This window comes from Tachyglossus aculeatus, chromosome X1 (assembly GCF_015852505.1).
Source record: "Tachyglossus aculeatus isolate mTacAcu1 chromosome X1, mTacAcu1.pri, whole genome shotgun sequence".
Classification (NCBI taxonomy): domain Eukaryota; kingdom Metazoa; phylum Chordata; class Mammalia; order Monotremata; family Tachyglossidae; genus Tachyglossus; species Tachyglossus aculeatus.
Genome location: NC_052101.1, coordinates 93,605,461 through 93,740,368, shown reverse-complemented (window position 1 = coordinate 93,740,368; position 134,908 = coordinate 93,605,461). Strand labels below are relative to the sequence as shown.

Below are 134,908 nucleotides of genomic sequence, written 5' to 3'. Positions count from 1 at the left end.
TTTAAGTCGCCTGAATTGCACACCCAACAAACAAATACAATTTGACATAAAAATGAATATCCGGTAGAAAAAAAGACACTATTTAAAACCGGAATATTTCAAGTCATAGGCAAAGTCTGATCCAGCGGGTTCCAGATGGCACAGGGGTTGTCCCCGCTAAATATTTTCTAATTCTCCATCTCTCCCAGTTTTACGAGGATCAGAAATAAATCTTGGGCCGCAACCAAGAACTTTAAAAAGACCATTAGGAGAGGCAAAAAAAATTTAGGGACATCTAGCAGAAGATAACTTAAATAATTAATTTTAGTAATGAGAGAGCAGTATGATTTAGCCCAACACGTGGCAATGAAGACAAAATAGAATAAAACTGTGGCGATGCCGAACATTGGCCTCATTTTATTCTTTGTTGCAACAGAAGAATAAGGAAGGGCTAAAAACAACAACTCAAAATGTGCTTAAATGCCTTTGGAAATCAAAATGAACCTGTGTGCTGGAAATGAAAAGTATTTGGTACTGTTTGTGTCATGAACAAAGACTCATCAATATAGCCCAATTTTCTTCTTTGAAAAGCATTGCCAGGAGACACATCAGCAAAAAGGCAACATTCAGTACTCAGCTGGCGATGGGAAGACAACTTTCCTCAGTGTCCAGAGCCTTTTGTTACCTGATAAATTCCTCCCAGCTTCCCTTGGTATAGTGTTTCTCTAAACTGGGGGGTTGTGGGGTGTTACACTCTAGGTCCCGAGAATGGAATGTCAAACATTGGGTGCTGGCTCCGATGGATATGAGACATCCCTTAGCAGCCCCTTCCCACTGCCCAGATGCCAGTCGTGGTTGTTTTTGGCCAGGTGAGTGAACGTGGGGTTCTTGGTCATTTATTCATTCATTCAATCGTATTTATTGAGCGCTTACTGTGTGCAGAGCACTGTACTAAGCACTTGGGAAGTACAAGTCAAGAACATATAGAGATGGTCCCTACCCAACAACGGGCTCACAGTCTAGGTCCTTCTCTGCTTGCTGGGTGCCCTACCTCATCCTGAGAACTCCAGACACTGCTACTCCTCAAGTACTGCTGCTGTGAAAGAGGGCCAGGGATGATAATAATAATAATGTCATTTATTAAGCGCTTACTATGTGCAAAGCACTATGTGCAACAACATCTCCCTCAGGGGAGTGGATGAGAGGCAGTGGTGTCAGAGTGAGAGAGAAAAACAGCAGTGCCAATCGATCAATCAATTGATCGATGGTATTTAGTGAGTGCTCACTGGGTGGGGAACACTGTACTAAGTGCTTGGGAAAATATAGAGCTGGTAGACGTGATCCCTGCCCACCAGGAGCTTACAGTCTAGAGGACTGTAGAGGTTCAAGGACTCCTCTTCAACCTCTGAGCTCTTCTCCTGAGAGAAAGGAGAATGAGGAAGGGAGGAATGGGGGAGTCTAGTGGGAAAGGATAAGAAAGAGGGATTCTGGGAGCAAGGTTGATGGTGGGAGATGGTGGGACCTAGGGGAACATGAGAGACTTTGAGGAGGGGGCGAGATGGGAAGCTCTAGGGAATAGGGGATTTCAAGTGGGGGAAACAGGGCAGTCACATCAAGTTTACTTATGCTGTTGTCTTATTCTATTAAGTTGTGTCTAACCCATAGTGAAGCCATGGACACATCGCCCCCAGAATGCCCCACTTCCATCTGCAATCGTTCTGGTAGCGTATCCCTTAGTTTCTTGGTAAAAATATGGAAGTGGCTTATTCATTCATTCATTCATTCAATCGTATTTATTGAGTGCTTACTGTGTGCAGAGTACTGTACTAAGCGCTTGGGAAGTACAAGTTGGCAACATGTAGAGACGGTCCCTATCCAACAGTGGGCTCAGAGTCTAGAAGGGGGAGACAGAGAACAAAACCAAACATATTAACAAAATAAAATAAATAGAATAAACATGCACAAATAAAATAAATAAATAAATAGAGTAATAAATACGTACAAACATATATACATACATACAGGTGCTGTGGGGAGGGGAAGGAGGTAAGGCAGGGGAGATGGGGAGGGTGAGGAGGGGGAGAGGAAGGAGGGGGCTCAGTCTGGGAAGGCCTCCTGGAGGAGGTGAGCTCTCAGTAGGGCCTTGAAGGGAGGAAGAGAGCTAGCTTGGTGGATGTGTGGAGGGAGGGCATTCCAGGCCAGGGGGAGGACGTGGGCTGGGGGTCAACGGTGGGACAGGCGAGAACGAGACACCGTGAGGAGATTAGCGGCAGAGGAGCGGAGGGTGCGGGCTGGGCTGTAGAAGGAGAGAAGGGAGGTGAGGTAGGAGGGGGCGAGGTGATGGAGAGCCTTGAAGCCGAGGGTGAGGAGTTTCTGCCTGATGCGTAGGTTGATTGGTAGCCACCGGAGATTTTTGAGGAGGGGAGTAACATGCCCAGAGCGTTTCTGGACAAAGACAATCTGGGCAGCACCGTGAAGTATGGATTGAAGCGGGGAGAGACAAGAGAATGGGAGATGGGAGAGGAGGCTGATACAGTAGTCCAGACGGGATAGGATGAGAGCTTGAATGAGCAGGGTAGCGGTTTGGATGGAGAGGAAAGGGCAGATCTTGGCAATGTTGCGGAGGTGAGACCGGCAGATTTTGGTGACGGCTTGGATGTGAGGGGTGAATGAGAGAGTGGAGTCAAGGATGACACCAAGGTTGCAGGCTTTTGAGACAAGAAGGATGGTAGTGCCGTCAACAGTGATGGGAAAGTCAGGGAGAGGGCAGGGTTTGGGAGGGAAGACAAGGACATGTCTTGGACATGTTGAGTTTTAGGTGGCGGGCAGACATCCAGATGGAGATGTCCTGAAGGCAGGAGGAGATGCGAGCCTGGGGGGAGGGAGAGAGAGCAGGGGCAGAGATGTAGATTTGGGTTTCATCAGTGTAGAGATGATAGTTGAAGCCGTGGGAGCGAATGAGGTCACCAAGGGAGTGAGTGTAGATCGAGAACAGAAGGGGACCAAGAACTGAACCTTGAGGACCCCCTACAGTAAGGGGATGAGAGGGGGAGGAGGAGCCTGCAAAAGAGACTGAGAATGAACGGCCAGAGAGATAAGAGGAGAACCAGGAGAGGACAGAGTCTGTGAAGCCAAGGATGGATAGCATTTTGAGGAGAAGGGGGTGGTCCACAGTGTTGAAGGCAGCTGAGAGGTCGAGGAGGATTAGGATAGAGTATGAGCCGTTGGATTGGGCAAGCAGGAGGTCATTGGTGACCTTTGAGAGGGCAGTTTCCATGGAATGTAGGGGACGGAAGCCAGATTGGAGGGGGTTGAGGAGAGAGTTTTCATTGAGGAAATCGAGGCAGTGCGTGTAGACAACTCGTTCAAGGAGCTTGGAAAGGAATGGTAGGAGGGAGACAGGGCGATAACTAGAAGGTGAGGTGGGGTCAAGAGAAGGTTTTTTTAGGATGGGAGAGACGTGGGCATGTTTGAAGGCAGAGGGGAAGGAACCAGTGGAGAGTGAGCGGTTGAAGATGGAAATTAGGGAGGGGAGAAGGGACGGAGTGAGAGATTTCATGAGATGAGAGGGAATGGGGTCAGAAGCACAGGTGGCCGGAGTAGCACTTGAGAGGAGGGAGGAGAGCTCCTCTGAGGATACTGCTGGGAAGGATGGGAGAGTAGCGGAGAACGTTGAGAGCCGGGGGGTTGGAGAAGCTGGAGGAGTGGCTTTGGGGAGCTCAGACCTGATGGATTTAATTTTATTAATGAAGTAGGAGGCCAGATCATTGGGGGTGAGGGAAGGAGGAGAGGGAGGAACTGGGGGCCTGAGAAGGGAGTTGAATGTACGGAAGAGCTGACGGGGATGATGGGCATGGGTGTCAATAAGGGAGGAGAAATAGTTTTGTCTGGCAGAGGAGAGGGCTGAGTTAAGGCAGGAAAGGATAAACTTGAAGTGAACGAGGTTGGCATGGTGTTTAGACTTTCGCCAGCAGCGTTCAGCAGCTCGAGCATAAGAGCGAAGGAGGCAGACAGTGTCAGTGATCCAGGGCTGTGGGTTAGTGGTACAAGAGCGGCGAAGGGAAAGGGGAGCGAGCGAGTCAAACTGGCTTACCGTTGCCTCCTTCCGTACAGTAAACGAGTTTCTGCTCTCGACTCTCTTCCATGCCGCTGCTGCCCAGCACAGGGGAGTTTTGACTTGTAGCAGATTGCTTTCCACTTGCTGGCCACTACCCAAGCTAGGAATGGAATGGGTAGGCCTCTGCTTGTCTCTCCCTCGAAGCAGCATGGCTCGGTGGAAAGAGCCCGGGCTGGGGAGTCAGAGGTCGTGGGTTCTAATCCTGGCTCCGCCATTTGTCACCTGTGTGACTATGGGCAAGTCACTCAGCTTCTCTGTGCCTCAGTTTCCTCATCTGTAAAATGGGGATTAAGACTGTGAGCCCCACATGGGACAACCTGCTTACCTTGTATCTACCCCAGTGCTTAGAAGAGTGCTTGGCACATAGTAAGCGCTTAACAAATACCATAATAATAATTATTATTATAGTCAAGACTGGTAGAGGACTGGAGACTCTCCAGCTAGATTGTGAACTCCTGGAGGACAGGGATCGTGTCTACTTACTCTATCCTACTCGCCTCTGCTCTTAGTACAGTGTTCTGCATGCAGCAGAAGCTTGTTCCATACTATTTATTGGTATGTCGAAGGTCCAAAGATATTTTTTTTTTTGGCATGTGGGAGGGGGGTGCTCACTGTCTACTGGCTTGATCAGAATCACAACCTCAGAAAAAGGACTCCACTCCAGATTCTGAGAACCTTCTGACTCACGATGCAAGGTGGAAGCTTTTTAAAAAATTCCCCACGTGTTTAATTTGGATGCTATTTTGCATATTTTCTCTTGAATTGAGTTGAAAAATTGCCTCTGATTTTTGTAGAAGCCATAATACCCTCATGTTTGGAAAGAGGAAAAGTATGCAGATTGCTTTCTTTGTTTTAACTGGGACACTTCCAGGAATACAGGACATTGGTCTTTCCCCGGGAATCGGAGGGCCCTCACCCGTTGGATTTGTGAAAACCTAGCTCTCTGTAAACATTCCGTCAACCAGGGGTAGATGGTGAATTTGGATGCTGAATGCTGCACTCAGAGACTGATGCTGCTCTTCCATAGCTAATTCCCGGCACTGCACCTGCGACGGATGTGAAATAATCATGTTGCCCATTATACTGAGCTGTCCCTGCCACTTAAGTCATCAGTGCAAATTCCCTATTTTGGGGGGACCACCTTCCCCATCCCTCATGATCGACCCCAATCTTTTCACTTTGAGAGCAGAGAGAGAAGAAAGGAAGGTGGGTTTTAATGTCATGTTGTGGGAGTGTCTAGGTAGGAACAATATTTTAGAAATTTTTCACGTGCCCTCAACCATCCCAAACCAACGATCAGCTCGCTGCTCTGTCAGTATAGTGAATTTTAGCATGTCATCTCCTCTCCGGGCTGTCTCCTGCTTCTGAAAAGATACACGGTCTCCTGATGTTTCATATACACTCCCTACAGATTGGTCTGTTAACCATTCTTTTATGATTTAATAATAATAACGGTAATGATGATGATGATATTTGTTAGTAAGTGCTTAACAAATATTATCATCAACATTTTTATTATTATTATTAAGCACTTACTATAGGTCAAGCACTGTTCTATGCACTGGGGTAGGTACAAGCTAATCAGGTTGGACACAATCCTTGTCCCATATGGGGTTCACAGTCTTAATCCTCATTTTACAGATGAGGTAATCAAGGCACAGAGAAGTGCAGTGACTTGCCCTAGGTCACACAGCAAGTGGCGGAGCCAGGATTAGTACCAAGGTCCTTCTGACTCCCAGGCCCGTGTTCTATCCACTAGGCCGTGATGCTTCACCGATTTACTGGTGGACAACAATTCTGAGTTCGCCCTGCCCACATGCTGCACAATTTTGAAAACTTCAGTCATGTCCCAGCTCAGCCTTTATCTTTGCAGATGGAAGAATCCTGATCATTTCAGTCTCTCCTCAGATGGAGATTGCTTTACCACCCCCTCCCTCAGCCCCACCTCTACCCTCCCATCTTGACCATCCTTCTCGGGACCTTCACCCTCTTGGTTTTGCCTTTCCTAAGCAGTAGTCATCAGAACGCCATTTGAGGGTCCCAATCCAGTGGTGGGTCATTGTATACCCAACACTACTGACTCCGGGTGGTTCCAGTACGTGTCCCGGGACCCGTGAGGGCAGCCCTTCTTGGTTTCTTCCCCAGTTTTGTTCTGTCCTTTTTTTTTAAAATGGTATTTGTTAAGCGCTTACTATGTGCCAGGCACTAAACAATGGGGTAGATACAAGTTAATCATGTCCCACATGGGGCTCACAGTCTTAATCCTCCTTTTACAGATGAGGTAACCGAGACACAGAGAAGTTAAGTGACTTGCCCAAGATCATACAGCAGATGAGTGGGAAAGCCAGTCCCTTCTGGCTTTCCCAAGCTGTGGTGATCAGAACTCCACACAGTGTTCTAGTTGTGGTGTACCATGGCTTGGTTTTCCATGCCTTGGTTCATAATCAATAGTATTTACTGAGCATTTACTATGTGCAGAGTGCTATGCTAAGCACTTGGAAGAGTACACTGTAACAGAGTTGGCAGATACGTTCCCACGGGGCCCAGCATTTCATCTATTAATCAATGGAATCTATTCATTCATTCAATCAATCATGTTTACTGAGCGCTTACTGTGTGCAGAGCACTGAACTAAACACATGGAAGACAGAGTTGGTAGACGTGATTTCTGTCCTCAAGGAGCTTACAGTATGGATGCCGTCAAATACTCAATTGATTTTTGAATGAACAGTCAACAATAACATCGAGATATCTTTCCTGTCATTACCGATAGCTCTTGATAGCCCATGATACAGTCAGTGGCGGCTTCTACTGTTAACTTGTTTTGATGCCTGTCTCCCCTGTTCTAGACTGTGAGCCCACTGTGGGCAGGGATTGTATCTATTTGTTGCTGAATTCTACTTTCCAAGCGCTCAGCACAGTGCTCTGCACACAGTAAGCGCTCAAGAAGTACGACTGAATGAATGAAATGATGAGGTGCACCCCGAGGCAAGAGGCCAATTGGCTGCACCCATTACGTGGCCTGATGACATCAGGTGGTCCGCTGCCATGTGACAACATCACAAGGCACTGCCTACATAGCAAAGCAGGGTGTGCTGTCTGGGGCCAGTGGCTCCAGTCCTGGGCAGAGCTGGCCTGCCCGCTGGACCCTAGGAGGACAGGCCAAGGGGGACTGAGAGAGGAGCAGCAACTCCACAGATCACGGCAATGACGGTCCCAGAGGGCTGGATCAAACTCCCCTCCCCACTGTTCTACTCTGCGCCACCCGGGCCCTGCTCTCACCCTGGCTGCTGGGCTCACAGACCACAGTGCCAATTTCCCTTTGGTCACAAGTAGCTCCCCAGAGTGTCCCCTGGTGCCCAGCTCCAAAACCAGGGTGGGCAGGGTAGAAGCCGTGGGCGGTGAAGGGAAGGGGCGATGGGAGAGGGTGGGAGGTAGAGGGAGCTGGGGATCTGCTCCTGAGCCTGCAGGTGCCCAGCTCCCTCTACCTCCCACCCGCTCCCATCGCCCCTTCCCTTCACTGCCCACCGCTGCCCACCTCCTCACTCCAGCGCTATTTAGCCCCCAATCTGCCTGGATCTTGCGGCACCTAATTCAAAAAATTTAGAACACAAGCCTTGTGGCGGAGACTTTTACTTCAGAAGACCGCAGGAAGGATGGGCGGGGAGAGAGGAGCCCCGAAAAATGCACGCGCAGAGACAGAGGGAAGGAGCGGGGACTCTGCGCACGTGTGGTGGCCTTTCGGTTGAGGGCTCCGGATCAGGTGCCATCTTGACTACCCCAAGAGGTGGCCATCTTGTGTGCCTCAGGAAGCCCCCCGCTTCCCTTGCCAAGTGCCACCTTGAGGAGACCGCTTATCGTGCTTACCATCTGAAGGCACCCAGGCTGTAGAAACGGTGCGGCCTAGAGGAAAGAGCACAGGCCTGGGAGTCAGAGGATCTGGGTTCTAATCCTGGCTCTGCTACGTGTCTGCTGTGTGGCCATGGGCAAGTCACTGAACGTCTCTGTGCCTCAGTTACCTCACCCGGAAAATGGGGATTCAATACCTGTTCCCCCTCCTACTTAGATGGTGAGGCCCATGTGGGAACCTGATTAACTTGAATCTATCCCTGCACTTAGTACAGTGCTTGACATATAGTAAGCACTTAGCAAATAACACAATTTTTATTTAATCAATCGATCATTCGTATTTATTGAGTGCTTTCTGTATGCAGAACACTGTCCTAAGCTCTTGGGAGAGCACGATATAATAGAGCTGGTAGACACATTCCCTGCCCACAGCGAGGTTATTATTAGTTCAGATTATTTTTCCCAAAGTGCCTTCATTTATTCTATCGTATTAATGGAGCACTTACTGTATAGAAAGCATTCATTCATTCAATCGTATTCATTCATTCATTCAGTTGTATTTATTGAGCGCTTACTGTGTGCAGAGCACTGTACTAAGCGCTTGGAAAGTACAAGTTGGCAACATATAGAGACGGTCCCTACCCAACAGTGGGCTCACAGTCTAGAAGTTGAGTGCTTACTGTGCACAGAGCACTGTACTAAGCACTTGGGAAGGACAAGTCGGCAACATATAGAGACAGTCCCTACCCAACAACAGGCTCACAGTCTAGAGGACTGTACTGTACTAAGCACTGTACTAAGCACTTGGGTGAATACAACAATCAACAGACCATTCCCCACTCACAATGAGCTTACACTCTTACCTTGCACTTACTCACCATGAAGCTTATCTGCCACTTTCCTGACCCCACTGCCTCAGCTTTCTGAGATCTTCCTGCAGCATGCCGGAGTGGATAGAACACGGGCCCGGGAGTCAGAAGGTCATTGGTGCTAATCCTGGTTCTGCCACTTGTCTGCTGTGTGACCTTGGACAAGTCGCTTCACTTCTCTGGGCCTCAGTTACCTCATCTGGAAAATGAGGATTGAGACTGTGAGCCCCACGTGGGACAGGGACTGTGTGTAACCTGATTTGCTTGTATTCACACCAGTGCTTAGAACAATGCAGGGCACATAGTAAGCACTTAACAAATACCATAATAATAATAATTACTATTATTATTATTATTATTATATCCCCAGCTGGAATGCATCTCTCCAGTTGGAAGAATGTTGTGCTAATTCTACAACCTTGGAAATTTCTCTGTCCACTTCCTCCTCCAGATCATTTAAGAAGATATTATGTAAGACCAGTCCTAGCATCAGCCCCTGGCGGACCTCAGGATTCACACCTCTCCATCCTGAAAAGAGGCCTCTCAACCGCTAACTTGTTTCCTGTCTTTAAACCAGTTTTGTATTCCAAAATTAATTTGCCATGTGCAGGCATGGCCATTGTTCTAAAAATGGAGGGAAGCTGCAAAGGTAGGGATTGTTACCTTTTGAGATTGAGAAGGCAAGATTGATACTTTCAGATCTTCAGTTCAGGCTCAGCCTTGGACATTTCCATTACTATAAAATTAGCTATATATATATTTTTTAATGAATGTTCAGAAAGAGCCATCATTGGACTATTTCAAGCAGATGGCATTCACGCTGGCCTGGAAGATTAAGGTTGCATCTTCTTCTAATCTGGCCTTTGTATTATCACTTTCAACAGTGAAACAGAGACTTTTCTGTGAAATAATTACTTCCAGTAACTGGTTATAAGTTAAGCACAGATGTGTATTCCAGATGGCTTTCCCAAGAGGGCCCTTAAAATCTGCTAGCTTTACTTACGGTCCTTTCACCATAAGGATAATGACCAAATCTGGATGGTATCTTTGAAATCTTTTGTGTACTCTTGCCAGAACTCAGAGGTAATGGACTTAACTCCCAAAGGGACCCTTTTCAAATGTCCCATCACTCCTCCTCTACAGAGATGAGGGACTTTGGGGTGTTCTGAAAAAAATAGGCATTTCTCACTATCTGTTTTACTAAAGACTGATTTTCCTGTCATCCTCTGGAAGTTTTTGAAACACCCCCAATGTGCTGTGGAAATGTAACTGGACATAAAATAGAAATAACTGCTTTGAAACCCTTTTTTTTTGGTTAAATGATTAAGCGTTTAAGAAACGGAATTGCTTCATTTGTCAGAAAACTCTTCTTTAGTCCTCAGATGGCTACTTCAGATGGCATATCGATGACTTATTGGTATACACTTGATGGGCGGGAAGCTTTTTTAAACTAGTGAGTTCCATTTTATCCCCTAGGGAAGCTTTTGATTAAAGCCCAGTCCTTTCCAAGATCTAATATTAGGGCTGTGCTCCTTTGTCTATAGCTCTGTCACAAGAATGTGTGAAATGGTAACATGCAAATTACAGAGAAATACACTTTAAGTATCCCCTTCACCTATTTCTCTTTCTTAGTATACACCAAAAATGAGACTCACTATTTCTAGGGTGCCCTGAGGTAAATATTTAAAAGTACTATATAGGTGAATGGCAGCATTTTCTATCAAACCATGTAACCTGGACATTGAGGTGACAGGTGAATTTCAAGAATTTTTAGCAAGTTGCGAGGGAATTATTTTTTATTTTTTGGCAATGGTAGCATTTCAATCAATCAATCAATGGTATTTATTGAGTGCTTACTGTGTGCTGAGCACTTCACTAAGTGCTTGGGAGAGTACACTATAACAGAGGCGGTAGACATGATCCCTGCCCACAATGAGCTTACAATCTAGTATTTCCGCTTCTTATAGCCTGACACTCACATCCCAACAAATCCTCTAAACTACTCCTGCAGTTTCATCTCAGGCACCATCCTCTCAATCAATAGGAATTAATCAAATCAATCTTTCCCTTCCCCTCATCGAAGCAGAGGAACAGGGTTGCTTCTGGGTCTGTGCTGTGCCTGAAATCTGGGGAGTTGATGACTACGGTTGCAACAGCAGGAAGAATTTTTCTTCTCCTCCCCTGCTCTGGCTGATGCTGCTTCATTTCTTGCTGGGTTCCCCAGAGTTTCTGCCTTGTCAGGGATCCCAGAAAGGATCAGAAGAGCCACGGCAAGTATCACACTTCTACAAAAATGTTCAGGCCATGTTTCCCCACTCCTCAAGAAACTCCAGTAGTTGCCCATCCACCTCCGCATCAAACAGAAATTCCTCACCATTGCCCCCTCCTACCTCACCTTGCTATTCTCCTACTATGACCCAGCCCGCACATTTCGCTCCTCTAAATGCTAACCTTCTCACTGTACCTCCATCTCATCTATCTCGCATTCTTTTAAGGTCTGTCTCCCCCCTAGGCTGTGCGCTGGTTGTGGGCAGGGAAAGTGTCTGTTTACTGCTTTATTATACTCTCCCAAGCACTTAGTACAGTGCTCTACACACAGTAAGCGCTCAATAAATATGAGTGAATGAATGACTGCCACTGCCACGATGGTCCACATATTTTCATTCCCCACCACCTTGGCCCAGGGGACCTTGCACCTTGCTTGAAAATCTCTGTTCTTGTACCATACAACAGAGCTGGGCTAAATTTAAGTTGTGTGGGACATTTGGCATATGGAAGGGTGCGCTCTCCATTCTCACCTGTCGTCGCTGAGCCCAACAGGGCACTGTGTGCTACAAAATAATATTTATCCACCCCATTAGATTGTGAGCTCCTTGGGGGTTGCCCATCCACCTTTGCATCAGACAAAAATGCCTTACCATTGGCTTTAAAGTATTCGATCAGCTCTAGAGAATCAGCGTGGCTCGGTGGAAGGAGCCCGGGCTTGGGAGTCAGAGGTCATGGGTTCCAACCCCGGCTCCGCCAATTGTCAGCTGTGTGACTCTGGGCAAGTCACTTCACTTCTCTGGGCCTCTGTTCACTCATCTGTAAAATGGGGATGAAGACTGTGAGCCCCCCATGGGACAACCCGATCACCTTGTAACCTCCCCAGCGCTTAGAACAGTGCTTTGCACATAGTAAGCACTTAATAAATACCATCATCATCATCATCACTTATTTCTTACTACAGCCCAACCCGCATATTTTGCTCTTTTTAGGCCAAACCACTCACTGTACCTCGATCTCCTCTATCTCTCCACCAGCCCTTTGTCCACATGCTGCCTCTGGCCTGGAACCCCTTCCCTGTTCTCATCTGACTGACAATCACTTTCCCCACCTTCAAAGCCCTATTGAAATCATACCTCCTCCAAGAAGTCTTTGCTGACTGAGCCCACGTATTTGGGTCTCTACCCCTTAAGCACTTTGATATTCACCCCCCTCCACCCCAAGCCTCGCATATGTACGTATCCATCTGTAATTGATTTTAATATCTGTCTCCCCTTCTAGCCTGTAAATTCCTTGTGGGAAGGGACTGTGTCTACCTACTCTATTGTACTCTAGTCTCCCAAGTGCTTAATACAGGGCTCTGCATACACTAAGTGCTCAATAAATACCATTGATTGATCGAATCAGTCTGGCTTCTGTTGAACTCTCCCAAGGGCTTAGTGTGGTGCTCTATACTTGGTAGGTACTCAGTAAACACCATTGACCATGATGATAATAACAGGCAGCAGTGCTAAAAACATTAGTGTGTGTGTGTGTGTGTGTGTGTGTGTGTGTGTTTGTGAGCCATGAAGGAATCCAAGACATTGTTTGCATAAACAATGCTGAGTCCAACATTATCCAGAGGGTCAAGCATTTATTTATTCACCTATCCATCTTTCTATTCTCTTTCCATTCTCTTTTTCCTCCTTACTGTAAAAAGACTTTGGGTCCATCTCCCCCGTTAGATTGTAAGCTCTCTGAGGACAGGGATCATATCTCCCTAATCTATTTCACTCTTCCAATTGCTTTGTATGGTGCTCAGACACAGTAGGCATTCAATAAATACTATTGATCGGCATTCAATAAATACCATTGATCGATTGAGATGGTAAGAGCTTGAAATATGTTTCAATGGCAAGTAGTGGATTTTAAAGTCCACAGCCCAACTATGCGTTTACTACGTGCCAAGCACTGTTTTAAGTGCCGGGGAAGATGCAATAAGAACTATTTCACCTCGTATCATTTCAGGACCCTCAAAAAGCAAGCCTAAACCAGTGTAGCATTTTTGTAGCACCCATAGGTATGAAATGAAAACAGGGTACCGCAATGACAATCATCCATGTCTAAAGAAAAACCTGTTCTGGTTTTCTATTTTCATTCCCCAATCGCCTCCCCCTTTGTCTCTTCCACCCCTTTCTCTCCCTGCCCCCACCTCACTCCACCCGAGAGCTCTGTAGCAACCACCAGCCCATAGGGCCACAGTCTCCTACAAGCACGGCATCAGCTCTGCTCCTTGCCTTGGGTCCCCAGCTGGTCTTCATACCCCCTGGTCCCACCCCCCTCCTCCACCACCTGCGGCCGGACCGTTCTTGCTGCTGGAAAGCAGCAAACCCCCACCAGATGGGCAGAGCGGTGAGCTGCAGGTTGGGGAGGTATCCCCTTTCGAGCCTGCTCTCGGGGTCACACTCAGTCCTCACCCCAAGCCTCTTCCCCGCCCCAGCCGTTGGCTTCCCTGTTGCCCCATCCCCTCCCCCTTCTTTTCCTCCCCCACCAGCTCAGTTGCAGACTGCAGGCTCCCCCTGCCCTGTGGCATCAACTCCACCACTGCCCCAGTCCCCCAAACACCCTTACCGTCTTGTAGCCTGCACTCGGCTGTTTTAGCCTGTCTGACTTACCCTGTATTCCCAAAGCGTGGCTTTGATGTCAAAGAGGAGGAGAAGGCTTTAAGTGTTGCAAGCATCAGGAAGGCATGAGCGTTGAGAGTGTCAGAAAGGCATGTTGACTTTGTATATCATGACATAAAATTAGATGGCATGAGATGAAATTAGATGGCATCTTTGTGCCGTGGCTCAAAGGAAATATATGTTTTATTGTATATTTTATTGTTTGGTGTTAGTGCCCCATTTAGATTCTGGTTGGTTATGCACTGCCTGACTTTCATGCCCTGACAATGCACGTCTGCATTTGCTCTCTCTCTCTCTATATGTATATATATATATAGCTGTGTGTATGTATACATGATGTATTTAGAAAGAAATGTAGAACTGTGACTTCGTCAGTCTTTCCCTTAAAGATTTGTTTATCTTTCTGTCTCCAACAAAAAGTGTAACCTCATTCTATTACATGACCTCCTTCACACAGCTCCTCATTCTCTTGCTAAATATCAAACATTACCAAGCTATAACGTGCACTTTCCTGATTATGACGATAAACGCATTACTTAAGGGGTCACCTAATAGAGCTGCTCTCTCCTTTCTAAAACATCAGTCATTGCGAAGAAAATGAATGCACTCTCACAGTGTTTACCTTGAAGAGGTTTGCTCTTTCTCTTTACACATTCATCTGTATGGAGGGAGGTTTTTTCTTTTTTTTCAGCATTTCTCAGAAATGGTTTCTCCACGCAGAGCATTAGTGATTATGTTGTTAGTCCTATTCTCCTGACATTTGAGCTGGAGGTATTACTGAAAAGGAGGGGAAGAGAATTTATGGCACTTCTGTCAGATCAGAGGGCTTTACAAAATGAAAACAGTAAAAGTTTGGGGACTGAACACCCATGTACATTATGTCCTAATCGGTAGTAATACCATATTTACTTCAGTCCCTTGGTTTCAGATTTTATCCCGATCAGTAACTCCCGATCAGAAACACCTCACCACTGGCTTTAAAGCGCTCCATCACCTTGCCTCCTCCTACTTCACCTCACTACTCTCTTACAAAAACCCAGCCCACACACTTTGCTCCTCTAATGCGAACCTTCTCACTGTACCTCAGTCATCTCACCACCAACCTCTCGCCCGCATCCTGCCTCTGGCGTGGAACGCCCCTCCCTCTCCCCATATCTGGCAAGTGATTACTTTCCCCCACATTCAAAGCCTTATTAATAATAATGGCATTTATTAAGCACTTACTATCTGAAAAGCACCGTTTTAAGCGCTGGGGAGGTTACAAGGGGATCAGGTTGTCCCAAGGGGGCTCACAGTCTTAATCCCCATTTTCCAGATGAGGTAACTGAAGCACAGAGAAGTTAAATGACTTGCCCAAAGTCACACAGCTGACCACTGGTGAAGTCGGCATTTGAGCCCATGACCTCTGACTCCAAAGCCCGTGCTCTTTCCACTGAGCCACGCTGCTTCTCTTATTGAAGACACATCTCCACCAAGAGGTCTTCCCTGACTAAGCCCTCCTTTTCATTTCTTCCACTCCCTTCTGCATCACCCGGACTTGCTCCCACCCAGTCCCACAGCACTGATGTACATATCTGTCATTTATTTATTTTATATTAATGTCTGTCTCCTCTGCTACATTGTAAGTTCATTGTGGGCAGGGAATGTGTCTGTTTATTGTTCTATTGTGCTCCCAAGTGCTTAGTACAGTGCTCTGCACACAGTAAACACTCAATAAATATGATTGATTGACTGACTGACTAGTAGCCTAAAATTCTTAAATGTGATAGCTCAGGGTCCCCTGATGTAGAGGAGGCTATTGACACCTGGAAGAGTTGTTTAATGATCTGTGAAGAATAAGGAGGAGTTTTGGTTCTGTTAGTAGTGGACAGGTATACATCTCATTCAGAAAACGCCTTGTCATCTTCAGTATTACTATCACCAGCACTGAATATCTATCATAGCTAGGTGGTCGGGGACAGACAGGAGAAGACAGAGACCTGACCTCTGCCCACCAAGACATTGCAAACTAAGGAGGTCCACAGCTGACAGACACGGACGACTGTACAATAGTTGATAGTGAGTGAATAGGTATCAATAATAGGCATAGATGAACAGATGAATGTCTGTGTGCTGAAGTGGGTGATGAGATGACATGATTGAGATGGTGGGAGGAAAAAATCAGTGGAGGGGCCTCCTGGAGGAGGAGCCTTTTGGGAAAGAATGCAACCTTTCTATTGTAGTTTTCACCACCATTTTGAAGGGGCTAAGGACACACTACCAGAACGACTGCAGATGGAGGTGGGGCGTTCTGGGAGAGATGTGTCCATGGAGTTGCTATGGGTCAGAGAGGACTTGGCATCATAAGACAAGACAAAAGGTCAGCACTGCAGGACAGCATGGAATAAAAGTGTGTCAGTACATTCCAATTCACCATTTTCTTTTAGTTTATGTCCATTCCTTTAGCCCTAGTTGTACTTTATCCGTCAATCGATCAAAGGCATCTATGAAGTGCATATTGGATGTAGAGCACTGTACTAAGCGCTTGGGAGATTACATTACAATAGAGTTGATAGACACCATGCTTTGCCCCCAAGGAACTTGCAGTCTACAGGGGGAGACAGACATTAAATAGCATTCTCATGGTTGTTCTTGCTTTATATTGTTTTGCTATTTTTTATCATTCAAGTCTTTCTTTGTGTTTCCCTTGCCAATTCCCACCCCACTTATTCTTAGATTGCCAGCCCCCTGAGGACAGAAACCACAGCTAATTCTCTCTCCCGGTGTTTCCCCCCAGCACTTAGTAGAGGCCACAGAAGCTGCCCAGTAGATAAATCCCCCTCCCAGCCCCACAGCGCTTATGTACATATCTGTAATTTATTTCCTTATTCATATTAATGTCTGTTTTCCCCTCTAGACCGTAAGCTCATTGTGGGCAGGGAATGTGTCTGCTTATTATGATGATGGTATTTGTTAAGCGCTTACTATGTGCCAAGCACTGTTCTAAACACTGGGGTAGATACAAGGTTATCAGGTTGTCCCACGTGGGGCTCACAGTCTTAAACCCCGTTTTACAGATGAGTTAACTGAGGCACAGAGAAGTGAAGTGACTTGCCCCAAATCACACAGCTAACAAGTGGCAGAGCCGGGATTAGAACCCATGACCTCTGACTCCCAAGCCTGTGCTCTTTCCACTAAGCCAAGCTGCTTCCAGCACTTAGAACAGTGCCCAGCACTTAGAACAGTGCTTTGCACATAGTAAGTGCTTAACAAATGCCATTATATTATTATTATTATTCTCTATTTATTCTTTATCATTCATACTCTCCCAAGTGCATAGTACAGTGCTTTGCACACAGTAAGCGCTCAATACGATTGAGTGAACGAACGAATGAGTAAATACCATTCACTGAGCGAATGAATAGCCCTATTGCCCCAGACAATTCCATGGACCTTGCCAACCTGAGTTCAATGGGGTTTGAGACGTGTATCCTGCACTGAAATTGGTTTCATCAAGTCTGCTCAGCGGTCACTAGAATTTTTTTGTTTGTGTTAGAGTAGTCAAAGCTGATAAAACAGCTTGTCTGGAAGAAGCAAGTAGCCTTGGGAACTGACTGGATTAATGAGGACAGGTGAGTGTATCTATGGAGGAGAAACCACCTTCAAAGCTTCTCAGTTAATTGACTCTAGGACACCACTGGGGAATAATTACTCCCCATCATTTTTCAAGTCTTTCCCAGGTCCATCAAGACATTGAAACCCATCATTTAGAGCTGTGTTCTATTTTTATCATTGAGAGACACACTAGTAAACTGCAAGGATGCTAAATTAATTCTAATTATACCCATTGTTCAACTGTTTTTCACCTTGATCTCATTGGGGAATGTAGGTGAATGGAGCAGAACAAGTTAAGCGAGCTTTCTAGGCAGCTGTGAATGGATGGATAATTTCCTAATGAAAATTTGGAAAGAACTGAGACCTGGGGAAAGAGAACAGGCTGGCGGGAGTGGCGAGGGAAGTTCTCCAGCTGTAAACAATGAAGTCAAGACCCAGCTGCCTCCCGGGTGCTTCTGAAGGAACCACCTCCGTGTGTAAATTTTAACTGGGATGCGCATTCAAAATGTGGCCCTTGAGGAGCTGAGCCAATGTCACCTTTGGTAATTTAATAGTTTAGATGTTTATTCTCTACAAGCGGCCACATCCAGAAGTCACTAGGGCAGAAGGGTACTTGTCTGTGCCAGCTACCATATAGGCTCTGACGCACTGCTTCTGCTTTCCCATAAGCCAACCAAGGCCACCTAGTACAGAGCTTTGGCTCCTAGTAGCAGCATGGCTCAGTGGAAAGAGCTCGGGCTTGGGAGTCAGAGGTCATGGGTTCTAATCCTAGCTCCGCCACACGTCTGCTGTGTGACCTTGGGTAAGTCACTTAACTTCTCTGAGCCTCAGTTACCTCATCTGTAAAATGGGGATGAAGACTGTGAGCCCCACATGAGACAACCTGATCCCCTTGTATCCCCCCAACGTTTAGAACAGTGCTTGGCACATAGTAAGTGCTTAACAAATGTCATTATTATTATTATTATTAGTATTTCCTCAAAGTGTCGACTGATTGAGTCAAGACCCCCAAGCGACTACCATGACTGTACTGATCAATCATAGCTATTGAGTGCTTACTGTGTGCAAAGCACTGTACTAAACACCTGGGAGAGTGCAATACGACAGAGGTGGTAGACACGTTCCCTACCCACAACAAGCTGACAGTCTAGAGGACTGATGGGAGCCAAGGACTGTCCATCAGGAATAGGGGCATTCGATCCCCAGCATTTGATTTAGCAGGGAGTGGTCATAGATGGAGGTAGCTCTAATAGCTGTTAAACACTTACGGTATGCAGGGCACTGTGCTAAGTTCTGGGCAATAGTATACAGGTGGGAATTAGATAGGGACCCTATTCCTCAAGGGGTTCACAATCTCTGAGATCTATAAGATTTAATTGCTAGCTAAAAATAATTCATATTCTAGGGAAGTGGAGGTGGCACAGAAGTGCAGTCACATGAATCCCCCAAGAAAGAACGTCAGATGAATGCACATACATCTCTCTGTCTCTTCAGTCTGCTCTTAGTCCAGTTCAATATCCCAGCCAGGGTCTTTGGGTCTCAAAATAGGCTCCCTACTGGCTAAGCATCACCTAAGCCCTCTGACATTCAGATCTCCCTTTCTTGACCCAATGTAGGTGGTCCTGGGCCTCCATGCTTGGACCTGATGGGAGATACTTTGGGTCACTCAGCGGTGTCTCAGGGCCATCATCTTCCTGTTGTCCCCTAACCCCCCCAGAAGCAGAAGCAAGATACTGCTTCCTTTTTTTTTGATGGCACTTAAGAGCTTACTAAATGCCAGGCAATGTACTAAGCACTGGGGTAGTTACATGCTCATCGGGTTAGACACAGTCCACATTCCACAGAAAGAGCACGGGCTTGGGCGTCAGAGGTCATGGCTTCTATCCCGGCTCTGCCACTTATCAGCTGTGTGACTTTGGGCAAGTCACTTAACTTCTCTGTGACTCTGTTACCTCATCTGTAAATGGAAATTAAGACTGTGAGCCCCAAGTGGGACAACCTGATTACCTTGTATCTATCTAGGGGCTTAGAAAAGTGCTTGGCACATAGTAACCATTATTATTATTATTATTGTTCCCATTCTACAGATGAGGGAACTGAAGCACAGAGAAGGTAAGTGATTTGCCCAAGGTCACCCAGAAGACTCCTTGCTCCAGACATTCACAGGCCCATCTCTGAGCTTGGCATCTTTAAGGTGTTACGAGGTGCTGTAATGGGTATATTATGCAGAGTTTTAGGGTCCTTAAATTGGAAGAGGTGAAAACCACAGCCACCCAGTTTTTTCTTGTCCTTTGAGACAGAGGGCAGTGTGCTCCCCAGAGTTTACACACACATATACAGCCCCAACCTCTGACAGAGCTGTCTTTCCCAGGAGGCAGGAAATGCATTTTCCTTTTTGGTGCTCCCCCGCTTTATTATCATCAAGTGCTGTTGAGTCGTTTCCAATTAATAATAATAATAATAATAACATTTATTAAATGCTTACTATGTGCCAAGCACTGTTCTAAGCACTGGGGAGGTTACAAGGTGATCAGGTTGTTCCAAGGGGGGCTCACAGTCTTCATCCCCATTTTCCAGATGAGGGAACTGAGGCCCAGAGAAGTTAAGTGACTTGCCCAGCAACTCTATGGATATATTTTCTCCAGAGGGTCCTGTTTTCTGCCATAATCCATAACGTTTCTAAACAGTTCTTCCATTACCATTGTAATGGTCTTTATCTAGCTGCCGGTCTTCCTCTTCCACATTTTCCTTGGACTTATCCTAAGATTAGCCTCTTCTCCAGAGAATTAGTCCTCCTGGATTATGTGTCCAAAATTTGCTAATCTAAGTCATTTGGTCTTTGAAAGGCCTTTCAAAGACCACTTTGGCTTAATTTGCTCCAAAATCCATTTGTTTGTTTTTCGAGCAGTCCATGGTAATAATAATAATGATGGCATTTATTAAGAGCTTACTATGTGCAAAGCACTGTTCTAAGTGCTGGGGAGGTTACAAGGTGATCAGGCTGTCCCACGGGGGGCTCACAGACTTAATCCCCATTTTCCAGATGAGGTAACTGAGGCACAGAGAAGTTAAGTGACTTGCCCAAAGTCACACAGCTGACAAGTGGCAGAGCTGGGATTTGAACCCATGACCTCTGACTCCAAAGCCCATGCTCTTTCTACTGAGCCATGCTGCTTCTCCCAATTTGGTAGTCACAAAAGCCTTCTCCAACACCACAAAATCTGTGTGCAGAGCAGTGCTGTTTCTATGATGCTTTTTCACTGTCCAGCTTTCGGATCCATTCATTGTCACTGGAAACACCATGGAATTGACAATTTGTATTTTTGTGGCAATTATTATTTTAGCCCATTTCATGACTTTTTCCAGGCTCTTCATAGCAAGTCTTCCTAACATTAATCTTCGGCGTATTTCTTGACTGCTAGTTCCTTTATTATTGATTAGCGATCCCAGGAGAGAAAAATTAGCTCCCCCACTCTGGTAATAAGAGTAGTTGGGGACTTCTTCAAATTAGAATCCATGATCTTCTGATTCCCAGGCCTATGCTCTATTCACTACACCATACTGCTGTACATAACACATATAGGAATTTCATTAGTTTTTCCAGAGGCTTTGGAACAGATCCCAATTTATAGTTTGTAAGTCTATTGGAAAACATGCTCCATACCGCAGCCATTCATAATTCGGTCACATTTTCCCAGATTGTAGCTCCACTGTATTATTCATTCATTCAATCATATTTATTGAGCACTTACTGTGTGCAGAGCACTGTACTAAGCGCTTGGGGAGTACAAGTTGGCAACATATAGAGACGGTCCCTACCCAACAGCGGGCTCACAGTCTAGAAGGGGGAGACAGACAACAAAACAAAACATATTAACAAAATAAAACAGAATAAATATGTACAAGTAAAATAGAGTAATAAATATGTACAAACATATATACAGGTGCTGTTGGGAGGGAAGGAGGCAAGGCAGGGGGGATGGGGAGGGGGAGGATGGGGAGAGGAAGGTGGGGGCTCAGTCTGGGAAGGCCTCCTGGTGGAGGTGAGCTCTCAGTAGGGCCTTGAAGGAAGGAAGAGAGCTACCTTGGCGGATGTGCGGAGGGAGGGCATTCCAGGCCAGGGGGAGGACGTGGGCTGGGGGCCAATGGCGGGACAGGCGAGAACAAGGCACAGTGAGGTGGTTATCAGCAGAGGAGTGGGGGGTGTGGGCTGGGCTGTCGAAGGAGAGAAGGGAGGTAAGGTAGGAGGGGGCGAGGTGATGGAGAGCCTTGAAGCCGAGTGTGAGGAGTTTTTGCCTGATGCATAGATTTATTGGTAGCCACTGGAGATTTTTGAGGAGGGGAGTAACAAGCCCAGAGCGTATTATGAGGTATATCTGTACTGGAGCATGGAGATGGGGAGACAAGGGTGAAGGAACCAAATTTCTATTTCAGGGGAGCCAAAATCCCCCCAGGGACAAGGGAAGGGGGCTGGTAGGGAGGGAGTTTGCTCTTTAGCGTCTGGTCATCGTGTCGGAGCTGCCTCTGGAAGGGGATCTTATAAATTGCATGTAAGTCACTGGACTGTCATTAGACTGTAAGCTCCTTGAGGGCAGGGATCGTGTCTACCAACTGTATTGTACTCTCCCAAGCACTTTTTACAGTGCTCTGCACAAAATAAGCACCTGATAAATACCATCAATTGATTGAAGTCTGAGGGAAAGCACACTGCACTACACAGACATTCACGATGCATCCACATTGAGCACCACATCATGACTGTAAAAACCTGTAAGAAGAGATGACATGCAGACCCCCCCCCCCCACCCCACCGCCACCACAAGGACACTCAGCCCTACTATAACATGGAGGTTACCTTCTTGCAGAACCCTGAATGAAGGAAAACTCACTCTGTAGTACTCACCCCATGTCCAACCCCACACGCATGCGCACAACCATCTTTTCCAACACCGCATTGCGCTGAATCAGAACAGATGCACATCGTCAAGAGAACATTCTCTAATTCTACAGTCTCATTCTAGCCAAGATGCAGAGTGGAAACATGTGTTCTGGCAGAAATGAGTAAGGAAGTCGGAGCCACCACTGGCTGGGTCTTGCCAGCCGAGCATCCAGCCACCACCCAGGGACACCTCTCGGCACCATCCAGAGAAAGATCGCCAGTGCCCCTGCCACCTGGGGCCCCTGCTGATTCTACCATCTGGGAGGAACACTGCTGCCAATGCCACCCAAATCCTATCAGCCAGGCTCCCTGCTGTCATCACCCATAACCCTGCCACCAGGGGCTCAGCAGTAAAGCATAACAGGGTCCAGGTGATGAGAAGCAGGGTGGCTTAGTGGATAGAACACAGGCCTGGAAGTCAGAAGGACCTGGGTTCTCATCCCGGCTCTGCCACGTGCCTGCTGTGTGACCTTAGGTGAGTCACTTAGCTCGCCTGGGCCTCAGTTACCTCATCTGTAAAAAGGGAGATTATGATCATGACCCCACATGGGACAGGGACTGTGTCCCACCTGATTAACTTGTATCTACCCCAGTGTTTAGAACAATGCTTGGCACGTAGCAAGCTTAACAAACACCATAATTGTTATTATTATTAGCAGCAGGTCCCCATGGTGAGAGTTTCAACAGGGCCAAAGTTCCCATCTTTGGGACCAGAAAGGCTACTTCAGCTCTTCCGGGCACAGAATGTGTCTACCAACTCTTTTCTGTTGTACTCTCTCAAATGCTTAGTACAGTGCTCTGCACACAGGACATGCTCAATAAATACTACTGATTGAATGATTGATATTGGTTCTGGCTGGCCCTTAAAATGACTGTAAGCTCATTATGGGGAGGGAATGTGTCTGCTAACTCTGTGGTATTGTACTCACCCAAGCACTTACTACAGGGCTCTACACATAGTAAGCGCTCAATAAATTTGCTTGATGGATCGATTGACTGATAGTGACAGACTCCATGTGGTGAAGCCCTTGCAGAGACCTCAAGGTCCCTGGGCATTTTCAATTTAATCGTGGTTTGCATGAGACTGCCAGCATCTTTCAAACAGGCCACCAAGTGGACCCTGGATTGAAATGACTTCTGATTCCTGGGGAACTGGGATCATTACGAAATGGAGGGCTGGAGAGGAAATCAGTGTACTGCATGTAAGATAACCTTCTCAAAAAAGACAAGGGAATTTTTCACCCTGCCACACTGCTAAATGGGATTCTGAGGGGAAAGGCGCCAGATGAACAGCCTGCCTCATTTCCGGTTGCCATTTCTTTATGCTTTCCCACACAGTGAAATGACAAGGGTGTGTGTTGGGGGAAGACCTCCCTCCCTGCATCCCAAACTTAAGGGAGGCTCCAGGTTTTCCAGAAACTCGGAGTCATTGTGAGAGTTGTGATCATCTGACTGGCTGACTCTGATTTGAGGTGATTCCAGTGAGTTGAGGTGCTTCCATGTTCCCCTAGAGATTTATAGCAGCTTGGGGTGGGGGATTCTCCCAGGCCTTCTTCTGGTCAAAATAACCCTCAAAGTCACTTGCAAAAGGTGTTCCCACTGTCCTCAAGCCCGTGTTTTTTCCTTTTCCAGGATGGGTCTATTTTAAGAAGTCCCTAAAAAGTGCCCCTAAATATTTACCCCTCAACTCACCATCTTGGCTGTTCAGATAAGCACCCCCAAATGGCAAAGGAATCATTTGGAATCCAGCTAGTTAGTCCAGCTTCAAGCGGGCTGGTTACCAAAAGTGAAGAGTGGTTTTTCAATCTTCCTCTCCCTTTTCCCCTCTGGAGGAGAGAGGGTGATGCCAAACCTCAGGACAATTCTGGAAGTCTCCGAAGCAGCCCCATGTTTTGGGGAAGGGGGAGGAAAGATATACTGGTATTCCTTTGGCTGGACAGTGACACATTTGGGGGCTCAAATTTGCCATCTGAAAAGTCTCTGACAAGACCCATGAAATTCCCGCTTTCAGCAGAGAGGTGGGAGGGAACCAGACCGGCAGGGTGGTGACTCCCAAAGCATCCACCTCTTGCTCCGCTTTCTTTCCTCACCTCATGTACTGGGGGCCCAGCAGCCAACGGTGAGCCTATATTCAATTAACAATGGGCAGCCGAGACCTTCCAGCAGAGCCTGCTGGAAAGTGGCACTTCGGCAACTTTTCAACCCATGCTGCTAATTTAAATGGCTGCTTTAGGAAATGAATAGGGAAACTAAGAGATTGAAAAGAAGGAAGAAAACTTCCACCTCCTGAGACCTAGCATGTTGTCTCTTGCTTTTTAAGACACCAAGCCACTTAGGACTCCGGTTTCCTCCTGGAGCTCCCCATCACTGACATTACTAATCTCCCAAACTTCTACTTCCTGTTTCCACTTTTAGATTAATTCATTCATTCAATCGTATTTATTTAGCACTTACTCTGCACAGAGCACTGTACTAAGCGCTTGGGAAGTGCAAGTTGGCAACATATAGAGACGGTCCCTACCCAACAGTGGGCTCACAGTCTAGAAGACGGAGACAGACAACAAAACAAAACATGTGGACAGGTGTCAAGTCATCAGAACAAATAGAATTAAAGCTAAATGCACATCATTAACAAAATAAATAGAATAGTAAATATGTACAAGTAAAATAGAGTAATAAATCTGTACAAACATATATACAGGTGCTGTGGGGAGGAGAAGAGGAGAGGAAAAAGGGGGCTCAAGCCAAGCGCCAATGCCACCCTCTTCCTAAATTGACCTCAGTTCTTTTTTTAGGATTGTTGGATTAATGATTTGTTTAATGTTTTTCTGAGAAGTGATCAACAAGCCTTCACACGCAAAGGTCAAGGAAAGCAAAAACAACCAAGTGGCTGCTGAGCTAAAAATCAATGTGCTCTCCAGAGAAAACATTTCTCTAACACTGTAACTAGAAACACAACAAAAGGTTCACTTTGGCCAAGTCTGCCAAAAGCCAGAAGAAAGGGGTTCCAGGAAAGATTAGTCAGCGTGGCTCAGTGGAAAGAGCATGGGCTATGGAGTCAGAGGTCATGGGTTCAAATCCTGGCTCTGCCAATGGTCAGCTGTGTGACTTTGGGCAAGTCACTTAATTTCTCTGTGCCTCAGTTACCTCATCTGGAAAATGGGGATTTAGACTGTGAGCCCCCACCATGGGACAACCTGATCACCTTGTAACCTCCCCAGCACTTAGAACAGTGCTTTGCACATAGTAAGCGCTTAATAAATGCCATCTAAGCGCTCAAATACGATTGAATGAATTTTGAACCGTGACCCATTTCTCAAGTGGAGTCCTTCAAGATGACCAGATAAGCAGACTCCTTATCTCTCACCCCCTCATCTATTGTTTGGTTGGCATAGAGACAAAGGGGCAGAGCTGGGGAAGAAAGAGAGTGGGGTATTCCACAAGCCCCTTTCCTACTCCCTCAGTGGCTCCATCATAAATCATTGGCAGGTCATAAATCATCCCCTTCAACTGGGTCGAAGACCATCCGAAAGAGAAATCCAGGCATGCCCCTAATCCAAATGGCCTTTAGGCAATTCACATCCCTGTTGCGTACCCTCTAGACTGAAACTCATTGTGGGCAGGGAACGGGTCTACCAACTGCTTAGTACAGCGCTCTGTACACAGTAAGCGCTGGATAAATACAATCGGTGGATTGATTGACTACCCTACAGAGAAAGAGAACTGAGGGATGTAACAATGTCCTCAACTTCTTCTCAGGCCTGGACTGAATGTGGGGGGGGCTAGAAGTGGAATCGGACAGGGGCCTGGGGGAGGGGGTTCCAAATTTTGTTTCCCATTTTATAATTTTTTATATTAAATGGAACTTCTACCTTAATGCATGCTTTTCATCAATAATTTTAATCAAACTACTTGCTTTAGCACTTTTTTGGAAAAAAAGCTCAGCCTTCCTCTTTTATTATAATGTCTGTCTCCCCCACTAGACTGTAAACTCCTTGAGAGCAGGGAAAGTGTCCACCAACTGTATTATACCATACTCAAGTGCTTAAGTGCACACAGTAAGCACTTTATAAATATCATGGACCGATTGTTCTACAGATTGACAAAGACATAACTAAATATTGCCATGAAATGATTAAGATGGCTTTTTGAGTTTTGTCCTATAAGGGCCTGATTTATTTCCTAGTGTGAGGCCTAAAAATGTTTCAACCTGCCCAGTAAATGATGTTTTAAGCTGGAATCCAAGAGAATTTGAGCCCTCATTTTAACTTCATCCCAGGTGTTTATTTCTCATAAATATCCTGAGAGACCCTATACACCTGTTTTCATAATTAAAACTCCCAGAGTAATCTAAATTTGGAACAGTTATCCATGACTTACTGAACGAGTAATGCTCTATTTTCTCCTTAATGCCAGTTGGAGGTGGTTAGCCGCTCAATGAAATGAAGTCATTTACCCAATAAAAACTCCAAGTTACTTTCATTGAAAATACAATTTATTCATTCTTAATTAATCCTGATTGAGTTTAACCTGGAAGAAGAATGCCTGTGTGAATTTTCTGTGATTAATTTTGGCTCTCTCTAGGCATTTTATTCCTCTATAGATTTTCTTGTATTGTTTGATCATTTTTTTAATCTTGCTTATGGGATGTATTACATGCAACTGCTAATTTGTTAGTAAATACCAAATTTGGTTCACGCCTGTGAGGCTGGATTGGGAAGCTACAAAATGCTGATTTTCTGTGTGCTGTGTTTTCCTTTATTATTATTATTATTATTATTAATAATAATAATGGTATTAAGTGCTTACTATGTGCCAAGCATTGTTCTAAGCACTGGGGGAGATACAGGGTTATCAAGTTGTCCCAGGTGGGGCTCACAGTCTTAATCCCCATTTTCCAGATGAGGTAACTGAGGCACAGAAAAGTTAAGTGACTTGCCCAAAGTCACACAGCAGACAAGTGGCAAAGCCAGGTTTAGAACCCACGACCTCTGATTCCCAATCCCGGGCTCTTTCCATTAAGCCATGCTGCTTCTCATTAGTTTATCTGACCTGGATATGATGGGTTTTTATCTGTGAAAGTTGAGCCACGCGTCCCCAGATACTTTATTTGAGATGAGGGATGTGTCTCTTCCAGGCAGTTCCAGGAAATGTAATGCAGAGTCCAAGATTCTTGTATAATGAATAAGGGGGTTGGGTGGCCCAGTGGGTTTAAAAATACCTCTGCCTCCAGTCCACTATGTGATCTAGGGCAAGTAACTTAACTTCTCTGAGACCCCCAGTGCCCTCATCAGTAAAATGGGAATGAGGTATCTGCCCTTTTAAAATTATGAGCCCCATGTGGAACAGGGACTGTACCTGATCTGATTATTTTGTATTCACTCTATCGCTTGGCACATAGTAAATACTTAATATCAATTAATCAATCATATCTATTGAGCACTTACTGTATGCAGAGCACTGTACTAAGCCCTTGGGGCAGCACACTATAACAATCAATCAGTGGTATTTATTAATAATAATAATAATGGCATTTGTTAAGTGCTTACTATGTGCAAAGCACTGTCCTAAGCACTGGGGGGATACAAGGTGATCAGGTTGTCCAGCGTGGGGCTCACAGTCATCATCCCCATTTTACAGATGAGGTAACTGAGGCTCTGAGAAGTTAAGTGACTTGCCCAAGGTCACACAGCAGACACGTGGAGGAGCTGGGATTCAAACCCATGACCTCTGACTCCAAAGCCCGGGCTCTTTCAACTGAGCCATGCACTTACTGTGTGCAGAGCACTGTACTAAGCCCTTGGGAGAGTACAATCATATTTATTGAGTGTTTACTGTGTACAGAGCACTGTACTGAACACTTGAGAGAGTACAATACAACAGAACAGGTAGACACATTCCTTGCCCACAGCAAGCTCAGAGTCGGGGGGGACACAGACATTAATAGAAAGAAATAACTTACAGATATGAACATAAGTGGGTTCAAACCCTGGCTCCGCCGCTTGTCAGCTGTTTGACTTTGGGCAAGTCACTTCACTTCTCTGTGCCTCAGTTCCCTTATCTGTAAAATGGGGATGAAGACTGTGAGCCCCACGTGGGACAACCTGATCACCTTGTATCCTCCCCAGAGCTTAGAACAGTGCTTTGCACATAGTAAGCGCTTAACAAATACCAACATTATTAACATTGTTATTATTAAGTACTGTGGGGCTGAGGGAGGGGTGAATAGAGGGAGCAAATCAACAAAAGAGTTGGTAGACACATGACTTGCCCACATCAAGCTTAAAGACCCTAACGGAAACCTTACATTTTGACGTCGGAGACGACTTGATGGTATAAGACAATTGGACTGTACTCTTCTAAGCACTTAGTACAATGCTCTGCACACAGTAAGTGCTCAAAAAATACCACGGGTTAACTGGTCAATTGGTTGATTTGGTACAGTAGCCTGCCCCTCGTAGTCTACCCCCTCTCTCTAGCTGCTTCCCAAACTGATTCTTGTTCTCAATATTTAACAGAAAGAGTGGCCGCTTATTCAAGAAGGGGCATGTCAAAAAAAAAAGAGTGTGGGTGTTGATCTAATATTTTAACTACCAGCCTTGGACTAACAGAGACTTGACAACATCACACTCTGACCTGCTGGCTGGAAGTGAACACCTATGCTCTGCCATTCTATTCTGCTGCAACATTGGCAGGGGCTAAACTCTTAGCACAAGGTTAAATGTGGCAAAGAAATTCCTGATCCTTATGCCAAAAGAAGGCTTTTAATAGAGATCTGAGAAAGAAAACACAGAGGCATATCTATTTGGATTAAGAATGCCTTTGGAAAGACAACCTCAAGAATTATTATTATTATTATTTTTGTCAAGCACTTACTACCTATCAAGCACTGTTCTAAGATACTGTGTCTGACTGAACTTGTGTCTGTCCCACCAGTGGCTCAAAGTCTAAGTAGGAGAGAGCATAGGCAGTGAATCCCCATTTTACAGGTGAAGAAACTGAGGCCCAGAGAAGTTAAGTGACTTGCCCAAGGTCACCCAGCAGACAAGTGTCAGAGCCAGGATGAGAACCCAAGTCCTCTGATGGGATGGGACTTTCTTTATGGGTGGGAAATACAGAAGGAGCTTCTGAGATACCCAAGACCTTTCCGCCTAAAGGTCTGGGACCATTCCCCCACTCCCCAGGTATCCTGTGCCTTGTAACACCATAGCTCGATAATAATAATAGTAATGATGGCATTTATTAAGCACTTACTATGTGCAAAACACTATTTTAAGCACTGGGGAGGTTACAAGGTGATCACGTTGTCCCATGGGGGGGCTCACAGTCTTAAAACCAATTTTCTAGATGAGGTAACTGAGGCACAGATAAGTGAAGTGACTTGCCCAAAGTCACACAGCTGACAATTGGCAGAGCTGGGATTTGAACCCATGACTTCTGACTCCAAAGCCCAGGCTCTTTCCACTGAGCCACACTGCTTCTCTATGATGTGCTTCTCGATGATGTGCTAGGCCTGAGTTAAGGAGAGCATTGGAGAGACACACAGGCCCTGCCTGCCTGGGCAAACCTAATATCGACCTGAAAATATTTTTTTAGAATCCACATTTAACAGTCCAAAGAAATCTGCCATTTGTACTTCTTTTCGCTAGATGCCTTGGAATTGAAAATAGGGTGGCTGCTGATGGCACTTAGGTACACCAGACATCCCTTCTAGACTGTGAGCCCGTTGTTGGGTAGGGACCATCTCTATATGTTGCTGACTTGTACTTCCCAAGCGCTTAGTACAGTGCTCTGCACACAGTAAGTGCTCAATAAATACGATTCTGAATGAATGAATCCCTTTGCCGGTCCAGAAGCAATAGATGTAGGTTACATAATGAGAAGCAGTGTGGCCTATTCATTCATTCATGGTATCAGGATACATAGTGGAAAGAGCCTGGGAGTCGGAGGACCTGAGTTCTAATCCAAGCTCTGTCAGTTGCCTGTTGTGTGGCCTCGGGCTAATCACTAAACTTCTCTGTGCCTCAGATTCCTCATCTGCAAAATGGGGATTCAATCCCCACTCTCCCTCCTACTTCGACTGTGAGCCCCATTATGGGACAGGGACTGTGTCCAACCTGATTAACTTGTATCTACCCTAGCGCTTAGAATGGTGCTCAACATATAGTAAGTGCTTAACAAATACAATAATCATAATGATAATAACGTAACGGTATCATAAGGATGCATGGAGAGGTTCTTTGGGGAAGCCTGCTGAACCTAGACTGTCCCCCAAGAAGGGCCCTCTGACCTCCTCTCTTGCTCCTGAGCCATGGGATTTGATGGCAGGAGTAGAGGCAGAGGGAAGCCGGACATTGAAAGTCAACCAATCGATCGTATTCATCGAGCGCTTACTGTGGACAGAGCAATGTACTAAACGCTTGGGAGAGTACATCTTAAAATACTGGAAATAAAGGCATCCAGTGCTTTAGGGGACAAATTGGCCGAAAACCGGACTGTCCGTTATAAAACCAGATATCTGACCACTCTAATTGACCATCATTACACTGCGGTCGTACAGACAGGGCTTTTTCTGGATGATTTTAGATGTTTACCTCCTAACTGGTCTGGAATGCCAACTGGAATGGTGCCATTTTGAGCCAGCCCTTCCTCACTGCCAGCCTTCTGGGCTTTGGAGATGGCATCTTGGTTCCTCCCAAGGAGTGGGGCAGAGAGCTACAGCAGGATAGAAGGCACAGAAGTGGCTGCTGGAAAAACCTGAAATACTGTCTGGCAACTAGGTGCATATACTGACGTTGAAATTCCTGGGCTAGGGTCTGAAGTGGAACAATGGTTCTTGACTTCAGAAATATCAGCCCCGTCTGCACTGGAAGATTCCTGTTATCTTTAGTTGGCCTTTAAAATTAGGTTTGCCCCTCGCAGCTTCAGTTCAGAAAAGGAATTTGCTACTAGAAAATTCTTTTCAAAAAACCTCCTGGCCCCATGTAGATATGGCCATAAAGGAAGCAAGGAATGAGGTGAAAGGTTAGTGTGAAATAACGAGCTTGGGACTTAACTGCGTCAAATCAGGAACAGGTCTATGTATGATTAGAATCCATTTTGTTCTGCAGAAAAAGGTCAAGCGAGCAGGGACCAACAGACAAAATACCTTTTAGGAAACATCTTCAACCAAAACATTCTTTTGAGAAAAATGCCTTAACAGATAGAAGAAGGTGAGAAAGGGTGAAGGGCTCATGATACAGACTAAGGGATTAGTTACTCAAAGGGTTGTACAGAATAGGTTTTTAACAGAGCCAAACCCGAGGCCCTGAGCATTCTGGGAAGGCAACATGTGGGCCGCTCTTTGACCTACCACCCTATGCCATATTTTATATCCTCCCAGAGCTGGAGCTGTCTTGGTCTTACAGCAAAGTGTGGTATTAGAGGAGAGATCTAATCTAGCTAGAAGAGATCAGGGAAATTCAAGGAGTATTTGGGAGCTGAAGGAAGATAAAAGTCACCAAAAAACTGGCATCGAGACCTGCTCCCATCCTGACTACCCCTACCATGCTGCTTTCAGGTTGTTGTCTGTAATTGAGTTTTAAGATGATAAGAAGAACACTAACTGTTGAATTTGTGAAATGCCTACTCTATGCCAAACACTGTGGTAAACACTGGGATAGATACAAAATAATCTGGCTGGAAACAGACCCTGTCCCAAGGGGGGCTCCCACCCTAACGGGGAGGAGGAATTCTTTAGGGAGTCATCAAAATTGTGTATCAATAAATCAGTGATATCGAGTGCTTACTGTGTGCAGAGCACTGTACTAAGCACTTGGGAGAATCTAATACAAAAGCATTGGTAGACATGTTCCCTGCCCATAACTATCTTGCCGTCCAGAGATGTCAAAAAAGTGTGGAGTCACGAACTAAATGATGTTAATGGACCGACCTCAATTGTCCCCAGAATTTAAAATTTAAAACAGCCCAAATGTGGGGGGAGGGAGTGACACTAAAGACTGATTTAAAATATTAATAACCTATTGCTATGATGAATGAATAAAATTTATAAGTAGAGCCGAGTCCATTGATCAAACCATTGGAATCTTGATTTAAAAAATGCCCAATGTGCTACGCTACAACATGCAGTGAGAGTTTTGCCATTTGGGATTTTCAGCAGGTGAGCCTCCAGCTATAGTTGTTTAGTCCTTTTAAACTCCCACTTGTTTTTTGAAGATTGGGCCACACAAATAAATTATGCAACAGCTGTAATCGCAGAGCTTTCAGATCTTCAAACAACCATGCAGAGGGGAGAAGATGTTAGTCAAGAAAAATAATGGTGGGGCACGAATGATCATATCCTATATCTATTTCTGTTCACTCAAATATTCCTTTCTATCAAGCTGAAAATATCAAAGGGTTTAGCGCCTGATGCTGTAGATTCAGCTGAGCAAGAGTTGAGGGTGAAATGGCTTCCTTTTGGATCGCTGGTTGATGGTCATTTTTGTCTTTCTAAAAACCTTTGGGGACAAGTTTTGAAACTTGAAGGGGAGAGGACATTGAATCCTGACCCACAGATTCAAAGCACTGGGAATCAAAACTGTCTGAAGTGCTTTATTCTCCTCTGCCATTCAATTCAGAAAAAAAATCAAATGGAAAATGTAACCACTGCAACTTATTTTTTTGAAATGTCCATGCTTTGCTGATTGACCGAAGAATCAGAAGAATCAGTTAAAAATTCAGTCTTTAAAGAAATTGGCTCCGTCTTTTCCTAAAGATATAGCTTCCTAGGTTTTTGGTTTATTTTTGTTTTTTTTTTTCCCAGAAAAGTACACGGAAAACCTTAATTCGGGTCAGGGCATGCAAATCGTGCAATGCAGGATGAACCAGAAATCTAAAAATGTGGCACTGATGTATAACCAAATATCTCTTCAGTTTGCTTATTTGGAGGGGGCCAAGTTGACTGTTTAATCTGCTCATGCTATGCCACCTCAGCACGCTGCCCTTTTAATCGATCAATAGTATCAATGGAATGCTTACTGCGTGCAGAGCACTGTACTCTGCCCTTGGGAGAGTACAATACAATAGAGCTGGGGAACAGAATCCCTGATTCAAGGAGCTTACAGTTTAGTGGTGGAGACCGACATGAAAAATCACTGGAAGAGAGGGGAAACAGCACAGTATAAGGCTTTGGGCATAAGTGCTGTGGGGCTGAGGGTGGGTTGAGAATCCAAGTGCTTAGAGGGTAAGGACTCGGATGCATAGGTGCTGTAGAAAAGAGGAAGAAAATGATCGGGGCAGCAGAGTGAAGTATCGATTGGAGAGGGGAGAGACAGGAGGCAGGGAGGTCAGGAGGAGGCTGATGCCGTAGTCAAGTTGGGATAGGATACATACTTTGGATCAGCGTAGTAGCAGTTTGGATGGAGAGGAGAGGGAGGATTTTAGAGATGTTGTGAAGGTAAAACCGACAAGATTTGGTGGACAGACTAAGTATGTCGGTTGAATGTGAGAGAATGTTATATTGTACTCTTTCAAGCCCTCAGTATAGTGCTTGCACACAGTAAGTGCTCAGTAAATATGATTGAATGAATGAACATGGACTGTGTCCTACCTCTAGACTGTAGCTCACTGTGGGCAGGGAATGTATCTGTTTATTGTTGTATTCATTCAATCCTATTTATTGAGGGCTTACCTGTCTACTTGTTTTGTTGTCTGTGTCCCCCTTCTAGACTGTGAGCCTGTTGTTGGGTAGGGACTGTCTCTATCTGTTGCCAAATTGTATTTTCCAAGTGCTTAGTAAAGTGCTCTACCCACAGTAAGCGCTCAATAAATACAATTGAATGAATGAATGAATGTACTAAGCGGTTGGGAGAATACAATGTAACACACATTTGTGCCCACGACAAGCTGACAGTCTAGAGGGGGAGACAAACATTAATATAAATAAATACACTGTACCCTCCCAAGCGCTTAGTACAGTGCTCTGCACACAGTAAATGCTCCATAACTATGACAATGAATGAAGAGATGAGTCAAGGATAATGCCAAGATTATGGGCTTGTGAGACAGGGTGTTATCTTCAGTGATGGGAAATAGTGCAGGAGCAGAAATTGTGTCGGTGGGTCAGAGAAGGGGACTGGGGGACAGGGGCTGGAGGGCAGGGTCGAGGCCCGGGGAGGAGGGGAAGCCTAGCACCCACGACAGCAACGACACAATTTCTGCTCCTGCACTAAGCTATTTCCCATCACTGAAGATAACACCCTGTCTTCCTATTTTCATTCCTTCCTAATGGGTTAGTTCTACAGAGAAGTTGGGAAAATACCTGGTATATGCTCTATTTGTTTTTGCTTTTCGAGGACATTTCGTTACACCATTCTTACTGCATGACTTCCTTTAAATTCCCTGGCATGCCCCAGGGCGTTATTTCAAATTGCTGAGGAGGTTGGACATTTTTACAGACGTTTGAAAGCAAACACTGTCAAAAGGTGAGAACTGGAGTGGGAGACAGGATTCCTAAAAAAAAAAAAATCTATTCATCTTACCATTGATTTGTTGTTTTACCTTCACCAAGTGTCTCCATCTCTCTGTGGCTTCCTTTTGCCATCTGCTGAAGGGACCACGGGAGAGTATTTCCTCTGTTTGAAGTTTACAACATCCTCTTGCCGGGCTCTAAAGTAAGAGTAATCCCACTGGCTTGCTCTTCACAGCTTTTCTGTTCTCCCTCTCTGAGCTTGCTTGCTTGCTTGTCTCCCCCTGGCCTCCCCCACCACTCTGCCTACCATCACTGCTGCCATCTCCCTCCTGGATGCTAAACCAGGGGGTGGGGGCTAGGTAGAAGCAGCTGGCAACTGAGGCAACAGCTAGAGCCACCATAAATTCCTGGATTAACCATTTTTTTCCCCTCATAGTCACCTCCCTTCCACCTGAGAGATGATTTGTTTAATGTGAATTTATCCAAGTAACACCTTGCCATCAATTCTATTTTCTACCCGAGAATTTGTTAATAGCCTATGATGGAGGCAGGGCAGAGTGAGAGGGGACTAGCTAGGGGAATAAACGAGAAGCCACATGGCCTAGTGGAAAGAGCACAGGCCTGGGATTCGGAGGATGTGGGTTCTAATCCTAGCTCTGCCCTGTATCTGCTGTGTGATCTAGGGCAAGTCATTTAACTTATCTGTACCTCAATTACCTCATCTGTTAAATGGGGGTTAAGACTGTGAGCCCTCTGTGGGACAGGGACTAAGTCCAACCTGATTACCCTGTATCTACCCCAGTTCTTGGCCCATAGTAAATGCTTAACGAATACCACAATTCTTCTTTTTCTAATTAAATTATAATAATAATTGTGATATTTGATAATGCTCCCTACTTGCCAAGCAAGGTACAAAACGCTGGGGCAGATACAAGATAATACATTGGACACAGTCCCAGTCCCTCATGGGGCTCACAGTCTAAGAGGGAATGAGCAGGTATTTTATCCCCATTTTAACCAATGAAGAAATTGAGGCATAGAGAAGTGAAGTGACTTCCCCAAAGTCACCCAGCAGTCAAATGGCAAGGTCAGATTTGGAACTCAGGTCTCCTGATTCCAAGGTCTGTGCTCTTTCCACTAGACCATATTGTTACTTTGTGCTGTTTTAATTTGGGGATGGTAATGCCCTCCCCAACTCAACCCTAAATCCCCAGTCTATGTGCTAGTCTCTTCCCCGGTCCCAAATGGCCCAGGAGCACAGGCACTTTAAATGGATGATCCATGGGTTTTGCCCCTCCCTCAAACCCACCTCTCGATACCTAGGCTCCTATGAAACAGGTGGGAGGCAAGAAGGAAAAAAAAAACTTCTTCAGAGCAAATACAGCGGAATCGAAATTCACATTCTCTATTCTCAAACAGCTGACAGGCTAATGGAGGAGGCCCAGTCAAACTCATCCATGAAATGAGTTTTGGAAAAAAAAAATTAAAGTGTTTAAAACTTCTCCATGTTTTAGGTCATTGGTAGGTAGAAGGAAAGCTCACTGTACAGTGTAGTATTGTTCTATGTTTTTGTATTTTAAACTTTTGATGTGATATGATTTACAATATATGATACATCTTCTAGACTGTGAGCCCATTGTTGGGTAGGGGTTGTCTCTGTTGCCAAATTGCACTTTCCAAGCACTTAGTACAGTGCTCTGCACACAGTAAGTGCTCAATAAATACAACCAAATGAATATAGCACTATTGCTTTATGGTGAGAATAGAGTGTCGGACCTTGGTTCCGAAACCAGTCCCCCCTTTATTTACAACATTTAACTTCTCTGTACCTCAGTTACCTCATCTGTAAAATGGGTATTAAGACTGTGAGCCCCAAGTGGGACAGAGACTGTGTCCAACCCAATTAGCTTGTATCTACCCCGGCACTTAGTACAGTGCCTGGCACATTGTAAGTGCTTAACAAATGCCATGAAAACACAAAACACTTGGCCATAAGACTCTCCCAAGAGCTCTGTCCAGTGATCAGCACACAGTAAGCACACAATAAATACCCTCAATCGATTAAGACGCAGTTCCAGGAACCAAGCGTGTGGTAGATTGGAGGACGGCTTGTATGAAGAATCCAGAGGACTAAGCGAACATTGGAGAGCTTCCCCCCGCATCTGCCTTTTCTCTGCAGTGTCTGTCCATTAGGAATGCTGCACTTACACTATCGCTTTAAGTGGGCCTGTGCCTCATATGGTTCTGTGCCCTGTGGAGTTCTCGTCTGAGAGCAGCTGCCTTTGAAGTCAATGGAAGCCCTTTGCTCAGCTGAGCTCTGAGGGGAGCAAAGGCTGAGGAGAATTTATCCCAGTAGGCATCCCCCTGCTTCTCATTTCTCCACTTTTCCTCAGAGAAAACATTACTTTAAAGTCAATACCGTGCCAGCCGGTGGTATGGAGAGCTGAAGCGAGAAAGCATTCTGAGTTTTCAGAACGTTTATTAATCAATTGAATTTTCCATCCCCATGCTGGGCATTCACTAGTCTTTACTGGTTGAGAAGTTTTTAACAGTGCTGTGGGACTCTGCAATTCCAATATCCTGACCTTGACACTTTAACATACCCAAATATTTCCAGCAAGAGCAAACTATCTAACAATACTGGAAACCCAGGAATGAACAAAGATGTGAAGTAATGAAAGAGAGAATTAAAGACAGATTTGAGCAGCTGTGAGGAGCCGGGTTCAATCCCGGCTCTGGCACTTGCTTGTTTGCTGTGTGTCCTTGGGCAAGTCACTTAACAGCTCTGGACCTCAGTTTCCTTTTCTGCAAAATGGGGATGACATACCTGTTTTCCCTCTTACTTAGACTATGAGCCCCATGTGGGACCTGATTACCTTGTATCTACCCCAGAGCTTAGTACAGTGCTTGTCACATAGCAAGCACTTAAGCACCATTACTATTATTATTGTCATTTTATTATTATCATTATTGTTTTCTGTGGTACTAAAGTTTAATGTGGTAGAACACTTTAAGTCTTAGTAAAAATGTGTGATCTGGCACTTTAGTAACTGGAAAACTCTAGTAGATGGCATTTCGGACTCAATCCCTGTCCCACATGGGGCTCGCAGTCTAAGTAGGAGGGAGCACAGGTATTGAATCCCCATTTTAAAGTTGAGGAAACTGAGGCCCAGATAAGTGAAGTGATTTACCCAAGGTCACTCAAAAGACAAGCAGTAGAGCCAGAATTAGAACCCAGGTCCTCTGACTCCAAGGCCCACACTTATTATTATTATTGTTAATAATAATAATAATTCATTCATTCACTCAATCATATTTATTGAGCACTTACTGTGTGCAGAGCACTGTACTAAGTGCTTGGGAAGTACAAGTCAGTAACATATAGAGACAGTCCCTACCCACCAATGGGCTCACAATAATAGTGATATTTGTTAAGTACTCACTATATGCCAGGCACAGTACTAAGATTTGGGGCAGATACAAGCAAATCAGTTTGGAAACAGTCCCTGTCCCACTTGGGACTCACAGTCTTAATCCCCATTTTACAGATGAGGTAACTGAGGCACGGAGAAGTGATGTGACTTCTCCAGGGTCACATGGCAGAGAAGTGACAGAGCTGGGATTAGAAACCAGGTCCTTCTGACTCCCTAGCCTCTGCTCTATCCACTAAACCACACTGTTTTGTTTTGTTAATATGTTTTGTTTTGTTCTCTGTCTCCCCCTTCTAGACTGTGAGCCCACTGTTGGGTAGGGACCATCTCTATATGTTGCCAACTTGTACTTCCCAAGCGCTTAGTACAGTGCTCTGCACACAGTAAGCGCTCAATAAATACGATTGAATGAATGAATGAATGAATGCTTCCAATCTTCTTTTGTGGGTACTTGGTTTAAAAACAATAAAAATAAAGTTCAAACTTCTGATTGTATGGCAACCCTATGGTTTACCGTTCTTTATAATAAACCTAGTCAAATGAATGCTTTATTTCCCCTTTATGAGTAGATCCAGAACCAAACTGGGTAGGATACGTTCATCTGGCTAAGTACCGATTTGAGACAACTTACCAAGAGGCAGATTTCACTCTCCGAAGTGTGTGATACAGATACAGCAGCTGCATTCACATAAAACAGCCTCTACCCTAGTGGAAAGAGCCCAGGCCTGGGAGTCAGATGGGTTCACATCCTGGCTCTGGCTACTGGATGACTTTGGGTGAGTCACTTAATTTCTCTGGGCCTCAGTTTCCCTCACCTATAAAATGGGGCTTAAATACCTGTTCCTGCTTCCTGCTTAGATTGTGAGCCCCACGTGGGACAGGGACCCTGCCTAACCCAATTATCTTGTATGTGCCCCAGTACTTAGTACAGTGCTTGGCATAGAGTAAGCACTTACAAATACCATCATTATTATCATAAGGGCCACAGCCTCCAGTTCTCTTCCACAAAACCTATGACGACCATTTCTTTGTTCCTTTAGACAGTACAAGAGGAACACTTGATTCAGAGTAATTATTTCCTCCTGCCTTCAGAACATCTCTACTTAGAAGTCCTGCTGACAGTTCAAACTTAACATGTCCAAAACAGGATTCCTCATCTGCCCACCCAAACTGTCCTCCCCTTGACCTTTCCACCAGTGTGGACAACACTGCTATGCTCCTTCTCTTACAAGCCAATGCCCTGGGCATTATCCTCAACTCATCTCTCTCATGTGAGCCCGTTGTTGGGTGGGGACCATCTCTTTATGTTGCCAACTTGTACTTCCCAAGAGCTCAGTACAGTGCTCTGTACACAGTAAGCGCTCAATAAATACGATTGAGTGAATGAACCCACATATTCAGTTTGTCACCTAATCCCATCTTGAGTTCCTTCACATCATTTGGAGAATCCACCCAAACTGTTACCACAACAATCCAAGCACTTAATCCTATCCCACTCTGATTGCTGCATCAGCCTCCTTGCTGACCTCCCTATCCATGATCTCTCCCAGCTCCAGTCCTTACTTCATTCTACTGCCAGGATCGTTTTTTAAAAAAAACCAAAAACATACAGTCCACATCTCCCCTCTCCTCAGAAACCTCCAGTGGTTGCCCATCCACCTCAGCATCTAACAGAAACTCCTTGCCCTTGGCTTTAAGACACTCAGTCAGCTCTGTCCCTTCTACCTTACCTCACTGATCTCCTACAATTCAGCTGGCACACTTTGCTCCTCTAATGCCAACCTACTCCCTCCACCTCAATCTCATCTATCTCACCTCCAACCCCTTGCCTACAATCTCCTCTGGGCCTGGAACTCCCTCCCCCTTTATATTCGACGCTCCAGTGCTCTCCCCATCTTCAAATCCCTCCTAAAAATCCCATCTTCTCCAAGAGACCTTCCCTGATTAAGCCTTCGTTTCCCCTATCTGCCCTTACCAAAGCACTACGTGCCCACTCTGATACTCACCCCAGTCCCTGAGCCCTTATGTACAAAACCTTCTACTGTACTATTTCCCCAGTGTGTAGTTTATTTTAACGTGTGTCTACCCCTGTAGACTGTAAGCACTTGTGGGCAGGGATCACGTCTACCATCTCTTATACTGTGCCCTCCCAAGAGCTTATAACTAACTACTGTATTCCATTACATTTCTCTTCTGCTGTCATTACATGCTAAAAATGAAAAATAGAGACTTCCTATTAATGCAGTGTTCTTCAGGTCATTTCATTTGGCATTTGAAATTGTGTCTCCGTCCATCACAGATGACAACCCCTGCACTCTACGGTTTGCCAGGAAAAGGTGATGAAATATCCAGGGCGGCAAAGTTCAGGAAAACGAGTGAATGGTTTGGGTGAACCTTGTGCCTGGGCAGGAACTTGGTGCCAGTCCCAGAAAGGCCACTCTGGTATGAAAATGATTTTGCCACCCCAGTGGCAGGGGCTAATAATAATAATACATAATTGTGGTATTTGTCAATCGCTTACTACTACTACTACTACTAAGAATGATGGCATTTATTAAGCACTTACTATGTGCAAAGCACTGTTCTAAGCGCTGAGGAGGTTACAAGGTGATCAGGTTGTCCCATGGTGGGGGCTCACAGTCTTAATCCACATTTTACAGATGAGGGAACTGAGGCACAGAGAAGTAAAGTGACTTGCCCAAAGTCACACAGCTGACAAGTGGCAGAGCCGGGATTTGAACCCATGACCTCTGACTCCAAAGCCTGGGATCTTTCCACTGAAACATGCTGCTTCTCTATGTGCCAGGTACTGTACTAAATGCTGCAGTAGATACAAGCAGATCGGGTTGGACCGTGTCCCTGTCCCACGTGGGGCTCACACCCTCAATCCCTATTTTAAGAGAAGCAGCATGGCTCAGTGGAAAGAGCACAGGCTTGGGAGCCAGAGGTCATGGGTTCTAATTCATTCATTCAATTGTATTTATTGAGTGCTTACTGTGTGCATAGCACTGTACTAAGCGCTTAGGAAGTACAAGTTGACAAGATATAGAGACGGTCCCTACCCAACAGCAGGCTCACAGTCTAGAAGGGGGAGACAGACAACAAAACAAAACATATTAACAAAATAAAATAAATAGAATAAATATGTACAAGGACATATGTACAACAAATAGAGTAATAAATACGTACAAACATATATACATATATACAGGTGCTGTGGGGAGGGGAAGGAGGTAAGGCAGGGGGATGGAGGGGGGAGGAGGGGAAAAGGAAGGAGGAGGCTCAGTCTGGGAAGGCCTCCTGGAGGAGGTGAGCTCTCAGTAGGGCTTTGAAGGGAGGAAGAGAGCTAGCTTGGCGGATGTGCGGAGGGAGGGCATTCCAGGCCAGGGGGATGACGTGGTCCAGGGGTCAACGGCGGGACAGGCGAGAACGAGGCACGATGAGGAGATTAGTGGCAGAGGAGCGGAGGGTGCGGGCTGGGCTGTAGAAGGAGAGAAGGGAGGTGAGGTAGGAGGGGGCGAGGTGATGGAGAGCCTTGAAGCCGAGGGTGAGGAGTTTTTGCCTGATGCGTAGGTTGATTGGTAGCCACTGGAGATTTTTGAGGAGGGGAGTAACATGCCCAGAGCGTTTCTGGACAAAGACAAGCCGGGCAGCGGCGTGAAGTATGGATTGAAGTGGGGCGAGACAGGAGGATGGGAGATCAGAGAGGAGGCTGATGCAGTAATCCAGGCGGGACAGGATGAGAGATTGAACGAGCAGGGTGGCGGTTTGGATGGAGAGGAAAGGGCAGATCTTGGCTGTTGCGGAGGTGAGACTGGCAGGTTTTGGTGATGGATTGGATGTGAGGGGTGAACGAGAGAGTGGAGTTGAGGATGACACCAAGTTTGCGGGCTTGTGAGACGGAAAGGATGGTAGTGCCATCAACAGTGATGGGAAAGTCAGGGAGAAGGCAGGGTTTGGGAGGGAAGATAAGGAGTTCAGTCTTGGACATGTTGAGTTTTAGATGGAGGGCAGACATCCAGATGGAGATGTCCTGAAGGCAGGAGGAGATACGGGCCTGGAAGGAGGGAGAGAGAGCAGGGGCAGAGATGTAGATTTGGGTGCCATCAGCATAGGGATGATAGTTGAAACTGTGGGAGCGAATGAGTTCACCAAGGTAGTGAGTGTAGATAGAGAACAGAAGGGGACCAAGAACTGACCCTTGAAGAACCCCTACAGTGAGGGGATGGGAGGGGGAGGAGAAGCCCGCCAAAGAGACTGAGAATGAACAGCCAGAGAGATAAGAGGAGAACCAGGAGAGGACAGAGTCTGTGAAGCCAAGGTTGGATAGTGTGTTGAGGAGAAGGGGGTGGTCCACAGTGTTGAAGGCAGCTGAGAGGTCGAGGAGGATTAGGATTCTAATTCCGGCACCACCACTTGTCAGCTCTGTGACTTTGGGCAAGTCACTAAATGTCTCTGGGCCTCAGGTACCTCATCTGTAAAATGGGGATTAAGACTGTGAGCCCCACGGTGGACAACCTGATCACCTTGTATCCCCCCAGCGCTTAGAACAGTGCTTCGCACATAGTAAGCGCTTAACAAATGCCATTATTATTATTTTAAAGATGAGGGAACTGAGGCCCAGAGAAGTGAAGTGACTTACCCAAGGTCACATGGCAGAGAAGTGGCGGAGCCAGGATTAGTACAGTGCCCGTCACATAGTAAGCGATTGACAAATACCATGATTATGGATTATTATTATTACTGTGGGCCTGGGCTGGGAAGGGGCAATAGTGCCTGGCCCTGCCCCGGCCCTCTCTATCCAGGGGTCACAGCAGCTTCAGCCCCGCCTCACCCATCTTACTTGGTCCTCAAGGCCCTGGGCTAAGTGCCTGGCTCTCCATGTATGTGATTTCATTTGTGTCTTCTTCAGGGGCTGGCCACCCACCTGCCTCAGTACACCGTCAGAGGGGGTAATAGAAATAGCATTTCTTAAGCTCTTGGCTCACACCTTAGGAGAAGCAGGATGGCGTGGTGGAAAGAGCACGAGCCTGGGAGTCAGAAGGTCATGGGTTCTAATCCCAGGCTCCTCCACTTAATAATAGTAATCATAATAATAATCGTGTTATTTGTTAAGTGCTTACTGTGTGCCAGGCACCATACTAAGCACTGGGGTGGATACAAGCAAATCAGGTTGGACACAGTCCCTGTCCCACATGGGGCTCACAGTCTCAATCCTCATTTTCCAGGAGAGGTAACTGAGGATCAGAGAAGTGAAGTGACTTGCACAAGGTCACACAGCAGACGAGTGGCAGAGCTGGGATTAGAACCCATGACCTTCTGATTCCCAGGCCTGTGCTCTATCCACTATGCCATGCTGCTTCTCAAGGTCACAGTTGTCTGCTGTGTGACCTTGGATAAGTCACTTTATTCATTCATTCATTCATTTGATCACATTTATTGAGCACTTACTGTGTGCAGAGCACTGTACTAATTGCTTGGAAAGTACAAATCGGCAACAGATAGAGACAGTCCCTACCCAATCAATCAATCAATCGTATTTATTGAGCACTTACTGTGTGCAGAGCACTGTACTAAGCGCTTGGGAAGTACAAGTTGGCAACATATAGAGACAGTCCCTACCCAACAGTGGGTTCACAGTCTAGAAGGGGGAGACAGACAACAAAACAAAACAAGTAGACAGGTGTCAATACCATCAGAATAGATAAGTAGAATTATAGCTATATACACATCATTAATACAATAAATAGAGTAATAAACATGTACAAATATACACAAGTACTGATGGGAGGAGAAGGGGGTAGGGCAGAGGGAGGGAGTGAGGGCGATGGGGAGGGGAGGGGCAGAGACTGTGAGCCCCACATGGGACAACCTGATTACCTTGTATCTACCCCAGTGCTTAGAACAGTGCTTGGCACTTAGTAACTTGTCTATGCCTCAGTTATCTCAGCTGTAAAATGGGGATTAAGACTGTGAACCCCACGTGGGACAGGTACCGGGTCCAACCTGATTAACTTGTATCTACCTCAGCACTTAGAACTTGATACATAGTAAGGACTTAACAAATGCCATCATTATTACTGTGATTTGGGGCACCAAGGAAGGAAATAATCACATGGGCCCTTCAAACACCCTGATTGAGACAGAATACTGGACTGGATAGGCCATTAGTAATCCGGTAGTGGCCATGGGCTAATGGGCTTATGTCCAAGGACTAATTGGCTAGTATGAAAGGGAATCTTTCTAAAGTTTAAGATATCTTGTCAGATCTCAAGAGCCCTTTCTTAAAGGGGATTCCTTAGTCCGTATTCCTGGCAGGGTTCTCTTTCTCTTCTCAGTCCAATCCCGCCTACCCTCTGGACAAGTTGGCCATTCGAGAAATGCTACAAATTGCTAAAAAAGCTGGATTTCACATTTTCCCACAGTTTGGGACGGCCTCATCTTTCAAACACGACCCCAGCGGGAAACAGCAAGCTGAACTGAGTCAGAGTTTTGAGGCTTTAACCCCTGTAATTACTTATGACTAAAATGGTTTCCAGAAAATCATCTGAAATCTGGAACTTCCGGTAGTTGTCTTAAATGCCACGTATGACCCTGGTCTCTTGAGCAGATGGCCAAAATTCTTTCTAGGTGGGTGGTTAATGTTGCTTATCTATGTTGCTTTGGCAGGTAATTCAGAGTGTATAAAAAGGTGGGAAAAATACTTAGAAAAAAGCAACCTCCCCTAGGGTTTCGTAGTTAAACTCACAATGGTCAATCTTTATATCAATGATCTCCTGCTTTCACATTCACAGAAATTACCTACCTATTCATCCCAGACCTGTTTTGGCACACAAGATTGGGCATTTTCTATCTTAAATTTTCGCTAAGTCAATATGGCCAAATTACTTTCTTTGTCCCCAAACTGAATGTAGCACTCATATGAAAATGCCTAGAACTTGAACAGCATCCAGCACAGCCTGGTGCATCTCTGGATCAGGCTTTGAATTTTCTTAAACACCTAAAGAAAACAGCTACTAAATTCAAGTCACAGTACACCCTGGATAATCTTGGCAGTTTAAAATGGAAGCTCGATGCTTAAAACCTCAAAATGTCTGCATTTACCAGTACTTTTGCAGCTGCTCTAGATTCGGGCTGCTCAGCACACAGCAATCAGCGTGGTTTAGTGGTTAGAGCAGAGGCTTGGAAGTGAGAAGGACCTGCATTCTTCTCCCGACTCTGCCATGTCCCTGCTGTATGTCTCTGGGCAAGTCACTTCACTTCTCTGTGCCTCAGTTACTTCATCTGTAAAATGGGGATTAAGACTGTGAGCCCAATGTGGGACAGGGACTGTATCCAACCTGATTAACAGCGTGGCTTTGTGGAAAGAGCACGGGCTTGGGAGCCAGAGGATGTGGGTTCTAATCCCGGCTCTGTTAACTTCTATAATAATAATGATGATGGAATTTGTTAAGCGCTTACTATGTGGTGGCTCAATGGAAAGAACACGGGCTTGGGAGTCAGAGGTCACGGGTTCATTTCCCTGCTTCGCCAATTGTCAGCTGTGTGACTTTGGGCAAGTCACTTAACTTCTCTGTGCCTCAGTTACCTAATCTGTAAAATGGGGATGATGACTGTGAGCCCCAGGTGGGACAATCTGATCATGCTGTATCCTCCCCAGCGCTTAGAACAGTGCTTTGCACATAGTAAGCACTTAATAAATATTATTATTATTATTATTATTGTTATTATTATTATGTGCCAGGTACTGTTCTAAGCACTGGGGTAGATACAAGATAATTGGGTTGGACACAGTCCCTGCCCCACATGGGGCTCACAGTCTTAATCTCATCTGTAAAATGGGAATGAAGCCTGTGAGCCCCACGTGGGACAACCCGATTACCTTGAATCTACCCCAGTGCTTAGAACAGTGCTTGGCACATAGTAAGCGCTTAACAAATGCCATTATTATTATTATTATTATTATTGATAATAATAATAATAATCCCCATTTTACAGATGAGGGAACTGAGGCACAGAGAAGTTAAGTGACTTGCCCAAGGTCACACAGCAGACAAGTGTTGGAGCCGGGATTAGAACCCATGATCTTCTGACTCCCAGCCCCATGTTCTATCCACTAAGCTATGCTGCTCCTATCTACCCCAGTGCTTAGTACAGTGCCTGGCACATAGGAAGTGCTTAACAAATATCATTAAAAGGGCTTTTTTTCCCCATGGTATTCATTAAGCGATCACTAAGTGTCCAACGCTGCTTTAAGCACTGGGGATGCCTAAGCAGGAGGACTGTATTTTGACCGATTTGAAGACAATAGTGATGATAGGAGGATGATCAGTCTTCTGGTTTTCAGCCTGTCTCTCCCTTGCCCAGTATGGATTTGACATTGGATGTCTCTAGGTCTGGTATTTTTATTTTAAATATCCAGCCTCAGAGCAAGTAGGTGGCTTGTTTTGGTAGTAGAGTTGATGGTTTGCACTGAGTCATTCATACATTCTCTCCCCGTACCCCTGGGCTCCGGTCTGGGGTCCCAGAACAGAACATCTCTGAGACTTCAACAGCGGTAGACACCACCTTGCCCTTCGCCCATTTCAAAAGTCATCTTGGTACTCAGAGTAACTTAGGAGGGATCAGGTGGGGTCTTTTCCATTTATTGCAAAAAGCAAAACAAAGAACAGCCGGAACAGCAAAAGTAATCATCAACATTATCATCATCGTTGTGATTATGGTATTTGTTAAGCACTTACTAAGGGCCCTGCACTGTACAAAGCGCTGGGATGGGTTCAAGAAAATCAGACCTGACAGGGTCCCTGTCCCACATGGGACTCAGAATCTAAGCGGGAGGGAGAACAGGTATTTCCTCTCTATTTTACAGAAGAGGGAAGTGAGGCCCAGATCAGTTAAGTGACTTGCCCAAGATCACACAGCAGGCAAGTGGCAGAGCCGGGATCAGAACCCAGGTCCTCTGACTCCTAAGCCCGAGATCTTTCCACTTGGTCCCGATACAGGAAAAACATAGAGTCATCATCCATACAACCAGACCGGAAAGCAGAAGGATCCTCAGAGCCTCAGCAGCAAGAGCAGTTGCTTCAGATGGTAGTAGCACTTAGTACAGCTTAGAGGGGCTTAGTACAGCTTAGTACAGCGCTTAGAGGAGCACCGTGGCTCAGTGGAAAGAACACAGGTTTTGGAGTCAGAGGTCATGTGTTCAAATCCTGGCTCCGCCAATTGTCAGCTGTGTGACTTTGGGCAGGTCACTTAACTTTTCTGTGCCTCAGTTACCTCATCTGCAAAATGGGGATTAAGACTGTGAGCCCCCCATGGGACAACCTGATCACCTTGTAACCTCCCCAGCGCTTAGAATAGTGCTTTGCACATAGTAAGCGCTTAATAAATGCCATCATTATTATTACAGTGCCTGGCACATAGTAAGTGCTTAACAAATACCACCATTACTATTATTATAGCAACACCAGAGAGTCACACCTAGTGCTGGGCAGACCCAGAAAGACCGTACCCAGCAATTGTCTAACTTTCCCCACACTAAGTGCATCCAGCATCGGTTTCCCTGAGCTGCCCTTCACCAGGCCAGGTGCCCTTGCCCAGGGTTGGGATTTTGACTCCACATCTGGTCACCTTAATAATAATAGTAATAATGGCATTTGTTAAGTGCTTACTATGTGCAAAGCACTGTTCTAAGAGCTAGGGGGGTTACAAGGTGATCAGATTGTCCCACGTGGGGCTCACAGTCTTAATCCCCATTTTACAGATGAGATAACTGAGGCTCAGAGAAGTTAAGTGACTTGCTCAAGGTCACACAGCAGACATGTGGCAGAGCCGGGATTAGAATCCATGAGCTCTGACTCCCAAGCCCATGCTCTTTCCACTGAGCCACGCACCTTGCACCGCACCATCCCTCAGCGTCTTTCATTCATTCAATCGTATTTATTGAGTGCTTACTGTGTGCAGAGCACTGTACTAAGCTATTGGGAAGTACAAATCGGCAACATATAGAGACAGTCCCTACCCAACAACGGGCTCACAGTCTAGAAGGGTTATGGTATGGTAGGGTAATTAATTATGGACAGGGAATGTGTCTGCCAACTCTGTCGTCCTGTACTCTCCTAAGCGCTTAGTACAGTGCTCTGCACATGATAAGTGCTCAATAGATACCATCGTCGATAGATACATAAACGTCTGTGGAGGTGTTGTCAGTACTCACATGCGTAAGTGGTGCAGCATGGAGGAGATGTGATTTCAGAAGGCCTTTGAAGATGGAGAAATAGGTGGCCTGCTGGATGGGAAGTGGAAGGAAGTTCCAGGTGGTAGGGAGGGTGTAAGCAGGAGCTCAGCCAGCAGGAGAGATGAGAACGAGGCACAGTGAGTAGGTTGGCTGGAGAGGAACGAAGCGTGCTACCTGGGTGTACTGGGAGAAAATGAGAGGATAAGATGGAAAGAGAGGATTGACTGAATGTCTTAAAGCCGAAGGACGGGAGTTTCCACTTGATGAAGAGAGGTATGGGCAATGCTTGCAGGGTTTTGAGGAGTGAGGAGATGTACACGGAATGATGTTCTGGAAAAATGATCCAGGTGGCAGAGTGTAGTATGGACTGTACTGGGGCCAAACGAGACAGAGAGGTCAGCGAGAAGGCTGATGCATAGTCAAGTTGGGACATGACGAGTGCCTGGACCAGCGTGGTGGTCATTAGGATACGGAGAAAAGAGGATCGGGGAAATGTTGTGGAGGAAGAACCTGTGGGATTTGGCGACAGACTGAATATGGGGGTTGAACGAGAATAAATAACGACAACGTTGCAGGCTTGAGAGATGGGGAAGATGGAGGTAATGTTGACTGTGATGGGAAAGTCATGGAGAGGACAGGGTTTGGTGCAGGGGGATATAAGAAGTTCTGTTTTGGACGTGTTAAGTCTGAGGTTGTCGCTGGGACATCCGTTTAACGATGTCCCGGCATCAGGAAGAAATGTGAGATTCTAGAGGAGAGAGGTCAGGGCTAATGAGGTAGATCTGGGAGTCATCTGCATAGAAGTGGTAGTTGAAGCCATGGGAGCGGATGAGTTCTCCCACAGAGTGAGCGTAGATTGAAAAGGGAAGGAGGCCCATAACTGAGTCTTGAGGGACATTCACAGTTAGGGGATAGGAGGCAGAGGAAGAGCTTACAAAGGAGACTGAGAAAGATCAGCCAGAGAGGTAGGAGAACCAGGAGAGGACTGTGTCAGAAAAACCAAAGTTATATAGTGTTTCCACTGAATCATGTCGCCATCGAGAGCTACAAGGTGATTGTGGCTGAGCAGAATTAAAAATGGTGCCAGAGGCTGTAAGCAGCAAATGTGACAGATCAGCAGAGGATGAACTTTACATGTGCACAGTGTGGAAGAAGTCGTGGGTGTTGTTGAAAAGACTGCGTGTTCTCGACAATCACCGATGACACTTTTCACTGTCAGTAGCGTCAACTCTGAACCAAAAGGACATCGGCATAATGAGAAATAAATGGTCACGTTGATGATCGCCCCCACACGAAGGACACAAACCAATGGGTCCAGAGTGCGAAAAGGAAATTTAGAGCAGATATCATGTTAAGTGTTTTGACAGTCAAGTCAATGGAAAGACTGCCACTCTTCCTTAAAAGGTTATGGGATCCTCCTACATGAAAGGTTTTTATGAGCAAATGAGACAAGCACACAAAGGAATTAATTTTGCCTGAAATGCTCAAGCATGAAATGACACAGCTAGAATGGGATGGTCTTGAGCTCCAGGTCAGAACTTTTAGCTATTTTTTTTTAAACTGAGTACCACTTTCAGAGAACCTTTGAGCACCTGTAGCAATCAGGGCAAGCATTGTAGTCATAATAATAATAATAATTATGGTATTTGGTAAGTGCTTACTATGTGCCAGGCACTGTACTAAGTGTTGAGGTGGATACAAGAAAATTGGGTTGGACACAGTCCCTGTCCCACATGGGGCTCACAGTCTCAATCCCCATTTTCCAGATGAGGTAACTGAGGCACAGAGAAGTGAAGTGACGTGACTTGCCGAAGGTCACATAGCAGACAAGTGGCTGACCTACTGACTCTCAGGCCCATGCTCTACCCACTACACCATGCTGCTTCTCTAGTAATAGTAGCAGCAGTAGTAGTAATAATAATAATAATGGCATTTGTTAAGCGCTTACTATGTGCCAAGCACTGTTCTAAGCACTGAGTTTGATACAAGGTAATTAGGTTGTCCCACGTGGGACTCACGTGGATCTCACAGATGAAACACAGAGAAGTTAAGTGACTTGCCCAAAGTCACCCAGCTGATAAGTGACAGAGCTGGGATTAGATCTCCCATCCTCCTGTCGCTCCCCACTTCAATCCATACTTCACACCGCTGCCCGGATTGTCTTTGTCCAGAAATGCTCTGGGCATGTTACTCCCCTCCTCAAAAATCTCCAGGGGCTACCAATCAACCTACACATCAGGCAAAAACTCCTCACCCTCGGCTTCAAGGCTCTCCATCACCTCGCCCCCTCCTACCTCACTTCCCTTCTCTCCTTCTCCAGCCCAGCCCGCACCCTCCACTCCTCTGCCGCTAATCTCCTCACCGTGCCTCGTTCTCACCTGTCCCGCCGTCGACCCCCAGCCCACGTCATCCCCATGGCCTGGAATGCCCTCCCTCTGCACATCCGCCAAACTAGCTCACTTCCTCCCCTCAAAGCCCTACTGAGAGCTCACCTCCTCCAGGAAGCCTTCCCAGACTGAGCCCCCTCCTTCCTCTCTCCCTCCTTCCCTTCCCCATCCCGCCCGCCTTACCTCCTTCCCCTCCCCACAGCACCTGTATATATGTATATATGTTTGTACGTATTTATTACTCTATTTATTTGTACGTATTTATTCTATTTATTTTATTTTGTTAATATGTTTGGTTTCATTCTCTGTCTCCCCCTTCTAGACTGTGAGCCCACTGTTGGGTAGGGACCGTCTCTATATGTTGCCAACTTGTACTTCCCAAGTGCTTAGTACAGTGCTGTGCACACAGTAAACGCTCAATAAATATGATTGAATGAAGGAATGAATGAATTAGAACCCATGACCTCTGACTCCCAAGCCCGTGCTCTTTTCACTAAACCACGAGTAGTGAAGCAGCAATGCCTAGCATGACCTTGGGCAAGTCACTTCACTTCTCTAGGCCTCAGTTACCTTAACTGTAAAATGGGGATTAAGATTGTGAGTCCCATATGGGACAGGGACTGTGTCCAACCTGATTATCTTGTATCTACTCCAGCACTAAGAACAGTGCCTGGCACATAGTAAGTGCTTAACGAATACCACAATTACCATTATTATTAGTAGTAGCAGCAGTAGTAGTAGTAATGGTGTTAATTAAGCATCTACTATGTCTAAAGCACTGTACCAAATGTTGGGAAAAACTACACGGGTGAGAATAAGACATGGCCCCTGGGCCCCAAGGCACTTATGATCTAAGAATAAGGGTTAGGAGAGGGGAGTGGTGACAAACATCTAAGGAAAGATAAAACAATGAAGCAGAAAAAACAAGAACAAAGATAAATACAAGAACTAAAACCAAAAAGAGAAGTAGGGTACTGTGGCCGAAGGACTAGAGCTTCTAGCTCCTCACAACTCGGAGCCCAACAGCCAGAGTCAGAACCGCAATAGCCACCACATTCACGACAGCCACCACAGCCTTCCCAACATTCTACACTTTACGGAGACCCTGTGCTGCTGCTACTTAATAATAATAATAATAATAATAGCATTTATTAAGCACTTACTATGTGCAAAACACCGTTCTAAATGCTGGGGAGGTTACAAAGTGATCAGGTTGTCCCACGGGAGGCTCACAGTCTTAATCCCCATTTTACAGATGAGGTAACTGAGGCCCAGAGAAGTTAAGTGACTTGTCCAAAGTCATACAGCTGACAATTGGCGGAGCCGGGAATTGAACCCATGACCTCTGACTCCAAAGCCCGCGCTCTTTCCACTGAGCCACACTACTTCTCTGCTACTTCTGTTCTTCCCACCAGTGCAGGGGCAGAATGGGGGCGAGGCCCCAAGATAATTGTTCTCCCCCACTTCAAAACCTCAAGGAAGGCCCATCTCCTCCAAGAAGCCTTTCCTGACTAAGCCCTCCTCCCCTCTTCTCCCACTCCCTTCTGCGCCGCTCTTACTTGCACCTTCATTCATCCTCCCTTACATCCCCACAGCACATATGTATATATCGGTAATTTATTTATGTATCTATTTATTTATATTAATGTCTTTCTCCCCCTCTAGACTGTGAACTTGTTGTGGGCAGGAATGTGTCTGTTGTTATATTGTACTCTCCCAAATGCTTAGCACAGTGCTTTTCACACAGTAAACACTCAATAAATACGATTGATCGATCGATCGATGGTTCGGAGGGTGGGTGGGGGTTGGGGGGGGCAATGTGGGTTAACAGCAATGAAACTCAGAGGAAGGGAAGCCAAGTTCTTCTTGCTGACACACAGCAGGTTGTCAAGGATGTGGGGTCAGAGAGAGATTCCAGCATTCCCATGGGCTGGGAGGCTGAGGCCATGTGCCGTTGTTTTTGGGGGAAGGACGGAGGCATGCAATGTCCCCTGAAGGAAAAAGAGGGATTTTCCATCCATATGCCCCAGGAGGAGAGTGCCAAATTAGCAGAAAGATATTGAATATGCACTACCTAAACCGTCTTCCCCTCCACACCCTCTCGCTTCTGGAAATCAATGGAGATTCCTTGGGGAAGAAAGGGGTCGGAGTAATTAAGGGATAAGTCGGTGAGAGGTGAGCGGCTCTGGCAGCAGAAGTACCAAGTTTTCATTTTCAGTGTGGGGGTGAAAAGCAAGCAGGGATTTTAGGGGGAACTGGAGGGCACAGACTTCAAAGAGCTAACAGGCCGGAAAGCCACCATCATTTCAGTTCTGGGAATCTTCAGATCTTGTCAGAAATCTGAGGTGAGTGAGGCAGTTGTTGGGGTTCAGTTCAAAATGCCGGGGGGAGCCACTGTCCCCACGGAACTGGCACCTCTGCTCTGCAGTGACCCTTGTTGTGGAGGAGAGCAAGGTAGGAGTCAGCCATGCCATGCCACCTGACCTGCGGTTCGCTATCCAGTCAGCCAGTCAGTCATTCACATTTATTGAGTGCTTACTGTGTGCAGAGCACTTAGCGCTTGGGGAGAGTACACTATAACAATAAACTGACACATTCCCTGCCTGCACCGAGCTCACAGTCTAGGGGGGAAGACAGACATTAATGTAAATAAATAAATTGCAGGTATGTCCATAAGTGCTGTGGGGCTGGGAGGGGGGGATGAAAAAAGGGCGACGCAGGAGGGAGTGGGAGAAGAGGAAAGGAAGGCTTAGTCAGGGAAGGCCTCTTGGAAGAGATGTGCCTTCGATAAGGCTTTGAAGATGGGGAGAGTAATTGTCTGTCGGCTACAGCTAGCCTTGGTAGGTAAAATCCTTTTCAGGTGTACAAGTGTGTCTGTTACTGATGAATGGCCGACACGCCCTCCTGCACTGTTCACTTTAAGGATAAACTAATGTGTTTTGTATAGAGCCTAGCTCTGTTTGTGAGCCTTTCTCTTGGAAACACAATCTTCACTGAGTCTTGACTCAAGGTGAGGGTCTGTCTGCTTCCATAGTCCTTATATTGTTTATTCTGTCCTCCTGGTTTGCATATGCTGCCTTTCAGTTCACCACACAATAACTCCTTAGGTATTCTGCTACCGATCATTCTACTTGTATGTTCTGCCCACAGGAGCTGTGTTGTTAACAATAATAATAATATTTGTTAAACACTGTGTCAAGCACTGTTCAAGCACAGGAGTAGGTACAAGTGAATCGGGTCAGACATGATCCCTGTCCCACACAGGCCTCGCTGTCTAAGGAGGAGTCAAAGATGAGGAAGCAGAGGCACAGATAAGTGACTCGCCCAAGGTCACAGCCGTGAGCAATGCTTCTGTGCTGACTGACTGCGTTCTAGAACGTCATGGTCCGTCATCTTGTCCTGCCATTTGGTTTTGAGTGGGGTTCCTAGGTGACATTGGTGAAACTGCTCTAGAAGCTGTATGTGTCTTCTATCACAGGTCTGGGTCTCCCAGCCAATTAGGAGATGGGGCTTCACAACTCGGTGTTGGGGATGAAAAGTGTCGGTGATGTGTAGAGTAAGGGCCGGAAACACACTTGCCGTTTTCTCCACGTTTATTTTCATTCCGTAGCGCTGTGCTAAATCTGCAAAGCAATTCATCATCATTTGCACATCTTCTTGTATGTGTGTGCCTCGAGAGTGTGGTCATTTGCACGGAGAAGCAGCACGACTTAATGGATAGAGAACGGGCCTGGGAGTCAGAAGGTCATGGGTTCTAATCCTGGCTCCACCACATGTCTGCTGTGTGACCTTGGGCAAGTCACTTCTCTGGGCCTCAGTTTACCTCGTCTGTAAGATGGGGATTAAGAGTGTGAGCCCTATGTGGGACAGGGACTGTGTTCAACCTAATTTGTATCTACCCCAGTGCTTGGCACATAGTAAGCGCTTAACAAGTACCATTATTATTATTATAAAGCAGTTCCTGGACCGCTGTCTTAGAGACTTTTGAGGAGGTTGGTAGCCTATTGAGATGGAAGAGTTTCCCAGTGGATCAGAAGCATATTTGGACTTCAGTTTGTAGACACCTCATTGCATCTTCAAGTATGGCAGCATGCAACGGGTCTGCCAGAGAATCCGATTTCACTCGGATGGAAAAAAGAGCAGACAGGACACTGTCGACTCTGACTCCACCAGCCACTCTGACTTGCCCGAGGGTCTCGGTGAAGGTCCCAGGGCAGCCAAATGTATCAGCGTGGCTTAGTGGAAAGAGCACGGGCTTTGGAGTCAGAGGTCATGGGTTCAAATCCCAGCTCCATCACTTGTCAGCTGTGTGACTTTGTGCAAGTCACTTAGCTTCTCTGTGCCTCAGTTGCCTCATCTGTAAAATGGGGATTAAGACTGTGAGCCCCACGTGGGACAACCTGATCACCTTGTAACCTCCCCAGTGCTTAGAACAGTGCTTTGCACATAGTAAGCGCTTAATAAATGCTATTATTATTATTATTATTACTCATTTCTATGGCCCTGGTCTGTTAATGGGATTAAATGTTTCTGTAAGGTTAATGAGCACAGTAGTGAGGTCTGGAGAACAACACCTACTCTGCGCTTTTCCTGCACTTGTCTCAGTGCCAAAACCATAACTGCCACTCAGAAAGCAATACTCTCAGATACCCAAGCACATTCAATGTACACAAGCACAATCAATGGTATTTATTGAGTGCTTACAGTATGTGGTGCATTGTACTAAGCGCTGTATTATGTCAAATATAACAGAGTTGGTAGATGTACCCTGCCCACAAAGAGCTTACAGTCTAGAGGTGGAGACAGTCATTCATACGCAGCACATTCAGAAGGATAAGGCTGGTTCACTCCAGCCCAAAAAGGAGTGGTTCTTTTTGAGCAGAAAAGTTTTGAGAGGATTGCAAGCCTGAGGCAAAACTGAAAACAGCAGCAGGCCCTGCAAATAGCAACACATCAGTAAGGCAGAAGAATCATCTTGGTCTAGTATGGATGGAACTGTTGGCCCCACTCTGGCCTTTTCCGTCACCTCCAAGGGTTAATTTCATTGTCAGTCAGGTCATCTTTGACTATCAGTGGTATTTATTGAGCGCTTACTGTGTGCACAGCACTGTACTAAGTGCTTGGGAGAGTACGCTACAACAGAATTAGCAGACACAGTCCCTGCACACAACGAGCTTAACAGTAGAGACTATGAAGGACAATCTGGAACTTGGTAACTAGTGGAAAGAGCTCGGGCCTGGGCGACAGAGGACCTGGGTCCTGATCTCAGCTCCATCACTTACCTGCTGTCTGACCATGGGAAAGTCACTTCATTTCTTTGTGCCTCAGTTTCCTCATCTGGAAATATGGGTATTCACTACCCGACCTCCCTCCTTCTCAGACTGTGAACCCCATGTGGGAAATGGACTGTGTCCAACCTGATTGTCTTGCTTTTACCGACCCCACCACTTAGCTCGGCACGTAGTAAGCATTTAACAGATATCACGGTTAGGATTATAGGTTGCAGTTGGGGATTGCCTTTAAAAATCACAGGGCAAAGACCCAGAAAGAATTAGGGGAGAGAACAACTAGCAGCTAAAGAACTCTGTGGAGTAGTTTTAGATGGTTGAAATGTTTGGGACCTCTGAGAAAGCAAGTCTGTCCATTTGAGATGTTTCTGTTTCATGGCCACAACATGGTGAGAGGCACTCGTTCATTTATTTATTCATTCAATTGTATGAATTGAGGGCTTACTGTATGCAGAGCACTGTGCTGAGCACTTGGGAGAGTGCGATATAACAATAAACAGACTCATTCCCTGCCCACAATGAGCTTATAGTCTAGAGGGAGTCCCCAGCACACAAGTGGCTGAAGAAAAACCTATGCCAACCTCAGACTGCTGCTATGGATTTGGAATTCTCCCTAAATCAGCTATTGCTCATCTCTCATCATTTGCCTCAGTGATATGACTTTCCAAACCAGGACAGGTCAGTGAGGAGGGCCAGCCTCAGGGATAAACGGTTGGGCCTCTTATTACCGGTTCTGCCATCTGTTCTCCCAGTTTTCAATCAACCATGCCATAAAGAAGATGACACTAAGCAGGTTTCAAACCAGATCCTGTCTCCGAAAGCCAACCCTCACAGATGGGGTCAGCGTGAATATCCAGGTGGCAGCTGTGGGCAAGGTAGCTGCAGGGCACGTAGTGCCTTTTGTTCAGCCCAAGGGGTGGTCTGATAACTCAAAATTCAGACGGTGAAGCAGCTGCAGTCCACTCGGGCCAAATACAGATTTATTAAGGAAGAGGTGGTGCAATAAAACAAATCAATTTTCAACTGGTCGCTTTCTCCTGGGGAAAGTTCAAATCCCTCCTCTTGCGCCAGAGTTCTCCCTCAGGAGGCATTAAAGCCACTGCCATTTAGCCTTCTGACACTTGCTCACCTCATAACTTAGTCTACAAATTGAGCATGGTGCGAGCAATTTCTTTTCGGTACGTTGTTCAATTTTAAACCTCATGGCTAACTTCATCCACTGCCTGAACCACTAGACTGCAAGCATGGCGGTGTTAGCAACCATCTGCCGCCTCCCCTTTAACTAGGCTTCCAGTTGGGTTGCGGGGGGATTCAAAATGTGGTATAGCCGACATGACCCCCCAGGATGCTGGGGAAGGGCTGAGATCATGGGAGGGTCAGCTAAGTCTAGGGCAATCCCAAAGTGGATCTAGGAGCGCTGAACTGGGGCCCTCTCTACCTCATCAATACCCACCCATGATCCGACTTGCTTATGAGTTGGCCACACTGGCCTAGACTCAGCCTTCAGGAAGGAGTCAAGGGTGACTTCTGACCTGTCATTTGCCCGAATTAAGTTTGCCAAGTCATATTGTCACTGCTGCCTTGGTGCCACTTGACACCTCCCCTCCAGTCCCCCTCCTCTTTGCCAACCAGCACCAATTGCCCAGTTTGAAAGGGACGAGGGCCAGACAACTGAGTTTATTGGGTGCTCACTCTGCACATATCACTGTATGAGGCACCAGATCAGAGGATCATTATTAAAGTGGGAAAATAATCTACATGAAGAAGATATTACCTAATAAGGAGAAAGCACAACTCAAAGGTATCCTTGTTCTTCACATGAAAGTCAAGCATCCAGCTCCACAGAAAATCCACTTCCAGTCCAGTCCTGCGTGAAGGCCAGATGGGGTGGAGCGCTCTGTTCAGAACTACTCAGTTCAAGCAAAATCTTGCAGCTTTAGAGGAGCATCATGTTCACTTTACTTCTGGCTATTTTCTTTCTTCCACTAAATCCGAAGGTGGGGGAATGAGATCTCTTGGATTCATTTTAGCAACAAGGCAGACATCATAGCTATCGTGCATGAGGACATTGATGGCGATGACATTCCACTGGTTTTCCCAGGGGTCCAATTCTAGGATTTCTTTAGTGATGACTTCATGGCGATCTGAAAAACAGCAAAGGTGAAAATCAGTTTCATGGGTATCTTTTAACTCACTAGGTCAGACATTGTTAGAGCCCAAATCAATCAATCAATCAACCATTACTTACTGAGTACTTATATGGTGCAGAATACTGCATGAAGCTCTTGGGAGAGGGCAAGAGGATAAGTGGGCGTGATCTGTGCTCTCAAGGATGCATGTATATGTATGTATGTACATATGTATGTACCTCAGCATGCATACACTCACAGTCCCCGTATAACACTGTAGACTCTAGACTATAAGCCTGTTGTGGGCAGGGATTGTCTCTTGCTATAATGTACTTTCCAAGCGCTTAGTACTGTACTCTGCACACAGTAAGTGCTCAATAAATATGATTGAATTAATGAATAACACGATGATGATGATGATGATGATTTGTTAAGAGCTTACTATGTGTCAAACACTGTTCTAAGTGCTGGGGTAGTTGCAAGTTATTCAGTCAGGATACTGTCCCTGTCCCACCTGAGACTCACAATCTAAGTAGGCAGGAGAACAGCTAGAGGAACCCCACCTTATAGTTGAGAAACTATGGCACAGAGAAGTTAAGTGACTTGCCCAAGCTCACACAGCAAGCAGTTGGCAGAGCTAGGGTTAGAACTGAGGTCCGCTGACTCCCATGCTCTTTTCCCTAGGCCATGTTGCTTTTCAAGGCATATATACTGTGACACCAAATTGTTGGAATTTGTAGATCTGAAGATACTCAGTTAAGTAGTCTTGGACTATGCCTTTAATCCCACCTTCCTGTATATTAGCTGTTCTAGTTCACCTTTTTTGGTCAAAAAAGGTTAAAAAAACATTCAGAGCTTTACCTTGCTGAAATCATTAAGCTAGCATATTTGCTTCCTATCAAAAAGAAGCAATATTTTCTGTCGTCCTTATCTTGTTCCTGATGTGTTTACATAACTTTTGGGTTCTTTCTCTTCATTTATTTGACAAGGATCACTTTCCACCCTCTTTCGATTTTTCCGATTTTACCCTGGCAACCTTTAACTATTTCTCTTTTTGGTATCCTCTGCCACTCTGACCGAAAATTCCATTTTCTGTGATATTCCCATTCCATTAACTTTTGTTGGGTTTTTTTTTCCTAGCCAATATTTTCCTTCTACTTTCCCCATCTTATAGGTAGGATTAATTTTTCCTAGGGCCTTAAAATGGTTTCCTTATTATTCTCTGTAAAGTAAGCCGATGGTATTATTTGCACACATTACTAACTCACCACCGATTGCTACTTACAGTGAACAAGCCTTTGCATAAAACCTTTCAGGAGAGGAGGAAAACACATCAGGGAAAATTGAATCTGGTGGTCTGTCAACCTTATTTAATGCATCACAAAACTTCAAGATTGACAGTGTGCCCGATAATGATAGAGGACTGGAATACCAAAATATCTCCCAGGTCAAGATATAGACAGTCAGTCGGTCAGTCGTATTTATCGAGCACTTACTGTGTGCAGGGCACTGTACTAGAGAAGAAGCATGGCTTAGTGGAAAGAGCCCGGGCTTCGGAGTCAGAAGTCATGGGTTCTAATCCCACCTCTGCCACTTGTTGGCTGTGTGACCGGGCAAGTCACTTCACTTCTCTGTGCCTCAGTTACCTCATCTGTAAAATGGGGATTAAGACTGTGAGCCCCTCGTGGGACAACCTGATTACCTTTTATTCATTCATTCATTCAGTCATATTTATTGAGTGCTTACTGTGTGCAGAGCACTGTACTAAGCACTTGGGAAGTACAAGTCGCCAACAATGGGCTTGCTTAGAACAGTGCTTGGCCCATAGTAAGCACTTAACAAAAACCATTATTATTATTATTATTATTACTAAGCCCTTGGGAGGGTACAATATAACAGGCACCTTCCCTGCCCACCATGAGCTTGCAGTCCAATATACTGGTATGCTGGAAAGCTCTGTGAAGGGTGCTTGTCAATATATGGCCCACTTAATTTGATTTTCTATTAAGGAAAAGGGAAGATAACCTGGATGTAAGAAAGCCAACCCTTGCTTTGGTCTGCTGTTTGGTGTGAATTGAGTTGCTCCTGATTTGGTCTGTGGTCTCTCACTGGTCCTGTCTAGAGCTTTGGAAATGTCCTTACTCAGCCGGAGGGGAGGGGGAGGGGAAATGGGTGGTGGTGGGTATTAGATTCCAAGGGACTGCCACTCTCTGCCGCCATCCCAGCCCCATCTTGCCAACTTGTACTTCCCAAGCACTTAGTACAGTGCTCTGCACACAGTAAGCGCTCAATAAATATGATTGATTGATTGATTGATCTTGGTAGCTGGGCTGACTCAGCAGAAGGGAGCAAATGAGGAGAGGAGGGAGGGCCCCAACGATGATGGCATGGCTAAAAAAAGCCTCCGTGGCCTGGAATGGATGACAGAGAACATGTGGAATCTGGTGTTTGTATCAGCGACTGACTCACGCCCAGAGGCTGCCATGGGAAGAACTGATGGCTTGGGGTGAAGTGCGGGGGGGCAGGGGGAGGGGAGAGGGGAATGACACCCTCTGGCATTTGTCAGCAATACTCAGCATCTGTTCTAGCGGTTATTTCTCCTGTTGACTAAAAAAATACCTCAACCTTGGAAATTATTGCAGGGGGATGGGGACCATACCGGGTAAAGAGAGAGTCTTTCCAGAAATGGGCTTGTCGAGAGCTGAGTTTTGGTGCTGCTTCTTCTCTGGAAAAACCCTGAATTATAGATTGCTATTGACGATGTGAACATTGTTAAAAAAGCCTGTGAGCCGCATTTCCATGCAGATGCAGTATAACAGCTTACCAGTGATTCAGTGGCTTTGACAGAGTATTCAGGGACAAAGTCCATTACAAAAACCCTTGGCTCCTACATCAGATTTATCAATGGGTGATTTATTCAGAGCAAAACTGGTGGCTGGGAGAACTTTGAACATTTGTTTCAAATGGAATTGGATTGAGGAATTTGAATGAACAGCTGTGAGCTGCTTGCTTCATTTTACTTGGTCACTCTGCAGGCCATCTAAGAAGCTGTTTCAGTTCCAAGTCTGTATCCTCCAACTTTACCACTACAATCGTTGCTGTGCCGAGCCCCTTAATAAGTCCAAATTTAATTGATTTCAATAAGGTACTGTAACTACTATAATCAAAACTGAGCTTAACAAGGTTTTCAAATCTAAATTACATAATGGATGAGAGGAGGGGAGCAAACCTTTATGGGAGATTAGTCAAAATAAAAAAAATCCTTTAAGCTACTCCTCACCCAGAAAACAATGATGCTGAGATGCAAACTCATTACCTTAGCAAGATGTCAGCAATTACAATGCTAGCTCACAGTGCTGTAAACCAAATGCTAATTCAATGTATTTTTTTGCTTTCAGTGGGGCAGTTCAACAAGATGGAGAGACAGTTCCATGCATTTAGGTTGGCCATTTGCAAAGGTAGATCTTCAGTTATGAAATTAATATTTCTCTTGCACACATTTAGTTTCACCTTTTCAAGCCCCAGGAAGATTTTCATCTTCTGAATGAGTCAAACAGAAATGAAACTTGACTGGCCAGCCGAGCAGGCATCTTTATAAATATGAAACAGCTCGTTGTGGGCAGGGAATGTGTCTACCACCTCTGTTACATTGCACTCTCCCAAGCGTTTAGCACAGTGCTCTGCACACAGTAAGCACTGAGTAAATACCATTGATTGATTGATTGATTATAACAGGTATCCCTCAGAACCTCTAGGGAAGTAGGGCATGTTATTTGTTTGGGCCATGAAGACAGACCTCCCCTCACCCAATCCCTGGAGGTGATAATAATTATGCTACTTGGTAAGTGCTTACTATGTGCCAAGCACTGTAATAACCATTGAAGTAATAATAATAATGATGGCATTTATTAAGCGCTTACTATGTGCAAAGCACTGTTCTAAGCATTAGGGAGGTTACAAGGTGATCAGGTTGTCCCACAGGGGGCTCACAGTCTTAATCCCCATTTTCCAGATGAGGTAACTGAGGCACAGAGAAGTTAAGTGATTACCCAAAGTCACACAGCTGACAATTGGCAGAGCCGGGATTTGAACCCATGACCTCTGACTCCAAAGCCAGTGCTATTTCCACTGAGCCACAAGATTATCAGGTTGGACCCAGTCCCTGTGCCACATGGGGCTCACAGTCTAAATAGGAGGGAGCAGGATTTAATCTCCATTTTACAAATTAGGAAACTGAAGCAGAGAGAAGTGACTTGCCCAAAGTGGCAGATCTGGGATTAGAAACCAGGTTCTCTGACTCCTAGCCCCATGCTCTTTGATGACACTCCATTTCAAGTAAGAAAGACAAAGGAAAAATATGTAAATAAGAATTTCATGCCATTGTACCCCAAGACATGTGCTTTTAATTAGCAGGAACTGGGAAAAGACAGTAGAATACTTATTATTAGTTATTATTGTTAATAATAATTATTGTCATACCTATAATGTGCCAAGCACAGTATTAAGTGCTGGGGCAGATATGAGATAATCAGGGCTCACATGGGGCTCACGGTCTAGGTAGGAGGGAGAACAGGATTTGAACCCCCATTTTACAGATGAGGGAACTGAGCCACAGAGAAGTTAAGGGACTTGCCCAAGGTCACTCAGCAGACGAGTGGCTGAGGCAGGATTAGAACTCAGGTCCTCTGACTCCCAGGCCCGTGCTCTCTCCACTAAGCCACACTGCTTCCCCTCTGTTTGACTGAACCGATCAAATCAGTGGTATTTTTTGAGCGCTTACTATGTGCAGAGTAACAACAATAACAATGATGGTATTTATTAAGCGCTTACTTTATGCAAAGCACTGTTCTAAGCGCCGGAGAGGTTACAAGGTGATCAGGTTGTCCCACGGGGGGCTCACAGTCTTCATCCCCATTTTCCAGTTGAGGTAACTGAGGAACAGAGAAGTTAAGTGACTTGACCAAAGTCACACAGCTGACAGTTGGTGGAGCTGGGATTTGAACCCATGACCTCTGATTCCAAAGCCCGGGCTCATTCCACTGAGCCAGGCTGCTTCTCTATGTGTGGAGTACTGTACTAAGTGCTGAAAATTCTTATCTGTACTGTATAGAGTTGTGTAAGCTGAGATGGCAAAACTCTATGGACACAACTATAAACACTCTTGTCTTGTCTTATGCTGTCGAGTCTCTCCCATGCCTCTGCTGCTCAGCACAGGTGAGTTTTGGGAAGCAGCGTGGCTCAGTGGAAAGAGCCCGGGCTGTGGAGTCAGGGGTCATGAGTTCATATGCCAACTCTGCCACATGTCTGCTGTGTGACCTTGGGCAAGTCACTTCACTTCTCTAAGCCTCAGTTACCTTATCTGTAAAATGGGGACTAAGACTGTGATCCCCATGTGGGACAACCTGATCACCTTGTATCCCCCCAGCGCTTAGAACAGTGCTTTGCACATAGTAAATGCTTAACAAATGCCATTATTATTATTATTATTATTTTGACTTGTAGCAGATTGCCTTCCACTCGCTAGCCACTGGCCAAGCTAGGAAGGGAATGGCTAGGCCTCTGCTTGACTCTCCCTCCCATAGGCGAGACTGGTAGGGTACTGGAAACTCTCCAGGAGCAATCCTGGCACTTACTATGTGCCAAGCACTGTTTTATTCACTTATAGTGAATAAAAATTTTACAATTTCTAGCAAGGTGGGAGGGGAGCCCGCTAACTGCTGTCACCTCTGCGTCATCTATGCACTTGGATCTGTGACCTCTGGGCATTTGATATTTGCCCCACCCTCAACCCCAGGGCACGTATGTACATATCTTTAAATTGCATATTATAAGTTCTTTATTCATACTAACGTCTGTATCCCCCTCTAGACTGTAAGCTCGCTACGGGCAGGGAATGTGTCCGCTAAATCCCTTGGATTATGCTCTCCCAAGCACTTAATATAGTGTTCTGCACATAGTAAGTGCTCAATAAATACCACTGATTGATTGATAATCATGACTGATGAGGAATGGGGAATAACATGCGTGATAACGACTTATATAATGTCCTATCCTGGACAGTAAATTAGCTGCCAAATGACTGATTTGTTTACGGGAATTCCAGATGTGTCGAATATTGAAATTTATTGACAATTTCATCGGTTGAATATGTTACACTTTCTGGTGGGGTGGAGGCGGGGAGGAGACCCCACTAATCACAGTGTGTGTGATAATAAAATATGAGATGTAAATGAGTTTATCTCCTGCTTGGCTGGTTTCCTTACAGGAATTCCAGATGTACAGAATATTGAAATTTATTGAGAATTTCATAGGTTAAATGGAAAAATCATCATCCTTAAAAGTATCTGTTGAGCCCCATGCTCCTGCTACATTAAAAAAAGAGTGAGATGGGTGTCATGAATTTGCATGAGGCCAAGTCAGCTTGAATAATGCGTATCTGCTCCTCGTATGCCATGATGTGTTTGGGATGATTGAGGCTTGGGTAATGATTTGTGCATTCGGGTATGAAATGTCAAAGGGAGAAAGCCAGATTCCAGTTAGTGTCAAGATGGAGGAATCACTGTAACTGTCACCACCCCATCATCCTGCCCCAGTCTGCTTGTGGCAGCATCATCGTGAGCCACCGCCCCCCACCTCCCCGAGGGACAGTGACCGTATCTAATTCCCACCTGGGTATTCTAAATAAATGTTATTACTCATCAGTCGGTCAGTTAATTGGATTTATTGAGCAGTTACTGAGTGCAGAGCACTGTACTAAGCACTTGGGAGAATACAATGTAACTATAAAAAGACACATTCCCTGCCCACAACAAGCTTACAGTCTAGAGTGAGAAGCAGCGTGGCTCAGTGGAAAGAGCCCGGGCTTGGGAGTCAGAGGTCATGGGTTCTAATCCCGGCTCCGTCACTTGTCAGCTGTGTGACTTTGGGCAAGTCACTTCACTTCTCTGGGCCTCTGTTCCCTCATCTGGAAAATGGGAATTAAGACTGTGAGCCCCACATGGGACAACCTGATCACCTTGTATCCACCCCCCCCCCCCCCAGCGCTTAGGTAAGCGCTTAACAAATACCATTATTATTATTATTTTAGAGTACTACTATACTACTACTTTTTTACGGTATTTGTTAAGCACTTACTATGTTCCGGGCACTGTACTAAGCGCTAGGGTAGGTACAAGCTAATCAGGATGGACACAGTCCATGTCTCTCAAGGGACTCACAGTCTCACAGACTCAAAGTCCCCGTTTTACAGATGAGGTAACTGAGGCACAGAGAGAAGTTAAGTGACTTGCCCAAAGTTGCACAGAAGACGTGGCAGAACTGAGAGGAGGCAGGGAAGTCAGCGAGGAAGATTCTCCAACTGATTCCTCATTTACCCTACTTGAATGCACTGTGCCCTTGGATCTTTAAGCACTGGATAGTCGTCCCCACCCCCCTGCACCCCACTCAGCCCCACAGCACTTACGTACATAGCCATAATTTATTTTCATGTCTGTCTCCCTCGCTAGACAGTAAACCCCTTGTGGGTAGGAAATGTGTCTGCTGATTCTGTTATATCATAGTGATGATAATGTTGGTATTCGTTAAGTGCTTAGTATGCATCAAGCACTGTTTTAAGCCCTGTAGAAGATACAAGCTAATCAGGTTGGACACAGCCCCTGTCCAGCATGGGGCTCATACTATTAATCCCCATTTTACCGATGAGGTAACTGAAGCCCAGAGAAGTGAAGTGACTTGCCCAAGGTCACACAGCAGACATGTGGCGGAGCCAGGATAAGAATCCAGGTGCTTTTGATGCCCAGGCCCGTGCTCTATCCACCGGGCCACGATGCTTCTCTATCCCAAGCTCTGCACAAAGTAAACGCTCAATAAATACCAATGATTGACTGACCGTCACCAACAATAGTTGAGTGTCTAATGTGAATGAGATGCTTAGGAGACCCTCAACAGCACTTGGACCCCCAGCTGGAAATGGTTTTGGTTTAACCACGTCTGTGTAGCCAGGAGCAGGGGGCTGCTCTGGAATTCCTCTCAGCCCCTCACAGGAGCATGTTTCCTAGATGAGGAGAGCCCAGAGTCTCAGCCTGGCAGTTGGGTGGCTCCATTCAATCAATCAGTCAATCAATCATTGGTGGTATTTATTCAGCACTTATTGTTTTCAGAGCACTGGACCAAGTGCACTGGAGTAGATACAAGGTAATCAGGTTGTCCCACATGGGGTTCGCAGTCTTAATCCCCATTTTACAGATGAGATCACTGAGGCACTGAGAAATTAAGCAACTTGCCCAAAGTCACATAGTTGACAAGTGGCGGAGCCGGGATTAGAACCCACAACCTCTGACTCCGAAGCCCGTGCTCTTGCCACTAAGGCATGCTGCTACTAGTGCTTAACAAAATACCATCATCATCACCTGGGAGAGTCCAATCCAACAGAGTTGGTAGACACGTTCCCTGCCCACAACGATCTTCAGTCTAGAAGACTCCTGGGAGGTTCGCATTATGAAGGGGAAAACTTTGCAGTTGTCAAGCAGGAACTCAAGTACGGAACTAGGTATCGAAGTCGGGCCCAGATTAAAGCCCCAAAGGAGCCATTTTACAGATGTTAATGGGAGGATCTCCCAATGGGGTAGCCATTTAATGAGTCAGCCTCAAACACTAAAATCCCACATATGCACCACCATACTGAATGGACCTACTTTCACATTTTGGAAGCTGGTGACTGCCAGTAGGATAAACAAAGATTACCATTTAAATGAAAAAAAAAATGTGTTTTGGAATGGTATTTACATTTGAGAGAATAACCTGAGCCAGACTGTGTTTTTTTGGAATAAATATGGCAAGAGTATTAACGGGTCTGTGTAACATACGGAGAGCAGAATGTTTATCAAATCACATCATTTGGAAACTGTAGATTTCTGTTTGTCGAGCTGACAGTCATACAGCTAGTAAGTAGTGGCCGTATCATTACAAAATCACCCCCAGAACTCCTATCATATGTCTGTTGGACAGAATACTGGTGGGGAATTAGGGAATGAGTCCCTCTAAGACTGTAAGCCAACCTGTTGCCGACTTGTACTTCCCAAGAGTTTAGTACAGTGCTCTGCACACAGTAAGTGCTCAATAAATATGAATGAATGTAAGCTCCTCTTTTTTATGGTATTTGTTAAGCCCTTACTGTGTGCCAGGCACTGTAGTAAGCGCTGGGGTAGATATGAGATAATCAGGTTGGACACAGTCCCTGTCCCACATAGGGCTCACAGTCTTAATCCCCATTTTACAGATGAGGGAACTGGGGCACAGAGAAGTGAAGTGACTTGCCCAACAGACAACACACAGCAGACAACTCCCAGGCCCATGCTCTTTCCACTATGCCATGCTGCTAACTCTGTTGTATTGTACTCTCCCAAGTACTTAGTACAGTGCTCTGCACACAGTAAGTGCTCACTTAAGTAATTATGGCATTTGGTATTAAATACCACTGATCGACTGATTTTTGATGATGCACATCTACCTGGATAGAATGCGATTGCGATGTAGGAAGAAGTGGTTACATGCATGTGTGCAACACCGGTCAAGGCGCGGGCAACTAGAAAATGGGTTCTCCTTAACACGGGGTTCCTCAGGGACTTAACCCCTGCACTGTAGGAGAAACAAGGGTATAGATGTTTGGTCGGTGATTCCCCGTGGTGAGAGTAAGGCTCTGGGAGGGATTGGGGGTGGGGTGTAGAGGGTGGGGAGAGTGGCTGGGCGAGCATCTGTTCCTCCCCACCAACCAACAACATGTGGGTGACAGTTAGCTTGGAGGTCATAGGGCACAGAGAGGCAGGTTGGGAGAAGGGGTCTCCCAGGAGAGTCAGTAAGTCATAGCCAAGGGCAGAGACAGACCTGCTCTCTTGGAATTCTGAATCTGCAGCTTTGAAAAGAAGTGCTAAATAAGTGGTTATCAAGTCCACTCCCTTGCTCTCGGATAAGGCCGCACTTCAATCAATCAGTCATGCCATTTATTGAACACTTACTGCGTGACAAGCACTGTACTAAGCGCTTGGGAGAGTACAACAGAGTTAGCAGATAAGATTCCTGCCCACAGAGTTTACAGTCTAGACAATGAGCTTACAGTCCAGAGAAGCAGTGTGGCTCAATGGAAAGAGCCCGGGCTTGGGAGTCAGAGGTCATGGGTTCAAATACCGGCTCCACCACTTGTCAGCTGTTTGACCTTGGGCAAGTCACTTAACTTCTCTGGGCCTCAGTTACCTCATCTGTAAAATGGGGGTTAAGACTGTGAGCCCCAGGTGGGACAACCTGATCACCTTGTATCCTCCCCAGCGCTTAGAACAGTGCTTTGCACATAGTAAGCGCTTAACAAATGCTATTATTATTATTATTATTATTATTATTATTAAGCAGATGGGACTTTATCCTGATTTTAAAGATGTCCAGAGAGGGAGAGTCTACAACTGCCCACAGCTATTCACTCCAGTGTTTAACTACCCTCAATGGAAGGAAAGTATTTCTTATGTCTAACTTGAATCACTCTCGCTTTCTTCTCAGTAAAGAGGAAGCACGGCTGGTCATCTCCTTTTATTGGTCCTGAGCCTTCTCTGCTCCAAGCAAAAACAATCTCAGTTCCTTTAGCTTTACTCCTCCTCGCTCCTATTCTCCAATTCATTGTCCCACTATGCTTCTCTCCTGGGTTCTCTTCCAGGTCTCTGCATGCTTTTAAATTTGAGGAACCTTAGTAAAACCTGCAGAAATGAGGACTTAGTGGGGGAACCAACAGTGTGGCCTAGTGGGGAGAGACAAGAGGTCAGTGAGGAGGCAGATGCAGTAGTCAAGTCACTACTTGGGTAAACCACTTCTCTGTGCCTCAGTTTTCTAATTTGTAAAATGGAGATTAAATCCTATACCATCTTGCTTCTCCCCACTCCAATCCATACTTCGCTCTGCTGCATGAATCATTCATCAACAAAACCATCCAGTTCTTATTCCCCCACTCCTCAAGAACCTCAGTGGCTGCCCATCCACCTCTGCATCAGATAGAAACTCCTTACCCTTGGTTTTAAAGCACTTAATCAGCTCCTCCCATCCTAACTCACCTCACTAATCTACTATAGCCCAGCCTGCACACACCGCTCCTACAGTGCCAGCTTACTCGCTGTGTCCCGGTCTCGTCTATCTAGCCGCCATCCCCTTTCCCACATCCTCCCCCAGATCACCACTCTTTCCACCTTCAAAGCATTACTAAGGTCACATCTCCTCCAAGAGGCCTTCCCCGATGAAGCCCTCTTTTCCCCGGCTCGCTCTCCCTTCTGCGTCATCTATGCACTTCAATCTGTGACTTGTGGACACTTGATATTCACTCCACCCCCAATCCCACAGCACTTACGAACATATCTTTAAATTATATATTGTAAATTACTTATTTATTCACATTAATATGTGTCTCCCCCTCTAGACTGTAAACTCGATTGGGCAGGGAATGTGTCTGCTAATTCTGTTGTACTGTACTTTTCCAAGTGCTTAGTATGGTGCTCTGCACATAGGAAGTGCTCAACAAATATGATTGATTGAAGAACATGGGCCTGGGGGTCAGAGGACTAGGATTATAATTCTGGCTCTGCCACTTGCCTGCTCTTTGACATGGGTCAAGTCACTTCACTTCTCTGTGTCCCTCCTATGTAAAATGGGATAAAGACTGTGAGCTCCATGTGGGACATGGACTATGTCCAGTCTTATTAGCTTATGTCTACCCCAGCACTTAGTACAGTGCCTGGCACATAGTAAATGCTAAACAAAAGCCACAAAATAATTGTTTGGGCACACTGGCAGACAGGGGAACTCAGCCAGCTACTCCACACCTCTTGCAGTTGTCAGGGATAAGACATCCAATTGGGAGGTCCTGGCCTGCCCTCATAAAAAAGAAGAAAAAGGGAAAGAGGGGAGGAAAGGTTGGAAAAAGCAGAGAAGGAAAGAAAAAAAACAAAAAAAACCCAAAACTGCAGGAAAATGGGGGAAGGAGAAGAGAAAAAGAGCACATAAGAGGACATGAAAACAGGAGGAAGGAAAAAAGAAATGGAGAAGCAAAAATTAAAGCAGGGAAAGAAAAAAAGGAGGAAGATGCAAGGTAACAGGACATGCATGTGGGTAGGGTACAGGTCTACCAACTCTGTTATGTTTTGTGCTCTCTCAAGTGCTCAATATAGTGCTCTGCATGCAGTAAACACTCAAAAAATACATAAAGCACTCAATCAACTCAGTCCATCCCACCTCATCTCACTAATCTATGCATTGATTGATTGATTGATGCGTGAACCAAATAAGGAAAAGGGGCAAAGAAACAAAGCCCAACGAGACGATATCTCAGAGACAGGAAAGTCCAGAAAAATTGGGGATAGAATGCATGGATTGGGGAGTGAGGGAGGGAGTGGACAGAAGGTGAAAGGAGTAGGCGGATGGAAAAGAGCTCAGGAGGTGGGTGGAAAACCCTACAGAGAGGGGATGGGGTGGCATGGGAGTATCCCGAGGGTAAATGAAACACAGGATGCTAATATCCAAGCAATTCTAAGCAGAGCCGATCCTATTATGGTATTTGTGAACACTTATTCATTCCACTAGCGATGGGTTTGAAAGAATCTACAAGAATCCATAACTAACTCCTCACACTCATGGCCAAACTCCTTTATTCATTGTGGTAAGCCTTAAGGGAATGAAATTAAGGCAAAGTTGCTCACTGGCCCCGATCCTCTCGGAAGGAAGATTGCTGCTTCCCTTCTCTTGGCAGCCCTCCTGATTCGCTTCAAGCACTGTACTAAGCGCTGGGGTATTTGCAAGATCATCAGGTCCCACATGGGGCTCACAGTCTAAGTAGGAGGGAGAACAGGTATTGAATCCCCATTTTGCAGATGAAGGAACTGAGGCACAGAGAAGTGAAGTGACATAAGTAGCTAAGGTCCCACAGCAGGTAAATGGCACAGTCAAAATTAGAACCCAGGTCCTCTGACTCCTAGGCCTGGGTTCCCTCCACTAGGCCACGCTGCCCAAGGCCACACAGCAGACAAGTGGCAGAGCCGGGATTAGAACTCATGATCTTCTGACTCCCAGGCGCATCCTCTATCCACTACACTATGTTGCTTCTCTAAAAGCTCTTACTGTGTTTCAGGCACTGTACTAAACACGGGTGGGTACAAGCAAATCGGGTTGGACCCAGTTCCTGTCTCTTGTAGGGCTCACAGCCTTCATCCTCATTTTACAGATGAGTGACGGAGGCACAGAGAAGTGAAGTGACTTGCCTAAGGCCACAGAGCAGGCAAGTAGCAGAACCGGAATTAGAACCCATGACCTACTGACTCCCAGGCTGGTGCTCCATCCAAGGCTTTGGGTCTGCCCCCTCCTGCTCCAGGCTGGTCTCTCCTCCCTACTCCATCATCTTGATCATTGCTAAACAACTCAAACAACAAACTATGTCACCCTTGCTGTGGCCGCTTGGCTTTTAGTTAGTTGATTCATTGCCTCCAAATACATGTGAAATCAAATGTTTTCTCACATCTTTTCCCGCAATTTCTCTCCTCTTGAGAAAATCTTCTGAAGAACAAAGGGAAGACTTGCATTTTACGGTTAGGCTCATTTCTTAAATGAATGCAGGCATCTAAAAGGTTCTGACTTTCTTACAGTATCGACTCTGCCTTTGGCTCCGTGCCAAAACATGTCTTCCGCAAGCGTGTTTTTCACGGTTATGTTAGCAGAGTGCTTCTATTTAGTGAGGTTAGAATTAAACAGTTAGTCATCTTGAATATAACTGCTTCATTTACTGCTGCAACTAATCAATCTTGGGAGCTTTTCGCTTACTCCATTTATGCTTATTTTTAAATCTGACTGCTACATTGAGGAATAATGAAGTCTTAATGCAAATACAATTATGTGTCATCCAAATTAGTCCTTTCACGTCATAGTCAGGCTCATAAATGAGACATTAAAGAAAGTTGACTAAAAGATAAGTACATTAGATATTATTTTAAAGGCAGTTTCAAATAATTTGTTCAATGGATGTTAAATGAGGCTAAAATAGTTGTGTGAAGTGCTGAATTTATTTCACTTACAGGAAAAGCTGAGGTGAAATACAGTGCTACTTCTCACCAGACCTCTATTTCCACACTACTATTTGCTCCACAGGCAAAATAATCCATTTAGAAAAAGCTGGATCTACAAGGCATAAATATTCCGGAGCATTGTTACCACCCAGTTATTCTAAGACTTTCTGCTAGTTCGAGTTTCTGTATTCGAGGACTACAGCAATTTTAGAATTTTTAGTTAGAAAAACAACCAGCAGTAGATGTCACAGATTCGTAATATTAATTGCGGTATTAGTTAAGTGATTACTCTGTGCCCAGCGCTCTGCTAAACCCTGGGGTAGATACAAGAAAATCAGATTGGACACAGTCCCTATCCTACATGGGGCTAACAGTCTAAGAGGGAGGGAGAATGGGTATTTATTCTCCATTTTGCAGGCGAGAAAATGGAGACACAGAGAAATTAAGTGACTTGCCCAAGGTCACTCGGTAGGCAAGTGGCAGAGCTGGGTTTAGAAACTGGGTGTCCTGATTCCCAGGCCCGGGCTCTTTCTACTAGACCGCGATGCTTCTCAAATTGACAACTTGACACTTAGCGTGGCTCAGTGGAAAGAGCGCGGGCTTTGGAGTCAGAGGTCATGGGCTCAAATCCCAGCTCCGCCAATTGTCAACTGCGTGACTTTGGGCAAGTCACTTAATTTCTCTGTGTCTCAGTTCCCTCATCTGTAAAATGGGGATGAAGACTGTGAGCCCCCCGTGGGACAACCTCATCACCTTGTAACCTCCTCAGCACTTAGAACAGTGCTTTGCACATAGTAAGTGCTTAATAAATGCCATTATTATTATTATTATTACTCCCCTCACTACAGAATCTCCCTGGGAACATTGGAATCCAAGCAAACACATCCAGTTAGAGAAGCAGCGTGGCTCAGTGGAAAAAGTGCAGGCTTGGGAGTCAGAGGTCATGGGTTTGAATCCCACCTCCCCCACATGTCTGCTGTGTGACCTTGGGCAAGTCACTTCACTTCTCTGTGCCTCAGTTCCCTCATCTGTAAAATGGGGATTAAGACTGTGAGCCCCACATGGGACAACCTCATCTCCTTGTGTTCCGAACAGTGCTTTGCACATAGTAAGCGCTTAACAAATACCAACATTATTATTATTATTATCCAGTTCTGTTGTAACATATTTTCACTATAGGCATTCATTCATTCAATCATATTTCTTGAGTGCTTACTGTGTGCAGATCACTGTACTAAGCACTTGGAAAGTACAATTCGGCAACAAATAGAGACAATCCCTACCCAACAATGGGCTCACAGTCGGCTTCAAGGCTTTCTATCACCTCACCCCCTCCTACCTCACCTCCCTTCTCTCCTTCTACAGCCCAGCCCGCACACTCTGCTCCTCTGCTGCTAACCCCCTCACTGTGCCTCGTTCTAGCCTATCCTGCGATCAACCCCCGCCCACGTCCTACCCTCCCTCCACACATCCGCCAAACTAGCTCTCTTCCTCCCTTCAAAGCCCTACTGAGAGCTCACCTCTTCCAGGAGGCCTTCCCAAACTGAGACCCCCCCCCCCCACTTTTTCCTCTCCTCCTCCTCCGCCCTGCCCCATTGCCCCCCACCCTGTCCCCTTCCCCTCCTCACAGCACTTGCATATATTTGTACATATTTATTACTCTATTTTCTTTGTACATATTTACTACTCTATTAATTTTATTAATGATGTGTACATAGCTATAATTCTATTTATTCTGATGGTATTGACACCTGTCTACTTGTTTTGTTTTGCTGTCTGTCTCCCCCTTCTAGACTGTGAGCCTGTTGTTGGGTAGGGACCATCTCTATATGTTGCTGTTTTTTACTCCCCAAGCACTTAGTACAGCGCTCTGCACACAGTAAATGCTCAATAAATACGATTGAATGAATGAATGAATGAATAGAAGGGGGGAGACAGACAACAAAACAAAACAAAACAACTAGACAGACACTATATATTTTGACTAGAACATTGGTAGGAAATTAGAGAATGCTCAACTGACAGTGCAAGCTTATTTCAATATGTCATGGCCTAGTGGAAAGAGCATGGGCTTGGGAGTCAGAATGTCATGTGTTCTAATCCTGGCTCTGCCACTTGCCTGCTGGGTGACCTTGGGCAAATCACTGCACTTCCCGGGCCTTCAGTTTCCTAATCTGTAAAATGGAGATTAAATAACTGTTTTCCCTCCTACTTAAACTGTGAGCCCCGTGTGGGACAGGGACTGTGTCCGACCTGATTAACTTGTATCTACCCTGGCACTTAGAACAGAGCTCAACACACAGTAAATGCTTAACAAATATGAAAACAACAACAATAACGATAACAATAATAACTAAAAAAATCAATCAATGGTATTTATTGAATGCTTACTGCACTAAGTGCTTGGAAGAGTATGACATAACAGAGCCGGTAGACACATTCCCTGCCCACAAGGAACTCACAGTGAAGAAGCGCTCAATAAATAAGACTGAATGAATGAATGAAAGAAGGGGAATGATAATAATGAAATTGTCTTGTTGCCCAAGGAAATATCTTGTTTGCATTTGCACGTGCACAGCTTCGGGAGGGTACTTGCAATGAGTACTACATTGCAAGTTTTCCTTAATATGGGGTTTTACACTTGCCGCCCCCCAGCAAGGTATTGGAGAACTGGACGTACTGTGGGACAACAAATCCCTGAACCATTGCTTCCACTGAGCATGTTCAGTCCATGGTTGTGCTTTTGGGAGCCTTCTAATTAGCTGCTGGGAGATGAGGATCTGTTACCCCCATGGCCCCAACTAGGCCTATTGTATTTGCAATACGGGCAATAATAATAATAATAATGATGGTATGTGTTAGTGCTTATAATGTGCCAAGCACTGTTCTAAGCGCTGGGGTAGGTACAAGGTAATCAGGTTGTCCCACGTGGGGCTCACGGTCTTAATCTCCATTTTACAGATGAGGTAACTGAGGCCCAGAGAAGTGAAGTGACTTGCCCTAAATCACACAGCTGACAAGTGGCAGAGGTGGGATTAGAACCCATGACCTCTGACTCCCAAGCCCATGATCTTTCTGCTAAGCCATGCCACTTCTCAATATGAGGATGAGGATAGAGTTTCCAGTCGAAAATGACGAATGACGGAATCTGGGTGAGAGAACTGATTATGATGCTAGTGGTCTTGTGTAGCCCCACTTACACACTTTGGTCCTTGCCAGTTGTGTTCCTGCTGAGGCACAGGGTATGAGTGAATAGGCAGGAAGGAGCGCAGCACATAGAGAAGCAGTGTGGCCTAGTGGGCACAGCATGGGCCTGGGGGGCAGAAGGACCTGAGTTCTAATCCCAACACCGAGAGTTACAAGAACAGCCAAAACATGGTGCCTGCCCTAAAGGAGTTTATAATGGAATGGTGACAGAACTAATGTCAATATGCAGACATAAAAATAAACCTAAAACATGTGATGGGCATATTACCCTGTCCACACTAGCCACATTAGACAACGATTTTTTTTAAGGATTCTTGCCAGGCCTGTCCACTTCTTTGACTGTCCAAGTCCAGACCAGAAAGCTAGTTGGGAAGCAGCATGGTGTAATGGATGGAACACAGGCCTGAGAGTCAGAAGGTCATGGGTTCTAATCCCGACTCCGCCACTTGTCTGCTGTGTGGCCTTGGGCAAGTCACTTAACTTCTCTGTGCTTCAGTTACCTCATTTGTAAAATGGGGAATAAAACTGTGAGCTCCATGAGGGACAGGGACTGTGTCCAATCCGAGTTGCTTGTATCCACCCCAGCGTTTAGTACAGTGCCTGACACATAGTAAGCACTTAACAAATACCATTATTATTATCATTATTATTATTATTAGCTTCTCAGGAAGAATCCCTGCATATGTGGGCTGTTCAGAAATTAAGCTTCTTGTGGGCAGGGAACATGTCTACTAACTCTATTATACTGTGCTCTCCTAAGTGCTTAGTACAGTGCTCTGCACACAGTAAGCGCTCTGTAAGTACCATCGATTGATTAAATTATGCTCCACTTTGTAAATGGAGGCAAAGATGCTACCTGTGTTCAAGTAACTTGGGCTGGGAAGATTCTAAAGCCCCACACAGAGAATACAACCATCTATCTGTCACCCCTTGAAAAAGGGTGAGGGAAGAGCACAGTTTGGGAGAAGCACACTTTTTTTTTTGTCTCATTGCCTACCTGCTCCATGAAATCCCCCGCAGATATACAGCTTCCCATCCACTGCCCCTGCATTCGTAGAATTGGTTCGCAATGAGAGGAGTGGAGAGAGCAAAGGGGGTCCCTCCCTCCAAAAATCACCATCAGGGTTGTAGATTTCCACAGCATCCAGACAGTTGCGCACCTGACCCTTGTCTCGACCCAGGCAGCCGATCCCACCTGCAAAAGATGATGTCTATCAATGAATGCTCCAAGAAAAGAAAACAGAAATGCCCAACCCCACCTTTCCCCCAGCCAGACCAATCTCATCATTCAAGTGCTCTCTGTTTGTACTGTCAAGTACTTACCGTAAGGCTATATACCAATGATGTATGAGAGGCTCCAACATGTTCTTGAAACAAGTGGAATGATTGATTCTCTTTCAAAGAATTTTGCATCTGTGTTTAATCTAATACCTTAGAATCGCTGTGGCAGGGCTTTTTATCTAGCGGGTGCTGTGTAAGAAATAACAATCCCTCTTTTGGAGTTTCAACACCAATTGTAGAATCTTACTGCTGGAAGAGACCTTAAGAGAGCATCTGGTCTAAACACTTAAGCAGGTGAACACCTGAACCACCTCGGACAGAAGATTGCTGGTTCTATTTTTTAAATATCTTCAGGGATTGCAATTCTACTACCTTCCTTCGTCTCTCTGAGTATCAAGAAGGTTTCATATTTAATTAAACTCTGCCTGCAATTTCAGTTCACTTTTTCTGTCAGGGTCTCTTACCATTTGTCCTCCACTTTCACAAGCCATCTCATTTAAAACAACAAAAAAGTCTTCATAGACCTGAAGACAATTATTACAACTTTTCTAGGTACTGTATATGTTGACAACTTGTACTTCCCAAGCGCTTAGTACAGTGCTCTGCACACAGTAAGTGCTCAATAAATATGATTGAATGAATGAATAAACCAAAATGTGACAGTTCCAACTCCTTTAACCTGTCCTGACACCTGGGCTTGCCTCCTTCTGGAAGCCTTCCCTGACTAAGCTCTCATTTCCCCACCCTACTATCCCCGTCTACTGCCTCACCCATGCACTTGGGGGCATTTGCAGTATTTGTTAAGGGCCTGCTATGGGCCAAGCACTGTACTAAGCAATGGGGCTCAGCTCAGGTCCGTCACTTGGATTCATACCCTTCATTCACCTTCAGCCCCACAGCACTTATGTCTTGTCTTATGCCGTTGAGTCGTTTCCGACCCATAGCGACACCATGGACGCATCTCTCCCAGAACGCCTTGCTCACTATCGGCAATCACTCCAGTGGTGGATCCGTAGAGTTTTCTTGGTAAAAATCCAGAAGTGCTTTACCACTGCCGCTTTCCGCGCAGTAAACTCGAGCCTCCGCCCTCAACTCTCTCCCGTGCCGCACAACCCTTACGTACATACCCATAATATATTTATTTATAGTAATGTCTGTCTCCCCCTTTAGATTGTAAACTCCTTGTGGGCAGGGAACATGTCTTCCAACTCTATTACACTGTACTCTCCCAAGAGCTTAGTATGGTGCTCTGCATGCAGAAAATGCTCAATAAATAAGATTGATGGATAGATTGATTGACAGAGTCCCTGCCCAACATGGGGCTCACAGTTCCAACCCCTAAACACTTAGGTACTGCTCCCCCTGCCCTACCCCTCCAACGTTTGCGTACATATCCTTATATGTGGTTGTTTCCCTTGCTTGTAATTTATTTTCCTGTCTGTCTCTCCTGTGTGCCTACTTACTCTACTGTACTCTCCCAAGCACTTAGTACAGTGCTCTGCACAGAGTAAGCCCTCAATATATACCATTGATTAATGCTTGTCCATGGCCTCTTGGCCACCTTAGTAATGGCAGACACAGACAGGAGAGTGGTGAGGCCTTACGAGTGGCATGGTGAGTGGCGGGGTTTTAAGCGGAGTCTAGCCAATGACTAGAGACCATTTTAGTGGGAGAGCCCACTAGATTGTAAAATTCTCCACTACACCATACGTGCCTCCAGGACAGGGATTGTGTCTACCTAGTCTAGTGTACTCTCACAAGCACTTTCTTCAGTGCTCTGCCCACAGTAAGTGCTTAATAAATACCACTCATTGACTGATGGATTGACTGAGAGCTGCCGAGGTTTGCTCTGGGGCCTGCTAACAAGGGAAAGAACCTTCTACTTTTGTTTTTCCCAAGTCAGGATCCCAATATTATTTCATTGTTCTCCCTGGATCTTCTTGGTGGCGTCATCTCCTCAGCTGACAGACTAGAATGAATAATGCATCTTCCAAAGGTGAGCGATTTTCAAATGAATGGAAGAAATCATTACCACTTTTTAACTAATGGGAAAATGGAGGCAGAGAGAACTTGTCTAAGGTAACATGAGGCCTTGGCAGAGCTAAAACTCCAGATCCTCAATGCCCAGCAGGGATTTCACGTCAAGAAACTTCTAAGGCCAACATTATTTTTTCAAAATCCATCAAAATAAATGTTTCTCCTGGTAACATGTTGTCAGGCTACATCTTGATCAAAGAACATATTCTTTTTCCTTTCTTCTATCCATTCCTTCAACCTCCACCTAGCCCCAACTTATAGGTCCTTTAATTATAATTATGGTACTTGTTAAATGGAAGCGCTGGGGTAAATACAGATCGGACACAGTCTCTATCCCATGTGGGGCTCGGAGTCTAAGAGGGAAGGAGAAGAGATCTTTTATCTCCATGTTACAGATGAGGTAACCGAGGCCAGAGAAGTGAAGTGACTTGCCCAAGGTCACACAGCAGACAGGTGGCAGAACTGGGATTAGGACCCAGGTCCTCTGACTCCCAGACTTGTGCTCTTTCCACTAGGCCACACTACTTCTCATTAATTAATTAATTAATTCATTCATTTATTCATTCGTTCAATAGTGCTTACTGAGTGTCTACAATGTGCAGAGCCCAGCACTAAAGGCTGGGTGAGAGTACAACCCAGAATAAATTAGACATACTCTCCGGACCACACAGGGGCTCATGATTTTTAAAAAAAGAGGTGAGCGGGGGTACAGGCAGCAGACACACAGGGACACACCGGGACATAGAGAACAAATAAATATAATGGGAGAAATACAGTTATGGCCCGGCTTCTGTGGGTAGGGGTGCTACCCCTACACCTCCTGGGCCCCTTCTGCTCCAGTGCGGCCATTACAGCATTTTATCTTACACCAGAGCCGAATTCTGGTCAGTTCAGTTTACGTGCAATACTAGGTCCTCATTTTCTTCCATAGTTTTTTTGGTCCCTCTTTTCCTGTGTGTGTGCTGCCTTTCCCCCCGCCTGCTAAAATTCACCTGTTATTTTTAAATTGTGAGCCAGGGATGGTGTCTAATTTATCCTCCATTGCAACACTTCCCCGGCGCTTAGTACAAGGCTCTGCCAAGAGTAGACACTCAATATTGATGTTATTGATGCCTGTTTACTTGTTTTGATGTCTGTCTCCTTCCTTCTAGATGGTAAGACCAATGTGGGCAGGGATTGTCTCTATTGCTGAATTGTACTTTCCAAGCACTTAGTACAGTGCCCTGCGCACAGTAAGTGCTCAATAAATACAACTGAATGAATTGAATGAATGAATAAGCACTATTGAATGCCCTTTCTACTAGACCATACTGCTTCCTCTCAGGGTCAGTTCGCTCTAGCGTCTGCCCTCCTGCCTCAGCCTCTTCTCTGCCAGCCAGCGGACAGGATGGCCACGGGCCGGGGAGCCACCTCTTGCCCACCTGACCGAATCAGGGCTGACAGGAGAGCTGTGTTGGTGGCACGGACCCACACAACTGGATGGAATCACGCGGCCCGGGGATTGGATGGCTAAAGAAATGGCCCTGAACTCAGCCCACCCAAAGTAGTCTCCTGGGGCATGTGGCTGCCAAATGATCATCTCCTTCTGGAGCTGTGCAGCCCTGGGCATGGCCTCACCCCAGTAGCACTGCTTCCTTGGACTATTGTTCCCAATAGAAATGGTCTAATTGATCACATTTTACCCTACCCTTGCGGGAAGGTAGGAAAATTGGATTTGAGCCATTTTAAAGATCAATAAGCTGAGGCAAACAGAGGCTAAGTAATTCTCTAACGGCCACACAGTGAGTCAGTCAGGGGCAGACGAGGCACCAAAAATCACCAATTCCGAGTCGGAGTTGCTGCTCTAACCACTAGCGAAACTCTCTCTGATGCAATGCATGCAATGGGTTCTATGTTTTTTGCATTTTGGATAACTGGGTGCTTGTCAGGTTCATCTTCTGGTTCCCCACATGTATTTAATCATGGTGCTCACAGTCCCCCGTTCAACAAACATCCTCTGGTTTCATCGGCCGATAGCTCAGATGTTCGACTATGAGAGGAAAATACGTTAGTGGAGCCGCCATTGTGTTCTGAAATCCATTAATCAATAAATCAATGTTATTTATTGAGCACTTATTGTGTGCGGAGCACTGTACTAAGTGCTTGAGATAGTATAATATAATAATAGTAATAATGATGATGGTATTTGTTAAGCGCTTACTATGTGCAAAGCACTGTTCTAAGCACTAGGGAGGATACAAGGTGATCAGGTTGTCCCATGTGGGACTCACAGTCTTAATCCCCATTTTACAGATGAGGGAACTGAGGCACAGAGAAGTGAAGTGACTTGCCAAAAGTCACACAGCTGACAAGTGGCGGAGCTGGGAACAGAGTCGGTAGACACATTCCCTAGCCACGATGAGCTGACAGTCTAGAGTGGGAGACAGACATTAATATACATAAATGAATTATGGATATGTGCCTATCCATACATAAAATGCTCATTTAATTTAATTTATGCTTATATTATTTTTTGCTTATAAAGTGCATAAAATACATAAATGAAAATTAATGCTTGAGAGTTCGTTCTGTCACACTTGGGTTGCCTGTAATCCCGCACACTTTCAAGGATACTCTTCTAAAGCAGTTCTAATGAATTCAAAGCTTAACTCGAATCTCTGTTAGTTAAATAACAAAATCAAGCACACCATCTTTATGAACAAACGGGTCCTACAAGGCTCATCTTTTGGATGAGAGAAATCACAGGGTAGGTTATGTGATCAGCACAGCTTTGGAATTTTAATGAGGGATCTACAACCCTCCCTTATCTTCCAGTATTATCAGGCCTGCTGACTAAATGTATTGATAGCTCTGTTGCATTTGAGCACGGCTCTTCTCACTCAGCCAGAATAAATAGAATAGTTCTGAGTCACGTCCAGCCCAAATTATGGGGAGAAATTTATTCTCCCCTTCAGCAATAAGAGAAAAGAGCATTTCTTAAAAAAAGCTCTTGATCTTTCTGGGTTTGTTTGTGTCTTCTGTGAAGATGAGACACACTACCCTCCTTAGAAAAACACATTTTGGTTTGGCAAAGCTTCTTTTGGGTGAGCTGGCTTTATATGCATAGTACACACGGAGACACCAGGTACCTGACAGGTGGAGGTGGAGGTGCTTAGGGTTGACGATGGTCAGTGGTAAACCCAAGACTAGAACCCAGGCTTCCACTACCTAAGGGAGCCCTGTCTCTCTTTACCACGATGTGATCTGTTACAGAGGGGGCGGTAAAAGCCGTGTGGGGTGCCACAGCTTTGGCAAGTACTTGGAGCCAGTGTTTTTATCATTTCCTCAACTCAGGAACTATTATTTCTTTTTTATGGTATTTGCTAAGCACTTACTATGTGCCAGTCACTGTTCTAAGTGTTGGGGTAGATACAAGCTAATCAGGTTGGACATAGTCTATGTCCCACATGGGAATCACAGTCTCAATCCCCATTTGACTGATGAGGTAACTGAAACACAGAAAAGTGAAGTGACTTGACCAAGGTCACATAGCAGACCAGTGACGGAGTCTGGACTAGAACACGGGACAAGAATCCAGGTCCTTCTGACTCCCGGGCTCTATCCACTAGGCCCCGCTGCTCCTTGTTGCATTTGTTTCTCATTTCCTTTGTATCAAGAATTGTAATGATTATTATGGTATTTGGTAAGTGCTTTCTATGTGCCAAGCACTGTTCTGAACACTGGGGTAGATACAAGATCATCAGGTTGGACAAGGTTTCTGTCTCACATGGCACTCACAATCTAGGAAGAGGAACAGGTATTGAATTCCCATGTTACACATGAGGAAACTGAAGTACAGAGGAGTGAATTGACTTGCCCAAGGTCACCCGACAGGCGCTCAATAAATACAATTCAATGAATGAATGAATGAAGTGGCAGAGCCGGTATTAGAAATCAGGTCCTCTGATTCCCAGGCCTGGGCTCTTCCCACTAGGCCATTTTACTAGGGAAAAGTTCAAGGATATTGTACCAGACACATACCTGGCTCATAGGGAGACTGGAAAAGATAGACACCTTGGGAAAAAAATAACTGGTACAATTCAGTTAAAAAGAAGAACAAAAAAACCCCCAAATAACACAAATAACACAGTAACAATAACAATGAGAAAAACAGCAGTGATGGACTTTCCCTAAAAGAACAGTGGATGACTTGCCCGAGGTTGCCCAACAAGCAAGCGGCAGAACCTGGATTGGAAGTTGGATCCTCTGATTCCCAGGCCACTAGTCCATTGAACTGGGGAAAAGTTCAAGGATCTTGAATCAGACACATCACTGGCTCACATGGATAAGACAGATACATTGAGAAACAAATAATTGGGACAATTCAGTAAAAGAAAACCCCAAAACCTTGCAAGAAGAAGCAACGTGTTCTACCGGATTGAGCAAAGGCCTGGGATTCAGAAGGACCTGGGTTCTAATCTCAGCTCCGCCACTTGGGTACTGTGTGACTTTGGGCAAGTCACTTCACTTGTCTGCCTCAGTTACCTCATCTATAAAATGGGGATTAAGATTTTGAGCTCCATGTGGGACATGGACTGCGTCCACCCTGATTAGCTTGTACCTATTCCAGCACTAAGTACAGAGCCTGGCACATAGTCAGTGCTTAACAAATATCCCTTAAAAAAAACTACAATAAAAAGACATAAATACACAAAGAGCACGGTAAAAGTAACAATAAGAAAAGCAGCAGTGATGGAGTCTCACTACAGGAATGACAGATGAACCTCGATCCTGAGACTTCAGGAAGGAGAACCCGCACAGAGGAATCGATTCTCGTGATCATGGTTTGTGGAGCGCCACTCACACTGCCTCACCCTCGTCAGTCACGTTCTTGCTGGGGCATGGAGTGCAACAACTGGGCAGCACCTTAAGTTCTTGGTAGTCACCCCACGGCACTTACGTGTACATCCATAATTTCCTTTAATGTCTGTCTCCTCATCTAGACTGTCAGCTTCTGGTGGGAAGGAGATGTGTCTACCAACTCTGTTGCAGTGCACTCTCCCAAGCGCTTAGTCCAGTGCTCTGCACAGAGTAAGCGCACAATAAATGCTTTGATGCCTGTCTCCCCCCTTCTAGACTGTGAGCCCACTGTGGGCAGGGATTGCCTCTATTTGCTACTGAATTGTACTTTCCAAGCGCTTAGAACAGTGCTCTGCACACAGTAAGTGCTCAATAAATACTATCGAATGAATGAATAAATACCACTGACTGATCAATAGGAAGGCGGGCAGGGGTGCGGCACGCTGCGATGAGCACATCAAGTTCGTTAAATGCAGGACCCAATTATGGCCAAAGTGATCCCAGGAGAGGGCCATAGTGTCCTGACCTCGCAGGCTGTTGTTTAGAGAGTCGTTCTGTTTTTTTGTCCACTTTAGCCAGCTATTTTACTCTCCCCCACCGATGGCAGAACCAAACTAGAACCCAGGTCTCTTGGTTCCCAGAGCCGTGCCCTTCCCCTTGGACCAATGGTGGGAACAGAAAAGCAAAACATTTGCTTCATTACATTTCATTACATTTCATTACAGGGGAAAATAGTTCTCACTGCTTCTCACTGCTCCAGGCAGAGTCATCCTTCCTCTAAACAGTCACGGCTTTCTGGACGACTGAAAAGGTAAGAATGTTGGCTTCTCACCGGCAGTGGGGGGTCGGGAAGCAAGGAGGTGCCGTGTCTTCAGGCACCATCCCATGAACTCAAGAGCTGTGTTCGTGGGAAGCAGGGGTCAAACACGGCTGCCCTCAACTTCTGCCTGGATGACTCCCTGGCGGGTGAGAACAGAAGGGGAAGGGCATTCTGACTTTAGTCAGTCAGTCAGTCAGTCAGTGGGAGCTTACTATGTGCTAAGCTCTTGGGAGAGTACAATATAACAATAAACAGACTTTAGGCACCATGCTGCCAGCCAGCCCTGCAGGCAGCTCTGACTGCAGAGAGCCATTAGGGCCCTCGAATCCCCTGAGGGAACTCTCCACTCTGAGAGGAATTGTACAATGATCAGAATTATCAAGTCCTTCCAGGAAGTAGGGAAGTCAAGCTGTATGTGCAGTTCCCCCGGAGTCTGATGCCTGAGCTCTGACTAGCTAATTGCTAGCTAATTTGACTAGCAAACCATCCTTCCTTTCACAACATCTTCAGCGCTGGGAGATTTTCAAAGATTGAACTTCCCCCCACCTCCCTCCCTCACCTTGCTGCTTCCCCATACTTAAGGCTAGCCCGGGTTCAGCTAACAAACCTCTAAAACGACTTTATTCCTAACTATGCAGCCCTCGTTAGCCCTGTGTTCATTTTCCCAGCCAACTGGATAGCAAACTACCACTGTGTTGTAACAGTTGAATACATTTCCTGAATTTCTTAACTCTATTAAAGCAGCCTTGGACATAGTTTCCAAACTAGCAGCCGATCCCTAAACCCTGCCTTTATTTACTAATGCCATCCCACCTAGTCTTGAGCCTCCCCATACTAAGCGCTGGAAGCAGCGTGGCTCAGTGGAAAGAGCACGGGCTTGGGAGTCAGAGGTCATGGGTTCTAATCCCGGCTCCATTACTTGTCAGCTGTGTGACTTTGGGCAAATCACTTAACTCTCTGTGCCCCAGTTTCCTCATCTGTAAATTAGGGATTAAGACTGTGAGCCCCACATGGGACAACTGATTACCTTGTATCCCCCCCCACCACTTGGAACAGTGCTTGGCACATAGTAAGTGCTTAACAAATACCATCATCATCATCATCATTCACCGACACTGTCCTTTCCTGGTTCTCCTCTAATCTCTCAGTCTCTATCCAGGGTTCCTCAGCCTCCCACCCCCTAAAATGTGGGGAATCCCTCAAGGTTCAGGTCTGGCTCTCCTATTCTCCATCTTACACCCACTCCCTTGGAGAACTCATTCGCTCCCATGGATTCAACTACTAACTCTTTAAGGATGATACCCAAATCTACATCTCCAGCCCTGACCTCTCTCCCTCTGCAGTTTTACATTTCCTCTTGCCTTCAAAACACCTCTATTTGGTTGTCCTCCCGACACCCTAAGCTTAATATGTCCAAAACTGAACTCCTTATCTTACCACCCAAGCCCTGTCCTCCCCATGACTTTCCCATCACTGTAGATGGCACCACCAATCCTTCCTGCCTCACAAGTCTGTAACTTTGGCATTATCCTTGACTCCTCTCAACCCACATATTCAATCCATCACTAAATTCTGTCAGTATCACCATCACAACATAGCTAAAATCTGCCCTTTCCTCTCTATCCAAACTGCTACCATGTTAATACAATCACTCAACCCTCTCCCACCTGGATTACTGCATCAGCCTCCTTGCTTGACCTCCCAGCCTCCTGTCTCTCCCCACTTCAGTCCATTCTTCACTCTGCTGCCCAGATCATTTCTCTTCAAAAACCTTCAGGAAACGTCTCTCCACTCCTCAAAAAACTCCAGTGGCTGTCCATCCACCTCCACATCAAACAAAAACTCCTCATCATTGTCTTTAAAGCACTCCATCACCTTGCCCCTTCCCACCTCACCTCGCTACTCTCTTACTACAAACCAGCCTGCACACTTTGCTCCACTATTGCTAACCTTCTCATTGTGCCCTCAATCTCGTCTATCTTACCGCGGACCCCCCACCTACGTGCTGCCTCCAGCCTGGAAAGCCCTCCTTCCTCATATCCAACAGAAAATTACTCTCCCCTGCTTCAAAGCGTTATTGAAGGCACATCTCCTCCAAGAGGTTTTCCCTGAGTAAGCCACCTTTTCCACTTCTCCCACTCCCTTCTGCATCACCCTAACTTGCTCCCTTTGTTCTTCACCCCTTGCAGCCCCTCAGCACTTATGCAGTGTGGGTCAGTGGAAAGAGCACGGGCTTGGGAGTCAGAGGTCATGGGTTCTAATCCCGGCTCTGCCACGTGTCTGCAGTGTGACCTTGAGCAAGTCACTTAACTTCTCTGAGCCTCAGTTACCTCATCTGTAAAATGGGGATTAAGACTCTGAGCCCCACGGGGGACAAACTGATCACCTTGTAACCCCCACAGTGCTTAGAACAGTGCTTTGCACATAGTGAGCGCTTAACAAATGCCATTATTATTATTATGATCATATCTGTAATTTATTCTATTTTAATGTCTGTCTCTCCCCACTCTAGACTAAGCTCCTTGTGGGTAGGAAATATTTCTGTTTATTGCTGTATTCTATTCTCCCAAGCACTTAGTACAGTGCTCTGCACACAATAAGCACTCAGTAAATACAATCGAATGAATTGAATGAATACAAGCTAATCAGGTTGGACACAGTCCATGTCCTGCATGGGGCTCACAGTCTTCATCTGAGAAGTAGCATGGCCTAGGGGAAAGAGCAAGGCCTGGGAGTGAGAGGACTTGGGCTCTAGTCCCGGCTCTGACAATTGCTTGCTGTGTGACCTTGGACAAGTCACTTAACTTCTCTGTGCCTAAATTCTCCTGATTTTCCATGTGGTACAGGGACTGTGTCCAACCTGATTAACTTGTATCTACCCCAGCACTTAGAACAGTGTTTAACACATAGTAAGTGCTGAACGAATGCCATAAGAAAAAGCAGTCTTGTGAGAAGTAGCATAGCCTAGTGGATAGAGCAAGGGCCCAGGAGTCAGCAGGACCTGGGTTCTAAATCCTGGCTTTGCCACTTGTGTGCTGTGTGACCTTGGGAAAGCCACTTAACTTCTCTGTGTCTCAGTTCCCTTGTCTGTAAAATGGGGATTGACTGTGACCCCCCCATGTGAGACATGAACTGTATCTATCCCAGCGCTTAGTATAGTGCCTGACATGTAGTAAGCACTTAACAAATACCACAGTTATTATGATTATATCTGAAAAATCACTCTCCCCACCTTCAAAGCCTCATTAAGAGCACATCTCCTCCAAGAGGCTTTCCCTAAGCCCTCATTTCCTCTTCTCCCACTCCGTTCTGCATCACCTTTGCATTTCGCTTTGTACCCTTCATTCACCCCACCCCAGCCCCACAGCATTTACGCACATATCTGTAATTTATTTACATTAACGTCTGTCCCCCCATCTAGACTGGAAGCTCACTGTGGGCAGGGAATGCATCTACCAACACTGTTATAGTGCACACTCCCAAGTTCTTAGTATAGTGCTCTGCACACAGTAAGCTCTCAATAAATACCACTGATTGATGGATTGTGCTGTCGTGTTTGTTGTTTGTAGTGCCTGATGCCATTTTCATTTTTGCCTCCCTTTCTCTCGATCATGATAAAGCTTCTGCTCAAAAAGAGCCCTTCCTCTTTTTAATTACAGTCCCCTATGCTGGTCTATCCATGGCAATTTTCAGCTGGGGTGCAGCATTATCTAAGGATTTGTTTTACTGTACCTTAGCTTAGGTTTCCTCTGAATCCCATGTGTTATAGACCGGGCCCTAGTTTCAGATTTAATCCCTCCCCCAGTCCCCATCCACTGATCTATTACCTCTTTTGTCATTTTCTCTGAGGATCAAATGATGGGGAGAGGGATGTCAGAAGAGGATCTGTGCATCCTGTCTTTGCTCCTCTGTTTCCTTAGACCATTTTAGGTAAAATCAGCCTCGGCTGAATTGAATTTAACTACAATTCTGAGAGAATAATCTATTTCTTGGCTTTCAAATTGAGACATTTAGAGCTGTAGTCTCATCAGTGCCCCGAGGATGGTCATTACCCTTGGTCACTGAAGTTCACGGCTTTTGGGCTCTCTCAGCTCTAAAGCTGCTCTGAGAGTCTCAGGGGAAGATTTGCCTAGAACTATCCTTTACCACCAGCTATTAGAAATGGAGATTACAAACTCTCCTCCCAGATTTAGCCTGTGAGTCCCTTGTGGGATAGGGACTGCTTCCAACTTGTATCTACCCCAGAGCATGGGACAATGCTTGACACATAGTAAGCGCTTAACAAATACTATTAAAAATGATGAAATCCTGGTACCTCAGCCATTAGCTACACTTTATCATCATCATCATCAATTGTATTTATTGAGCACTTACTATGTGCAGAGCACTGTACTAAGCACTTGGGAAGTACAAATTGGCAACATATAGAGACAGTCCCTACCCAACAGCGGGCTCACATATGTATATATGTTTGCACATATTTATTACTCTATTTATTTATTTTATTTGTACATATCTATTCTATTTATTTTATTTTGTTAGTATGTTTGGTTTTGTTCTCTGTCTCCCCCTTTTAGACTGTGAGCCCACTGTTGGGTAGGGACTGTCTCTATATGTTGCCAATTTGTACTTCCCAAGCGCTTAGTACAGTGCTCTGCACATAGTAAGTGCTCAATAAATACGATTGATGATGATGATGATGATAAAAGGGGGAGACAGAGAAAACCAAACGTACTAACAAAATAAAATAAATAGAATAGATATGTACAAATAAAATAAATAAATAAATAGAGTAATAAATATGTACAAACATATATACATATATACAGGTGCTGTGGGGAAGGGAAGGAGATAACTTTATGATACCTAGGCTAGACTCCTGCAACCCTTGAAGGCTGCCTAAAAACCATAGCCAGTATAGAATAAAGTACCTCAACCACTGAATGCTCTCTACAGCTTGACCATAGGATGTCAATGATCTGCACTCTGTTCTGGCTTCCTGTTTCCTCCATGGTAAATTCCAAATGATGACTAGATTTGTGGGGCCCCTCTACCTGTGCACTCTCCTGGCAATTCGGTTTGCTAAAGGTGCCCCTGCTCAAAGCCTCCTTACATGCGACAGACAATTACTCTCCCCCCCACTTCAATGCCTTGTTGAAGGCACATCTCTTCCAAGAGGCTTTCCCTGACTAAGCCCTTCTTTCCTCTTCTCCCATTCCCTTCTGCATCTCCCTGACTTGCTCCCTTTATTCATCCCCCCTCCCAGCCCCACAACACTTATGTACGTACAGACCCCCCTAGACTCTAAGCTCATTGTGGGCAGAGAATGTGTCTGTATATTGTTATATTGCATACAGTGCTTTGCAAACAGTAAGCGCTCAATAAATACGATTGAATGAATGAATGAATGAATGAAAAAGTCAGTCAGTCAGTCAATCGTATTTATTGAACACTTACTGTGTGCAAAGCGCAGTTGGGCAAGTCACTTCACTTCTCCGGACCTCAGTTATCACATCTGTAAAATGGGGATTGAGACTGTGAGCCCCACGTGGGACAGGGACTGTCTACCCAGGCGCTTAGAACAGTGCCTGGCACATAACGAGTGCTTAACAAATACCATAATTATTATTATTATTAGGAGAGTACAATATAACAATAAACAGACACATTCCCTGCCCACAGTGAGCTTAAGGTCTAGAGACAAGCTGGTATTTATGGAGCACTTACTGTGTGCCAAGCACTATACTAAGCATTTGGGAGAGTACCATATGATAGATTTGGTAGACACAATCCCTTCCCACAAGGAACTTATAGTTTAGTGGGCATTTTAATCAATCACTCAATAAATCAATAGTATTTACTCATCACTTACTCTGAGTAGAGCACTGTACTAATCACTTGGGAGAGTACAACAGAATGTGCTCAAGGAGTTTATAATCTAGTTTACAATTTTCCACAGAAGGTCCATATTGGCAGAGCCTCCTACTCAGCCTGGTTTTTCATGCCCCTATCTTTATTCTGCTGACCTTCAAGATATGATGCAAGAGGTACCTTTTTGCACTGACATTTTAGTTTTTCGTTTCTGGTTTGTTTTTTTTTGCCGCTCTATTTTAACTTTAAATTTCTTGGTGTTTTTCATACTTAGCCCTTGAGGCGATTTTATCATGAAGGGCATAATTTTAAAAGATCTAATACGTTAATAAATAGTCATAAAGAGCTGCTCTGCTAGAGAAATATTAATACATTTTATTCAACTGTTTAAAGTTCAGAAAAGTCTTTAAAGAAAGCACAGTGAAGGTGATCTAGAAATCAAAGAAGAAGAAAAATCAATATAATTCAAAATAGCTCTAATTCCATTAAATAGAAAAGATTATAACAAGGGCTCACCATATAAGCTATAAAGGTTATACAGTAGGTGGTATCTTAATAATAATAATAATAATAATGGCATTTATTAAGTGCTTACTATGTGCGAAGCACTGTTCTAAGCACTGGGGAGGTTACAAGGTGATCAGGTTGACCCACGGTGGGCTCACAGTCTTAATCCCCATTTTACAGATGAGGTAACTGAGGCACAGAGAAGTTAAGTGACTTGCCCAAAGTCACACAGCTGACAATTGGCGGAGCTGGGATTAGAACCCATGACCTCTGACTGCAAAACCTGTGCTCTCTCCACTAAGCCTCACTGCTTCTCTATGGGTATTTTGTGAGTATCTTATATTTCCCAATTTCTCAAACTAAAATGAGTGGCGGATTGGGGAGGAAGGGAGTTTTTGTCCCAAAACCATACCTAAGAACCTAATCCTACTCGTTCTAGTGGAAAGAGCATGGGACTGGGAATCAAGAGACCTGGGTCCTAGAACCAGTTCTGCCACCAGCCTGCTCTGTGACCTCAGGCAAGTCACTTAACCTCTCTGTGCTCTTATTTCACCATCTGTAAAATGGGGATAAGATAGCAGCTCTCCCTCCCTCTTAGATTGCGAGCTCTGTTCAACAATCCACCATTCAATCAATTTCTATTTATGGAGCAGTTACTCTGTGCCGTGCACCATACGAAGGGCTTGGGAAGACTTCAAAAATTAGTAGATGTGTTGAACATGGTCGATAGGGATTATGTCTGATCGAATTACCTGGTATCATGCTCAGTGTTGTTAGTATAGTTTAAGGTACAGAATAAGTGTTTAATAAATACCATTAATCATTGCCCTCAGCAAACGATCTGCGAATGGGTGCAAACCAGAGGAACAAGGATGACCACGAAAAGGTGACATGAGTTGAGAGGTCCTGGTTAATTGCAGTTGCCAAAGTGAGACTGGCAATCTTTTGATCACCAAATTCCATTTCTTAAAGCCCTGGAATATATATATATATCATTCCCAGGGGACCTCAAGAGGTCAATGTCCCCTTGATTCTCAAAATGAAGAAATAAGTCCCCTGGGTCTACAGGTCTCTCTGCTCCTTTCAATTCCTTAGCTGAGGCCCTGCCCCCACTAGCAGAGCCAGATTTTAGGAGCAGGAAGTGGGATGGAGGAGGAAAGCTCTCTGGGAAGGGCTGATAGTCTCTGCCCTGCTATGTTTTCTGAGGAAAGATTCTCCCCATCAGTCAGGTTCAATCGTTTCTCCCACCTCAGCTTCAGCCTGAAAACAGCTTCCTCCACTGACCCCAGGAACCTCTCTCCGCATCTCCCAAGCTCACTGTACTAAGAGAAGCGGCATGGTGTAGTGGATCGAACACGGGCCTGGGAGTAGTCAGGAGGTCATGGGTTCTAATTCCGGCCCTGCCACTCCTCTGATGTGTGACCTTGGGCAGGTCGCTTCATTTTCCGGGCCTCAGTTACCTCATCTGAAAAATGGGGATTGAGACTGTGAGCCCCACATGGCACAAGGACTGTGTCCAACTCGATTTGCTTGTACCCACCCCAGTGCTTAGTAATAACAATAATAATAATGATGACATTTATTAAGTGCTTACTATGTGCAAAGCACTGTTCTAAGCGCTGGGGAGGTTACAAGGTGATCAAGTTGTCCCCTGGGGGCTCACAGTCTTAATCCCCATTTTACAGATGAGGTAACTGAGGCACAGAGTTAAGTGACTTGCCCAAAGTCACACAGCTGACAATTGGCAGAGACAGGATTTGAACCCATGACCTCTGACTCCAAAGCCCGGGCTCTTTCCACTGAGCCATGCTGCTTAGTACAGTGCCTGGCACATAGTAAGCACTTAATAAATACCGTAATTCTTATTGGGGATTCAAAACGGCACTGAGGCAGACTGAGGAACAACGGTGCAGTGCTGGGGTTCATAGTTGGCCAGAAGCTGAATGAATCAGCATGGAATATCATTCATAAAGAAGGAAGCGTGGCCTGGGAGTGGAGCAACAGGAGGGTGGCATACAAGCGACGGGAAGCAAATCTTTCCTTACCCACTGCCCTGCACTGCTCAGATCCTTATTAGAGTGTTCCATAATAATTACAGTCATTGTGGTTTTTGGTAAGTGCTTACTCTGTGTCAAGCATTGTGCTTCATTCTCAGTCTCTTTTGCGGGCTCCTCCTCCCCCTCCCATCCCCTTACTGTGGGGGTTCCTCAAGGTTCGGTTCTTGGTCCCCTTCTGTTCTCGATCTACACTCACTCCCTTGGTGGCCTCATTTGCTCCCAAGGCTTCAACTATCATCTCTACGCTGATGACACCCAAATCTACATCTCTGCCCCTGTTCTCACCCCCTCCCTCCAGGCTCGCATCTCCTCCTGCCTTTAGACATCTCCATCTGGATGTCTGCCTGCCACCTAAAACTCAACATGTCCAAGACTGAACTCCTTGTCTTCGCTCCCAAACCCTGCCCTCTCCCTGACTTTCCCATCACTGTTGATGGCACTACCATCCTTCCCAGGTCACAAGCCCGCAACCTTGGTGTCATCCTCGACTCCGCTCTCTCGTTCACCCCTCACATCCAAGCCATCACCAAAACCTGCCGGTCTCAACTCCGCAACATCTCCAAGATCCGCCCTTTCCTCTCCATCCAAACCACTACCCTGCTCATTCAAGCTCTCATCCTATCCCGTCTGGACTACTGTATCAGCCTCCTCTCCGATCTCCCATCCTCTTGTCTCTCCCCGCTTCAATCCATATTTCATGCCGCTGCCCTGATTGTCTTTGTCCAGAAACGCTCTGAGCATGTTACTCCCCTCCTCAAAAATCTTCAGTGGCTACCAGTCAACCTATGCATCAGGCAGAAACTCCTCACCCTGGGCTTCAAGGCTCTCCATCACCTCGCCCCCTCCTACCTCACCTTCCTTCTCTCCTTCTACAGCCCAGCCCACATCTTACGCTCCTCTGCCGCTAATGTCCTCATCATGCCTCGTTCTCACCTGTCCCGCCATCGACCCCCAGCCCACGTCATCCCCCTGACCTGGAATGCCCTCCCTCCCAACATCCGCCAAGCTAGCTCTCTTCCTCCCTTCAAGGCCCTACTGAGAGCTCACCTCCTCCAGGAGGCCTTCCCAGACTGAGCCCCTTCCTTCCTCTCCCCCTCCTCCCCCTCTCCATCCCCCCACCTTACCTCCTTCCCTTCCCCACAGCACCTGTATATATGTATATATGTTTGTACATATTTATTACTCTATTTATTTATTTATTTTACTTGTACATATCTATTCTATTTATTTTATTTTGTTAATACGTTTGGTTTTGTTCTCTGTCTCCCCCTTCTAGACTGTGAACCCACTGTTGGGTAGGGACCGTCTCTATATGTTGCCAACTTGTACTACCCAAGCACTTAGTACAGTGCTCTGCACACAGTAAGCGCTCAATAAATATGATTGATTGATTGATTGATTGCTAAGCTCTGGGGTAGCTATACGATAATCAGTCCCTGTCCCACAGTGGACTCTTAGTCCAAGAGGGAGGGAGACTGGGTAGTGAATCCCTGTTTTACAGATGAAGAAACTGAGGCACGGACACAGGCAAGCAATGGAACCGGAATCAGAACCCAGGCCCTTTGAGTCCCAGGCCTGTGCTCTTTCCACTAAGCCACACTGCTCATTGTCCTTTCAAAAGGATGGGGAGAAACTTGAGGGGGTCCAGAGGAAAGTGACAAACGTGATTAATGGATGGAAAATGGGTCCTGGGAGATTTGTTGCTTAGCCTAAAGAAGAGAAAGCTAAAGGATGACTTGATAACTCTTTCAAGAATATGAGAGTTGTATGGGAAAGATGCTGATCTTCATGTTCTTCATGCCCACGGAGGAACAAATAAAAGGAAATGAGTTTGAATTACAGCAGAAGAGATTTGGATTGGAAACAAGAAAGCAGTTTTTGATTTTCTGGGTGATGTCATGGCTACCAAGGATTGTGGAGATCTTTATCATTCATGGCTGCCTTTCCTCCCTCCAAGAAGGGTCCCCTCTCCTGGCGTGCACCGGGCCAAGGATACGAGCTGCTCCCGTGCGCTCTTGGGCCCCTCCATCCCCGCTGAGAAAAGCACCATGGTAACTGCCGCCTCCCCTCCCAGCACCAAGGGTTGCTACTCTGGACATCCTCTGTGTGCACCAGGCGAGGGATAAAAGCTGCTCCCTCATGCTCTTGGACTCCTCCCTGCTGACACTTTGAACCTATCTGTTCCTTTTGTGTTTTCATGTTTCACCACTCTGACGTCTGTCTCCAGTTCCCTCTCCCTACTTACACTCTTAGATTGGGAGCCCCCTGAGGGACAGGGACCCTGTCTAATTCCCACCTATGCATTCTTTCCCAGTGCTCAGTACAGGGAAAGAGGGGGCCCTGCTTATAGCCCTCAGAGATCAGAAGACTGAACCTCCCTACCTCCTGCTACAAGCCTACCTTTCTCCACTGCTGCTCCTTTCTCCATCATTCCTGCCTCCTCTGCCTAGCAGAATAGAGCCCAGGAAGGACCAGTTCTGTCATTCATTCATTCATTCAATAGCATTTTTTGAGTGCTTACTGTGTGCAAAGCACTGTGCTAAGAGTTTGGGAGAGTACAATATAACAACGGACACATTCCTGCCCACAAGGAGCTCATGGTCTAGAGGGGGACATGAATACAAATAAATAAATTATAGATATATAAATAGGTGCAGTGGGGATGGGAGGGAGGATGAATTCATTCATTCATTCATTCGTTCAATCGTATTTATTGATCGCTTACTGTATGCAGAGTAGTGGACTAAACACTTGGGAAGTGCAAATTGGCAACATATAGAGACGGTCCCTACCCAACAACCGGCTCACAGTCTAGAAGGGGGAGACAGATAGCAAAACAAAACAAGTAGACAGGTGTCAATACCATCAGAATAAATAGAATTATAACTATATACACATCATTAATAAAATAAATATAGTAAACACACAAATAAAATAGAGTAATAATTATGTACAAATACATAAGTGCTGTGGGGAGGGGAGGGGGTAGGGCAGTGGGAGGGGGGGCAATGGGCAGGGGAGGAGGAGAGGTAAAAAGGGGGACTCAGGGAAGGCCTCCTGGAAGAGGTGAGCTCTCAGTAGGGCTTTGAAGGGAGGAAGAGAGCTAGTTTGGTGGATGTGTGGAGGGAGCTCATTCCAGGCCAGAGGAAGGACGTGGGCCGGGGGTCAACGATGGGACAGGGGAGAACGAAGCACAGTGAGGAGGTTAGTGGCAGAGGAGCGGAGTGTATGGGCTGCGCTGTAGAAGGAGAGAAGGGAGGTGAGGTAGGAGGGGGAGAGGTGATGGAGAGCATTGAAGCCGAGAGTGAGGAGTTTTTGCTTTATTTGAAGGTTGACATGAATGAGGGAGCAAGTAAGAATGGCACAGAAGGGACCGAGGGAAGAGTAGAGGAGGGCTTAGTCAGGGAAGGCTTCTTGGAGGCCTTCAATAAGGTTTTGAGGTGGGGGTGAGCAATTATCTGTCTGATATGAGGAGGGAGGGCATTCCAGGCCAGAGGTAGGTTGTGGGTGAGAGGTCGGCGGCAAGATAGACGAGACGGAAGATTCACTCAGTGCCAGTGAGGCCCACTCCATCACCCATCACCACCACCACCACCACCTGGGAAGAAGCACCAGTAGTGACATGGCCCAAGTTGGACCATTTGATCTGAGGCCCCTGTTAATAATAATAATAATAATAATAATGGCATTTATTAAGCACTTACTATGTGCAAAGCACTGTTCTAAGCACTGGGGAGGTTACAAGGTGATCAGGTTGTCCCGGAGGGGCTCACATTCTTAACTCCCATTTTACAGGTGAGGTGACTGAGGCACAGAGAAGTGAAGTGACTTGCCCAAAGTCACACAGCTAGCTGGCAGAGTCGGGATTTGAACCCATGACCTCTGACTCCAAAGCTCGGGCTCTTTTAGACTGTGAGCCCACTGTTGGGTAGGGACTGTCTCTATGTGATGCCAATTTGTACTTCCCAAGCGCTTAGTACAGTGCTCTGCACATAGTAAGCGCTCAATAAATACGATTGATTGATTGATTGATTGATTGATTGACCCGGGTTCTAATCCTGACTCCATTTGTCTGCTGTGTATCCTTGGGCAAGTCACTTCGCTGCTCTGGGCCTCAGTTCTCTCATCTGTAAAATGTAGATTTAGACTGTGAGCCCAATGTGGGACATGGACCGTGTCCAACCTGATTAGCCTGTATATACCCCAGCGCTTAGAACAGTGTCTGGCACATAATAAGCACTTTATAAATACCATTAAAAAAAGTCTGGGGCGTTCACTGGGTTCCCCATCATTTGTCCACATTAGGGTGTGACGGAACTGAACGATCAGTAGCTGGGAAGAGTAACTGCCCCTTGGGGTTTCCATGCTGTCTGTGGTCGAGAAAGATGAACAAATGCTCTGTAAGAATCGCACACGAGCAGGTTAACTAAGTAAATCAGAGCTGGCCAGTAAGGGCAGTGAAGTCTGTCTGCTTTACTCTCTGTCTCTTTCTCGCCTCTTTCCTCCCTTTCCCCTTGCACTTTTTGGGCTTCATTCATTCAATCGTATTTATTGAGCACTTACTGTGTGCAGAGCACTGTACTAAGTGCTTGGAAAGTACAAGTTGACAACATATAGTGACAGTTGTTGGCTCCACCCTCTAGAAACCGCTTCCTCTGCTCAGAGCTCACCATCATTCACCCCCAGCTCTCCAGTGAAGATGTCAGCACATGCCCTGGAATCCCCGAAAGGGAACGGTGGCACCTTACTAGAAGGAAATTCCCCAATAGCTTGTCTCCCAGTGACTGCACAGATCCGGTTGCCTTTTTACCGAGGTTGAATTTTTATCAAAACAAATTAAGGTGCGGGAAAAGGGAATTCACCAAAAGGAAAAAGAAATTTAAACCTTCCCTTCCTATAAAAGAATTCACCATTAAATTGATCTTTGGAATGCACAGTGGCTATAATGACTTGAATCTCTTATGTAACTTTTCCCTTCATTACTCTTTAATAGCATTCAAGCTGAGAGGCCGACCATTTACACTGCTGTGCCACTCTGAGAAAACCAATGCAACACAAATGGATGCAGGGAGAAAACAATAAGGCTAAATATCATCAACCTTTCAGGAAAATGAAATGAAAAAGCATTAGACTTTCTAACTCCCGATGAGAAATGCAGCCTGGTTGCTTTTGACCTGATAGGAAGAGAGGATTGGAGAGACAAATGGGTTGCCTTGCAAAAAAAAGAGAAAGGTTCTCAGTGCTTTGGATTCACATTCTACCTTTCTGCTGTGGCCCACAGGCTGTCTTAGAAAAGAAGCTGCTTTTGAAGAAAATTTGACAGTTTTCATGACTTAAAAATTCCAAGTATATTTATGAATAGATATGTTTACTTCAGAAGCAGTATAATTTATTCAAAAACATAGTTAATAATATGAATACAAAAAATTCTTCTAGTTCCTCCTACACAAACTTTTTTTCCAGGAGAGACCCATGAGTACCATATTCAAATCAGTATCTTATGATGAAGATATTCTGAATTTAATTGAACCTCATTTAACTACTTAAAACTTAAAAAAAGAAGCTCTCAGCAAGAGCCCGGGGGAAAACTAGGCTTTAATGAGGTGGGACGAGAGACCAAGATGGATAAACAAAGAATCTTTCATCCCCAAAGCTTTACTAATAGGATTCACATTTAATTCCTTTTATTCTGATTTATAAAAACAAGGATTTAAAATATAAAAATAGTACAAAGTTCATATTCTTACTGGTGAGGTAACATCTCATCCACTTGACCCATATCTTGTAAATTGTAATTTCAAAAAGTCCTTAGAAGATGGGGCACTTCTTTTGGCTATCAGTTAGGAGTTTTCAGTCCTAACAAGTTTTTTCTTTTTTTTTAAACATTAACATTCATGACCTTAAACAAAGTACTTCCCTCTCATTTCTTTCCAAATGTATCACAATTGGTTCTGTTACTGAGTACATAATGCCTCTTATTTCTTGTACTTCTTAACTAATTTAGTTGTGTTCCTGGGAAAATATTCAGGATAAAGCTAAAACCAGCCAATTCTAAATAGAGGAAAAGATTATGATACATTGGAAAGCGTTTCTTTTCATTGGTGTTTTCTTTTGTGGATTTACATGGGTTTCTTGTACAACTTTAAACTTTAATATCCTTTATAGCACTTGATTTAAAAAAGTAAATTTTAAATGGCACTAAAAAGCAAAATCTTTAAATTACATATTATAAATTATTTATTTGTTTAATGTCTATCTCCCCCTCTAGGCTGTAAACTCACTGTAGGAGGGGAACATGTCTTCCAGTTCTGCTGTACTGTACTCTCCCAAGCGCTTAGTACCTGAACACAGTTAGGGCTTAACAAATACCGTTGATGATCATGATAACTCTTGAAGCTTTGTTGTAATACAGATGTATTTATTCTCACTGCCATTGTTGACTTGTGCAGTTAACCCCAGCACACAATTACCCTTCTTTTCTACCATTGCCATATGTGTAAATCAGAGATTGTTAAATTAAAATATGGCATTTAAAATATATGGCTTGTGGATAATTCTGATAATGCTGTACTTTTAAATGCCATTTCAACTGTCTTTTTTGATTATATACATATATGCATATGTATGCATACAAATATGTATATGTATACGTATATATATATATATATAAGTTGAAAGTTGCCCAAGAACTTTATGCTATTTAAATTCATTCAATCATAGTTCATTCAATTGTATTTATTGAGCATTTAGTGACTTAGTGTGTGCGAAGCACTGTACAAAGTGCTTGATAACCTTAGAGCCTCCAGGAAGTTACCCACCAGAACAGCCAATTCCAGTGTGGTATAAGACAGCAAAAACCACATCGTTACTGGTTTGGAAAACCATGAAATTACCTAACCCAGCAACCTAGCCACCTCATTTTCTTTGTTTTAATGTAAGGAAGACAACTTGGAGATTGTGAGAAGAGAATGTGTCTGGTATGTTGTCATGTCGTACTCTCCCAGGAGCTAAGCACAGTGCCCTACACAAAGTAAGTGCTCAGTAAATATGATTGATTGATTTCCAATGTAGGCCACCCAACATCAGGACAATGTTCCCCTTGGCTTGCCTGCTATAATGCTAAAAGTTGTTTGCATCTGAAGTATTCATGGGAAATGTCTGCTCTAGCACTCTACCTCAGAAATAGACATTTCACACAATTATGAGCTCTCTCCCCTGACCAAAAAAAAAAAAAAAAATCCCCAGTAGCACATTATCTTCCCTAGGGACAATATTCCAATTTTGCTTTTCATCTTATATTTCTCTCCCTCCTTATGCAATGAGCATAACTAGACTGAAAAACTATATTTAAATGGAACTTAATTTTAACTCAAGATTTTGCAAATATACATCATAACATGAAACATATATTGTCAAAGAATTTGGTAAAGCAACAGCTCAGAGAAAAACTCTTGCATGTAAACCATACTGCATGTAAATGTTTCTCAAACAGTGCTTGACACAGTAAGCACTTAACAAATACCATCATCATCATTATTGCTATTATTATTATTATTATTAATACTAATAATCTACTCCCTAAAATTCTTCAATGGAATTAAAGCCCTGATATTAACTGTCTTTCCATGATTTTTTTATTGGATTCATATTGACAATAATAATGATAACTGCGGTATTTGTTAAGCACTTACTATGTACCAGGCACTGTATTAAGCACTGGGGTAGATGCAAGGTTATTGGGTTGGACTCAGTCCTTATCCTACATGGGGCTCACAGTCTTAATCCTCATTTTCCAGATGAGGTAACTGAGGCACAGAGAAGTGAAGCTATTCACCCAAGGTCACACAGTGGACAAGTGGCAGATCTGGTATTAGAACCCAGGTCCGTCTGACTCCCAGGACCGTGCTCTATCCACTACGCCACGCTGCTTCCCACTAGGTCAACATCACTCTCTCTCCCTCTCCCCACTCTCTCTTTCTCCCTCCTTAATTTCCAGAAAGTAGCTATTGACCTTTCTCTTACTCTTTCAGATGTGAGTCTTTATATTCACACATCTACTCTTCTCCACAAGCTTTCACGGACCCCTCTTGCGGCTGCTTCCTTAAATAACTGCATTTTCACAGTGTAAATATCTGATTATAAAATGGTCCAGACCAAGAAACTCAAAAATAAAGGCCGAGACCCATACATACTGAACATTTTTTTTTCCAAGGCAGGCATCATGAGTACATTTGCTAATGGGGGATGGGGACAGCCTCACCCCTGCTTTTACATGGGACCCTTGTGCTCAGAACTGAACTTTCACATTTCCTTCTTTTGCTTCCAACATTTTGGAAAGCCCAGGGTGCAGTTTGCCAATTTAGAGCTATGAGGGGAATTGAGTCCACTGGGGAATTTCCATTTCGGCACAGCTGCTCCCCGCTCTGGGACACTCTGTCCTCTGAGATATTTGCTACTTGATCAAAGTTCCTCATCCTTTACTCTACCCCACCGCCTGACCCTAGATGCCACCTCATCAGGACAGAGATCCGGCTACAAGAAAGAGAATTATCACTATGTTTTAAACCATTTAAATTACAACTGAGCCTCATGATTGAAGTACCCAATCTTCAAAAAACCATCCATTACTATTCCAGCACCTTCAATTTTAGAATGTGGATGTTGTTCTAACAATTAAACTAAAACTCAAGCATGTGAAAAATCTCAAAGATTACACCCCTGTATTGTCCCCTATTAGAGGGAAGGCATCTCCAGAGATGAGTTTAATATGTCAACTGAAAGGTATAAATTCAAACTAATGAATAAAACAAAATATCTCAAAGTGTATTCATGAGGATTGCTTTCAATCTCATGATTTTAAAGAAACTAAGGGTTTTTTTTGTTATCACCACATTTTTCTAAAATCCTATGTGCTATCTGATGTTGTGCCTGATTCTCTCCATGACCATTCATTCATTTAATCATAGTTATTGAGCGCTTACTGTGTGCAGAGCACTGTACTAAGCGCTTGGAAAGTACAATTCGGCAACAGATAGAGACAAACCCTACCCAACAACGGGCTCACAGTCTAGAAGGGGGAGACAGACAACAAAACAAAACAAGTAGGCATCAATAGCATACCCACCTATGCAGCAAAGCTACCTTTGATGGACATAACTGCTTCACGCATGCTATGTGTTTTGCATGGAGGGGACTCACTATGGCCTGCAAATAACTTGTCAAATTCTCGATGGCGACAGAAACATAATTTTTTGGCTGTCTAAACAGTTCCTAGGAAAACAGTTTCTGGGAATATAAAATGCCTTTCTACCATGCTTGCCTGACATGACCAGTAAGAAGTAGTTTTTTTCTAATCAAAATGAAAAGAATTAATTCCCATTGAATGGCAGTTAGATAGTTCTTGATTATTTAGAGGCTGTTTATCCAATTACTTCTCTTGACTCCCCTCGACACTCCCCCACCCTAGCTTTGTGGGTCACATTTTGGACATTCCTTGCATGTCAGCACCTCTATCAGAGAATGGGGAGGAGAAGAGAACAAAAAAATTAAACTCGATTCTATTGATTAGGTTATTTTAAGAGTAGATTTCAGTTACTCATGATTTCCCCCTCCCTCGCTACAATAAAAAGCAAGAGAGTTGGCTATATTTGGTAAAGCAACAGCTCAGACAAAAACTCTTCCCTAGGTCAAAATGTTTTACTTTTTAGTGTTTACCGACCTGGATATTCCAAGATATTGTCTTTCTCATGCAAGATACTAGAGAATACCATAAGCAATACACCTTACATCAGAGCAACGGACTTTCATTTAACTTCATGTGGTTCTGCTGAAGGAAAAGTGTAAACGAAACACCCGTTCAGCTCTTCCTGTTTGCCCCTGGTTCTCTGATACAGGATGAAGGGCGAATCATTCAAGTTACTGAGGCAAATTGCTGAGGAAAATAAAAAGTGGTCAGGACTATCTGTGAAAATCTGTTTGCTCTTACCCAAAACATAAATCTCACTGTTGACTACGGCTGTACTGAAGCGATACTTGGAGAACTTCATTGGGGCACGTTCTGTCCATTTATCTTGGCCAGGGTCGTATTGCAGTGTTCGGTTACTTAATCGATCAGGTTCGTCGTCGGGAAGATCCATCTGAATGAAATATGACAGCCATATAATAACGCAACTCTTAGAAACCTATGTGAGTGCATGAATGCAATTAATCAAAGCAGTCAAACAGATAAATAACACAAGCACATCAACTGCTGTATAATTGTGAAGTGATTCATGCTCTTTACAATGGAATGACTCTGGACAACTTCTGTGACTTGTGGTTATAAGTATATTGTCAAGAGCAGAGGAATTTGTATTCCAAACCACTGAAGCTCAGGTTTGGGTTTATAACAAACAATCTGTGGACACAGCCGAGACCCCGGGAAGCTTTTTACGAAAGGCGTCAAAGATGCCTTAAGAATGAAGACAAACTATTTTAAACCCACTTTGTCTCCAAGTTCATTTATATTTTGTTAAGTGCTACAATGGTAGTCTTTAATGAAGTACTTAGAAGACTAAACTTTTATTCAGCATTGTTTCATGTGAATTAAACAGCTGAATATATATATGATATAGATGTAGCTCTCTCTCTATATATACATATACTTATATGCATTCAACAGACTGAGGTTTAAATATTTTTCATGGTCTTAATGATGAATATGTCCCCATTATAAATTATATATTTCTCCTACTATTATGAAATGAGATTTTTAAAAAATATTTCTATTGGCCTAGTGTCCACTGAACCCAATTTTTGGTAAGGAAGGAAGGCCAAAAGCAAGTTTTCAAATGAGGGCCTGAGGGAAATTTAACTCTGGACATGTTCCTGGTTGCTAATTTTGCATCTTCTTAAATGATGTTCAGTTTGTTAGTATTCGGTTAGAACGACACTTCAGAATGTTGACTCTGTTATAGTCACGCACAGCCTGGTTCCAGAAATGTAAACTTTGGGGGGGTGCTCCCTCTCCATGCAACATTCAGCTCTGTCAACATTGATTTCTCTGTGCCTCGACTGTTGCTCAACCCAAGTTGTACTGTACCTTTTTACAGTACTTGGAATGAGGCAAAATGAAATGACCCACTTCCTGTATTCGTTCACCTGAACTTTTATATCATGTTGAAAGTTTCTAGAATTTAAAATGTGTGACAGGATATGTGTACGGTTAATTACTGTAGTAAGCATGCCACTAGGAGTAAAGTCGAGAAAGGGAGGACTCTGTAGTCTTGGTAACCCAACTTTCTAACAAAGACTCAAACGTCATCCCATTGGAGCTGTGGACTAGAGAATAAATGAAAACATAAGCTCCCTGAGAGCAGAAACTATGTGTTTCATGATGTGCCTCAGCACAATTTGGTGCTTTGGAAGTGCTGGAGAACCAAAATAACGATAGTGTCTAAAATATACTTTGGGGTTTTGAATCAGAAGTACTGACCCTCATAGCTAGGCCCCAGTATTATGGTTAATTCTGAGGTGAAATATATCACTTCCAGCTCCATGCAGGCTGTCATCCTTTAAAGAATTAGTAATAATAATAATAATAATGGTATTTTTTAAGCGCTTACTATGTGCAAAGCACTGTTCTAAGCGCTGGGGAGGTTACAAGGTGATCAGGCTGTCCCATGGGGGGCTCACAGTTTTTAATCCCCATTTTACAGATGAGGGAACTGAGGCCCAGAGAAGTGACTTGCCTAAAGTCACACAGCTGACAATTGGCAGAGCCAGGATTTGAACCCATGACCTCTGGCTCCAAAGCCTGGGCTCTTTCCACTGAGCCACGCTGCTCCTCTGTACTCTAGTACTCTAGTACTGAGGGAGGAAAATCATTAGCTTCATTCCCACAGTATTGGGGGTTTTCTTTGGAGCCAGAAAGGACTGCAAGAGGAGTAGAGTTCTCAGCTCAACTTCCTGCCCCCGGCTGGCAAGCCGTGGCCCTGTTTGGGCCGTGGTCCCTGCCTGGCCGTGGCACCCGTGGAATTCCCATCATCCTCACTATGCTCTGGGGACAGACCAGAGGCTCCTTTCACCCCGGTAGCGGTGGAGCCTAGTGAGGGCAAAGAATGCACATCTCACTCCTGGTCTGCCCAAACAACTCATTCATTTATTCATTCATTGATTCATTCATTCAATCATATGTACTGAGCGCTTACCATGTGCAGAGCACTGTACTAAGCGCTTGGAAGAGTACAATGTAACAATCAACAGGCCCATTCCCTGACCACATGAGCTTACAGTCTTGGGGTATGTTTCCGAGATGGGGTGAATATCTGGGATTTGGAGTCACTGTGGCAGCTGGGGAAACCCCATGGGGCCAGACTGTACAGCCACCATGCTGCTTTCTAGCACAGAGCCTGCTTATTTTGCAAACCCCAGCAGCTCCAGATCAGCTGGCCTCTCCTGGGCGGCTGCCAGAGACACTGTCAGTTGACTGGTGATGGCACCTGCGATGGAGGAGATGACACGACAGAGGAAGGTAAAATCCTCTTTCCTTCCTCTCTCTTCTCCTCCTCCCCTTCCTCTCTTTCTCCCTCTTCCCCTTTCCCCTCTGGTTCCCCCGTCTTCTCTTTTCACTTCTTCCTCTCTCTTCAAAGTCCTGACCCCTCCCTTCAATTCCCCTCTCCCTCAGAGCTCTGTCCCAAGTTCACCTCTGTGCTCAAAATGAAGAATTGGCACCCCCATGGCTTAATATTATTAGCTCCTAAATTAAACACATTCTCAACCAATCTTTGTCCAGTAAACAAGCCAACAGCTTCTCAACCATTTTTCTTATAAACAATTTTGGAGAACTATCTAGACAAAAATTGAGTATGTAAATTTTGGTTTTGCAATAAGCCTCCATGCTTAAAGCTTTTTAAAGCCACAGATTCTAAGTTAACCAGCCACCTTATTAAATATGTTCACATTTTCATTCTTCCACATTTAATTATTTGATGCCCATTTTAGGGAAATAACAGATTCTGATTCTTTCTTTAGGGACCTTCTCATGAAATTCCTGAAACTCAGTTCTTAGACTCAGAATCAATTTAACAGGTCACAGAGCAACTAACAGTGATGAAATCCTCAGCAAAATGTCACAAGATTAAGATTTTTTCATTCCCAGTAATTACCCTTTCCCACTGACCAAACTGACTCTTAGCTTGCTAAATTAAAGCAGAGTCTGTCAATTACACAAAAGAGCACATTTGGAATAACATGCATTAAGACAAAAATTCACTTTATTGGACCTTTTTTTTTAATCCCCATCGATGAAAGCTTCTAGGTTTTGATAAAAATTTCTCTCTTGCCCTCCAGCTTCTCTGATAATTCCCAGAAAAGATATTTTTGAAATGTTGTTTATGAAACCACAATCCATTTCCATGGAAATTAAGCATCACTAATTCAGTCTTATGACTTCAGTTCAGAAAAGACAGTGCTTCCCCATGCTAGCAATACTTTAGCACAGATATTCTTGAAAATTAGAATGAGTGGGAAGAAAAATGAGGGAAAACAGCATGAATGGTGAGCGAGATCACATCTAATACCTGTGAAAGCTTTCTGGTTATAATTTCCTTAAGTGGCCATGAATGATGTCAACCCCTACACTTGAACAGATTATACAAATGCATTTTTGCCCTAATGTACTGCCTTCCATTTAAAAGGCAGAGCCCCTTTGAAAAATGCCAGGAGAATGTCTATTCTGCGAACCAAGGCTGGGTGACTCCCTGCAAAAGTTTAATGATTGAATAAAATCAGGCACACACTTGTCCTACAAAAGCAAACCAGATTGGGTTTGACTAGCCAAATATTTGATGACCTAAACAAGCCTCACCCCCAATTCATTTGGATCCTCAGTATTCTACTGTATGTTTTGTTTGATTGTCTCAATTAAATTTACAGTCTCTAAATTGAGCCACCACGTTGCACACAAGCAGGCCAACTAGAAGCCCAGAATATTTCTTAACCTGTGGGGTCCACCCTCCAATCACATAAAGTTTATTATTCACTGTCACCACAGCATGGCACGCTAGTTGGAGCGGGAGGGGAGACACTCTTTTCCAGCTGTCATGTTCTATGGAATACTTATCCACACAGTTGGTAATAAGATACTGGTTCTTCATTTTCATTTGTCCTCCTATAACGTAGAGATCATTATAGACAGTGCCCAGAGCATATAGCTCCCGGAACTCAGTGGTGCACAACTTTTCCCAAAACTGGTTTCCTCGATTGTGATACCTGTAAATCAGTGAATAGAAAACCAAAATTAGAGAGAGAAGCTTCATTTACAAGATCAAAACAACCTGCCCCTGAAACCCACTTCAGTTTTTAGTCCATAATTTGATACATATCCTTACATTCTAGACAAACATGTCAAAAAAACACATCTGGTTATGTTCTTCTGAAGCAAAAAAAGATGACTTCAAGACTGTCAAACCATTTTTCGAAGGGGCTGACACATGTGATGCAATTTAAAATGCCTAAAAAGATGAGCTGCTCAGAATTATAATGGAAAATACTATAACCCAATGATAAGAATTTATGGAAGTCAAGACACAAAAGCACAATGGGGAAAAGCATTAATTATCAAGGATAATCTTGATTTTTCAAAACAGAAAAGCCTCCCCCCACCAAAAAAATTATATATTAATGATAAAAATGGGCAAAGCCTTTAACAATTAGCTGTAAACTCAGTACAGAGGAGAAATCTCTGGCAAATAGAAGTGTCTAACACAAATCACTTTGTTAACTAAATACACCTTAAGTCTCACTATACCTTAAATGGGGTCTGGATTAATTTTGGGACTGCATAAAGAAGAGCAACGTAAAGATCTTGACAGAACTTTCAGACCAATCAATCATTCAATCAATCAGTGGTATTTCTTGAGCATTTACTGTGTGCAGAGCACTGTACTAAGTGCTCGAGAAACTACAAAACAATAGAGTTGATAGACACAAACCCTGCCCACCAGGAACTTATGGTCTTTAGAGCATAGGGGTCGTTTTTCTTGTATTTCTTTTTAATGTTCTCGTGCTTTGGGAGGGGCCATGGAAAAAGGAAAATGAGAGAATTGTAGGCAGGAATTCTGAAAGGGTGTTTGCTGGACCTGCAGAAAAGTGTAGTAATCATTTCCTCAGTTGCCTGCACATGAGCCCCAGATGAGGAAACTGAGGGACAAAGAGGTTAAGTGATTTGCCCAAAGTCACCCAACAGACCAGTAACAGAGCTGTGACCCAGACCTAAGTCTCCTGACTCCAGACTTCTACCTACTCTTTCCATGTTGTCTTATTTGTTCTCATGAGATGACATCCCCTTTGTACTTGATAAACTTTCATAAACTTTCAGTAAGAGCTGCAAATGAAGTTCACCAGATAAAAGACAGGCTAAACGTGCAACAGACAAGGATTCTGGTGGAAGGGCCGTGGATAAGGTTTGGTGAAGGCAGTCTACCTAACAGTCTGAATTATGACCTAGAAAATCAAATTAAACAATGCAGAGTAAAAAACCTTTTAACAGAAATGACTTGTGCCTTAGGTGAGTTCAGGTGTCACTGAGAGTTTGGCTAGTCAAAACAAAATTGAGTTTGGTTATCTTGAATAGGCCTATTTCTCTTCAGTGTTCTGAACTTTTTTTATGATTATTCAAGCTAGCCTCAGTTTGGTTAACCAGTTCTTCCAGAAATCCAAGGTTGGGATAATCTTTCTATAAATGTAAGAAATTATTAATCCCTTCTGGCTAAGGACTATCAAATTTTTAGAAATAGACAGCTGCATTATTAACTACTGAATATGAATGGATGACAACTGGAGTAGATGCTGGAAATTAGTGAAACTATTAATTTTATTTTATTTTGCAGTTATAATGGCTGGTCGAGTGACTTGGAGCCAAACAAATGATCATCTGAGGGGGGAAAAATCCTGAAACCTTAGGCTTTTAAAGGAGGAAATGTTCAAAACCTAATTATCAATGCATCAGAGAGATAATCAGCAGACTTTTCCCACCATTTATTCAGCTCTGCCAAAAGCCGTTCGTGACCACAGAAATAGGTTGATTTCTACAGGTGCGATTGTTTCCTCCAGCCTGACTGGACTGCCCCAGTAGTCTTCAAGAGTGACACTACTGGGGAAAGAGTGAAGGTGGAGAAGAAGGACCTTATCGGGCCCTTATCCATTCTCATTATTTATCCACTAATGTGTGAATTCTTATCTGCTAGGAGGTCCTAATTCAGGCAACCGCCAAACTGGGAATAGAAGCAATTTTCACTCAGACAGGAAAGTGTTTTCTCAGCTTTTCAGGGTTGTGGAGAAGTCCCGGGGATGGGAAAGAGAAGAGTAAGGGAACGGGGAAAGGAGATAGAGGAGGCAGGTCGAGCCTGATGGGCAACCTGTCAGTAAGGCAGGGCTCACCCAGCAGGTTTTGACACTGAACCCATTCCCTTTTCTTGAGGCAAACCCCCCAGAGATTTATTTGGTGGGGGGGATTGTTTGTGTTCCATGCAGAACTGGGGCAAAACTGTGTATTCCACTGTTCTGAGAGACTTTTGTAATGAGCAGACTTAATAATAATTGTGGTATTTGTTAAGCACTTACTATGTGCCAGACATTGTACCAAGCACTGGGGTGGACACAAGCAAACTGGGATGGACACAGTTCCTGTCCCACGTTGGGGTGGCAGCCTCAATTCCCATTTTCCAGATGAGGTAACTGAGGCCCAGAGAAGTGAAGTGACTTGCTCAAGGTCACACGGCAGACAAGTGGCAGAGCTGGGATTAGAACCCATGACTCTGTGACTCCCAGGCCTGTGCTCTATCCACTAGGCCATTCTGCTTCAGACCGAATGGAAGGTTAACAGAGCTGTCGTGTAGTCTAAAATTCTATACTGCAGGGAGCGATGCCTGAAACTGAAGGGCCATTTTTGCTGTGCTGTCAGGTGAAGCATGACATCCTTCCTGTTAAGGTAAGTCCGGCCCTCCCCACTTTGTGAGTTACCACCAGTGCCGCTTTCCTGCCATCCCTCCTGTCTCTGCAGTCCTTGGCAGTTACTGCTGATGGTCACCATCTCCCATGCTGCCGGGACTGGGGACTTGCAAAGCCAAGGGCTTGGGGCTAGACTGGGGCAGGATGGGGGCAGGGCAGGGGGCCACATTCATCCCGTTCCCCCCAGACCAGTCCAGCCCCGACCTGGCAGTCCTGGGAGGCGGGTGTGTAGCACATCAGTGCTCAGAACAGTGCCCAGCGCTTAGAACAGTGCCCAGCGCTTAGAACAGTGCTTTGCACATAGTAAGCGCTTAACAAATACCATTATTATTATTATTTAATCAATTAATGGCATTTATTGAGCACTTACTTTATGCGGAGGCCAGTACTAAGCACTTGGGAGAGTACATTACAACTCAGTTGGTAGACACATTTCCTGACCCCCAGATGTTAACCGTCTAGAAGAGGAGCTTAAACTCTAGAGAAGGAGCTTACAGTCTAAACGACCCTGTAAGATGAACAGAAAGGGAGAAGATAAGCCACAGCTGGGGCTGGACTGTGGGGATGATTGCAGAGACAGTGGAGGGGAGTGAGTTCGGGATGGTAAGTCATGGGGTGGAAGGGCGGGAAAGCTGCCCCAGTGGCAACTCTATGTGCAGGGAGGGCGGGGAACAGGGGGCGGGGCTGGGCTTACCTACCTGGTTGAGGGTGAATCCAATAAAATGGAACGCCATGCGAAAGTCACTTCATCAGGAAGTGAAATTTGCCAGGTAGTCGGGGAACGCTACTTTCGGCTCCTTGGGCAGTTCCATCAGCATCGCCTTCGGGCCATACCCAACATCAAGTGGCAAGACAGGATCACAGACAATCAAGTCCTGGAATGAAGTCGGTCTCCTAACACTGAAGCTAGGCTCCCTGCAACATAGCTTCCTTCACTGGGTAGGATATGTGAGGAGAGTGTTTGACAGTGGGATAGCCAAAACAGCTGCTGCACAGGGAGTTAAAATGGGGTAACCAAAAGTGAGGGGGACAGAGGACGTGTTTTAAGGATGCGGTGAAGCGTAGTCTCAGACAAGGTGGTATCACAACAGCGATCTGGCAGACAACTGGGGTAGACAGACTTGCTCGGTGCACTGAAACAAGATCGGGTGACAGAGGCGAAAGCCAAACACAACACCAGGCACTGCAAACAGCAAACAATCAGCACCATAAGGGGCAATCTATGGGTGCACGTGGTGGCGGCGGGGGCAGGGGGTTGTTGGCACTGTGAGTCCTACGTTGGACTTCCCAGTCCCACTCAAACCCGTGGGGAAACTTCACTGCCTGTGGCGACTTCTGAAGTAGATTGGACCTGGGAAAGTGTAGACTCTTTAAAAAAGCACTTGCCCCACAGGCATGCAGCCCCTGTTATCCACCTAAGGAAACAATTATTGAAACCATTTTACAAACGGTGGTAATCCCATCAGTTGATACACACCTATAGATTTCAACATTCTTGCTGTTTTGTCTAGACAATTTAGAAGCACTTGCTTCTCCGGCTACGATAACATCGTTGTTCTCTGTAACAACCCCGGTACACACGCTTCCTAAGCCCTCTCCATACTTCGGAGATGAAATGAAGTAGGTCTTTCCCGTTGTGGGAGCATAACAAAAACTGACGTCTCCGTAGCTGCTGTGTCTTGACCTGATCCCCAAAGAATTGTTGCCAATGCAGAGCAGAAGACTGGTGATTTCCATGCCATACCGAAGATTAAGAGGGTGACGTTCAGATTTCTCGATGGCCTCTAATGCACCCTCAATTATATCGATGCAATCGGCATCACACAGAAGGACTGTGTTCCTCTTTAAAGCTTCTCTGAGGAAAGAAGGGCTGATGAGTATCAGTCGCACTTGCTTCAAAAGTTCAACCAGATGTTCCGACCGCAGCTCTCGGCTATGATTTACCCATCGCAGAACCACGTCTAGAATGGTCTCCTCCCGGGAAATATTAAGATCGTCTGATCTAATGAGCACCATCAATTGCTCTGCTTCAATTTCCAATATTTCTTCGTGTAAGCTCACCTCAGCGAAGTGTTGATAGAGATATTTCTTGGCTTGATCAGATAGCTCTTCTGCCCCGATGTGCTTCGCAAAATAGTAAATGCCTACACAGTTGGAAGCATCCATGTGGTCCATCATGTATTTCTGACACACACTGAAGACTTCTTCCATCTGCATAAAATAAGCAGCAATAGCAACAGACTGTACGTTGGCATTACTGATGTTCAATTCCACATTATACATGTAGTTGAGTATTATGGACACACTTTCTGCTGTGATATCATAAAGTATAACTTCTCTTTGAGTACATTCGAGTAAGCCACAGGTGAACATGGCTTTGAAATAAGGACTAAATGCAGCCAGAATCAGCCTGTGGCAGGGAAATCTCTCTCCTTCTGCTACCAGCACCACGTCAATCATTTCTGCTAATTCTTTCATGTGCTTAATTTGGTTCAGTAAATTCAAGCTATGATGATGTTTTTCTTTTCCCTCAATCTTGAACTCCATGACACCCTCCGGAGCTTGTCAGTTTAAATCTTCAAAATTTCCTTGATTTTTGAAGGACCATTTGCATGTTTGATTTCTCAAAAACCAATATGGATGTCACGTTCCTGGAAGGGGAAAAAGCATATCATTTCCTTAGAAGAATGACTCCTCTGACAGTTTAACACTGAATCCTCATTACCAGAAATGGTTTCCCAGAGCTGGTTATAACTCAATAATATTTATTCAAACACACACAGAACAGTTTCATTTGCCAGAGATTAAATTTACATGTTTAAATCAGATGAAACACAGTCATTTGGTTTAATCTTTCCTTTTCACGGCCTTTTTTTTCTGCATGGATTTGGATTTTCATGGGGTTTTGTTCCACCCCAAATTTGCAGTGCTCCAAGTGATGCAACTCAAACCTCAGGTAGTTTGGTCTAGCCATGTGTTGGCATGGTCACTTCAGCTGCAGCTCAGGGAGACATCAGCAGACTCAGCTACACAGGATGAAGTTCACGGAACCACATCTTTCTGACTTTCCCCCAAGCTGCAGTCGATTGGGGCCCTCTGAAGTCACCCGAAGCTTTGGCATCTGGAAGTTTGGGTTAAATGTGCTGAGGTGAGATGGGACTGATTAGAAGGTGGGTTCTGGCTGCCAGGTCCCCGGGACTGCAGGGGCGAGAAGTTTCCAAGGGATCCCCGGGTCAGGGTTGGGGGAGCTGAGGAGGGATTTGGGGGAAACAGATGGGCAGGCCCACCTTCACCTATATACACCCAGGCTGCCTTAGCCTTCAGGTGTGTAAAGATAATGATAATAATAATAATAATGATAATGGTATTTGTTAAGCACTTACTATGTGCCAGGCGCGGTACTAAGCGCTGGGGTGGATATAAGCAAATAGGGTTGGACATAGTCCCTGTCCCATATGGGGCTCATAGTCTCAATCCCCATTTTGCAGATGAAGTAACTGAGGCCCAGAGAAGTGAAATGACCTGCCCAAGGTCACACGGCAGACAAGGGGTGGAGCCAGGACTAGAACCCATGACCTTCTGACTTCCTGACCCATCCTGTATCCACTCCACCAAACATTACTTTCTGGGGAGGGTAAGAAGAATCTCTCATTTCCTCTGCAATCCCACATTTCCTCTTGCCTCCAGGATACCTCTATGGCAACTTAACCTCAATATAGTTAAAATGGAACTCCTTTTCCCTCCCAGATCCCCTCTCCTACCTACAGCTTCCATCACGGTTACCAACTCAACACAACCTCAGTGCTTAGTACAGTGCCTGACACACGGTAAGCATTTAACACCACAATTTTAAAAAAATCCTCTCCACATCAGGGAGAAACTCTCAGCCAATGGGCTTTAAGGCCTGTAATCAGTTCCCTCCCTCTGACTTATTCACTCTCCCATTACACCCTGGCTCACACTCTTCATTCCTCCCAAGCTAACCTTCTCACTTTCTCCGAACCCTTGTGTGTGCTCTTTCTCTTGCCTGGAACTCCCTCCTCTTCAAAGCCCCCCTCTAGTCTGTGAGCTCGTTGTGGGCAGGGATTGTCAATCTTTATTGCTGTATTGTACTTTCCTAAGCGCTTAGTATAGTGCTCAGCACACAGTAAGCGCTAAATAAATCCGATTGAATGAATGAATGAAATCCACCAGACCAGAGATCTTCCCATCTTCAAAGCCATCTTGAAATCCCACTTCCCTGAGGAGGCTTTCCCAAGTAATTTTTCTTCTCCCCAGGACAGTTCCCTGAACTACTACTAGCCAGGCACCTTGGAACTCACCCCCACCCTAACACTTCTGTACATATGATGCTTATCTACCATACTACTTGAGCACTTAGTTACTCACCCATCCACCTATTATCTTTTCCCTTCTATCTATAAATCATTTGGGGGCTGTCTCTCCTATTAGACTGTCAACTCCTCGAAGACAGGAATCATGTACCTCTACTGGCCTCCCCCAAGAGCTTAATACAGTAGTGCTCTGTGCACAGAAGGTGCTCAATAAATATTACTGACTGACGAGTCTGAGGGATGAAGAACTGGAACATTGGGAGCAAAAGAGCTGGAAACAGTAGCTGTTGGAACACCATTTCCCCTTCCTGAATACCTAAGCCTGGGCCAATTCCCAATTCTCCTTGGCTCACTATTTTCCAGTGGAGGTCATGATTGAGTCACTAAATTGTGACTCTCTCCATGACTGGGTAAAAGGCTGTTGGCAGGCCAGGGATTAGTGGAGCAACAGTGAGAGGGCCGAGGGGACACCCCTCATTTTAGTCAGAGGGATCACGGGTGCTGGGGCCGGTGATTTTTGACTTCCAGGCCCATGAACTATTCACCTCCAGCAAGTGCCCTTTCCTTTTATTTATCGAAGTCTGGTGGCACTCATAGAGACAATTAGGGAGATTTCCCCAGGTGTTTAGAGGGGTTTGAGGTCCTCAAGGGAAGTCTGGAGTTTGGGGACCTAGCAGCCCCCCAAACTAGATTTCTGGGTTCATCATCAACAGCATTTACTGAGGGCTCACTCCGCGTAGCAGCCCTGCTGGTGGTCCACTGCTTGGAGAATCAGGAGGCTTGGGTTCCAATCCCAGTTCTGCCTGTAGCTTGCTAACGTGGACGCTGGGGGTGCATACAAGTTAATCAGGTTGGGCCCAGTCCCTGCCCCACATGGGGCTCATGGTTTTAATCTCCATTTTACAGATGAGGTAACCGAGATCCAAAGAAGTGAAGTGACTTGCCCAGGGTCACATGGCAGACCCATGGCGGAGCCGGGACTAGAACCCAGGTCTTTCTGACTTCCAGGCCCGAGCTCTACCCACTAGGCCATGCTGCTTCTCATGTGTGCATAAGTGCCGTGGGGCTGAGGGTAGGGTGAATGGCGAGGATACAGATCCATGTGCATGGCTGATGTGGGGATAGTCAGGGAATGCCTTTGAAGATGGGGAGATATAAAATAATGATGGCATTTGTTAAGTGCTTACTATGTGCAAAGCACTGTTCTAAGCGCTGGTGGACTTGAAAGCAGAGGGAGTTCCAGGCAGAGGGAGGGATGTGAGCAATAGGCTGTTGCAAAGACTGTGAGCAGAACTGGTAGAGAGCCTTGAAGCCAGTGTCAAGAATTTCTGCTTAATGTGGAGAGAAATGGATAGCTATTGGAGGTCTTTGAGGAGCAGAGTAGTGCTCTCCAAATGGCATTTTAGGAAAATGATTGTGGATGTTGAGTTTAGAAATATAACAATAATAATAATAATAATAACATTTATTAAGCACTTACTATGTGCAAAGCACTGTTCTAAGCGCTGGAAAGGTTACAAGATGATCAGCTTGTCCCACGCGGGGGCTCACAGTCTTCATCCCCATTTTACAGATGAGGTAACTGAGGCACAGAGAAGTTAAGTGACTTACCCAAAGTCACACAGCTAATTGGCGGAGCCGGGATTTGAACACATGACCTCTAACTCCAAAGCCTGTGCTCTTTCCCACTGAGCCACACTGCTTCTCTAAATAATGATGGCATTTGTTAAGTGCTTACTATGTGCAAAGCACTGTTCTAAGCTCTGGGGAGGTTACAAGGTGATCAGGTTGTCCCACGGGGGGCTCACAGTCTTAATCCCCATTTTACAGATGAGGTAACTGAGGCACAGAGAAGTTAAGCGACTTGCCCAAAGTCACCTAGCTGACAATTGGCAGAACCGGGATTTGAACCCACGACCTCTGACTCCAAAGCTTGGGCTCTTTCCACTGAGCCACGCCTTGCAGAAAGACCATGGGCCTGAGGTCAGTCAGAGGATCTGTGTTCGAATCCTGGCTCTGCCATTTATCTCCTGTGTGACCTTGGGCAAGTCACTTAACTCCTCTGTGCCTCAGTTTTCTCATTTGCAAAATGGGGATTCAATACCTGGTCTCCCTCCTACTTAGACTGTGAGCCCCACGTGGAACCGGGACTGGGTCCAACCTGATTATCTTGTACCCAGCACCTAGTAGAGTGCTATTAACAAACACCAGAGTTGTTATTATAATTATTATTTCTAAAGCAGGAAGAGGCTGAGGGCAGAGAATTACATCCTCCAAATCAGTTTGGAATTCCATCTATTATACCATTCTTTTTTCCCTTAGAAGCAAATATTCTTTGCACTCTTCTGAGAATCCTTACTTCGAAACACTCTGATATTCTTAACTTGGTACAAACACACACACACATTTTGAATGTCACCTTGGTTTAACAGCTCGTATATTTGGATAATTTGAAATGTACCTATTCACATAGTTGCTCCCAATTCCACACTTAGAAAATGCACCGAGAATTCAAAATCAGGGTATGTCTATCCGCCTCCTGATGCGTGAAACACTTTAGAAGTTGGGGAAAATTTTCCATACTGTATTTTCCATTACAATTCTATAATCAACATCAGGGTGAGAACAGATAGTTTGCCTGTGCCTTGCTAAAATAAGCCTTTGTCGATTTATTGCCTTTCCCTGTGCTGTGCTAACATTGCAGCCTTCATTTGCACGGTCGAGTTGTTTGAAATACTCCTTTCTCAGTTTATTCAGTGACAGTTACCTAGCACTTATGAATTTGTTCCTTCCTTAGCCCTCGAGTGTGTACATCAGCTCAATTTATTCATTTTGACAGTGCTGTAAATCATTTTTAAGTTAGTCTCCCCCATTAAAGGGTAACCGCCACATGGACAGGGAACATTTCACTCCATTATTCTGTATTTCCCCAGTTCTTAGTACAGGGCACTGCACTAAACAGGCGCTCAATCAATCAAGCCATTGATGGTGTTTTTTTTTTTTTTTTTCGAGCACTTACGGTGTGCCGAGCACTGTACTAAGCGCTTGGGAGATTCCTTGCCCACGACGAGCTTACAGTCTAGAGACAATAAACGCTACTTCTACTACTTATCTGGCTTTCAGCTGAAACCTTTGAAACCGAAACCTTGCACCATGAGCCATCTCTGGCTGGAGACTTTTGGCCGTTCCATAAAAAAACAGGCTTTCATCACACTCTCCACTGGTTGGATTTATGCTCAGCTGCCCAATTCCAGCTTCGGACTGATGGTGGGGAATGGGGGGATGGGAGGTGTGAGGGGAAGATGGAAGAGAAACATTGCTTAAGGTCCTATATGTGTCCCATCTCTTCTCCTCCCCCCTCAATGCAGCCCTAACCAGATAGAACTAAAGAACTTCTGATTTCAGGCTAATTTGCTGGCCTTCACAGTCCCAGTGAGCTACCCCCTAAATCGTGCTTCCATGTTGTTACTGGGACCACACGAACACTCACATTTGCCCTGCAGAGAGCGGAAGTGACTTGCCCAAGGTCACACGGCAAACAAGTGGGGTAGCCGGGATTAGAACCCACATCCTCTGACTCTGGGCCTCCTCATCTCTCCCATTGCAAACCACCCTCATTGCTGGAATTCCTTCCCCCATCACTTCAAAAACAGATCACTGTCCTCCAAATCGAGAAACAGCAGTGGATAGAGCATGGGCCTGGGAGTCAGAAGGTCATAGGTTCTAATTCCGGCTCTGCCACTTGTCTGCTGTGTGACCTTGGGCAAGTCACTTCACTTCTCTGAGCCTCATCTGTAAACTGGGGATTAAGACTGTGAGCCTCATGTGGGACAGGGACAATGTCCTCCTTGATTACCTTGTATCTACCGCAGTGCTTAGAACAGTGCTTGACACAGAGTAAGCACTTTACAAATACTGCCATCATCACCAAAGCCCTTGTGAAATCAGATCTGCACACAAGAGGTGTGCACCATTTCTTGTGAGTAGCTGGGTGCTTGTGTGACGGGGAAGGTCCCCCGTTTCCCAGGGACCCCAATTATGGCAACGTTTCCTGTAATTGATGGTTGGCCTCCTTGCCAAGCATCCTTCCTCATCATGGATATCTGGGCCCTGGTGTCTACCGAGTCCTGTGAATTGTAGAGTTTTACTTCAGCCTCTGAGACCCTTCCAGAACAGAACCTACGCATCAGACAAAAATTCCTCACCCTCGGCTTCAAGGCTCTCCATCACCTCGCCCCCTCCTACCTCACCTCCCTTCTCTCCTTCTACAGCCCAGCCTGCACCCTCCGCTCCTCTGCCGCTAATCTCCTCACCGTGCCTCGTTCTTGCCTGTCCCGCCGTCGACCCCCGGCCCACGTCATCCCCCTGGCCTGGAATGCCCTCCCTCTGCACATCCACCAAGCTAGCTCTCTTCCGCCCTTCAAAGCCCTACAGAGAGCTCACCTCCTCCATGAGGCCTTCCCAGACTGAGCCCCCTCCTTCCCTCTCTGCCTCCTCCCCATCCCCATCCCCCTGCCTTACCTCCTTCCCCTCCCCACAGCACCTGTATATATGTATGTATGTTTATACATATTTATTACTCTATTTTATTTGTACATATTTATTCTATTTCTTTTATTTTGTTAATATGTTTTGTTTTGTTCTCTGTCTCCCCCTTCTAGACAGTGAGCCCACTGATGGGTACGGACCGTCTCTATGTTGCCAACTTGTACTTCCCAAGTGCTTAGTACGGTGCTCTGCACACAGTAAGTGCTCAATAAATATGATTGAATGAATTAATGAATGAAAGAGGTGTTCAAGAAATGCTGCTGATTGATGGATGAATGTGCCTGGATCAGTGGAGTTGGGGGCCTTGGGGGGAGGCACCTGTGGGCTGCTGGCATTGCTCTCTGGAATAGAGTTGGGGGGCTAAGGCTAGGGAGACCTCAGGGAGGGAAAGCTGAGCCACTCCTGGCCAGTCCTGAAGCAAGCCTGGGGAAACCAGGGATGGCTTAGTGGGGGTGGTAAACTCGTTATGGGCAGGGACTGTGTCTACCGACTGTGTTATATAGTACTCTCCCAAGTGCTTAGTACAGTGCTCAGCACACAGTAAGCGCTCAATACATGCCACTGATTGGTCAGGTGTAGGAAGTGGGGAACTTGGAGTAGGCCTCTGCTTTTGGCTGCATTCATTCATTCATTCATTCAATCATATTGATTGAGCACTTACTGTGAGCAAAGCATTGTACTAAGTCCTGGGGAGAGTACAATATAACAATAAAGAGACACGTTCCCTGCCCTCGATGAGCTGCATGGCCCAGGCCTCTGTCAAAGGGTACCCTCTTATCTATAGTTGGGTCTGTCCGTGGCTGAACAGTTTCTTCTGGGGACCTGAATATGGTCCAGAGATGGACCAGGGCATCTGCCCTAGGTGGTAATGGGGTGCATGTCGTGGGGATGGTGGGGGCGAGGGAAGGTGGGTGGGAGTTGGAGGGAAGAATCCACACTGGGCCTGGGTGACTTCAAGTCTACAGGAGCCCTGGATGGTCTCTGTTTGCAGTTCCCAGGGAGTGAAAGGGAAATCAGTCCTCTGGCCTCCCTAATCCCAAACCTACACCCCCGAGGTGAGCTAAAGTCAACCCAAGGCCTGGGGATTAGGAACGACTGCTACACTCCAAGGCCGGGGCCACTAAGGACTTGTCCGCAACCTGTATTATATTACCTCTAAGGGACTAGGGCCAAGACTATCTGCTCCTCGTTGAAACCTAGCTGGAGACAGATGGTAAGTCTTTAACCGTTAACTCTTTAACGGGGCCCCATTCCTGAGCAGAGCCCAGAAGTCACAGTGGTATCCGCGGCCCGGGCAGAGGCTTCTTTCCCAGCCTGCACATAGTAAGCGCTCGATAAATATGATTGATTGATAGCCAGACTCCAAGATCTCAGAGTGACTGGGTTTCTTTAAATGGTGTTCCAGACCAAGAGAAGAGGAGCATGAAGGTCTAAGAAGGAGGGAGGGCGGGGAGGGAAGAGGAAAGTGGTTAGAGAAATAGCACATAAACAGGCTGCAATAGCAGCCACAAGCCTCCAGGATTGTTCGCAATGTAGGAACAGCAATTTTGCAGCTTTAAACAAAACCCACAGGGCTGTGTGCTGCCTGTTTATAAATAGAGCCCTTTATTTGGTCAGGGTAGATTTGGCCTGCCTTTTGCATTCTCTTTGTGAGCTTGAAAGAATTTATCTGTCAGACTCTGTACTTGTGATGACTAGTTTCCTGTAAATTTACTCGGCTACTCAAGTCTCCCTTCCGTGGGGAACAATAGAAAAATACACTGATGGAGTTTGGAAAAGTCAAAAAAGATTTTTTGAAGATTGGTAAATGCCAGCAATAATGAACTCGCCTCTTTTGTTTTTTCTGGTGCCTAATCTTACATAACATTACTGTCTGTTGCTCCAAGGGTCGACGTGGTAAATCCTTTTTAAGGTTCATAAAAGCCACAGTGACATTTTCTGGCTTGTGGGGAATAGAATTCACTAAGCTGGTATAGTTTTCTCCCGTTTGACAGCCCCTCCCCCTCTGCTTTTTTGCCACTCAACCTCCTGCCTGCTTACCCATGCAGTTTCTCCTTCTCCACAAACACTCTCACTTCCCTCTCCTTTCCACCTGCCTTTTCTTTCATCCACTTGATACCCGCCCCGCCCCCCCACCCCACCCCCCTCGACTCAATAGGGCTGCCTTTCATCCTCGAGGCTTACTCGGCATACAATGTTGGGGGATGGGGGAGGAGTCGGGGAGGAAAATTGGGTGAATTAACTTCTATTTTCCATTTCACTTTACTTTTCTCTTTAGAAATGACCAAGTACAGAGTTGTATGATTTCATGCTGTGCCCCTTTCGATTTGACCTTACAAGCATCTTTCTGTCTGTAGAGAGAAAGAGCAAGACACTCAAAGGCTAAGCAAAAGCTCTTGCTTTCCAGGCTGGGGCTGAAAGCATCTGGGCCCCCTTAAAATGCTATCTTCCCCAGTGCTTTCATCCTGACCTTCATTGAGACTGGACCGCTGCAGCGATTGTCCATTCCACGTAGCACACACCTGTACCTCGCTCCTGTTTTCTTGTTTTATGCAGCATAGCCTAGTGGCCTCCCATAGCCTGGGAGTCAGAGGACCTGAGCTCTAATCTTGGCTCAGCCACTTGTCTGCTGGGTGACCTTGGGCAAGTCACTTCACTTCTCTGAGCTTCAGTTCCCTCATCTGCAAAGTGTGGATTCAATACCCATTCTCCTACCTACTTAGTCTGTAGGTGTCCCACATGGGACCTGATTATCTTGTATCTACCCCAGGGCTTAGTACATAGTAAGCACTAAGCAAATACCACAGTTGTTATAATTATCATACTTGGTGGTGGGACTAGTGTCTGAGCAATGCTTGGTCCAAATTGCAAGGGGCCAGTTAAGGTGCACAACTGCATTTTCCAGAACAAAGTGTACAAGCTTGCAAGGGACTCTCAGTGCGATGTGCACATCTATAGGTAGAAACTCACCATCAGTACCAGCTTCGTCCATGAACCAAGGTAGAAGAGGCAGGGACTCGCTGTTGGCACCCACTAGTTTGGGCAGACTTGTCACGCTGCTGAGGAAACAGCATGGCCTTAGTGAAAAGAACATCGGCCTGGGAGTCGGAGCACCAGGGTTCTAATCCCAGCTCTGCCCCTTGCCTGCTGTGGCTTTAGGAAAGTCAATTGCTCAGTGCCTCAGTTTCCCCATATCCAAAATGGGGATTCAATACCTAGTCTCCCATCTACTTAGATTGTGAGCCCCATGTGAGACAGGGACCGTGTTCAACCTGGTTATCTTGTATCTACCTCAGTGCTTAGTATAGCACTTGGCACCTGGTAAGCACTTAACCGATACCGTTATTAACCCGGCTCTGCCACATGTTTGCTGTGTGACCTTGGGCAAGTCACTTCTCTGGGCCTCAGTTATCTCATCTGTAAAATGGGGATCAAGATTGTGAGGCCGACGAGAGACACAGACCGTGTCCAACACGATTACCTTGTATCTACCCCAGTGCTTAGAACAGTGCTTGGCAGATAGCAAGTGCTAAACAAATACCACAATTATTATTATTGTTATTATTATTATCATTATTAATGGATTTGGGGTCCATTGCCATTCTACCTTTACCGCCACTACCACTGATGTCCACACATCCTTCTAGCCAGAGTCCCTGAACCTTGGATGGACCTTTCGAATTCCAAGGTGATGCCGAGAGGCCCGCCTGCCATCACATCGCGTGGCCCCCACGGCTCCCGGAAGGATCCACTCCTCCGAGCGCCGCCATAGACGCCCCCTCCTTCCATCCCCCTCCCCACTTAAGCGACCTTCCTTATAGTGCCCCCCAACCCCCCCTTCCCGGTCCGGTCCTGACTGACTTTCCCCCCCCCCCAGCCAACCCCGGGGAAAAGGCCCTTGTTATCACCAGGTTACATTAACGACAACCTCATTCGCACCTATTCAGCCTTCCTGACCCCCGGCCCACGTCCTCCCCCGGGCCTGGAATGCCCTCCCTTTGCCCATCCGCCAAGCTAGCTCTCTTCCTCCCTTCAAGGCCCTACTGAGAGCTCATCTCCTCCAGGAGGCCTTCCCAGACTGAGCCCCTTCCTTCCTCTCCCCCTCGTCCCCCTCTCCATCCCCTGCATCTTACCTCCTTCCCTTCCCCACAGCACCTGTATATATGTATATATGTTTGTACATATTTATTATTCTATTTATTTATTTATTTTACTTGTACCTATCTATTCTATTTATTTTATTTTGTTAGTATGTTTGGTTTTGTTCTCTGTCTCCCCCTTCTAGACTGTGAGCCCACTGTTGGGTAGGGACTGTCTCTATATGTTGCCAGCTTGTACTTCCCAAGCGCTTAGTACAGTGCTCTGCACACAGTAAGCGCTCAATAAATACAATTGATTGATTGATTGGTGTATCTCTCCTTATGTATTTGTTGCTCATCCCCTCCCCTTTCTATTTTTAACTTATGAGCCCCCCCAGTGGACAAGGACCATGACTAATTCCCTCCACTGTATTCTTAACCGGCACTAAATCCAATGCTCTGCACAAAGTAAGCACTTAGTAAATACTCTTACTACTGCTACTACTACTACTACTACTACTACTACTACTACTACTACTACTACTACTACTACTACTACTACTACTACTACCCCATCTGTATTATTCAGATGGATTGTAGCCATTCTTTCCCTTGGAAAAGTCGCTTACTTAATATCCTAATTCTAAAATATTGTTTGGAGATACAAATATTACATAGCACTTATGCACCTTTAATTAATCTGGCTTCCGTCCCCTACATTCCACGGAAACTGCCCTCTCAAAGGTCACCAATGACCTCCTGCTTGCCAAATCCAACAGCTCCTACTCTATCCTAATCCTCCTCGACCTCTCAGCTGCCTTCGACACTGTGGACCACCCCCTTCTCCGCAACACGCTATCCAACCTTGGCTTCACAGATGCTGTCCTCTCCTGGTTCTCCTCTTATCTCTCCGGCCGTTCATTCTCAGTCTCCTTTGCGGGCTCCTCCTCCCCCTCCCATCCCCTCACTGTAGGGGTGCCTCAAGGGTCAGTTCTTAGTCCCCTTCTGTTCTCTAACTACTCTCACTCCCTTGGTGAACTGATTCGCTCCCACAGCTTCAACTATCATCTCCATGCTGATGACATCCAAATCTACATCTCTGCCCCTGCTCTCTCTCCCTCCCTTCAAGCTCGTGTCTCCTCCTGCCTTCAAGACATCTCCATCTGGATATCTGCCCACCACCCAATACTTAGAACAGTGCTTTGCACATAGTAAGCGCTTAATAAATGCCATCATTATTATTATCTAAAACTCAATATGTCCAAGACTGAACTTGTTATCTTCCCTCCCAAACCCTGCCCTCTCCCTGACTTTCCCATCACTGTTGACGCTACCATCCTTCCCGTCTCACAAGCCCGCAACCTTGGTGTCATCCTCGACTCTGCTCTCTCGTTCACCCCTCACATCTAATCCGTCACCAAAACCTGCCGGTCTCACCTCTGCAGCATCGCCAAGATCCGCCCTTTCCTCTCCATCCAAACTGCTACCCTGCTGGTTCAATCTCTCATCCTATCCCGACTGGATGTGCAGAAACACTCTGGGCATGTTACTCCCCTCCTCAAAAATCTCCAGTGGCTACCAATCAACCTACGCATCAGGCAAAAATTCCTCACTCTCGGCTTCAAAGCTCTCCATCACCTCGCCCCCTCCTACCTCACCTCCCTTCTTTCCTTCTACAGCCCAGCCCGCACTCTCCGCTCCTCTGCCGCTAACCTCCTCACTGTGCCTCGTTCTTGCCTGTCCTGCCGTCGGCCCCTGGCCCACGTCCTCCCCCTGGCCTGGAATGCCCTCCCTCCGCACATCCGCCAAGCTAGCTCTCTTCCTCCCTTCAAAGCCCTACTGAGAGCTCACCTCCTCCAGGAGGCCTTCCCATACTGAGTCCCCTCCTTCCTCTCCCCCTCCTCCCCCCATCCCCCCCACCTTACCTCCTTCCCCTCCCCACAGCACCTGTATATATGTATATATGTTTGTTCATATTTATTACTCTATTTATTTTACTTGTACATATTTATTCTATTTATTTTATTTTGTTAATATGTTTTGTTTTGTTGTCTGTCTCCCCCTTCTAGACTGTGAACCCGCTGTTGGGTAGGGACCGTCTCTATATGTTGCCAACTTGTACTTCCCAAGCACTTAGTACAGTGCTGTGCACACAGTAAGTGCTCAATAAATACTATTGAATGAATGAATTAATTAATCAATTTATTTATTTCTATTAATGTCTGTCTCCCCCTCTAGACTGTACGCGCGTTGCAGGAAGGGAATGTGTCTGTTTATTATACTGTACTCTACCAAGCGCTTAGTACAGTTTTCTGCACACAGTAAGCACTCAATAAATATGACTGAATGAATGAATGACCTGTAGCATTTGTGCTTTTTTTTTCAGGGTGCCTGGTGGGTCGGAGGCACCCAAACCACCCTAACAAAAAAAGGAGGCCAGTTGTTCTGATGAACAACTTTCTCAGCAAACAATGTATTTGTATGTATCCTAGTGGTCCAAATATTTGTTTTACCAGCTGATGTTTGCAAAACATAAAAAAATTGCTTCAATCATTTTACTGAAGCAACTCCTTGTTGTGCTGGCAGTTCATATGGCCAAACAGTTCAGCAAACACACCCACAAGCTCTCAGCCCCTCACACTACTATTGGCTGCAAGCTGTCCTTAAGGCTGGAGACTCATCCAACTTTGTTGCCTTGTGGCAGAGATCTTTTTACTAAGCATTTGTTTTGTTAGTCCTCACCAAAGTTTTCAAAAATTTTCGCTGGGCAAAATCTGAACAGCATTCAAATTGTGGCTGTAGCAAGATTTTCAAAGAAGTTTCTGCCTCCCACACTTGAGATTGCACAGAAAGAGCAAGTGAAGGACAGCTGAGAATTGATCAATGGTATTTGTTGTGTGCTTACTGTGTGCAGAGCACTGTACTAAGCAGTTGGAAGAATACAATACAGCAGAGTTGGCAAGACACATTCCTTGCCCACGGCGAGCTTACTGTTTAGCTGGGAAGGGTACTGCTCCTTTTCATAGCACTGCAAAAATGTTCGGTAACTACCCACAGTGACATCAATTGCTCCAGTTAACAGAGGACTAAACTGGTACATTCATTGTAATAATAGGGACTAAATGAGAAAAAAATGGAAATTGCAAAGATAAACATGAATTACATGAATGAAGCCTAATTGCTTTGCAATGCCACCAGAAATCCAAAGTTATTATAGCTTAGTTCATGATTTCATTTTTAGTTTTAATAAATAGATTGAAATACAAATTTTCAATGAACAGTTATTTCGAATTGGAGTAATACTGCTGATTTATTTTCAGTGCTGGCGTTTGGCTGTATTTTGATTTTACCAGTTTCAAAGTGCCATATAGCTTAATATTTTCTCTGTGGTACAAGCCTTTCGCAGAATAATAATATTGATGATGGCACATGTTTAATATGTCTATTCTTCCCCTAGGGTTTTCAGGGTGCCCTATAAATTTAAAAAACAAAGTAACGTCGGAATCAATTTTCACAGCTTCTCTCACTCCATCCACCCTGAGCAATTTTTATCCTAGAAAAATGGCATTCTACTACATTTGAACTCACTGTGGGCAGGGAATGTGTCTATTTGTTGTTGTATTGTACTTTCCGAAGTGCTTAGTACAGTGCTTTGCACACAGTAAGCACTCAATAAATATGACAATGAATTTCTTTATTTATATTAATATCTGTCTCCCCCTCTAGACTGAAAGCTCGTGTGGGCAGGCAACCTGTCTGCTAATTCTGTTGTATTGTATTCTCCCAAGTGCTTAGTACACTGCACATTATAAGAACTCAAATACCATTAATTGATAAACATGGCTTCAATGTTAATATTCACCCATTTTCAATATTCAACCATGTTTAAGTGATCTGTAATTCAAATTAAAATGTTTTAAGGATATTTAGATTGACGGATGATGTAAACAGTCTTTAAAGCACCGAAAACAGTTAACTTTTTTTTTTTACATTTCATTGTACCGCTAGTAGACAAACTTTGTTTCACACTGGGAAAGAACCATTAAACATGCCTAATTTTGATAACTTTTGACATCTTGCATAACAGAAGTGTTATGCAATTCGTTACCAATACATGAAGCTTTCAAAAGCTTTAGGCAATAAAAATGAAAAACCCTTCAGTCGGCCTGAATCGTTATCAGAGTCTAACAGTGTTACTAGCCAGGAAACCCATTCCAATGCCACTTTCAAAACTCTCCTACTCCTTCCCCCCACCGGACTGTGTATATCTATGACAGTAATTAAACTCATTGTACTCAGACATTTGCAATATTTTCTGCCTAATATAAATACCTACTATGCTGTTTTCTATTAGATATTTACTTCTTTTATTTTGAACCTCTATCACATCCTTAGGGATCTTCTCCCCCTCTAGACTGTCAGCTCATTGTGGGCAGGAAACTTGCCTATTAGCTCTGTTATACGGTACTCTCCCAAGTGCTTAGTATAGTGCTCTGTACCCAGTAAGTGCTCAATAAATACAATTGACTCTCTACCAAATATAAAACTAACATCCATGCTAATAATAATAATGATGGTATTTGTTAAGCGCTTACTATGTGCCAGGCACTGTACTAAGCACTGGGGTGGATATAAGCAAATTGGGTTGGACACAGTCCCTGTCCCGTTGGGGCTCACAGTCTCAATCCCCATTTGACAGATGAGGTAACTGAGGCCCAGAGAAGTGAAGTGACTTGCCCAAGGCCACACAGCAGACAAGCATTAGAGCCGGGATTAGAACCCATGACCTTCTGACTCCTAGGCCCAAGCTCTATCCAATACGTCAGGCTGCTATATTAGCTGCCTGCTGTACTGGACACCTACTGTGTGCAGAGCACTGTACCGAGTCCTAGTGTGTGTGGAGCACTGATTGGGTGTTTCTGAGAGAGACAGAGGAACCATAGGAAGAAATTTCTACCCTTGAGGAACCTAGGGTTTAACAGACTTCTCAGCGGGGCAAAGGACAATATTGGAAAGAACTCCTGCCCCCTTCATAACCGGCAGACCACCGCTCTCCCCTCCTTCAAAGCCCTCCTAAAAATCACACCTCTTCCAAGAGACCTTCCCTGACTAACATTTCATCCCTCCACTCCATCCTTTCTCCCTTCTGTGTCGTCTATGTACTCGGGTTTGTACCCCTTCACGGCACAGAAACCGCCCTCTCAAAGGTCACCAGTGATCTCCTTCTTGCCATATCCAATGGCCTCTACTCCATCCTGATCCTCCTTGACCTCTCAGGGGCCTTGGACTCTGTGGACCAGCCCCTTCACCTGGAACGTTATCCCACGTTGGCTTCGCTGACTCTGTCCTCTCCTGGTTCTCCTCATATCTCTGGTCATTCATTCTCAGTCTCCTTCATGGACTCCTCCTCTGCGTCTCACCCCCTAACTGTGGGGGTCCCTCAAGATTCAATTATGGGTCCCTTTCTATTCTATATCTGCATCCACTTCCTTAGAGAACTCATTCATTTCCATGGCTTCAACTGCCACCTCTAGGCAGATGATACCCAAATCTACATCTCTTCCCCTGATCTCTCTCCAATCTTGCATCTTCTCCTGCCTTCAAAACATCTCTACTTGGATGTCCTCCCGTTACCTTAAACTTAACACATACAAAACAGAGTTCCTTATCTTCCCACCCATACCCTAACTTCCCCCTGACTTTCCCATCACTGTAGATGGCACCACCATCCTTCCTGTCTCACAAGCCTGTAACCTTGGTGTTTTCCTTGACTCCTCTCTCTCATTCAACCCACATATTCAACCCATCACCAAATCCTTTTGGTCCCATCTTCACAACATCGCTAAAACTCATCCTTTCCTCTCCCTCCAAACTGCTACCGTGTTAGTACAATCACTCATCCTATCCCGCCTGGATTTCTGTAACAGCCTCCTTGCTGACCTCCCAGCCTCCTGTCTCTCCCCACTCCAGTCATTACTTCACTCTGCTGTCCGGATTCAGGACATGTCACCCCATTCCTCAAAAAACTCCAGTGGTTGCCCATCCACCCCGGCATCAAAGAGAAACTGCTCACCATTGGCTTTAAAGCCCTCCACCACCTTGCCCCCTCCTACCTCACCTCACTTCTCTCCTTCTACAACCCAGACCACACACTTCGCTCCTCTAGTGTTAACTCTGCCTCCATCTCGCCTGTCTCGCTGCCAACACCTCACCCACACCCTGCCTCTGGCCTGGAACACCCTCTCTCCTCAAATCCAACAGACAATGACTCTACTCCTCTTCAAAGCTTTATTGAAGGCACATCTCCTCCAAAAGGCCTTTCCGGACTAAGCCCCACTTTTCCTCCCCTCTCACTCCCTTCTGCATCACCCTGACTTGCTCCCTCTGTTCTTCCCCCCTCCCAGCTGCACAGCACTCATGTAAATATCTGTCTATTTATTTGTATTGATGTCCATCTCCCCTATTCTAAGCTGTCAGCTCATGGGCAGGGACTGTTTATTGTTGTAGTGTACTCTACCAAGCGCTTAATATGGTGCCCTGCACACAGTAAGCGCTCCATAAATATGACTGAATGTATTGAATGAATGAACTCACCCAGGGTATTGTAGCTCCCTCAACAGGATGGGTGCCCCATGCCCCAAAAGTCACTAGCTTTAGCCTCTTGTCTACAGTTCACTCATCCCTCTGAATCGCCCCCACCCTCCAAGGCCTCTCACCCTGATCAGCGTTTGCACACAGTAAGCACTCAATAATAGCCTGTGAGCCTCATGTGAGACAGGGTCTCTGTCCAACCTGTTTAACTTGAATCTACCCCAACACTTAGAACAGTGCTTGATACATCGTAGGCATTTAACAAATACCATAATGATGATAATAATAAATACCATTGATCGAATGATCCCTCGCTACTTAGACTGAGAGCCTCAGGTGGGACAGGGACTGTGTCCCATCTGATTATCTGGTATCTATCCGATGAATCAATCAATCAATGGTATCTATTGAGTGCTAACTGTGTGCAGAGTGCTGTACTACGTGCTTGGAAGAGTACAACAGAGTTAGCAGACATGATCCCTGCCTGCTACAAGCTTACAGTCTAGAAGGGGAGACGGAGATTAACATAAATTCTTAATTCATCCATTCATTCAATTGTATTTATTGAGCACTTACCGTGTGTGGAACACTGTATTAAGCACTTAGGAGAGTACAATACAACAATAAACAGACATAATTTAGAGATGTGGACATAGTGCTGTGAGGTTAGGGATGGGAAGAACATCCCAGGGCTTATTACAGTGCTTGGGCCATAGAAAGTGCTTAACATGATTATTATTGCTGTTATTATTGCTGGCCTCTCTCTCATACCTAAATCCCACTTCACCCTGGAAGAAAGTAGGCAGCCCCACAATTCTCTCTCGCTTTCCTCAGTCCAGTCTGAACAAACCCCCTCCCCCTCCCTCCCTACTCCTATCCAAGCTTCATTTGCCCCCCCATCCTCCCTTCCTCAACCGCCACCCTCCCCTCCCCTTCCCTTCCCTTCCCCTCACCGTACTTCGTTCTCCTCATCATGCCTCGTTCTCGCCTGTCCCGCCATCGACCCCCGGCCCAAGTCATCCCCCGGGCCTGGAATGCCCTCCCTCTGCCCATCCGCCAGGCTAGCTCTCTTCCTCCCTTCAAGGCCCTCCTGAGAGCTCACCTCCTCCAGGAGGCCTTCCCAGACTGAGCCCCTTCCTTCCTCTCCCCCTCGTCCCCCTCTCCATCCCCCCCATCTTACCTCCTTCCCTTCCCCACAGCACCTGTATATATGTATATATGTTTGTACATATTTATTACTCTTTATTTTACTTGTACAAATCTATTTATTTTATTTTGTTTGTATGTTTGGTTTTGTTCTCCATCTCCCCCTTTTAGACTGTGAGCCCACTGTTGGGTAGGGACTGTCTCTATATGTTGCCAACTTGGACTTCCCAAGCGCTTAGTAGAGTGCCCTGCACACAGTAAGGGCTCAATAAATACAATTCCCCCTTCCCTTTCTTTCCATCTCCCCTTCCCTCTCCTTCCCCTCCCCCTCCCTTCCCTTCCACCTTCCCTCCCCTCCTTCTCTTCCACCTTCCCTCTCCTTCCCTTCCCTCTCCTTCTTCTCCCATTCCCTCCCCTTCCCCCTTCCCTTCCCTTCCTCCTTCCCTCCCGTCCTCCATCCCCTGCACTACCTGCCGGGGCTGGGGGTCTTGCGTGCGGGGTGCTGGACTGAAGCGGCCGGCGAAGAGCCGGGGCCGGGGACTCGCTACCCAATATGGACCTACTGGACGGAGAAAGCTAAAAATAGACCACGGAGGGGGCTCGGAACATACTCACTCCCACACGTGGGAAAGGGGGCGGCGGGGGGGGCATTGCAGAAGCCCTCCGACTCGACACGCGGTTCTTTCGAAGCCGCACCCGCTCCCTCCGAGGGGAGATTTGAACCCGGCGTCGTCCGTGGAAGGCGGGTAGGTTCGGCCCACCTAACTGGGAACTGGGACTGTGCTAATCGCTCCCTTGACTTCCAGGAGCCAGCTAGGAGAGTTCATTCATTCCGTCGCATTTACCGAGCGCTTACGGCGTGAGCCATCCGCCCATCCGCCAAGCTAGCTCTCTTCCTCCCTTCAAGGCCCTACTGAGAGTTCACCTCCTCCAGGAGGCCTTCCCAGACTGAGCCCCTTCCTTCCTCTCCCCCTCGTCCCCCTCTCCATCCCCCCATCTTACCTCCTTCCCTTCCCCACAGCACCTGTATATATGTATATATGTTTCTACATATTTATTACTCTTTATTTATTTATTTATTTATTTATTTATTTATTTTACTTGTACATATCTATTCTATTTATTTTATTTTGTTAATATGTTTGGTTTTGTTCTCTGTCTCCCCCTTTTAGACTGTGAGCCCACTGTTGGGTAGGGACTGTCTCTAAGTGTTGCCAACTTGTACTTCCCAAGCGCTTAGTACAGTGCTCTGCACACAGTAAGCGCTCAATAAATACGATTGATGATGATGACGATTGATGATGAGCAGTAGAGACGATACGACCCACAGAGACAATACAGCAATAACGAGAGACGGCCCCCGCCCACTGGGAGCTCACAGTCTAGAGGATTTATTCCTATGCTTTCGCTAATTTCCCCCTCCATGGATGGGCGGCAGTCCAGGGAGCTTCTTAGAGCTTCCCTCTCGTTCTTGGGACCCACGGGCTTCTCGTGACTTGGCCCCCGGGCTGTCCTCGTAAGCCCCTCCGTCCATCTTTCGGGAAGATTCCTTCGTCTTGCGGCTCCCAGGGTAAATTCTTCCCCGCCACGGCATGTGCCGAATTGTACTTTCCAAGGGTACAGTGCTCTGCACACAGGAAGTGCTCAATAAATACGATTGAATGAATGAATGTGTCCCAGTCCCTCCCCCCACCCACCCAGTAAGGTCCCCTCTAGACTGTAAGCTCACTGAGGGTAGGATATGGGCTTTGGAGTCAGGGGTCATGGGTTCAAATCCCGGCTCTGCCAATGGTCAGCAGTGTAACTTTGGACAAGTCACTAAACTTCTCTGTGCCTCAATTACCTCATCTGTGAAATGGGGTTGAAAACTGTGAGCCCCCCCGGGGGAAAACCTGATCACCTTGTAACCTTCGCAGCGTTTAGAACAGTGCTTTGCACATAGTAAGCACTTAATAAATGCCATCATTTTTATTATTATTATACCATGCTTTCCCAAGTGCTTAGTACCATGCTCTGCACACACTAAGTGCTTACTAAATACAATTAGTGGGTTGATTGTTTGAGAAAGTGGCAAGTCATGGACAGACTGACCTTCGATGTTGAGGTGGTGAGAACTGTTGCGCAGTGGGGGCGCTTTTTGCATATTAAGGACTGCCTTTCCAAAGAAAAATGACCTCTGTGGTTGTGGTCCTAGCGGGTGGCAACAACACTCATCAAATGACCTCATGCAATTCAGTAAGAGAATAAACGAAAGTAAACCCAACTGCACCAAAAGTAAACTCAGCTTCACCCTTTCACTCTCAAAACTATGCAAATATTGAATTATGAAACTCGAGACTTGATAATTTTCCCTTTTCTGATTTTCTGTCCTTGTTTCCTTCTAATTTTCCCCCCAAACCAGGAGTGAGAGTAAGGCCGATCCATCCAGAATGGGCGCCGGTCAAAGACTAAGTGCCAGATTGCTTGTTCTGTTCTGTATTATTTTGAAGGAGAGACATTTTAGAGGGGCACTGTTTTCTTCAGCTCTGAGCCACCTAGATTGGGGACTTCACAGTAGTGTGGAGGCTGGGCTGCCACTGGCATTGAGCAGAACTCGCCCCTTCACTGTGCTCATCTGAGGCCATGGCATGGGGCCCAAACTGCAGTTTTGCCAATCAGTCAATCAATCAATCATATTTATTGAGCACTTACTGTGTGCAGAGCACTGTACCAAGCACTTGGGGGAGTACAATACAACAGAGTTGGCAGACATGTTCCCTGCCCACAAGGGGATTACAGTTTTGAGGGGGAGACAGACATTTAAATAGATTACGGATGGGTATGTAAGTGCTGTGGGGCTGAGGGGTGAATAAAGGGCACAAATCCAAGTGCAAGGGCAACCCAGAAGAGAGAGGGAGTAGGGGAAATGAGGGTTTAGACAGGGAAGGCCTTTTGGAGGAGATGGGATTTTAATAAGGCTTTGAAGGTGGGGAGAGTGATCGTCCGTCAGCTGTGAAGGAGGAGGGAGTTCTAGGCATCAGTCAAAGGACATAGGCAAGGGGTCTTGGCCATAAGATAGACGAGATCAAAGTACAGTGAGTAGGTTGGCATTAGGGGAGTGAAGTGAGCATGCTAGGTTGTAGTAGGAAATCAGTGAGGCCGAATAGGAGGGAGAATGGTAGTTGAGTGCTTTAAAAGTGATTTGGGTGCTTCAATCTGACACCAAATCCTGTCAGTTCAACCTTCACAACATCCCTCAAATCCGTCCTTTTTTCTCCACCCAAACTGCTCCCACATTCATTCATTCAATTGTATTTACTGAGCGCTTACTGTGTGCAGAGCACTGTACTAAGCACTTGGGAAGTACAAGTCAGCAACATATAGAGGTAGTCCCTACCCAACAACGGGCTCACAGTCTTCAAGATCCCACATGAATCCTCTCTTGCCTTGATTACTGCATCAGCCTCCTTGCTGACCTCCCTGCCTCCTGTCTTTCCCCACTTCAGTCCATACTGCACTCTGCTGCCCAGATCATTTTTCTACAGAACTGTTCAGTCCATGTTTCCCCACTCCTCAAGAACCTCCAGTTGTTGCTCATCCACCTGTGCATCAAATAGAAACTCCTTACCATAGGCTTTAAATCATCAATCACCTTGCCCCTTCCAACTTTACCTCAATCAATCAGTAGTATTTATTGATTGCTCTCTGTGAGCTATGTGCTTGGTAGAGTACAATACCACAGAGTTCATTGGTAGACACATTCCCTTCCCTCCAGGCACTACAATCTACAGTCTCTGCCCACAGTAAGCACTCAATAAATACCACTGATTGATTGATTGATTGATAAGTGCTGCCGTGAAAATCAAGTGCTTAAAGGGGACAGATCAAAGGTCCATCAGTTGTGGCTGCTTAGGGAAAACTTCCATGGATCCACCTGTCTCTTATGGTGCTACCTCTCATCTCCTACTACAACCCAGCCCACATTCTTTGCTCCTCAAATGCCAGCCTACTCACTGTATCCTGATCTTGCCTGTCTTTCTGATGACACCTTGCCCACGTCCTGCCTCTGGCTTGGAACTCCCTCCCTCTTCATATCTGACACACGATCACTTTCCCCACCTTCAAAGCCTTCGATCACTCTCCCCACTTTCAAAGCCTTAGTAAAAACACATCTCTTCCAAGAGGCCTTCCCCGACTAAGCCTCGACTTCTCCCTCTCCCTGCTGTGTCACCCTTGCACTTGGATTTGCACCCTTTTTTACCCCTCCCTCAGCCTCACAGCACTTATGTACATAACCATAATTCATATATTTGCATTAATGTTTGTCTCCCCCGCTAGACTGTA

General features: G+C 45.4%; 1 protein-coding gene and 1 long non-coding RNA gene across 4 annotated transcripts; one reads left to right on the top strand and one right to left on the bottom strand.

Annotated features, from left to right (window-relative positions):
• Window positions 1-57,030: 57,030 nt before the first annotated feature.
• KBTBD12 (kelch repeat and BTB domain containing 12) lies at window positions 57,031-131,093 on the bottom strand. 3 transcript variants are annotated; one of them, XM_038739974.1, is made up of 6 exons: window positions 131,056-131,093; window positions 111,365-112,538; window positions 106,878-107,148; window positions 102,884-103,034; window positions 76,484-76,681; window positions 57,031-58,213 (listed from the first exon to the last, which is right to left on the bottom strand). In XM_038739974.1, the coding sequence occupies exons 2-6, from the start codon at window positions 112,432-112,434 to the stop codon at window positions 58,038-58,040; spliced, it is 1,866 nt and encodes a 621-aa protein (XP_038595902.1). In that variant the 5' UTR covers window positions 112,435-112,538; window positions 131,056-131,093; the 3' UTR covers window positions 57,031-58,037. The 3 variants fall into 3 exon arrangements, with proteins under 3 accessions (XP_038595902.1, XP_038595905.1, XP_038595904.1); XM_038739977.1 differs by having other exon boundaries at window positions 106,926-107,148; XM_038739976.1 differs by lacking the exon at window positions 131,056-131,093 and adding an exon at window positions 121,740-121,787.
• On the top strand, window positions 105,361-111,484 carry LOC119919509. The gene is made up of 3 exons (XR_005447698.1): window positions 105,361-105,409; window positions 109,796-109,867; window positions 111,399-111,484. It is a non-coding gene; the product is annotated as an uncharacterized LOC119919509 (long non-coding RNA).
• Window positions 131,094-134,908: the final 3,815 nt, after the last annotated feature.

What these genes read in the sequence shown, in the direction of transcription:
- KBTBD12 (XM_038739974.1), bottom strand. Translation starts at nt 112,434, where the DNA reads ATGGAGTTCAAGATTGAGGGAAAAGAAAAACATCATCATAGCTTGAAT. An exon ending in AAGAATGTTGAAATCTATAG is followed by an intron (nt 107,149 to 111,364) that starts GTGTGTATCAAC and finishes ACTGATTTACAG; the next exon opens with GTATCACAATCGAGGAAACC. An exon ending in CAGTGAGATTTATGTTTTGG is followed by an intron (nt 76,682 to 102,883) that starts GTAAGAGCAAAC and finishes CATCTTTTGCAG; the next exon opens with GTGGGATCGGCTGCCTGGGT.